This window comes from Lipophrys pholis (genome assembly GCF_963383615.2).
Source record: "Lipophrys pholis genome assembly, chromosome: 6".
Lineage (NCBI taxonomy): Eukaryota > Metazoa > Chordata > Actinopteri > Blenniiformes > Blenniidae > Lipophrys > Lipophrys pholis.
The window spans coordinates 21,053,435-21,195,204 of NC_137629.1; the positions used below are offsets into that span (position 1 = coordinate 21,053,435).

Here is a 141,770-nt window from a genome sequence, read left to right on the forward strand (position 1 = left end):
GATGTTGAACGAATAAAACAGCTGTGAGAAAGAATATATGCTTCATTTGGTTTCACCGTCATTTCTGCTTCTTCTCTTTTGGTTTTTAATGTATGTGGACTGATTTGCTTACTCATGGTTTTGTAATATTGAGAACTGTACACCTCGTGTGTGTGTGTGTGTGTGTGTGTGCGCGCGTCTGCACTTTTTAGCACATCTGGTGGGTTGAATCAGGTCGGAGCTATTTATAGACTGAGGCTTATTTCAGGCCTTACTGGGTGTTATTTAGCTTCCTAAACCTCCTCCTTTGTCCCAGCAGAGCTTTCTTGTCTAAAAAGGCAACATTTGTCCAAACTGAAAAAAAACGATATTGCAGAATTATTATAAATGACTGTTTTCTATAATTAGTAGATTTGTTCTCAACTAAGCTTGAATAAAAGTGTAAGATTCACCGCAGTCTTCTATAATTAGATGGAGCGATTCCCCCAAAATTCAGCTCATACTACATACTGTAAATCAAAATGAAAAGAGCATTTTCTTTTCTGTCTCTTTAGCATATCAGGTTGATTATATTACTCTACTACTTCTTAATCCAGCTGTAGTTTCCCAGCCTGCTCGCTGGGTTGAAGTGGCACAAATTTATTTAAAATTTTTTTCTTCGATTTTTTATTTTTTATTTTTTTTAGATAATATGTATTCTGAAAGGAAAAAGTGCGCATTAAACAACAGCGCCTCCTCCTGGTTAGCAGTGGTACAAACCTAATCTAGGACAAATTGCCTCCTCAGATTTACGTCTTCCATAAGTATCTCACCTCACCTCCAGAGGACAGACTGAGCTGCCATGTTGGAAACAATTGCTGAATGATGGCTTTCAAGACTGCATTCTTTCTTTTGAAGTCTTTTGTTTTCGTTTTAACAAGTCGTATTAATTTTACTCTACTTACAGGTTGATGTCTACCCCTGCCTGTACTGTGTAATAGTGTACTGTATTGTTTTAGGACAAAACAGGCCAACCAGAGGGCACAATCCAGTCAGTGGTATGAGTTTACAAAGTGTACACTTTACAGAGAAAACATTAACTGCTGTCTACACTTTGTTTACATGAGACTGGCAGACAAAATATAATACTGAGACCAAAACCCGGCCAGCCAATCGTTGCAAGAAGCTGCAGTGGAAACCAGCTGCTTTTTGCCAGTGAAGTTAAATCATTGTTTTTATACTGTTTCAAGGTTTATTTGGATCCCCACTACCGCGGCAATCCCGTGTTATTCTTTCTGCAGTCCAATAACTTCTTTCCTATACACACCTTTCTTGGACAGCATACATGGCGCCACACCAAGCATGAAATATTAAACTTGCATACATAATAACTGAGGACAAGCTCCTCAAGATTGTGTTTTTATATATAAATGACACAAGGATCTATGAAGATATACAAACACCATTTGTATGTCATAGTTCTTGCAATCTTTCATTTTCTTTCTTTCTTTCTTTCTGTACATTTATGAAAATGTGCTGAGTATGAAGCAACACGCCTTTGCCAAGATCAGAAATATGACAAATTTGTGACGTTAGGTTCTCTAAAAAGTGAATTGAGGACAAACTCAGGATTAATCACAGTAAAACAAAGGGGAACAGTTGGTGTTGTCTTTATTATAGGCCTTATTAAGCCATATACGTTTTCACTTATCTGGCCTTGTTAAAATCAAATGGCCCTTGTGCTAACATGAGTTCAACAATTGATTGTGATGTTCATAACTGGCAATGATTAATATACAATTATACCCTCTAAAAGACATTTAGTGATCATGTGTCACAGAAGGCGAAAGTTGCTTTTCAATAAAATAATGTTGCATATATGATCGTCGGAAAATGACTTGTTACTCGTTTTCCATTTGAGAGCATTAACAAGACAACAAGGGAATAATTAATTACATTTGATGGTCATCTTAACTTTGATTTTATAATATGTAAACGCCGATGTAATTTTTTTTCCAAGTGGAAGGAGAGAGCATGCCAATTCCCAGTTACCCGTGAACGCATCATTAGCAGCGGCACAATTAGCTGTTAGTTTAGCGAAAAACGATAAAATGTCCTCATTTAAGAAGTACGTCCCGCGGTTTGGCTCTGAGCCGGACTCCAGTCAGAGAACCGAGTCCCACCCGGACCACCGGACCGCAGGCTGGCCCGAGGCCCCCAGCCAGTCCCCCAGGGAGACCCGGGGGCGGCGGCGGACCCGGACTCGGTCCATCCTCAAAGTGAGACTGGCCAAGTTCACCGGGCGACCCGTCCTGGACCGAGACACCAGCGAGGACAAAACTCCCCGAGGAGCCACCCGGGATCCCCCAGCTGCTAAAACCATCCGGCCAGGGGAGCCAGGGGGAGAAACTCCAAGTAAAGACACTGTTAACTTTAGTTCACTGGTTAATTCACTAAATATGAGGTTCCCTTATGCTTATGCTAACACGTTAGCGAGCTGCTCGCATCAGCTCTGAAATTCTTAATTTCATTCATAATGAAATGAGAAATTGGTTAATCAGAAATGCTGGCGTTCTCAGGGTTACTGTAAATGTCAAAATATATCATTTTATTTGCTGTAAGATTGTCCATAACTTTATGCAGTAAGTCCCAGTCTTTTGCTACAGATACCACAGGAAACCCTCATATATCTAGTGGAGCCCATGCATTAATTGATCAAGACTAAATACAGATGATCCACACTATATTAAGGACTTGTTAATAAAGTTTTAACAAGTCTTTTTTCAGTTCTGTAGCTTCAATCAAAATCCATAACATTGTCCTGCTCATTACAAAGCTTATAACGTTGGATTAACCTTGGAACTGCTACTATATAGTAAATATCAAATGGAAAACCATAATTGTCTTGTGTTGTTGTTTCTATTTTCAGATCCCTACACCGAGTCTGCACCTGTTGATCAAAGTATTTTCTTTTTCTCTCAAGAATCTTCAGTCAAAGTAAAGAATGAGCGGGAAAGGGTAGGTGATATGGAATATGTACGGCATCTGTGTTGATCAAAAAATATTTACAAAAGTACAAAGCGAAAGCAAGATACACAATAAAAGTTTGCAGTTGAATATGATTTCACTTAAAATGTAAATTTTTTTTAAATGAAACAACGGAAAACATGAAAAAAAAGGTGACTTCATTCTTAACTATCAGTTAATCCCGTATATGAGTGTGCCTAATTTCAAAATCACTAGCGTCTTAAACATTCACTTTCACAAGAAGCCCTGTCGTGATCATTTGCCTCAACAATTAAAAGTTTCTCCACCGGCGAGGTGGGACCAGAAATACCGTCATTGTGCCGTTATTCTAGGTTCAGAGCCATCAGCTGTCCTCATCCAGCAGAACTCGGTGTAAAATGGTGGAAAGTTAAAGAGATGTCCTCTCACGGAACAAGCCCAGTTTGTCAGTACTTTCGTCTAGAAAATTAAAAACCAATGCGAGTTTATCCGCAAAACTTTCTTCACTTTTGGGGGGGTCCATTTACACGACATCGGCGTGCGAATCTACTGCATCTCTGAAGTTTTTATACCGGCACTCAAGGTGGAAAGATTATTTTACGGTCACGATTCCCCCCTGCAGAGGCTGCTGGAAGCAACGGAGTCCTGTTACTGCACAACAGATTCGTCATCAGTCCATATGAATGTCGGGTTATTTGCCAGACACCGACCAGATTTCAAGACAAGAGAAGGCTGATGTTTGTCACTCTCCTCGACCACCCAGAAGTTTTGGGAAAAGCAGAGGCTTTTTTATGCAGCTGCAGCAGAAGGAGATTTCTACACTCCGGATTTTATTTCATCAGTAAAATGATTTATTCTGGCTTCACTCTTTATCCTGTATTTCTGCATAATAACATGGTTTTTATAGCCATAAAAAAGTTATTGAGTGGTGGATTGAGTGAGACCCAGTACTAGTGAAGGCCCAGGTCTGAAGTGCACGGCCCACCACTGCAGTAATGAGACAATGAAATTCCACAAATACTCATAATTAACACTGGACCTGTACGTCCATGAAGTGAGATGACCACTCTCTTTTATTAAACCTTCATTTTCTCCCCTGGGAATGTGTGTCCTGTCCTCGTTAGACCAAGCTGGCGGTTCTCAGGACCATCTCCAGGATGCTGGAGGAGAATGAGCTGATCAGACAGAGACTGGATCTCCTCACCCAGGCCAACTGAGTGTGGATGAAAAGGGCCTGCGGCGATATCAGGCTGTGTACCTGTGCGGCTCATCTGCTGCTGTTTCTCCACATCTGTCTTTATTCACACGTTCAGTTCCTTCAGTGAGGCGTGTTCTGTTCAGGCCCCTTGTTGTAACTATGAAAAGCTTGGTGGTTCTTAGAGTTGTCTGCATAGAATTGTCGCCATTTTCTAGAGTGTTTGTTGGACTTTGTTACTTCATTTATTCAAACTGTTGCGCCAAAGTTTTTATTCCAATTTAGTTATATAATAATTACAATTTCACTGCATCTAGCTTGTGCCAAGGCTGCTTTGTTACTCTGAAGTTGATGGCTGAATGATGAATGGGTGGAAAGCGGGCAGATTAGACACACTATCTGAACGCAGGTCAGCACAGTGTCTCTCAGTGTATGTTTTCCTTTTAAAAAGCTTTTAAACTTGGAGCAGTGCACGTTTGCCATATGGACATACACATTCCTCCACCAGAGGTCGCCATTGCTTTTCCTGAGTCTCAGTTCAGTTGTTCAGCTTTTGCTCACACAGCAAAATGAGTATATATCCCAGTGTTAATCTATATATTCACACTTCTGTGCCCTGAGTGTTGTGCTTCCTTCCTGTTACTTTGGTATTCACTCCAAGCGTTAGCTCAGAATAGGACCAAGAGTTTTTCTTTAACATCAATTCAAGCGTTCATCAAATGTTTCAGCTGATGTGAGTCCCAAACACTTTCGTTACTGTACTAAGTTTAAAACAATAGTGAATCTGTTACTTAAGAGGAAATATCTCCTGGAAAATAACTGAATGTTCAACATAAAATACTATTTGTTAATAAATTAGTCGCCACAATAACAACTGTCATTGTTGTTAGGTGATAAGAAATGAGTATGAACAGTAACTTGAATTTATAGCTTTCGTTTTTAATGGGATTTATGTTCGCAAGTTAATCCGAGCATATGGCTGTCATTATTCTAACTGTAAAATTACTGTTGAACCAATGAGTCGGACAATTTGATGCAAATTGTTCATGCAGGTTTTGTTTTTTTTTTCCTCCCATGTTTTGAGTTCTGGGCCTCATTGCCTTTGTGTTGAGAACCTCCGAGGATTAGATATTTGTGTCTCGCACACAGCATGACTGCCTTATCGGAGTTCCCAGGAAAAGCTCACAGACGTATTTTACAAGTGATACAAAATATACCAAGGCGTGTTACAGCAATGCTTCAATAAACATTTCACCAACACATTTGTTTACCAGCTTTCCAATTTATTGTACATTTTTATGCCTTAAATGCATTTATTCTTTGTGTTTAATGCGTTTTACATCATGAAACATTAGTATTAAGCTGTTAGCATGTGTATGGAATAAAAAAGTCTAAGTCTACTTGTGCCAATTTTATGGTCTGGATTTGAAATGTCTGGTAAATAATCTACAGTGTTATGTTCATGGTTTTGCACTAAAGCTTAGTTTTCAGCTTTTGCTTATCACTATTATGAAAATAATAATTAAATGAAAATCAAATGGAAAAGCTCATGTGGCGTGAAGGTCAGCCCTCTGACTCCCGGGCTTTTCCTGCACACACTCGTTCAATCCCTCAACCTGGATTACAAGATGCATATAAACCTAAACTTTTTTTTTTTTTAAGCTTTCAGGCATTTTATCAGTCAGCTTGAATGTACTGTAAGAGTTCACAGCCGCTGCAAACAGAGCAGAGTGTTTGAAGTGAGTAAACAGGCCGTTTATTGAGGCTGCTAGTCCATAATTGAAGATGGACGACTGTTGGGGTGGCGATTACTAAGTTGGAAGAGGCGCGTCAGGCCATCGGCGCTGCGGCGTGCGAGGAGACTGGCAGACTCAGGCAGCTTCACCTCCAGTCCGTGTTGCCAAGCCTGTTGATCGGTGGTTTTGCTGGCTTGTTTGCTCGATCACACGCCCCCAGGACGGTGTCCTCTTAGGACAGGAAATAAGGCTGTCGGCAGAAACGGGAGACCTGTTGTTGTTGTTGCTGTTGTTGTTGATGATGAGGCCAATAAAGTACACTGAGCTGCAAAATACAACGCAGAGTGGTAAAGTGTGTCGAGTGACGTTTGGGTCTCAGTGTGAGTAAGGTCACCCGTTTCATATGCACGTCTATAAAAGGCACCGCCTCTTTTCGCAGCAAGCAGCCCGATAAGATCACGGCGGCTTCTGCTTTTGACGGCGGTGTGAAAATCGTACCACTGTACCACATCCTGACTGAAAGGGACTTCTTGTTGTAAACGTCTGTGTCTGCAAGTAGTTTCAGACCAAAAGAACTGATGGGATGACTGGAAATGCTGAACGTTATGTCTGTTGTGTGTCTTTTCGACTATGTTTATATTCGAGAGTATAAAAGGTCGACCGAAATGATTTTATTTTATTTGTTTCTGTTCTGGAAGTGCAAGTGAGAACATATTGGACATTTCTAATGGCGATAATCTCAAACAGAGACGTAAAATCACGCAAAGCCGTGCCCTTTCATTGGTCAAAGGTCGTTAACATTATTTTGAAAGGTCCTACACGTAAATGCATGATCCTCACTAAGTAAACGTTTGGACAGACACAATGCTGCAATTTACTGTGGACATACAGTTGACATTAACCTCAGCTTCAAGTGATGAGAGCAAAATTAGGATTATAAGTTTATGTGTAGTTTTCACACTTTATTAACCTTCACCTGTCTTCATCCTCAAACACTTAAGACAAATATACACTGGGGATTAAGTGGTGCCAGTAACTCTCTAAGAGCTTTTAATTATATTCACTGCAAGGCAGAGTTGATGGTGTTGAAATGTGCAAGAAACAAAACTCTTTCACAGAGTTTCATCAGCTGCCACTGAGTCAATAGGCGGCATCCATTTGCAAGTGCAAACTGCTGGCGCTAGACTAATGCTCCTGCTTTCGCTGTGCTGGCATCTGCTAAAGTAAGAAAAGGGAGGCTGAAGCTTTCCTCTCCCTCGCTCGATCCCAGCACACGCCTGTCTGTTGTTTGATGCTCCGGGTGAATATGTGTTTGGCAGGATGTTGTTCATGTAGCTTCATTTTAATGCACCACAGCCGTTTTGAGATGTTTTACATTGGGCTCAGAGAGAGAGAGAGAAAACGCGGGAGGACTTCAGAAAAAAAAAGAAAAGGGTTGGGAACCACTGGTTTATGTTATATAGCATTGAGCACAACCACACAGCAACAATACACAAGATTTACTTTTATTTTGAATCACAATATTTATGAAATAAACCATGGCCCATTTCCTGATCTAACACTGAATGGAACGTGTGTGATATCACATTGATTTATTTTTTATTACGACACTCTGAGGAGCTGATGGGGGTCAAGGGTCTTTGCTCAGGGACACAGCTGTGGGATTCAAACCTGCAAACTCCCGATCCCAAGTCCTGCTTCCGTAACTCCCATTTATCGTCCAAACATGATTTAAAATCTCATAAACTGAATGTGTTATGTTGTCTGTATTTATTATATTGTATCAAGCACAATAAGGAATAACAATAAAGCCTGAATTTAATTCATTTAAATATTACAAGTATTTCATACTACGACACAGCGTCCTTTTTATATTATCTCACTGTCTTGCACTATATTGACAAGATTGTTATAATATCTACCATGGATCTTGTATTTACACTTAGATTATGATCTTTATACACTGCTCCTTTGGGCGCTCAGCAAACATACAGTTTTGGGAGTCGTTGATGTCAGCTTTATAAAACACATGTAATCTGAAGGCATGCTGGCAAATGTGTCCCTCAACAAACTTCTATCTTTAGATTTTGGGTATGAAACTATGTTGGACTTCATTTTGTTTTCAGCTGTAATATATCCTCCCCTGCACTTACCAACATTCAACAACAGTTGTCCTCCAGTTGTTCATGATTGTGCCTCGCTCATGTTCAGGCTTTTATTCTGGCAGTCTCCAGGTGAGGTTTTGATTCAGGCTTGATTGGCCATTGTTGGTGACCCTGATTGGTGGCTGTTATGTGTGTTTAACCTTAAAGGAGATGCTGCTTTACCTACAAATACCACTCACTCAAGGTGTGCGCAAGTTTCACAACTTGGCAGTATGAAAAAAAAGGGTTACGATCATTTATAATATCATATAGTACAGAATGTACGGTCGCTGGTTGATGCTTATTTGACGATTGCTGAGAAAATGAATACATTTCTTGGGGGTCTCGTTTCAGTGTCATTTTCAGTGCATTCACCTTGTGTGTTACGTAAGGTCACGTCTGTGTCAGTGTGTCAGAATTCTACGTTTCTTTCCTTGTTTGATTCTTGCAGTTTGTATCCATACGCACGATGCTGACAGCAGAATGAATGCAGATGAAGCAAAGTGGAACATTTGCTTGGAGTGCTTTGAAGGATGTGTGTGTGTGCAACAAGAATAATGACAGCATGGCAAAAATGAATCAATGAGCTTTGGATTGCAAGGATATCGTCCAAGCAAAAAGCAACAACATTCTGGCTGCCAAAAGACGCAGGGAACGCTGGCAAAACAATATGTGACTTTGTTAACGTGAGACTGATAGGCGTCAGGCTGATTGTTGGCTATTTAGTCTCCATATTATTACTCGTCCTCGTAAGTGTTTCTATCATTATTGGTGCACTTACTAAAAAGGGACAGGACATTATCCAAATGAGCTCATTGGTAAGCAGGTGCTCTTTTATGCCGGAAAAGCTCCGATCCTGAACAGAACCTTCACTGGAGCAGCTCACATGTGCAGCACAAGTTACCATACCAATGTATGTTGATAAAATTAAAGTTGCCATAGTAGCAAGAAAGAGTCAACCATGAAGTTTTGTCTCGAAACCAACATCCTGCTTTGTAGTACAGGCCTCTGCAGTATGTTCTGACTCTGTACAGGAACCAGTTGAGCCTTGGCATGCTGTGTTCGCCGTGTTTTTATGTTGCCCTTCTACACCCGTCTCCGCTCACATTCTATCATGAGATTGCACAATCTGGCTCCACAATCTATGGCCTTTAATTACTTTAATTCTACCCTATTGTGTCTCTCCTGACCAACAGTTAGCCACTCTGCTGGATAATGCAGACGGTTCTGTGTTCGGCACACTCCCAATGACTCCACACAACACACAGCGGGAACTGAAAGGAAACGAGAATAAAGAATCACCATGCAAAATGATGAATCAACAAGCAGCCTTTTGAGGGTAATTTTGCCCATCAAATATATCACCATGCGCAAATTACCTTCTAACAGGTCAATCATGTCCTACCTGACGGATTGCACCTGTGACCTTGGTCGCTAAGACTCCCCACCTACCTGTATGAACTCCCAAGAGAACACCTGAGACAGGCCAGAGTCGCAGTTGAGATTTGGATTAGATAAGACAACACAAGATAATATAAGATAAAGATAGCTGAAGATAAGGAGGTGCGTGACGGCTTACTTCACATTCTTGGTTCGATTGTGGTTTTAGACCTTTCTGTGTGGAGTTTGCATGTTTCTCCCGTACATATGGAGGTTTTCTCCAGATACTCAGATTTCTTCAGAAAGTCCATAAACGTTTGACGTTAATGAAGACCACTTTCCCTAATTACAGAACACAATGGATTACGGACACCCAACAAGAGCTGCAGTTTTGGACATGCTCTGCTAAAGTTGTCTAGCACTCAGTTAACCATTCTAAATCTATAACCCTTTTTGTTGGTTTTTCAAGCTGAACTAAGAGCTTCAAACCACATTGATTAGCGTTAGTATTTGCATGCACACTCACTCCAGTGCGTACGTGCGTGCCATCAACTTGTAGGGCGGGGAATCCACATTGAGAAACTTGAGGCACCCTCACTGATTTACATGTGTTCATTACAGAAGAGCGAGCTCATGCTGTGTGGGCACTTTGCTTCGTATGGAGACTAATGATGCCAGGCCACTGGGATGTTGAGACCCTGATGCCGCTGTAATCCTGCTGATTACAGGGAGCAAGCATTCTCACTAAGGGCTGATTAGAGAGCTCTGGACGGCACACTCCAGTCACTTCACAGGTGGCCCGCGCGTGGACATCTGTCGACCAGAGAGATGAGGTAGATGTGGAGAGAAACAAGATCATAGAGGCATGCCACGCGATGAGCACATTAATGTTGTATCGCTTTCAGTGCATGTTCCTTCTTGGCTGAATAAGCAGTAAATGTCTCCCAGATTAATATTAAACACAGTGCTCGCCGTCGTTTCATGTCACATTTAGCATCCGTGCCTTTTCTGGCTTGTTTTTTAAGACGCCGCATTGCTTCAATCCTCGAGGTCAGAGGACATGTTTGAAAAGTAAGCATGACAGTCGTACCACTCATAATTTTTCCTAATACTCTTGAACCCTACAGCTACGAGCTTCAAACAGGCACGAGACACCTCCGTCTCCGCCGACAGAGCAGAGACTGGTACTAATCGCAGCGGGCGCCACACACCTCAGGAAGGTAGCAATTTTCCATCATTACTGTTAAATCCTGCTTAAAAGAACCGGATTCTGCAGACCTAATTACAAGGTGTTAATAATAACAATGTAATGACAGTCATTTAAAAGCCTGCCCAAAACCGTAATCCAGCGCCCAACTGGCTCTCACATTTAAGTGTGGATTTGCTGCACAGTGATGTCTCAGTTTTAAAAGCGCCGTGCTTCTTATTGACTGCCATTGTGATTACTGCCACAATTGGTGTTTCAGGCCCTGCGAGTTGAGGCTTGACTTTGGAGCTCTGTCAGCTTTTGTTAAGAAGACATACAGCTCTTAAGACAGATGCCACACTGATGCTTTTCATCCAGATGCTGCCGACGATCAGAGACACAGCCGGGCTAATTTAACAGCCTAAGAGCTGGATGGGACTGACACCAGCAGATGGGAGACTGATTTACACATGCTATAGTAATAGATTTTTGAAGCAGGTCGCCCTTGTCCCCAAATCCTTCTTGAAATGGGATATCAAGCAGGACTATGTACTGAGTCACTGTTGATATGAGCGGTCGCAACCTCTAGGCGTTCCACACAGAACCTCCATAGGAGGTTAAAAAAAACGACACACTCAAAGAATACAACATTTGGCCTGTAAAGGACATCGCTGCCATTCCTGTTCTTCCACCCAGCAGCTCTAAACATTACTCCTGTTGAATGATGATGATGCTTTGAATGTGCTCCATCATCACTGTTATCTGTTCACCTTCGTCACATTCAAAAGACCACAAATCTCTTCTTTATGAAGTCATGTCTTTTGCCTTGGGTTTTTTTTTGGTCTTTTTTGTGCCTGTGTAAAATACTTTCAAGCGTTTGTTTCTCAGTGTGTTCCGCAGGTTGTTAATGTCTTTTTCAGTGAGAACTAATTTTGTACAGTTTCAGTTCTGTGGGGTAAATTTGCAGTGATCATTTCACAGCAGGTACTTTAAGTTTGATCAAAAAGCACTGGGGTTCATGTATCTTATGGTGAACTGGCTGAATGGACCATACCATTATTGGCAGTATTAGTAGTTATTAAGTTAGTTTGATCAACCATTTTTAGACATCATTGATTGTTTTGATTTTCTGTTATTTCTGCACTCACGAAGTAAAATGTTTCACTTTTTTGGTTTTTCATTTAAAAAGTAAACATGCAATCCTTTGACATATGGCCTTTTCACATGCTATAATATTGATTTGATATACTTCTAATATAAAGTAAAAAGCATTAACATAAAATAGTTCAGCTTATTCATAGTAAAAAAAAAGAATCGAACATATATTTTTGAATAAAATGTTGACAAGAACCTTTAGATTAACTGAGAGAGAAAACACTGAATCAAAGAGGTCAGTGCTCTTCATTCGTTTTCATTCAAGTTTGTTTGGTTGGTTAATATTACCAGTTATACCTGCGGTGTGACAAACAATCAAAACAGCTTTATTACAGCTTTACACAGAGTTCAAGGTTGAAATTATCCTTGATGTTGTAATGGCTGTAATGTGTTTATGTTGTAACGTGATGACCGCGTTTAATTTACATTTAACCCACAACAAAGTGACTCAAAATAAATTAAGTGCAGTAATTAGGTGTACTTGGTCCCTGTTAAGTTTTATAAAAACCTCGTGAGCTTATTTAAAAAACAAACAAACAAAAACTATAATTGTTTTTTGCTGATTGTATCATGAAGCAGAGATAAAGTTGTATTCTAGGAGGTGTAGCAAAACGCCCCAAACACGGTCCAGTCACGAGCCGCCCGTCATGAATCAAGACACCTGATTGGCTGAAAAGTCTCCCACTTGAGCACAAACTTTATCACTCTCTCAAAGTAAGTCACTTCCACACGGGACGTGTGCGGATCTCCTGACTTAAAGTTATGTGTTGCATAGACTGGAAGTAGATTTATTTATTTTTTTTATTTTTTTTATTTTTTTAAAAAGAAGGGCAACATGTCCGCTCGCGAAGACTCGGAGGACGTTTCCTCAGGTGAAGATGCGCGCGCGGCGCGGCTGAAGAGGCGCGCGGCGCACGCGTCCTGTCTGCCCTTCAGCGTGGAGGCGCTGATGTCGCGCTCTGGGGAAGTTCGCACAGACTCACAGTCCCGACACTTTGTCTCTATTAAGTCAGAGGAGACAGAGGAAAGTCCGACTTGGATATCCAGAACGACGGAGATGTCCGCACCACCCCGTGAGTACAACGTCACGCTTAAATTATTGTGCTTATGAATATTGATTTGACCGAGCAGGTTTGAATTTATGAACAGACAGGCACATATTTATATTATCATCAGCGTTTAAATGGCCTACATTTTCTTATAAACTGCTTTATTTATTGAAAATGAGCAGCATTGTTTGTTTAGGCCTGCTTGACTTGAAATGCTTTAAACAACAGAATATTACACTTAAGTAAGGATCATGTCCCAAAATTAATGAAACTTTTAAAGCTCCAGATGTTTCCACACCTATCATTTGACATGTAGTTAAATGTAAACTACAGATAAAATGTAAAAAAAGCTGCAAACACATTTTGTGTACAAGATCCGATGCAGAGGATTTATTGTTTTTAACCCATTTATTCCATTCCTGTCAGGATTAGTGTATGCACCTCCCATATCTATAACTCTGGACTGCTGATAACTCCGAGACTATCTAGGAAAACTACAAACTACCAGATATCTGAGAAATTGAGGTTTATGCACATAAAATACTCATTACATTGGCACACAACACTGCAATCATAGAAAAGATTTACAAGCCTGTCTAATATATGTAACATCAGCTTCTCACTACTGTCAAAAATACAGTAAAAAATCATTAATATTTTTTGACAGTTCTGAAGCCATAAAGCAAATAAAAAACAGCCAATCTCGAAGTATAAGGTTTTAAACACGAACTGACGCTGCCCTTTAGGTGTGTTTCAGTTCTTGAAGTGTCAGATCTTCCTCAGTCATCGGTATATTCAAGAAATGAAATAGCATCAACGTATGTTTCTTCTGTGTAGTCATGTTTTCCTTGTGTCTTCCAGGGCAGCTCAGTCCGGCAGTCTGCTCCCTGAGGAAGCACAAGACCAATCGCAAGCCTCGCACGCCTTTCACCACCATGCAGCTCCTGGCCCTGGAGAGGAAGTTTCACCAGAAGCAGTACCTGTCCATCGCGGAGCGGGCCGAGTTCTCCTCCTCCCTGTCACTGTCCGAGACCCAGGTGAAGATCTGGTTCCAAAACCGACGAGCCAAAGCCAAGAGGCTCCAGGAGGCCGAGGTGGAAAAACTGAAAATGGCAGCCCGCGCGGGGCCCAAAGCTGTGTTCTACCCTGGCTTGTCATCCTTGGGACTTCCCCTCAACGTCAACCTGCAGGCTGGCTCAGCGTCCCTCTACGGACTGGGCTGCTCGTACAGCTGCACCCCCGTCCTTCCCGCCGCACATCTGGCCATGTACGCCTCACAGGTGGGCTGCAGACTGCTCCACCTCTCCTGAGAGGAAACAAGACATGTACAAAACACGTTTGAAAAGGAATGACACCAAGTGTATCATTATATCAAGCACCTTATGAAAGGCTTGTCTGCAGCAGACTACAATGGGACATGAAGCTTTTTGTTTTCACGTGACAAAAAGAGTTTATAAATGCCTTACTTTTTGAGAGCGATTGCTTGGGAGTACAAGGAAGCATGTTCCTTCCGATCTTTGCTCTATCAGGTTAATCATTCAAAGTGCCAGAAAACATATTTTAGCCATTTCGTTTGGCTTTTCGGCTTTTTTTCTTTCTCTCTCTTTTTTTTTTTAACAATTCACTTGCTATACGTAAATATGTGACGAATTTACACAATTACAAAATAAAACGTCAGAGATTTATTGCTCTCAGATATTAAGAGCCCTCACATATTTAATCTCATGATATATCTACACTGTTAAAGACTTATTATTCTATGTATGTAATAGTAAATCAAAATCTTTAGCTTCACCCCATGTTTTGCTGTTTTGGTTGAAGTGCTGGTGACATACAATAAAAAAAAAAAAAAAAAATCTTCACTTTTGCAGTTCTAGTAGTATATTCTATATTTAATTGATATTTCTGTGGAGGTTGATCACATAGTTCCTTAGCTGGCTCTGACGGGCCCATCTGGCCCATCGCCCCCACAGCTGTCTCCTCTTATGTATTATTCCACATCCAGCAACATGCTCGCTGCTCCTCGTTGCTACGACGTCATGCCTCAATCCAGCTCACCTTTTGAGCTCCACCAGTAATTGTGAAAACAACCTACCCCCTGTTTAGAGTTTTCAATTTTTACTCTGGTTTCCTCTCTCGGCCAAACGAAAAGTGCATTTAAGATTAATGAGGTGACTCTAAATCGGCATACTTTTACGTGTGTTTTGTATTAATCATGTATTTATCTCTCTTTGTTTGCCCGTGGTGGACAGACGTGTTCAGCTTCAGTCAGACGGCGTTGCTCCAGTGTCCTGCTACCCGTAGTTGGATGTGTATCATTATTTTTTTAGTCGCTGTTGATTTTAGTTGTTTCCACCTGATAATGTCCTCTGTTGAGAAAAAAACAAAACAATTGGATTTTAACCACTGCTCTCGGATAATTAAGTTCTGTCATAGATCAAACTGAACACGTTGACAGTTTCCTTCTTTTGCTCTCACTTCAGTTTGGATTCAGATTTTTTAATCTTGAATATATCCGAGGTCAGCGTAAAAAGAAAAAAAAAAAGGTTTTGTATAACCATCTGGGTTACCAGGAGTTAGATTTTGTGTTTCTTATATGGGAACGTTTGAAAGTAAAGACATTCATTTCTTTATATATGAACCGCAAAATATTAGTCACACCATGTACTTACTCTGCTTTAGAGATTTATCCGTCAGCCTCAAAGAGTGGTACAAACCTGTATGTCTCCACTATATATGCTTGAGTGGATGTACAACTGGGTGGCCCGAGTGAAGAGGTGTTGCAGTTTTTAATGAATATTTATTCTGGCAATTTTTCTTTAAGAATGTGAAATTACGTTTGGGAAATTGAGTGTTTTCTGCAAATAGCACGTCTCATTCCGTCTTAATTGTAAACATGTGTTTTCATGTTGCTTTTGGATATGGCTCAGTTTGATTTATTTGTTTGATACAAGCTTTATTTTGGAACTGTATACTTCAAATGAACCTAGTCTGTCTTTGTGAGGTTCACAACAGAGCATTACAGCAGGCCGTCCCTCTGCAGTCCCCGGTTTAATTGTGCTTGCCCAAGGAACTCTGACTCTGTGAAATTACATGTGCAGACTCAGCGATAACACAACAGTGCATTATATGTGTCCCCCCCCCCCCCACTACCCCTTCCTTCTGTGAACTTAAGGAAAGCTTGTTACCATTAGCACATATTTCACAGTCCATTTGCTCCCTTCCATTTTGAAATTTAACCCACCATTAAGCTAAGAGTATAAGGTCTTTAATGGTTTTGATTGGCCAATAACCACAGTTTCCAGTTTCAGATGCTTTCGTTGCAAAACCGAGCTTGAGGAAGCTTTCTGCAGCCCGGCTTACATGTGACAAAGAATGAGGAAGGCTATGTATAATGATGATAAAACTCTAATAATAAATATACATGCAAATTGTAAGGAATTACAGGCACTGAAAGATTCTTCTGAAAGGGAGAAATGTGTTTTGACAAGTTGGTTTTTTTGTAATAAAAATCAAGGTATTTGGAGTTTCTCACACTGAAATGTGAATGAGGGTTCAGTTCATGCGAGTCTAATCATATCCTCTGCCAAGGGGTCAAACAAGAGTCCAGAAGCTTATACAAGGTCACATTTTTCCAACTTACTTCTGTGTCTGGTCCAGAAATCATTGATGTTTCACTGTAATCATACAGGGGGAACATTTCACAACCAGCAATGTGCATGCGAGTATTTCAATCTCTCATACAGCACATGCTTTGTATCAAATTGTAATTCTTTGTGGGATTTCTGTGTTTTTCACATGATTCACCCATCTTTTAGTGCTTTATCATATTCAGGGTCGCGGGGCACTGGAGCTGATCACAGTGGATTATGGGTGGAGGCAGGGTGTATCTGGACCGGCCTCCAGTCTTTTACATGACAAACACAGTCTCATACACTCACATTCACTTCATTAACCTCAAGTAACATAACCTGGGCTTGAACTGGGCATGCCCTCTTTGAGGAAAGAGTGGTAATCGCTTCACCATTGTACGACATATACAATATCAATAAATGGCTTTTTCGAACAGCAGGAAGAAAATGGCATACTTGCTCACTCCTAGTTTAAAATACATGCTCTACCTTGTTTGTACATTGAGATGTCTTCTCAAAATTGAAAAGGAAAAAGATGTTTCTAGAAAAATGAATTACGCTAACCCTTAACTAAACCCTAGACAAACATGCCTTCGGCTTAAAAAAAACCCAAAACACTGGTATTTAAGTTTTTATATTCAGTGTCATGTTGTTGTGTGGAAGAACGGTGCTTAATATTATGGTTAGATGCTGTAGTGGTAAGCAGGAACATCAACACACTGGTTCATTTTCTGGCCTGGAGCCTTTCTTTGTGGAAACATGCATGTTTTTCCTGTGCACTTGTGAAGCTTTCTCTTACTCAGGCTTCCGCTACAACCAAGAGACATACCCATTTTGTTTAGATGGTGAGCATGTGTAAAAGTCTGGCTGTTAGCACTGTGATTGCCCATGCAGGGTGTGCCCTACCTTTCACTAAGATAAATGTACCAAAAGAGTGTATTTTCAGCTTCGCCCAACAAGAGTGCCTGCAGTTCTTTCAGAAACCCACTAGGTGTCGCAGCTTCCCATTCATTGCAGTGTCCTGAGCTCATCCTGCCAATACAATTCTAACTAGTCTCATAATAAAAGACATATTCATGACATTTGAAGGGCACTTTGGAGCTCTTTAGATAACAATATATCAGCTCAGATAGAGATTTACATGCATCCTCACTTGCATCATACAGGCTCTTGGATGATGTCTGTTTAATTCATCATGAGTAAGCTGTTGAATAAAAAATTTAACTCTGAAGCGTTGTTCTTCTGTGGCAGTGGTAAATGGCACGAGTTTGGGGGATTGGGGATTTCCACAGTTCTCTGTTGCAGTAAAAAAACAACTTTATTTCCCTTGTTGCACCTCACTACAAAACAGTGCTCCTGCCTCAGATCTGCTCAGATTGACAATGAGAATAATCAGATTGACAATAATTAGCTGTCCTGCCAGTTATTGTCATAGATAAACATATTCCCAGTAATAGGCAGTTGTGTAATTACTTCCATCAGATGTGCATATCATTAAACATGCACACGATTCACAAATTCATTTTTATCTATTAAAATCCATTTAAGGCCGAGCAAAACAGTTAGAGGCAGTGTTTCAGGGAAATTTCTTTAAATAAAACATAGCCGGTTTGGAGTCTCTCCCTGCCCCTGTCCCCTCCTGTCCCAGCCTGTTAGACAAAACTGAGATTCAGAGCAACATTTTCACATCCAACTGCACGCAGGAGCAAAGCCGAGCTACAGTATGCGCTTCATCGCACATCAGAAAAACACACTTTTGAGGATCTCCTCTCACGGGGGAGGCTGTAATGTGAGGGTGTATGGGGTTCATTTATTGCACTCACTTCACAGGTCAGTAGGGTGAAGCATTGTGTTGGAGGACGCTTATGCAGGGAAGATGCAACAAATAGGATGCAAGCTTATAATCAGAACCTCTGAGGCCCTATCAGCAAGCAGATCACATGATTCGGTGTGGAAAACCCACAGGGAAGCAGTCAAGATGGATTTTTTTTTTTTGCTGTCCTCCAAGTACTCAAAAAACACTGTTGCACAATTATTTCAGTTACTTTCAAAACAACTTACTAAACCCAGCAGCAAATTAAACAAAATCTATGTGACATTTACTATTATGATTAACTATTTAATGATCATTATGCATTTATGTATGTTGTGATCTTTCAGATTGATAAATGAAATACATGTAAAAATGTTTGAATGCTCTATTTCACCACAGCAAGCCTGAAATCTGGAAAAAAAAAAAAAAATAGAATTAAATGCTCAGCAGAATGAAGCTCGTACAAAATCTGTATTCAAGATGTGTCGCGGATCAGCATATCTCAATATACAAATGTCAGAAATAAGCAGCGAAACAGCAATCATTCAAATGATTTTCTACCACAAAACAAGCCAGCGTTCTATTCTGCATGTGCAGGATATCCTTATTTTTATGCATTTCAAGGAAAATGAACACTTTCAAGTTGAGGTCTGCTGTTGTCGTCATCGGAGTGACTCATAAGATCCCGATCCCTCTGCCTTTGTTCACCAGATCATACTGTTTTATCTGTATTCCACTGAAGCTTTCCTGACTTTTCCTCTCATCCTGAACGATGAAGTTGTTGTCACGCCCATGTGCATGTTTTTTTCTTACGTTACGGTGCCTCATGCCCATCATCCACTGACATTTGTGCTGTTTTCAGTGCTACAACAAGAAAGAGTGCAGCTTTCATCTTGCCTTCAAAGCCCAAAAGCAGGTGTGTTCCCCCAAACAACCCCAGTCTGCTCGGTCCTTCATCTTTCCTGTTAATGTTCGCTTTTTGCATCTGCGAATGTCTTTATTCCCTCGTTTTCGTTTTTCTCTTGGATTCCGATCATTCTTGATGCAGGAAGAGTAGAACCAGGCTAGAAGCATTCATATTAGATTAGGAAAGACAGTCAGCCTTTATTACCTTGGTGATAAGTCAATTTGAGAAATCATTATCATGGCATAGGTGCCGTGCAGGAGCTGTGGCTTGGATACAGTCACAGGGTGACGGATTCCTCTGCGAGGGAGCTTAACCTAGACTGAAAAACCAATGTTGAAACAACGCACACACACACACACATATGCGCGCACGCGCTCAGACAGAGCTGTCCTGAGAGTAATCCCACCTCTAGCAGTTTCTGTCTTTTGTTTAGTCCTTTTGAGCTGGTTTTCAAGAGACAGTTCCCTCAAGCAGGTCAGCTCAACAACATGACCTATTTATACATAAAGATACACCTAAAAGCTCTCTGGCTGTGAGGTTTACGGACAGAAATCTCCTCTTTGGTTATGTGACTGCTATTTTCTGTGGCGATTTTGGGGCACTGAAACCAGCCAATGGCAGAAAGCAACAGAGAACACGCACACTCCAGGATCTGCTTTTTTTTTCTTCTTCTGCTGCTGTGGGTTAAAACACATTTCTCTTACCTTCAGTGTTTTTTACGTCTCGTTCGGTGTCCCTCACGTTTTTAATCTATTTCCCGTTGTGTTCTTGTCTTTATTTTAACCCCCTACAAAGGAACAGGCTGCTGGTGTGCGCCCTGACGTGTGTGTCCTGTCCGACGGAGACGAACACGTGTTGTCCTAATATTGCTGATGACCTCCCAGACTAAAGATCAGGATGGTTGTTTTCAGGACGGTGTTGTGCATTTACAGTGCATCCTGTCTTTCTCTCAATTAATTCCACCTTAATCTCACGAGGACTCACACCTTTAAGATCTTTTCTATGTTTCCTGCGAAGGGACTCCTCCTGATAGGACACGCCAATGTCGAGTGAATTAGTGTCTCACGGTGACATCCATACATTGCCCTGTGGGGGGTTTCCACCCCTGTGTGGAAATCTTTTCAGAGCATCTGTAGCCTTCACTATTGTACGTGTCTCCTCACAGATCGGCGTATTCGCCCTGTCTCCTGAGATCCTATGAGTCATCAATCTCTCCCTTAACCTCTATTGTAGTAAAGACGACCGACTTGTTTGAAATCCTTCTGGGAACTTAATAACAGGCCAGCTGACAGTCATAAAGCCTTGTTCGCTCAGATATGAAGATAAATATCAACAAAGAGACTATATGTAATCAAGTTGATTCTTGTTGCTCGTGTTTATCAGTGGATTTTGATTTAGCATTGCTTAATCAGACATGTTTTACTTGTGCTTCTTATATTCTAATACTAAAAATTGTACTCTTACGGAGTTATTAGATGTAGATTCTCTTAAGCATGCAGAGGTATTGTCCTTGTTTGTATATGTTTTTGCATTACTGAATGATTCCCTGACATGCGAGCTGATTACAACCTAAATAGAGCACATAGAAAAGATGATCCCTTCATGACACACTTCATCCACAACAGTGCAATTCCTTAAATCACAGCTTTTCTTTTTTACAAATACACTCACGTCTACGTAAGCCATTAAGAGCGAGAACAGCGTGCGTGTTGTTGCTCTCCTGCCTGGGCGACATAAAATATGCTGCATGAGTGCATTTTAAGTGATGTCACCATTTTAAAGACCAGCGAAATGCTTTGTAATATGCATAAACACATGCGATAGAAAATGCATTCACATAGCGTCCAGATTTCAATGGTGAGGCATCGAGATATTAGACAACGTGACCCAAAAAGAACGGACGCGAATGTTTGTCCAGGTTTTAAAGGGTCTGTTGCTCTGTTTGACTGTATTTGGGTGTTGAGGAAATTCATCAGAGGGTCTTTGCCTTTGACCTGCATTAGAAATCCGCACATACAGACCTCACAATCCTGATACTGAAGTTGCTTAAAAAAAAAAAATTTATCAATAGTAAATGAAAGACACGCAGCAAAAATGAGATGAAGGAGAGGAAGTGGGCACATTTAACTTCAAGCCCATACACAGAGCATAGAAAACATCATTAATATTAACATGGTTTTATAACAAAGTGATAGAAAATAATACTGGAAAGAGATACTGCAGTTTTAACATGAAATGACACTGTGAAGGCCGTTTAAAAAACTCTTAAAAGGAATGAATTGAAAGATGTTAATGAAGAGATGTAATTACCTCAGATTGTCGGGCAAAACAAAATTAGGATTTATCTGTGATGTTAAGAGTTTACTTAAGGCTGGCAGATGTCTCCTTGAAAGAAGACCCCCCCAGTAAAGCAGAAATAAAGGACTATAAATAGTTTGTGCTTCTTGTCCTTCTTCCTCCTTATTAAACATGTACACATTCACCACATTTAACGCTGGTACATCCTGTCATGGTGGTCACTCTTACAAAGCGGGCATGGCGTCCTGTTGGGTTGCATATTGAATTATTGATGAGCAGTGGGGGGGTCCATGCTTTAAATCAGATCTCCGGTTGGGACAATTAAAAAAGATTAACAAAGGAAGTGTCCTTCTCTGCATTGTGTTTACATAAACCCTTTTAATCATGAGAAACAAGCGTGCTTCTCATATTCATTTATTTCTGGGTTGGCTGCATTGGACATTGCTCAACTGTGTTTTAGTTTGCCCGCCTGTTTACTGTTGGTAGTTGTCTCATAGTCTTTAGATCACAAGTGATGGGAAACACACTATCAACAAAAAAAGTACTAAGGCATTCTGTTGGACTTATAAACTTTAATTCAACATCCACATGAACTTTTAAGAGATAAAAGAAATCTTATTTCAAAAATAAATCTTATATTAGTCTGTCACGCACCACTGCACCGCACTGCAGTGCTTCTGTCTACAAGGTAAGGTAAACTTATAAATTGCTGTAGTGCATTGATTTGTATGAATTGGAGATGCGCTCTATGAAGTAGTGGTTTTTTAAGTTGCACAAGGTTTGGACAGATTTGAAACAAACAGACTACAAAACAATACACCCATGTCCTGTAATAATTCACTAAAATAATGACTCATATCCATCAATAACTTCAATGGCATCGATAGCAATTCGACAAAGGAGGATTGTTGCTCCTTTATAGGAGGTTCATGTGCTTATCTGCACTGATTTGCTTTTGACTTTAAAAATCTCCCAGCCACAATGGCGGGTGGTCTAAAATGTTAAATCTGATTTAGAGCCCTGTTAGCAGGACATGAGCAAAAGCAAAGAGTGACATATAATTCTAGGCCAACTTAATATTTTTTCTCATTATCAATCATAGAACCATGTATACAAATAAAGGGCAACATTTATTACATAATGCACCAAATTATTGTATAAGTGGAACACCCTGATTTTGTAATAACTGTTGCAAAATTCCGGGTTGTTTGAGATGGGGCAACGGAGTTTTCCTTCCAAAACCTTGTGCCAAAAGAAACATACAGATCACAAACATGACAGTAACTGTTCTCATCACAGCAGCGACACAGTAGTTGGTAGCTTGTAGCAAGTGTTGCTGGTATTACTTGTTGACATCTAGATGCCAAAAAAAGCCGTTTTTGATCATGTATTGTTGTATGCAGTCACTGACGAGCCGTTGATCAGATGCTGCTCACAGTGGACCTATCCTCTCGTAACCAGCTTCTGCTAAAACCAACCTGGAGTTATCGTGTACTCCGAATGACTAGAGAAACCTGGGTTTAGGAGTCCAAACATCTGCCCTGCTTTTGTATCCCCCAAACGACACAGTGAGACCACAGCAGCTGCTCATCTTTGACCTGTGTGTGGAGCAGCGAGCATTAGGGTTTTTTTTATTCTATTTGTTTTACTGAGGCAGTCTTATTGCTACACGGACAACAAGCCGTTTGTGTGATCTACATCCCCATTTGTTGTGACTTTAGTGCTGTAGTAAGTTATAAATAACAGGCCAATGTGTAATATGATGGTCTAACCTGTCAGGTGGTCTCTCTCTCTCTCTCTCTCTCTCTCTCTCTCTCTCTCTCTCTCTCTCTCTCTCTCTCTATATATATATATATATATATATATATATATCACCAACACTGTGAGAAAGAAGAAAAAAATGCCTGATTTCTCACATGACTGGAGGGAGATGCTCAATTAAGCAACGCTCAAACAGTTTTTTTGCTTTTGTGACTTTGACAAAAACCAGAGGTCTCAAATCCTCATCCCACAGTCTCCCAGCTGCGACTCTTTTTCTCTCTTATGTCTGTATGCCTGTGAGCACATTTGTGGTCCCATCTGAACTTTCCGGAGGGTGAAAGAGGCTCCCGCTGCGCTCCCGTTTGACAAGTGCCGACCTAAAATAGACCAAATTGTGTCTGTTCTCTTCCTCCCTCCTATGGAATTGTGAATAAATAAATAAGTGAAAACACATGGCAGCGTTACTATCTCACTGCAGTTATCAATATGAGTTGTTTCTATTATTGTAGGCTGTGTAAGTCTGTTCTTTTCCTCCCATTCATTGTAATTACTGGTGCACTGAAAGCCTCCTTGAATCAAATATCCATTCTGAGCTTGTGAAGCCTCTTGAAATACACCATCAATCTCCTGAAGTGGGTTTGGTATTTTATTCCCTCGTCCTTCTATTTAAAAAAAATGAAAATGCCAAATATGTTGACTGATGCATATTCATGCCAAATGAAAATGAACAAAATGTGTTTTGAAAATCCAATCAGATGGTAAAAGGAATAACTGTGAAATCAAATTAGAAATACTCCATCATGCATTAAATGGCAACACATTAAGTCCCAGTGTTCGAGTTATCATCATCATCATTTCTATTTAGATTTAAAATGTGACTGATGCTCAAGTTGTAGGTAAAAAAAAAGATGGTGAATGTTACCTCCTTTTTTTAAATCTTCTTTCTGTTGAGCTCAGGAGTAGCCAAGATAAAGACCCGTGGAGGTTGAAACCATCTAAACCAACTCAGTTCTGCTCAGTGTGAATATCTATCTCGTAGAAAATCAGTTATGTGGTTTTGATATGCTACTCTTCCCATCTTTCCACACAGCATCGATGGGCAAAGGAAAAGCCCAGGCAAAGCAAAACTCTCATTGAACCTTGACCTGCCCCGTGAAAAGTAATTATTTAATAATGGCCATTAATTGCCTTCATTGATAAATGAATGAAGGCAATTTTATTGAACGACAATGACTTGTATGTATCCTGAATGAATGAAGATGACCACTGTCCCATCCACTTTACCTTTGTCTCATAAACAAACTGAACAAAACACAAGATAGCAGACAACAGAAGATAGATGAATGGATTTCTGGCTGCAGGTATTACATTCTGAAGGGATTTATTTACTTACTACATCATTATCATCATAGCAAAAATGTTATGATGATAATAGATCAATCTTCCTTACAACACTATTGACAAGTTATTTGGTCTTCATTGCATGAAAAAGGCCAAAATTATTACATCATTGGTTGTTTCACCCCCTACATGCACGTGGCTTCAATGCCCAGGTTTTGTCCATCTTGTACTTTTCTTGCACGATGAAGATGACTGGAAACTTATCCATGTTTCACCCTGCAGAAACACAAACTCAGAATACTTAATGTAAATGAGTCCTATGAATTGGACTCATGGTCCGAATCGCCCAAAAGATTACAGAAGAACCCAAGAAAGAAAAGTCCCCTGTGTCATTCTACAATTAGAAGGAGATAGCGACTGCTTGAAAGCAGTTTTTCTTATCGTAGACCCCGCTCCCAGCTTGTTCTTGAACTCCTCAGCGGTCTTTCTTTCCATCCTGCTGGCCTTATCTTCCTCCTCTCCTTTTCTCTCTTCTCTCTCTCTCTCTCTTTCCATCTGGGATGTTTGTTCAGCTTGTCACTGTGCCATTGCTCGAGTGGGACGTCTGTTGCAGAGTGGTCCTCTGCACGGTCCTTTCGCTTGGTTAATCCCCTTTTCAGATGCACAGAGCAGAACCTAAAAAGAATAAGCCAGACATTTTTTTTTTCCCTATTCTTCCAGGAGTGCAGTTCTTGTGCTTGGAGCTTCTTTTTTTTTTTTTTTTCCCTTTTAACCTTTATGTTCTTACATAAATGCTAGACACAATCTAGTCATTGGTTTACCATTGTTTTTTATGTTCGCAGTTACGAGACAGAGCTTTACTTTTTAAACAAGCAAATAGCTTCAGAATGGTGTAACAGCAGGTGTAGACAGACGGCATGAAAATTATTCCATAAACTCCTCAATTAGCTTCCAAGCAACTAATTTTAAAACAATAACATTGGGCATGTTCAAGTTTACTTAAAGGTCAGTGATTAACATATTAAAATTCTGGACTTTGGGAATTAAACCAACAAGATTCCTGCCCTTTTTACTGGGATATTAAGTGGATAGTGTGTGTCAGCATGGAGGGGAAGTGGTCGACATGCTGAAAACACAGCAAGAATACCCCCAGTTTGAGTTGAGGTTTCTGTGCCAAGTTTGCATGTTCTCCTCGTCAAGATTACCTCAAGAATATAAGAAAAGTCCCAGATTATATTGATATGGTACTAACAGTTGTTTAAATTATTATTATTGTTACTCTTGTTTATTTCCTTTTTGTTCTTTGAAGATGTCAACTGTTGTATTTAGCACTCTGGACTTTCTGTGTGGACTTTGCAAGCTCCCCATGCACAAAGTGTTTTCTCTGGTACTCCAGTTTTCTCTAAAGCAGAAATACTTGTGTATTAAGTGAACTGAAGTCTCTAAATTTCGCATAACCATGTCTAAGGATGTAACAGCCGTTCTAATATCAGCCCGTGCGACTCTGACTTATATAGAAGCCGGTATCGAAGATGGATGAATGGAAGGTTGCTTTTTTAAACTGTTTTTGCATGTTTTCATAGACAACACAAGTGTATTCTTTAAAAAAAAGGATTTATTTTTTTTCATGTGCGACAACATGTAGGCATTAAATAACCAGATTTTGCTGTTCACAGCAACTGTGACAAAGCTTTTGGTTTGTTTGTGTTTGTGTTTCCTCGGATGCGTCGCTGACAGTCCCACAGAGGGCAGCCAGGGATGCACTCAGGAATAAGTACCTTGGCAGGACACCTGTTGTGGGGGAGTCTCAGCTCATTGTTTGAGGTCGGGTAACTCCCCCTTCTTCTTTTTAAAATGAAATGAACCCAGAATGTTCTTCACTTTTTTCCCCGTTGATGTTGATTCATCACTGCCAAAATGACTGTAACAAAACTATTGAGGACATTTTTAGCACATTGACCTTTTTCCCTCCTCTCATGTTTTTGCTCATTTAGGGTCACAAAGGGGCTAAAACACCAATCCCAGCAGCCAAAGGGTGATGACTATGTATATGCTGGATATGTCACCAGTCCATTGCTGAGAGTTACACACTCTCACACCTTTTGGAAAAGTCAGAATCATCACCCACAAATCCATTACATTACACATCTTTATGAGTTGAGGTTATCTGAAGCGCTGCTGCTGTTGGTGCTGAGGAGAAGCTAAGCTGCATATGCATTTCCAGTGGATGGAGAGTTGGAAAACACCCACAAGTGGAATGAGTCATCAGACACTGAATGCGCTTTACTGGAGAAGAACAATAGATTATTGTTGTTATTACATTTTCCATTGATTGATTTGGTTTATAGAAAACTCTTGTTCGTCAAATATAAAAATCTGTGTGGGATATGTTCATTAAAAAGAACCAAACAACAACAACTCCAAGTTCATTGATATTAATATTTTTAGTGAACTAAGAGCAGCGTTAAAAAAAAACTAAAAAAGTCTGACAAGGTAACCTGGCCCTGGAAGATTACAGTAACTTTATTCCAGGGAAAGAGGCCAGAATTCTTTGTGAAATTGCATGAATCACCACATCATGTGGGTGTCCCACTGAGACATGAAACTATGTGCAAGTGCAGAAGTACGTCACCACTATGGGAGACATCTCTCTAATGATGCGTAGTGTACTCCGGACAGCCTTTGGCAAAGGAGCACATGTCACATGCTTTCTGCGTCACTTAGATGCAATGATAGCAAACGACTAGGCAGCTTTTCAAAAAAAAAAAAAAAAAGGAGACGAACCGCAAGTACAAAACAGAATTATGAGGTCTACCAGTCTCACAAAACACTGTCACGGTCCCGCCGAGTATCCTCACACACTCGGGCTACCATTTTAAGACTATGTGGAAGACACAACTATCTCCCGTGCAGTTTTCCTGGGTAGCTGTCACTAATCTCACTGGTGCTCCGTCTCTGTCAGTTCTTGCAGCCTATGTTGTGCTCTTAAAGAGATAAGACACATCGCCCCCCCCCCCCCCCCCCCCCACATGCACACACACACACACACACACACACACACACACACACACACACACACACACACACACACACACACACAAGCTAGCTGATTAGCATTAGCATCATGACATATCACCCATGAGGCGCCCTACCAGCACCAACGCTCATTTTGGCATCATTATTAGCATGTTCTCCACTTAGAGCTGTCTCTGCCTGACAGGACCTCTCTCCAGCTAAGCTGCAGAGCAGAGCTGAGATGCAACCCCCCCCTCGCCCCCCACCCTCCCCACTTCCACCCTGTTGAGAACATTCTTCATTCGCCACCCTCATTTGCACACAGCGCTAGATTCATTGTATAATCTGACCAGTGTTCGGTGTCTTGCCTTATTAGTCATTTAACATGCATCAGTGATGTTTTCTGCTCTGTTTCACCAACAGTTTGTGACGGGCCAGAGTTGAAAGTGATGTGAACAATTAGGCAGCCAATACATCAAATCTGTCTTCGTCTCTCTGGTGGATTTGATCCAGGTCCAATTTGGCAAAAGTTCACCTCATCGCCATCTCTTACACCTTCTCAGTGAACGAAAACATAGTGTGAAAGTGATTACATAGCATCCTCTTTAGAACCAGACAGACAGGGTAACAAAATCAGAAATCAAAGAAAGATATAAGCTTACAGAATGTTATGAAGAGGTAGCAGAATGTGGTTGAGTTGTTTTAAGACAGCAGCAAAGCCTGCTGCTTCCAGGCGGAAGAAGTTCAGGCCAGGCTGGGGATGTCACCGGAACACTGGAGTCGATCCCATTTGTCTATTTGCACTAAAGGTAAACAGCGAATAGGTCACCAGTCCATCACAGAGCAAATGCAGACACACACACCCATGCTCACACCTCCAGATACTTTAAAATCCCCAATTAACCATGTCTTTGGACGGTGAGCGTGAAACTTGCATCACCTGGTGAAAATGCCCGGCATAATGCTCAAAGGAGTCTTCTAACGCTCTTGTTATTTTTCTCTGCGTCCATCAGAGAGCCTTTTCCTTTTCCCGTTGTCCCCTCGCCCCTTTCCCAGTGGTGGGGTCGAAGGCCTGTCCTCTCCACTGGAGCTGGTTGGAGTGATGAATGGCAACACTGCACTGCCAGCGGCCCGCAGCACAAACAGTAAACAGAGTGAGGGTTAGGGCGGAGGAGGAGGAGGAGAGAGGAGGGGGCGTGATAAGAAAGAAGAATGGAGACAAGGAGAAAAATGACAAAGAGGAATGAAGGGGCTGGTTGCAAAGGATGCACACGAAAGGTCAGAAGATCTGCAGGGTGATCTCTGGCTGAGGCTGGTGTGTCTATTTTTGAAAAAGCCTGTTGCTAAGATCTGATATGTGCTCACATGTGGTCTTTTTGTTTACTAACTGGTTTCCAAAGATAGCCTCAAAAGGGAGAACGTGTGCTGTCTGTATTCTGTGTTTCGCCGGTTTATGGTTTCCACCGTGGACATCAGTTTTATCAGCTCTGATCCTGACCCTGGACTCATTTTGTCTGGATTTGCCAACACGCTCGCTCTCAATTACACTTATCTCGGTGTCGCGTGAGGTATTAAAAATGCATTAGGCTCGAGTGCAATTATGATAGCTCTGCCAGTGGTGAATAATACATATTTAATGGTGAGTAATACAGATTAGTGCAAACTGTTTAATTGCGTTTTAATTCCCCAAGATCTCCTCTGAAGGAAGAGGGTGACAGTGAAATCATTATCTTCATTACAAATCCACCCTCACTCGGCCAGGTGTGCCTGCCGATAAGCAAACAGCATGGCTGGGACACCGGTCAAACTTCGGTGACGCTGTCTGGAGGGGAGATTGTTGAGGGATATTTGCGGATCACCCTGTGTCTTTGTTTTGTTTATAAGATGCCAGCACTTGATTCTTATATAAGACTCTGTCTGTCTCTCTTGGCCCTCTCTTTCTCTCTGCCTGTCTCAATAAATCATCTCCCCAGGGCCAGTCATTAGCATCATCTGAAGTTGCCACATCCAACATTCCTTTCCTGATATGCCACTCTGAGAAGACAGTATCGCTTTGGGAATCTTGCAAGCCCAACTTGAGGGGGGAGGGGAAAATACCCAACAACAACAACAACAACAACAAAGTAAATGAATGAGAGTGGTTGACATTGTGAGGACTCTAGTTTGAAGCAGGTGATAGTCGTGCTGCTCTTCAAACGCACACACACACACACACACGCGCGCGCACGCACACGCGCACACGCACACGCACACACACATATTCAGCCACACATGGACACACACATGGACACACACACTGTCTTGTCGCCACCCCAGCCATCACTCCGAATGATGTCAGTCAAATTAATTGCTGTTCTCATCCTGTGGCACGCTTGAGGAGGTTTTCATAAAGACAAGGACAGTCCGGTGCCCAGAGAAAGTGGACTTTAAAGGACAACTCTTTATGTGCGTGTCGGAGAGTAAAATAGAGAAAGCGGAGGAATTGATGGTGTTCATACATCGAATAGGCATAAACTTGAGTTGATTAAAAGTTCAGTCTTTTGAGACCGCGTAATGTGAGCTGTTTATGGCTTTCTCTTGGAATTTAAAATACTCATCTAACAAGACAAAGCAGCTATTTTACGTTTTAATCCATCACATGTAGATCGCTGTGCCCGTGGGAGACCAGGCACATCTACACACATAGTAATTCCTTTAATGAACCCACATTGAGTGCCAAAATCAACTTGGACTTTGATTTATCTTGGAAGATGCTGTAGGCTGTGGATGGTGGTGTTTAACTTGGTCTAACACTATAAAATCCATCACATGTCCTCGTCGCTGCACTGCTCTCCTTTCACACTCCAGTTGCCCCGATTTCCCTCTCGCTCCCCATGCCAGCGTCAGAATAGATGAGGGCCTCGTGAAAGGTGTGTCCTCAATATATTCAAATTTACTGAACCACGAAATACTAAAATTCATAATCACATTTTTCTCCTTGTTGCACCAACAGAATAAAACAGGGAGAAGCGGGCCACATGCTTAACTGTGAAGTATTTCTTCAAGATTAGGAGAGCGGAAAATTATGAATGAAAACAAAAAGCCAAAAAGAAGGGATGAATAAGTTCTAAAAAAAAAAAAATGTCCATGCTTTTCAGTTCTGCAGATTGGGCGTTTCACTTTCCTAAACGATGGCGATTCATCAGCAGACTGACACAAACACCAGTTACACTGCAGTGAAATCTTGGCCGTGAAGCACAGCTGGCCACATCAGGCTTCACCCTTTGGACTCTGGTGTGAAATTTTGGCTCCAGGAGGTTTGATGTGTGGAGGTCAAAGTGGCATAACCGGTCACACATACACACCACACAGAGGATTTCATGATGAACGTGGGCATGATTATTGATCAACTATGCAGTGAGATACCAACACAGAGCGGAAACCGTTATGTTGTCACACATTTCCGAATATAACATTTACTGAAGCGAGGGTTCCTTTACGTATGATTAATTGTATAAGATTCATTGGCATTTAGTCCATTACATTATTCTAAATGCTGCATCTCAGCTGCTGTGGAGGATCATGTGCAACTTGCGTTTGTGCTTTGCTCTCTCACCTGGAAACTCAAGAGACCTGATTTTGATTTTACGTAATTTTCTACTCTGTATGGAGTTTACATGTTTTCTTGTTTGTGACAGACTGGTGAAATTCAGACCGCCCTTGTCAGCTGCAGCTTCCATGATCCGAACATGAATAACGAGAAAATGGTGGTGGATTTTGATCCACACCCAATCTGGTGAAACTGACATCAAACTTTCATTTTATTTCATTGCACAGAGCTTCTGTCGTTCATGAAAACAGCTGTAGAGTGGCTGTCTCTCCCCGTTAGAGAGCTGCAGATCTATTTCCAGCCAGTATACGTAACATCATCTTACCTTTCAATGAATTGTCTGCACGCCAGTACGTTTTCTCACCTGTTTTGATGCTTCTTCTTCTTCTCATCTTCATTAACCTGTTTCTGTCGAGAACAGCAGTTCTGCATTGCGGTTTGAGATTATTCTCCTCTAGAGTTACTCGTAATATGGAACTGAAACTGACCAAAATAACGTCTGCAAAATAACATTCGACTTCCAGCAAACTGAAGTAAGTTAAAGACTCATGCTGAGTCAAATGAAAGTGTGTACATGCACACTACTCACACATCTCAATTTAGAGAGACAATTAAAAGAAAAGCTGATGTGACAATTGTACTCAAGCACAACTTTGAATTCTGAATGACATCCTCACTGGCCTGAGGCGTGTCAAACAGCTTCTTATGCGATCAAGGATCATTAGATAGTCAAACACATGTCATTTCCGTCTGTTCAATTCAGTCTCCGTTGTTGCATTTTTATTGATCATTTACCTGTTCATTCAATAGTGTTGTGTAATGTCATAAACTGTGAACGCAAAGGCCAAACTCATGAACGAACAAGACCCCAGACAAACTTTGAGCAATTTACTTTAAATCAATTCAGATGTAACAGAACGAGGTACAGTTCCATTTGAGCTCTGACCACAAGTCCAACAAATCCTCTATTTGCGGTATTTATCATTTTCAAGTAAGCTGAGTAATCAGCTGCTGTGTATGAAATATACAGAACACAAACAGTAACATCACACACTCAACCAAAACAATACTTTGATGGGACAGACGATGCATTTCTCGAGGTGTCTCGTGAGTAAATTTGGTTTCAAGTTGTTATGAGTTTACATTTGGATGACATATAGATTACAACTCTGCACCCGACTTAGCAACACACTTTAAGCTTTGTTCTTTTCCATGTGGGCACAGTGTTACTATTTCCATAACATCACAGATCACATTTTTCTAAAGCTCGCCTTCCCCCAAGTATTTTTATTAAACATGTATGCCCTGAATCAAATCTGGTTTCTCTCTTGCTGTGATATTAAGTCAGTGGTGAATGTATTTTGTCTGTACCCACTGCAGATTCTGCATGATTTGGTTTGACACTTAACCGCAGGAGTCCTTTCAGAGCCTGAAATTTTAATGGAATGAGTAACAGTATTTCTGTGTGCGGTCTCGTAATTTGTTGTAGTGTGCATGCTGGGTGCGACTGTTTGAAGGAGCATGTTTTGACACTGTTTTTGTGTCTGAGTGTGTTTGATTGTATTGAAGATAGCAGTGTGTGACGGCATTAGGGTGGGATTATCTATCCCTTGAGTATCCCACATCCCTGGCAGAACAACAGAGAGTCTTAATCTCAATCCAAATCCCCACGACTCTTAGGGGAGCTTTTCCCATTTAAATATAGTGAAGCTGACTGTGAACGTCCGCACAAAGGCAGGCATCCCACCAAATGCAAGCACAGGTACAGAGAGGGGTTCACTCCACCTCTTGACGATACAAAGCGTTACCACAGAGAGCAGCATCCTCATTCGAAGTCGGTGAAACCCGCTGCAACAGGAACTCTTTGACTCTTGGGATTAAGGGATGAGTCAGTGTTACGAGAGAATCGTGAGTCATTTCTTGTTTAGACTGGCCGTCTCTATGTTGTGGCCTCCTGGATGCAGTCTGTGGCAGCCCAGCAGAATGGAGAAGGCCTTGCGGAAATCGGCATTGAAGGCATAGATGATGGGGTTGAGGGAGGAATTAGCCCAGCCGAACCACACAAACACGTCAAATGTGGTGGGGCTGATGCAGGGGAACGCTTCTCCACCGCTTGACTGCTCGCAGAAGGGCACCATGCAGTTGAGGATGAAAAATGGGAGCCAACAGCACACAAACACCCCCATTATTACCGATAGCGTCTTCAGCACCTTTGTCTCGCGCTTGAAAGTCATTTTGAAGGAACTCTCAGACTCAGCGATGCTCGAGCCTCCACCCATGCTATCGTGTCTGTTTTTGGCACTTTCGGCCGCCCGCTCCAAGGCAGAAATCCTCCTGATTTGTCTGTGGGCGATGCGGTAAATTTGAGTGTAAGTCGCCACCATGATGGCCACAGGGATGTAAAAGCTTATGAGAGAGGTGGAAATGGCGTAGGTCCTATTCAGGCTGGAGTCACAGTTCTCTGGGCTGTGGTGAGATGTCACATTTGATCCCACAGAGGCAGAGGATCCAGTGAGAGGGGTGTAAGGTTTAGCTTGGGCCTTATGCCAGTTGAGCTGCACGGGGATGAAAGAAATAAGGACAGACAGCGTCCAGGCCACACTGATCATCACGTAAGCCACTCTGGGTGTCATTTTCCTCTCATAGCGAAATGGACTAGAGATGGCCCAGTAGCGGTCTAGGCTTATCACACAAAGGTTCAAAATGGATGCAGTGGAGCACATAATATCAAAAGCCACCCAGGTGTCACAGAAAGAGCCAAACGGCCAAAACCCCGCAATTTCTGTCACTGCCTTCCAGGGCATCACCAGTATGGCCACCAACAAGTCAGACACAGCCAACGAGATCACAAAAAAGTTTGTGACTTTAGAACGCAGGTGTCGAAACTTGGTGACAGCCGCACAAACTAGTGTGTTCCCCAGCAAGGTAGTGAGGATGAGCAAGGCGAGGAAGCAGCCGGTGAGGACGCGACTCGACGACGCATCATCCAGAAACCCGCTGTCGATGACCGTTGTGAAGTTCATGAGATCCATCCCTGGACATGCGTGTGTTGTGGAGCACGCATTTATGTCACGCAGAGGAGTGGTGTTACATTTTATCTGCCGGATTAGAAGAGAGGACGCTCCCGGTCTCTGCCCTTGTGAAAAATCTCCATTGTTGCATCGTCTGATAGATGAGGAAAGATGAGATCTTTGAGGGGAAGGCGGTGTGGGTCAGACATCTGCCCACAGGCTTTGTAAATTGAATTTGACATCATCTGAGCCGCTGAGATGAAGAGGTAGTGGTAACTTAATTCCTCAGTGTAATGGAGGATTCTCTTGTGGGTGCCCCAAACCACTGACATTACAGGAATCATCTGTCTGTTCACTGAGCCCGTCAGCAGCCCTGTGGATTCCACAGATGAATTAGTAAAACACAGGGCATAGTGTATTGCTTCATTCAGCTTCACAAACATGCAACATTGTTTCAAATAAATCGTTCCTGTAAATGTATTGTTTATGTAAAAACTAAAATAAATTAAGCCAATTAGATCTAATATGGTGAGTTCAAAATGATCAAAGACTCAAATTCAATGTGGAGATTGCAATCAATATGTGTGACTCTCGACCTGCACAGCTCTGATCAGGAGTGACATTTTGCACGCACGTACTCTGAAGTCAGTGTCCCTATTTGCACGTTTTCTCATCGGTTTCACTTCTTACCCACAGAGATGCGGCCATCTGGAGCTTCATCCAACGCTTAAAATCAGCCATCGCTTCCATGCGAACTTCACTGCGTAAAGTCTGTCCAAAAGGACATCCGGTCTGCAGTCCATCCAAAGAGCACAACACAAAAGACGGTCCTGCTATGTCCTTCGTGCACACCACAATGCTCTGAATGAATATTAAGTCTCCACAAGGTTCAGGTGACACTCCAGAGCCACCCGCACTCTCGCCGCTGCGTCCTCCTGCAGCCACAGCGCGCGTCTGCGGCCAAGACCCCCAAAGACCAGCAGCTCCACAGCGGCGCTGTGACGCTGTCCCATTCAAGAGAGAGGAACGGGGAATGAATGCTTGTGACTGTGAACCCTTTGGCGACCGAGCGCCTTACTGTACTGACTGAGCCAGGAGATTCACGCCTGCAGGAGCGCTCCTTTTACGCACGACAGTCCTTTGAGCGAAAGTCAAATACGGCATCTTGTTATCGGTTAAACTTCACTCCGCCTTAATTTAACTGGTTATTGATGTAGTTTTGATGAAATAAAGTTGCATGTTATAAAATCAAACACTGATGTGCAGTGGGCCGCTGAGGCCACCCAGTGGGAAAAGGGAATAACTGCATCTGTGTAGGAGGCGCTCACATGAATGGGACTGACACTTTAATTTGAAAGACAGGTTCGTGCACGAAAAAAAAAAGGGAGAAAAAAAAGAACCGAAACTTGTTTTTACTTACTCATGCCACCCGCGGCCATCACTATTATTATCTCCACTGAAAGACTGCTTTGACAAATCCGTGCAGTCAGACTTGGTCCCCCTCTTGTTGTTGTTTTCTCTGCCCAAGCTGGTATCTCTCATGCAGCCCTCATGCATCATGGGATGCAAGAACAATCGTGACATGCCAGCTGTCACCTCACAGCGATGTTAGTGTTTGTGACAGGGAGAAAAGAAACAGCTTCTACTATTTTTTTTCTCTCTTTCCCAAACAACTCATGTTTAAAAAATGGTTCGGCAGCCATAACATAAGATTATCATATTCTCTCACATTTATCACAATCAATCAATCAATCAATCAATCAATCAATCAATCAATCAATCAATCAATCAATCAATCAATCAATCAATCAATCAATCAATCAATCAATCAATCAATCAATCAATCAATCAATCAATCAATCAATCAATCAATCAATCAATCAATCAAGCAAGCAAGCAATCAATCAATCCTGTGATGAAAATCCATAAATTTAAAACTACACACTTGGCTGCTCCAATCAAAAAGCAGCATTTTCCATGAGTGCGCCCATCAACTCAGCTCTGCTGCTCATCCCACAAATGCATGTTTCTTACAAATCATCCTACATCGCTACCGCCTGGTCTAACCTGTAGCTGAAGGCCGCTGAAGTGAATCCCAGTTCACCACACACTGAGAGGCAAGCTGCACACTGGACAGGTTACCAGTCCAGAACAAGGCTCATACACACTCAGACGATCACACACATTCACATTCACAAGACACTGATTCATCTGATGTATGGAGAAACCCATAGAGAATGTATGCAACCACAGTGACAATGGCAATAGAGCATCCCCACATGGTTAAAATTGAACCAGGGACAGTGGCGATGAGACGAGAATAAAAACTGTTATATTACCCCAAACAAAAGACATACCAAGAAGAAAAAGACGAATCTCGAGCACTGATTGTGTTTCTTTAATCTTAATAAACAGGCTTGTTAGAACTGATATGTGTATTGAGTTTACAGAAAGGCTCCCAGGCCTGGAATTGAACCAGAGGTAGTCTTTGTGTGAGTGCTGACAAGCACATCATTGTTCGTTCAGAACAAAACGAGATTTAAGGTCCAGACACATTGTGAGCTCAATTTACCACCCGCTGCTTTCCTTACAATTTGCAGTGTTTATTTGTATTTCTTTGGCGCTTTAGTTACTCTCTGTTCATCACATTCCCTCAGTTTAAAATTGGCACCAAGTCCTACAAATGTGTGTCCTTTTCTCCCTGTCTCACAGTGATGCGTGTTGTAGCTGTCAATCCATATGTTCTTCACTCTTTAATCATTTCCTGTAGGCGACAATAAGCTCATCCCTTCGGTTACTAATGATTTTTCTATTTTTCTTTCTGTGACTCAGACTCAACTGTGAGTGCCGCCTCTCCGCCAGGACGTGAAAGAAACAACAAACCGCTCAGGGTTGTAAGAGTTGAAAGGTCAGATGATAGTCAGATGAGGCGAGAAGCACCATCGGCCGAAATTTCCACCTGCCTCCACTGCTGCTGCAGGTTCTGTGTCTTTCAAAGGGGCAGCTGCTGCTCTCCTGACTCATACGACTTTAATGTTGCATGCCACTCTTCCCTTTCGCACTGTTGTCAGGTTTTCTCACGAATGACAATTGTCGAAATCTTCGAATTGTACTTTCTGGCAACAAGTCATGTGCAATTTGTGCCTCAGACACCTGCGCTGTTCCTGAAAAGATGCGCGAGCAGATAAAGAAAACAAAATAAATCAGCAGTTTTCCTTTTCACTGTCTCTGATCAGAACTCCGGCGTGGCAGTTAAAATCTGCGGCAGATCTCCTGATTGTGCTCGGTCTGATGTGGTTTGACAGGTACCGAGATGCATGCAAAATGCACAAATGCAATGACTAAGACGGCTGCAGGCAGAGAAACAGGCTGTTTGAAGAACCACCAACCCCAGTTGGCTTGTGCATGTTTAGAATCCATGGAGGTCTATTTGTGTGCCTTGTGCACTGGAATGCAAACATGTCAACTGTCACTACTCGATTGCTAGTAGATAATGGTTAACAAAAAATAAAAATAGACACTGTAGTGCGTACGTGCATTTGTGTTTCTTCCTGTAGAGCCATTTGTGTTACACTTTGGTTCAGAAATCAGAACACCTTATTGTCATTGCCATAAAACAACGAAACTTTGTCGGTTGCAATCAGACGAACAAGATTCAGAGTCTCTTCCGGCGGTTGTTCTTCTAGAATTGGTGTTAATGAACAACACTGAACACAAAACGGTGCTCAGATCTCTGTACTGCTTCGGCACTATTGCGCTGTTAAATATGATTCATGGGTTTTTGGGAGTACAAAGTCAAAACCTTATGTTATTTAAAATTGGCATCAAGTCTTTGGCTAGTCAAGCTTTAACCTGCAACATTCCACATAATACAGGTGGCATGAGGTGTGACCACAGGCCAAAACAAGCCCAGCAGAGGCTCCAGTCCAGCCAAGTTATTATATTAAAAGAATGCAGAAAAAAATGCAGAAAAAAAAAAAAAAAAAAACTAAATAAATAGCAAAGAAGACCATATCTGCATTTTCTCAATTAATGTAACTACTATTCTTAAAATCTGCATCTTTCTGTCAATATTACACTTTGTTGGTCATACCTTCACATCTTCAAGCAACCTGGAGTTGCCAGTTAAATTCAAAAGCATATTTTTTGACTAAGAGGAAACTAGGGTGCACATAAAAGACCAAGGAAACCTGCATAGGGAGAACGTGGAAACTCCTCTGAGCCTTGACTTCAATTAGGGAGCTTGTCACAAACAGGCAAAACACTAAAACAATGGGAATGCGTTTGTGACAACATGCAGAGAAGTTTCATTTTTTCAAATAGGTTTTAGGTTGATTGACATATATATATATTTTTTTTAAATGCATTAAGTACGAAAGTTCTGAGAATATTCACATTCTTAGCGCAACTAGAACAAAAGTGAATATTTTTTAATTGTTTCTGTTGCACATTTTGGAGTCAACCTGTGGGCTGGATATTCACATAAATTCTTTCTTTTTTTAAAAGTCCCCCAAAGTAATCAGAGAAATCAAATAATGAAAGTCGTCAATTTATTTGAGGAGAGCAGCAAAGTACATACAAATCCTATATATTTTTTTCACATTGTGAATGTTATGTGTCATTCATTGGGACAAAAAAAAAAAGCCACCAATAATATGGACGTATACATTAACATGGTTTCAGTAAGAAAAATAAATAAAATACATAAATAGAAATAAATAATTCAAATAAATACATTCTGACCTGGGTCTGCACAAAAATGCATATTCATTCCATCTTTGGTAAAAAACTTTGCCTCGACATTACTGCTCATCAGTTCTTCAGTGAGGGCTGAAGAAGAAAGCAGACTGGCTTTCCTCTTCATCATCTGCTGTTTAGTTTCTGGAGGAATTTTCTGTACTGCAGAAACGCTGTTTTGTGGTCTTGGGGTTCCATCGTGCAGTTGGTGTCACTCTGGAAGAGAAACATTGAGTGTGTGAGAATGTGTGTGGCCGATCCAGCCGTCCTGGAGGAAGGAGGCCTCTCGTGCTGTTTGTCTGATACATTTGGCACAAGTTGATTCACGTCGACTCACCCCGGCGTGGTGTCCGAGAGCCTTCAGGTTCCCCCGGAGTTTTTTGACAGTGTTCTCCACGTCTTTGCACACAGTCACAGAGTCCAGCAGATGCCTCATCTCCACCCTGAACACACCAACGCAGGAGCGCTGCGGCGGATAAAAGACAGGATCCAGTCAGCTATTGTGTGAGGGTGAGTTACACACTTCATCATGAATTACTACAACTACTATTAAATCAATGGTTTCGCAGGTGATGGGAGGAGGAGGGTCCTTTAGACAGTATTTGAACCACAAAGGTGACATTCATAATGACAAATAAACATAATGCAAATACATAAAGTCTGCTTTTTCCCCCCATTAAATTCCAAGCCTTAATCCTAATGAATCTTTGTGATAAAAGCGCTCAAACAAATGAGGATGACATTTCTGTGCCCCTCACGATGATGAGAGATGCTCATCCTTTGCCAGGAATGTGAAAAGGTGTAATACTTACAGGATTCTTGTACATGTGCCTTCCTGGGGCGGTCACATTTTCAGGCTTAGAGGGAGAAAGAAAGAAAGAAAGAAATCGATATCAGTGACAATCTACAGGATAATCCTCAGTGTGGAACGGCGTTGACTTGTGTTTGAGAGAAGGTCCAAACACGTGGCTGCAAGTGTCTGCGCAGAGCAAAGTGCGATCATTCAAAGCCACCATACTCACAGACGTGAAGTGGACTTTGTTGACCTTGTAGAAGCGGATGAGCTCTCCCAGATTTTTGATCGTCTCACTGTTCAAGCTGGAGTCCAGGGTGGCACTGTGGCAGAGATGTAACAGGACAAGAGCAAACACGCACTTCTTCATCATTCCGCAGCGTCCTCTTTCTCTTTCTCAGCAGCTGCTTTTTGTTGTCTTAAGAGTGAGCTCTGATGCCATCAGTGTCTGCTCTGTCTTTTTATACTCTGAAGTTAGCCATGAAAAGGAAGTTGTGCGGTTACGTCATAGAAATGCAATTGTCACCTTTTTTTGGGCCATCGTGTAATGATAACATTACTTATTTGAACTTTGCATACGGGGGGGGGGCCTACAAATGCACCAAACGCCTCCTCCAAGTGTTTATCTTTGATTTCATCTCCAGTGCTGTAATGGAGGTGAATAATCTTGATTCACAGCATTCGGTGAAATGCATCGATGAGATGATAAGGCTGCATTTACACCTCACACCTTGAACGTCTGACACATAATGGCTACGTTTCTGGTGTCAGTCTAACAGTTCATTGTTTTAAAGTGTAAGCAAATAGAAGGGGGGGGGGGGTCCTCTGAATGTGTCTAATTGTGCTCAGTACCGTCACTCTCTGTTGCACGTGGTCCTGAAGTGATAGTTTCAGCGTGGAGGTTCTGTGAAACCTGTTATCTGCTTTTTTTTCTTCTTCGTTTTACATGATTTCTGCAAAGGTCGATTAGTTCAAATTCCTGTTGTCTGGTTTTTTGTTTGTTTTTTTTGTTTGTTTGTTTTTTTTTGCAAAGGAGAAATTGTGGTCAGGTTATTTCTCTGCTGACATCACCATAAGGAATAACACATTTGCTCTCATTGACCGCTGGATTCCACATTTCGTCACTCATTTTGCAATTATGTGAATCTAAATTGTGTAGCACATATTGTGTTAGCGCAGAAGCTCATTTATAAACTGAATGGACATAATGGCCCAAAAGCCCAAACATCTTCGAAGAATAGTTACACATCGTTCACAAGTGGAAGCTGATATGGTATGTTGTGAGTAAAGGGAAGTACTTTCTTGAAAAGTAACCCTCCTGCTTTATTAGTGTGTCACACAGGATATTTCTAATCTGAGCTATTTTCGGAAGAGTAAAGTTTTGGTGATGTCATAGTTTCTGTTTTAGTTTCCCGTGCACGTCATGCCAAGAATGGCCATGGTAATTTGCTATTCATTAACAGAAACTAAGATGGTTGTGCGCGAGGAGGAAACTCTAGGGGGAAGCTTTAGTTCATGCATAATGTGCATAAGGTGCATCATTTAAAAATAAGGTTTTTCCACTGAAGGCAATTCTCTCTAAAGTTGAAGGCTCAACGATTAGGTCCTCGGCCACCTTGAACCTGATGCCATCACTTGTTTCTTTAGTTATTCTCACGCCCACTCATAGTATAACTTTAAGTAAAAACATTTCTTTTCTTTTGGAATGTTTTGCATTTCCATTAGCTTGGATGCTTCTCCGTGTCGAGTTCACATGTTCTGCCAGGTGTGTGCACCTTTCCAGGCACTACTGAAGATATAAAAATCTACTGTCCAACAATATTAAAAATAACACGCTTGTCTGTCTTGTGCTTGCCCTGTAATGGACTGGGGCTCCGTCCGGGTGCATTTGTTTGCATTTTGTTTCTCCAGTGGTCAGCATATTACTAAGGTTAGATCTGACAGGCTTTTTAGAAGCATACGTTAAAAAAAAAAAAAATTTTAAATCACTGATGACTTTTGGAGGACACACACATAAACTCAGTGTATTGTAATACCATGTCAGCAAACACCGGATGGGTTTGGTCTCCCATTACATCACAGCGTGGTCAAAGTGGCTCAGTATTGAGGGAAACTCCCCAATATGTTAAATGCTGGTTGGCCACATTTAACCCGTGGGCGAACATTTATTCTAAAAATAGGGGCTGAAAATTGGCCAACTGAGCTCACTTGCTTGTTCAGTAAGTTGTGATGATGCAATATCCTGGAAAGACACACACACACACACACACACACACACACACACACACACACACACACACACACACACACACACACACACACACACACACACACACACACACACACACACACACACACACACACACACACACACACACACACTCACACATACATAGAGGTATTCGCAGACCTCCAGGAGCTTCAAGGATGCTCTTTAATTTTGTCATACGACAAAATGACAAATCCTTTCTGGATTATTGGTGGAGGTGGTCGTCTTCTAATCCCTATTCTGTGTGGATTGAACTCCCCACCTTGCTTTGTCCATACTGTTTGTTGGGTTTGTAGAATCTCAAGCAGAGATTAGAATCAAGTAAACTGTATATATATTCCCTGGTTTTTGACCAAGTCAGTCTGGTTTGATTGTTTTTCATACTGGAGTTCACATAATGGACCCCGGAAAGGGTCACCAGTCTATCACGGGCGAACACAGACTGTCACACACTCACGTTCACTCTTAGAGGCAATCCAGTAACGACATAAAGTGACCTGTTCACCAGAAAAAACATATTTTCGAACTGTGGGATTCACACATGCGCTTTGAGAGTATGGAAATGGAGAAAGGCTCCAAAGCCCAGAATCAAACTGGGGATATTCTCACTGTGAGGCTAAATCGCTAAAAAACGAGCCTCAAAATCAAAATCTCTTCATATGACAGTGGGTAAATACATCAGGTAAGTTTTCAAAAGAGTCTTTTTTTTTTCCTTCTGATGGTGAGTTCAGGAGCTCAGACGCACATCGCTGTGTGTTTCAGCTCCTTTTGACTGCGTTAGAAACGTAACTCCATTGAAATGCAAATGTTGCTGCTCTCGGCTCAGCTGTACTTTTCAGTTAGTACTATCACACTCGTATGTTGGCCTTCTTAAATGGTGAAAACTTGCCATGTCTCACAGAGTTCTATTATGTTTACAGGGTAACTGTGTGTGTAGTGTTATTAAAGTGTCTCTACAGTGTGACATTATTTCTGAAAATAGACTTTGGTACTTTCAGCTCAGTTACACTTTATTTGGAAAGAAAAAAAAAACCCAGGATTGGCACACCGGCTGCTTCTTGTTGTGCTTTTCCTCTCTTCCTAATTAACCCAGTGTGTTTGGTAGTTTCACAATCCATGATATCTACACGGCTCTGATGACACTGAAATGGTGTTTTGTTGCAATACAGGTAAGAACTAGGCTAAAGGACTAAATACAACTGCAACAGGAGCAATCAGAGACTTCTGACGTCCCACAAAGGTTGACCTGGACGAAGAAAGAAAAAAAAGTGTCCGGATCACCTCCATAGTGTCTATCTGCGGTGAACATTTCGACACAATCTGCGCAGTAGTTTTGACGTAATCTTGTTAACAGACAAACAAATATACACCTATGATTTTATTACGTCCTTGGAGGGACGGAATAACCTGTATTCCTTCCAGCTGATGCAAGCATGTGGTTGTCAGGTCTCTGTCTGCAGCTGCCCATGTTTGGTTATTTGGACAATTACCCCTACAATAAACAGTTTTTTCTTTTTCTGAAACTCTGTGAATCTGTGTTTGAGTCCATCCGTCAACACAATATTACTTTAAAGAACTAACAAATCATGAAATGAGTCAGGATGTGGAAAGACAGATTTAGTTTTGTGTTGAGTTTCACTCTATATCATCACAATTCTTTGTTTTTGACAAATATAGTCTGCATGAAACTAATATCAATGGTTGTATGTTCTGTGGCTGCGAGTGGGAGCGTCTCCATGATCCAGCACTTCTATGACTGTGCTATTTTTTTTTTTTTATTATTGTTAATAAGACATCTTTAAATGTTTTGAATTTCCAAACATTTCTTACAGTAAAGCCAAATATAAATGGCTATTTCAGGAGCTCCTGTTTTTATAGTTGCAAAAGATTGCAAAAACTGTGTGTTGGTGGATATTTCTTTAAAAAGGTTCATTTAATATGTCAACACAGCTTAGATCAGCTGACTTAAACAATTTATCGGCGATTACAATGTCGCTCAAAGCCCAGTACTAATATATAAATCCTCTGAAAACTTGGCCAAAGTTGAGAAAATACTTTCACGAAAATATTATTCTATTATGGCGAATTATTACTCACTTACTTACTCTGTTAAAGCAAGTTTGATCAAATAAATGAGTGCAGGAAGGTCTGCTTCATTAGATTCAACACTCATTTAATGACAAGTGCTTCAAACTAACAGGATGAGTTTCGTTTCACTCTCATTCAGTTTCTCTGTCCGGGCGACAGAATCAAAATCAAATCGACGTTTTTCTTAAAATACCCGCTTTTGTTGCTTTTTGTTGCTTATTAAAACACACACCCACACTCACCCACACACACTCACCCACACACACACAATCTCCCAAACGCATTTCTGTTAACTGTAATTTTTCTACAGATTATCTCATTTTGGCGAAGCTGTGACTCATATTGCGCTGCAGCGTGTGAACGCGTTGCCTCGCAGATGTCATCACGGAAGCCGGTGGCAGGCCTTTGTCTTCACACGATCAGTGGACGAGGAATCAAATGAGTGTGAAGGTGTTACTGTGAGGAAAAACTGCGGGGAACATCTGCTCTCTTCTTTTCAATGGAAGGGGAATTCTGTCTGCACAGAGGAAAACTGACATCAACGTTCAAGTTCCACAACCCGTGCGTGTGCTCTTTGGTTTAGGTTGGTTAGAGAACATCTTGACAGCTCTTCATTAGTGGTCGCGAGAAGAGGTTAGAATTACAGCTTTAAGGTTCAGGGTCCGCACGGTTCAGCTCGGTTAAGACTGCGGGTCAGCAGTTGCTGCTAGTCCAGCACATTTAATTCAAAGCTCAGAGGGATCGAAGGTCTCGGGCACCAAGGCTGTGGCAATCCCTCCAGCTTTCTCCATGCAGCACAGACTACCTTTAGTTAACTTGTGTGTTTCATTGCGTCTCATTCTGCACCGTTTCGTGATTTGTGCCTGGCACCACAAATTGCATGTCACTTCCTGTCTTTGTATTTTCGTATAATTTGTTTTTGAGTCTCTTTGGGCCTGATCCAACGCAAATTTTTTTTTAAAAAACTTTTTCAAAATATCTGTAGCCAATGAAACTTTTATTTTCAGGCGATGACGTGAAAGTGGAGCTGAGGAGTTCAGTTTAACATGACCACGATGGGCAGAAGAGAAATAAGAGCCTGTTAAATAATGACTTATTATGCACTTTGATTGCTGTATAGTGCCTAAACTCTAATCTTTAATGAAGACTATGCCATTTATTTTAAAATGTTTTCCATTTCTTTGCGTATTAAATGTCTAGTTTTTGTCTGTTCCTTCCATTTTATGTCATATATGCCTTGATATATTGAAATAATTGATGCCGAGCACATTAGAATGCTTCGTTTATGAAATGTGCATTACAGACAAAGTTGCACTTTCCTTCAACGTGACGCCGGGGTCATGCCCCCGAGGCTTGTTCGATTTGAACACGGTTTAATTTTTGGTTACTTACTCACCAGTAACATCCCCATCAAGAGCTATTCACGGGTCAAGAACTTGTCACCTGTGCGTGGTGGAGATCTGCAGGGGGAAATCTCCACCGTCTCGACATCATAACCTCCACACATCATAACCTCCACACACGCTGACTCATGGAAATAGAAATGTTCATCAACGTGTGTGTGTGTGTGTGCGCGCGCGGGGCACGTGCACGTGTGCGTGTTCGATGTCGTTCTAGAAAATGTAATGTGGGTGAACTTGAGAAATGCTGACGAGAAGCAGGAATAACGTTGGTCAGCTCATCAGAGATCGTGTGCCGATAAACTGTGAATCTTGCGTTTCCGCTGAGACGACAGTTCGCCCTGAACTTGCCACCTTCAGAGCTTCGCTTGTTGCTGTCAGTGTTGAGAATGTGAACATGTTGAGGATAAAGGCCCGTCCCTGCCGCCGGCTACAAAGTCCAAACTGGCCCAACGCGGGGGGCGAACGAATGGATCTGGGTGGACGAAACACAGAGACGGAAAAAGTTCTTTTCTCAAGACACTTTGGTCTAGAAAATAATGCGACGTCATCACAAAACGGTAGCCCCAGGAGGTTAAGATAAATGATATCCAGAGCTTCGTCACCTGCAGAGATAAAACTTGCTGGTTTTCAACATAGACAAGTGTCAGGTCTGATGTGTAAAAGAGGGAGAGCGAGGAAAGGTGTCCCGCACGGCTCAGTCCTTGGGCCTTTATTATTTTCACTATACATAAATATACCTCTCAGATGTATAGGAGCAGACCTTAATGCTTAAATGTATGCGGGATGACACAGTCTTTTTTTACTCATTTTACAAGCTTACCAATGCCTTAACAAAGGTTCAGCTCTGGCTCGAAGAAGTAAAACCGTTGAGTTCTCAATACAACAAAAACAATGTGCATGACATTCACCAACATACCAGAACAGCAGAACAACCTTTCAGTCTCTGTAGATGGAGAGGTATTTGAGCTGGTCTCTCAGTACCTTGGAGTCGTTCTGGACTCAAACCTTTTCTTCAAGAAACGTATAAAAATGGTTGTCAACACTATAAAATTCAGCTTCCAAAATTTTAAACAAATCAGGCGTTTTATCTCCACCGCTGCTGCTAAATCTTATCTTCATTGTATGACAATACTCTGACACAGAGTACTGTTTGACTGCTTGGTCATTTGCTGGCATCACTGCGCTAAAACCTGTGGAACAGCTGTAAAAAATATTTTTTTTGAAAAAAGCCATCAAAGTTTTCGCCCCCTCAAGAAGACCTACTCCTCTGCCCATTGTCCAGTTTTAGAGAAATATCATCTTTTGATGTCTCGTCTACAAATCCCTCCATGGAGACTTTTTTATTATCGGTTGGACTGGATTTACCAATACGGTTGATATTTAGAAGGAAATCAGAACAGAGTTAAAACAAGCTTAGAATTAGTTTCAAAGTGCAGAGCTTCAGTTGACTAAATGCAACATAAACCAAAAGCAAATATATACTGTGTATAGTGATGTTGATTTATTTCACCTTTGTTTTGAAGGTTAAGGTGCAAGAATGCTATTTCTGAACTATAAATAACGCAGGCCCCTGGAAAATAAGGTATATTAAAGTGTGTATCATTCATTTAAATTGAATTATTTTTGTAAAGAAATAAGAAATAGTGCTTTGTGCTGCATAGATCTCGGACCTCATTGTTCTGCACTCGTCATGAACAACATTGATTGCATTGAAGAATCACATAAATGTGCCTGAACAGGACTGTTAATCCTCTTTAGTCTCTCTGAGAATCATTCAGTCTCTCACTTCACAAATGAAGCGGTTTAGGAAAAAAAACAACTAAATCATTTCACCCTCAACAGGTTCCTTTGTTTGGCACCGAGGTCCACTGCAAATGCTTTTAGCCCTTTTCCTTCAACGCTTTCAGTGTGACGGTCAATCCTCCAGCATCACGGAGGAGAAACTCCTCCACCAGAGCGTCATCGTGTGGCGGAGGAGGAGGAGGAGGAGGAGGAGGAGGAGCAGCAGCGAGGACCGGCTCTGCCTCTTCTTCAGCATCCTCTGTTTTCTCATCTTCCTCAAAATCATCGGGATACTCCACCTGCTCTGAAATGTTGGCAGCGTCTGGAAATACTGCAACAGGAAACAAGCAACAACTTGATGAAACCAGAATCACATGTTGTCATCCCAAGAAAAGAACAGCAAACAAAGAACTGTTTTCCCTGCAACCCTAATCAATCGTTCATAAAGCTTCCAGCTCTTCAGAGTGATCACTGGTCTCACTATCTGCATTTCGACCTCTCCGTTACCTAAAGACTCAGCAGAGGTGCTCCTGGTTGATGACCCTGAGGGTTCACTGTGAGGAGACGACCTTCCATCGTCGTCAAAGTCCTCAGGGTAGTGCCAGTGGCTCAGTTCTTCAGTGTTTACAGCGGCCTCAGACTCGGTGCTGCTGGTTGGAGCCTCCAGCTGACAGTCAACATCTGGCACCAGGGTTTTATCGATGTCTGTGTTGTTTTCTTCTTTGTCAGAATCGGTCACAGGACTCGAATCGATTTCTTTCAGGATGCCCTGGAGATGGTCTTGTAGACAGGACGAGCTGAGTAAACAGGAGGCGCTTGGTCTCTTTTCTGGATGGAGGCTGAGCATCCTGTGGATCAGCGAGGACACGTCCGCTGAGTAAATGTCCGCCACAGGCTCGAACTCTCCTTTGGTGATCTTAAAGAACAAACTCAGAAGGTTTGAGGCTGCAAATGGAGGCCTGAGGCTGCAGACCTCATAGAGGAGACAGCCCAGGGCCCAGATGTCAGACTTACAGCTGTATGGGACATCCTGGCACAGCTCGGGACTGAGGTAACTGGGTGTCCCAACACATGTGGACGCCATATCAGCAGTGTTAGTCATTACTTTGGAGATGCCAAAGTCCCCTAGCTTCACCACGCCTTGCTTTGTCAGCAGAACATTTGAGGTTTTAATGTCTCTGTGGAGTATTTTAGCTCTGTGGATATAATCCACGGCCACGGTGACCTGCACGAACCACCTCGTCACAGTGTCCTCGGCGAAAAACTGCCTTGGTTTCCTCTCTTTGACTTTGTCATCCAGTGTCCCTCCGTCACAGTAGTCCATCACTATGTACACGAATCCCTCGTTGACGAAGGCGTCGCTGCATTTGACAACGTGCGGGTGCTGTAGCCTGCGGATGATCTCTGCCTCCTGGAGGATCGTCCCGTGCGTCCTTCTGACCGACCCCGCGTTTTCCACTTTGATCTTCTTCACTGCGCACAGGAGTTTCCGCTTCGTGTGTCTCATCAGGAACACTTCCGCGGCTCCTCCGCGGCCCAAACACAAAACCCGCTCGTACTTCTCCATTTCTGGTCTGCAGCCGGGCTGCAAACCACAATACTGAGTTGAGGAGAAGCCCCCCCCCCCCCCCCTGCTCAGCCAGACCAATGTCGGCACACTGCGTTCACTCCGGTTGCCATGGTTACTCCTGACGCACTGAAACTGAATACTGTTGCGCCGGCAGTGCGCATACAGGGATCAGGACACTCAGGAATGCGCAGGAGTGTTTTTATTCAAATCACACATGCATACGCCGCTGAGAGGGGTGCGATCAGCCGCAACCTCACCTCGGCTCAGTGTGTCACATAGAATGCACATAGTCGTTTATACACAAGACAACAAGAATTCACAACCGATCACTGGACAAAAACGAGACAAAAACAGAACAGCTCAGACATGGAACTATAACAGGGAGACCGTTACACTTGTTCATCAATGATGTAATTATAAATTATTTTAAAAGAAGCCAAATTAACAAGAAAAAAACCCAATACTTTAATCTAACAATTTGAAGTGTCAAGTCATCTGCTGTCCAATGTCCCTGTCCACCAGAATAATTAAATCATATTATGCTTCCATGTGCAGTGAAGTTTTAGTTTTATTTTCCTGTAAGATAAAACCAGTGAACTAAACCTAAATTATAGTCTGGTGAAAAAGGTTAACAAGGTTGTTATAGGTCGAGGAGGAGGTAACGTATTACAAATAGGCTATCCGTTCATCCATCCATCCATAGTAAAGCATCCTACCATTTGGAGGCACTCGCATTTTTATTAGAATTTGTTCAAAGTATCCTGCATAATTATTTGTACTTGTGCACTGGGGTACAATTTAAAGTCCCCTCAACTTCACCGTCAATGAGTCACAGCTCGCTGGTTTATAAGAGATTTTGCGAGTTTATTTGATTACGGTTTTCAACAACGACCTTTAATTGTATTTGACAATATTTCAAACATTGTAAATTCGCTGTTCACTTTCACTCTATGCACTTGTGGGTCTCTTTTCAGTGTTGGACTGAGTTGTGGCTGTGAAACACTTCTCGTGCCGCTAAGTGGCGCTATGGGCGTTCAGTGGCTGCAGTGCAACCATAATGACCGTAGAAGAACCCCCGCCTGTCTGCGCATGCTCAACAAAACATAGCATTAGCACATGCTAGCAGTTATTCCTCTGTCAGTGTTGATTATTTGTCTTTAATTCGGTTAAAATGCCACCAAAGGGAAAAGGTGGCAAGGGCGGTAAAGGTTAGTGATGCACAACATTAACTTTTGTTCTGCGTTATGTCGTATTTGTCTAAAATCTGTTGTAATTTGGACATAAGTGCACTGCACACTTCCTTGTAATGATACTTGAGTTCTATGTTATGATACGTTTTACAGCAGAGTCGTTCAATTTTTTCTCATTAAATGTTTGACTTAATGTTGAATCCTATTTAGCAGGAGCCGCCTCGGGAGGCGCAGAGGCTGACAAGAAAGAAAAAGGCCCAAAGGGAGGCACCTCAGTAAAGGTAACGTGGATACTCTGATCACAGCTGCAGGGAAATCCAGGATGGCACAATGCAGGAAATGTTACAAAACTCAGCTGTTGGAATTTTCTGATCCCCCCTCCCTCCCCCGTGATAATGAGCTGGGAGTTAATGGATGAATAGAGCCAGTCATGAAGAGAAACACTTCAAATAACTTGTAAATCATTGTGTGCAACATGTCGTCACATAGTCTTTTCACACAATTCTGGGGGGGGGGGGGAGGAAACGTAAAGACATTAAGAAAGATGGCTAAATATTTCAAGTTGTTTGTTTTAGGTAAAACACTTTATTCGGTGCACGAATCGTCGTGCTGAGACCCAGAAATGAGGAAGCCAGTCATGATGCGTCTGTGAGATGTACAATAGTGATCACGTCTGTCATTGTGTACTTTTCAAACGGTGATTCAGTGTCCGGTGTCTTTCCCCAGGTACGACACGTCCTCTGTGAAAAACACGGCAAGTGTATGGAAGCGATGGAGAAACTTAAAGCTGGAGTTCGTTTCAGTGAAGTCGCTTCGCAGTACAGTGAAGACAAAGCCAGACAAGGAGTACGTAATGCACCGATGATGTGTATTCTTTTGATGATTACTGTTTTTGTAGCACAGAGAAGGTTATTACAAGAGATCTGAACTCCCCCAAAAGGCTTTTCAAAACCATTGATGCAGAATTATCTTTAATAAGCCCTGTTTGCCGCAGAACTCACACAAGATGATTATTGTGCGGTATAAGATAAACTTCTAAATGAATCCGATATCGATGAATATTACTTTTTTTATTGCCATGTCACTCAACAAAGCTATTTTATGTTGTTTACTCATCAAGCTAACCCAGTAAAACACCCAGTCTGCAGGGTAAATCTGAGTTGTTACGTTTATTAACGTGCAGACAAGATTCGACATCACATCTCGGCCTGGGACCTACATATTCCCCCGAACTGAAACTGTAACAGTAAAGGTTTTTTTTCCTCACAAGATCACTTTGTATGTCGCCTCTGTTTGTCGGCTTTTTGTTGCTCTGTGACCATATGTTGCGTTTCTCTCAGGGTGATCTGGGGTGGATGACACGAGGATCGATGGTTGGACCTTTCCAGGAAGCAGCGTTTGCCCTGCCTATTAGCTCCATGGATAAACCTGTGTACACAGACCCGCCTGTCAAGACAAAATTTGGTTACCACATCATTATGGTAGAAGGCAAAAAATAACTGTGCATTCAAACAAAGATTCAAACATCGCTTCCACTTGTGATTTCCTGATTTTGTAAAATGTTTACAAATAAGTAAAGAAAATGGCGCAGCTGTGGGATATTGTACACTACCATACTAACAAATCAGTTACAGTGAATGTGTTTTGAATATTATCCTTTGCATCCATTGACTTCTCACTATTAGTTTGATAATGTGGTGGCAGTCATTACACAAAATGGCCAAATAAATGAATTTTCATTCATGAAATACAGACTATGGTGTGGATTCTTGTGCCTGTTTGACAGAGTAAATGTTTAAAGTGTAAATGTTGATTTCCACGTCTTTTATTTGTCTCTTGCACTTGTGATAGATTGAGGTCTAAAAATCAGCCGTATAAAAAAATCATGTTGGCTTCCCGGCTGCTGTTCCTGAAGCTCTCTGATGATCAGGATCAATCCAGCCATTTTTATGACAATGTACAACCCTACTTGCAACACTGACTTGTGCATTTGAAGGACACTCAGTTGCTACTAAGACATTTTGAATTTGCCAGGAAAGTATCCTCACCACATTTCACCACCAGCAGTACACCTTTGCTAGAGATCCAGTACAACAGGCATCATTTTGGCAACTCCACATAAGTGTTTTTTGAACATGACGATGACTTCGCTGAGAACAAAAGTCATTCATAGTCACAAGATGTCTGTCCAATATAGTGTAAAGCACCCGTGGGATAACTGGAAATGAGTACCCTGACAGCCACTCTCCAAACAGAAAGGCTCACGGATTCCTAGAGTGAGAACTAGTACACCACAGGGCAGCTTCCTACTAGCCAAGTAAAGTTAATTTAGTGGCCCATTGATTCTCTATATATAGTACATGGATCACTGGTAGTTGCATGGTGGGGCAGCGGTTATTGCTGTCATCTCACGGTGAGAAGGTCAGGGTTCAAGTACACAGGCTGAAGTGGTTTTGAGTGCGGAGTTTGCATGTTCTTCCCGTGTGTGCCTGCGTTTCCTCCGTGCACTCCGGTTTCTTCCCGCAGTCCAAAAACATGCATGTGAGGTTTGTGTCGGTTGTGTTTTTCTGTTAATTACATTTTTCTATGCTTATACCGGTCACGGCTTAGCCCTGTATATGATAATATATAATATTGCTAATTTGCGTTTACTCTGTTGTATTGATATTTAAAATTTCATGTGAGTTGTTCTGTTTAATTTTCTGTGTGGAGCTATGCTCCAAGAATTTACCTTTAGGATTAATAAAGATATTCTATACTATTCTATTCTATTCTATTCTATTAATTGTAGCTATGAAACACTGTAAATTCAAACTAAATATACAGTTCTTGTTGTGTTATTATTTGTTGTAAAGTGGCATAAAGTATATTTTGTTCAGTAGTGGCGCAGTGCCCTCCCGGCCGCCAGGGGGCAGCACCCCGCACAGAACGCCTCCGCGGCTGCAGCTTCAGGAAAAGACGGTTGACGTCGTTACGCCTTGCTGGATGATTGGCGAGGTAAGATGGCGGCGCCAGAGGAGCCAGAATTATCCCAGGCGCAGACCGAAAAACTCCTCCAATTCCAGGTAGACAGTCCACATTTCACACCTAACACGGTGCCGTTCAAACACTCACGCATCTCCACGTCCCCATCGGCGGCGAGTCGCTGTGTTCGGGCGGAGTGGGGCGTGTTTGGGGGCTTTTTGCTCAGTCCCCCAACATCACCGTCAACTTGAGCCACAGCTACCGTTAGCGGCTAGCTCCGCGAGCTAATCTAGCGAACAAGTCGGTCCACTTCCACAGAGACACGGGGAGACTTAAAACAGCTTATCGATTATCATACGGTTCTCACATTCGTGGATACGGCCGGGCTCAGTTAACGGGCTCCACCGGGGCCGCGTATTTAACGTGTTATGTGACTCATCGTTAACTTGGCTAGCGTAAGGTTTCCACTGACGCTCCCTGCTCAGCTCCGAGTTAACGATAGCAGCCGAGGTAGTCAGGGAAGTTTACCAGCCTGGAGACTGTTACAGCCTCGTCAAACGAGCGAGGCCACTGTTGGTGTTCATCCGAGCGTTATTAAAAGTGCTCCGCCTTGAATGAGTATATTGTGGTTTTCTTTGAATCGCTTCTGTGAAGGTTTATTACCGCCCCCGCTGGGCCAGACCAGTTGTTTCTTCTATGTATTTACATTATTTTAGGCCGCGTCCAACCGGATCGTTGTTCATTCATCTCATTCCCACTGTAATTCCTCTGGTGCTACCCGGAAAAAAAATAAATAAATAAAAATCCCACCGAAAACGACCTCTTCCGCGTCCCTGATTTACTGGAGGTCTTCAGCCTGACTGTGTTTCTCGTGTTTACAGGACCTAACCGGTTTGGAGTCAATGGACCAATGTCGCCGAACATTAGAGCAACATAACTGGAACATTGAGGTAAATCTGCTTCACAGGATTTGTCAGGACTGTTTTCAGTAAACGGTGCAAGCATGGATAAAGAGCTGCAATCACCAGTTACTGGTATGACCAGATATGATCTGATTTCTGTTTCGTAATCACACTAATTCATATCAGCTGCCTTTGTGCAAAATACCATCTTTTAGTCATGGGTGTTTATAAAGCCCTTTTCTGACCGCCTGAATATCAAACAACTGATCCACAAATTACAAAACTACAGCCATGTTTTGGTTATCCTTTTTATGCCCGAGAAGATCGCGAACACGGTGTGACCATGCTTTAAAATGTGTACGTGTGTTTCAGGCTGCAGTACAAGACAGACTCAATGAACAGGAAGGAGTGCCCAGTGTGTTTAACCCTCCACCATCCAGACCACTTCAAGTCAATACAGCAGACCATAGAGTATATAGTTACATCGTGTCAAGGCCACAGCCCAGGGTATGTCTTGCAGGAGTTTGTGTCGATCCCTTGATAACGCACATTCCTCTCTTGCGTTCCCATGCCTCTATGTTGTGATTCCTATTGTTTATGGAAGAAATACTCGCAAAATATTTACAGCATTTAAAAAAAACACTACATCCTCTCTATCTGCGATGTGGTTTGTAACAGATTGATATTTCTTTCTAGGGATTACTAGGATGGAGTTACTACTTGATAATGCTACCGTTCAGATTTACATATTACACACTCCTGGACATATTCAGGTAGCTATGGTACACCGATTGAAGCCTTTTATTGCTGCTAAAGCAAAGTAATGGATCACCCTCATGCCTCTGTTTCTGGTTATTTTCAAGGTTTGCCCTGCGGTTCATCAGGCCGGATCCTCGTGGTCGTGTGACAGACCCTGTCGGTGATGTTGTGTCTTTCATTCATAATTTTGAGGAGAAGTACGGTCGGTCACACCCCGTATTCTACCAGGGAACATACAGCCAGGTGAGTCTTCAGAGGATTAGAAACGGAGGCAGACGCTGCTCTCTGCACCCGCGTTCATACGTTTGACAAAGTGTCATCTTTCCCCTTGTTTGCTGTGATATATTCAGGCACTCAATGATGCCAAGCGGGAGCTTCGCTTCCTATTAGTGTACCTTCACGGGGATGATCATCAAGACACCGACGAGTTTTGCCGGTAAATACCGCTGAAGTGCTGTTTCAGTTCCGTATGACTCCTTATACATTGAAAAGACATTTGTAATTGTAGTGATCTGTCATTTCTTTCAGCTCCACGTTATGTACGGAAGAGGTCATCACCTTCCTCAACACGCGGATGCTCTTCTGGGCGTGTTCAACCAGCAAGCCTGAGGGCTACAGAGGTACACCAGTTCACTGTTTAGTGACCCAGCACTAAATCACTTCATGTAAAGGCTCAATGAGGTTTGGCAGCGTTGCATGACTCTTCCATGTTTTGGTGTGTTTCAGTGTCCCAGGCGTTGCGAGAGAACACCTACCCATTCCTGGCCATGATTATGCTAAAGGACCGTAAAATGACAGTGGTGGGCCGCCTCGAGGGACTCATCCAGCCAGAGGACCTCATCAATCAGCTCACCTTCATCATGGATGCCAACCAAACATATCTGATGTCGGAGCGCCTTGAGCGGTACAGAAACTCTATTACTACACTGATTGATGGAAGAATTATAGCTGAAAGAGATTTCGGATTGCTTCTATTACTTTGCTTTAATATACTTGTATTTAATGAACCATGGCAGCTTCATCCTGAGCTGGAGGTGAAGGAGAATCTCCTTCCTGATTGTGAACTGATGTGCTCGATGACCTCAGCTTTATAGTTTCTTTATAGTTTTTTTTTCCTCGTGTTTACACTTGAGTGTATCAACACGCTCATATTCTGCTAAAAGAGTGAGCACAGTGGTCTTTTTGAAGTAAAGCTGGCAGACCTTTTGGAGTGTTTATCGTTTGTCTCTGAGAGCGTACCAGTCAGATGTGTCGTCACGACTGGACACTCCACTGAGGATGTCCGCTGACACAGACGCTCAATCAATCCATGATCAACGTCCCGTTTGCATTGTTGGCGTGCAGTAGAATACACATGTTTGTGTTTCAGTGAGGAGAGGAACCAGACCCAAGTGCTGAGGCAGCAGCAGGACGAGGCCTACCTCGCCTCCCTCCGAGCCGACCAGGAGAAGGAGCGGAAAAAGAGGGAGGAGCAGGAGCAGCGGAGGCAAGAGGAGGAGAAGGTCCGAGAGAGCGCCCTCGCCGAGGAGCGGCGACGACAAGTGAGTCCACGACAACACCGTAGCCTTTTTGTAAAGGGAGCAGTCGTCACCTCACATAAGAGAGTCTGCTTGTTTTGATCCATTGTGTCACTTTGTGTCCTCAAGACCCTCGAGGAGGAGAAGGAGCGGAAGTCGGAGTGTCTTCCCCCGGAGCCGCCAGCAGATGATCCAGAAAGTGTTAAAATAGTGTTCAAGCTGCCCAACGACACGCGGGTCGAGAGACGATTCCTGTTCAGTCAGTCTCTGACGGTAAGTTCTGCTGTTCACAACCTCCGATTGAGCCACACATAGTTTAGACATTTGTGTTTAATTGTTTTCATCCAGCAATGATTATTGGCTATAAATATAAAAAGTCATCTGGTTTGACTTATTTCCACGTCCTTCTGTTAAAACTGGTTAATTGAATTCAGACTATTTACAACATTTGATATTTCTCATTTGACTGATTTGCCCTCTGCTTCCTTTCACAGGTAATATACGACTTCCTTTTCTCCTTGAAAGAAACTCCAGAGAAGTTTCAGATAGTTACAAACTTCCCTCGCCGAGTCTTGCCCTGCCTTCCGACCGAAGAGCAGCCCAACCCCCCCTCACTGAAAGAGACAGGACTCAGCCGCTCCGAGGTCCTTTTTGTACAGGATCTTACGGACGATTAATGGATGACATACCTCTCCTACGTGGAAACACATTTTCCTCTGGCGGCCACCTTCTCGCCCCTTCCTTACTTTTTTTGTTTCATATTCTTATTTTGTTAAATGGCTGTTATGCATAAGGGATCATTGAGATAAAATCCTAACCCAGAAAGATGAAACCACCCTGCATCCAATCCTTGTTTGGTTGTGTTTACAGGGTTCCCAATAGCCTGGAAAGTCTTGAAATTTATCAAATAAATGTTTCTTGAAGTCTTTCCTCGAACTCATCTTCACATCTTCTGTGGACAAGGTCTGTTTTTAATCATCTGTACTTGGTACCAGTTTAATTCTTGTCCTTTCTCACCAATCACTGTCGCAGCAACAAATGATTCATCCACTAAATATACTGAGCAGCTTTCTGCAGAACCAGAACCACATCCCTGACGTAACTCCTGAAATGGGTTTCGGTTTCATGAACACCGAAGACACCAAATGGAAACTAGTGCATTTTATGAACTTGTCAAAACCTTTGCTATTTTATTTTTATTTTATTTTTTTAATTTTAGTTTCATTCTGTCAGACTTGTATCTTTTTGTCCTGATTCAACACGCCGTCTTTCTCGAGCGCTTCCTCCGCCGTGGACCAGCCACAGCAGAATCCACCTGACACCAGTTTGGTGCTGCGGCGGTTGGAGAGCACAACTCCAAGGAGTGGGCTGCTGACTTAGGACATTAAGGAGATATGGGAACCCTGTTTTAAATGAGCCATGATGTGTACATAAGTTAAATATTTAAAATCAAAACAAACAAAAAAAAAAACCCCCAAATTGACAATATTTTGTTTGTTTCATCTGTGTCATGAAATGACCAAATGCAGGTTGGTTACTATGTAAAGCAGACTGCCTCAAAGCTAAAGGTTAAAAAAAAAAAAAAAGAAGAAAAAAAAATCTATATTAAAACAAAATATTTAACAAGACACCACAGCTTTTACATGTGGTGTTATCTAGTATAGTAAAGAGTCTGCCCATAGTGTGCCTGTGGTTACTCATAGATGCCTGTTCTGCCTGTAACATCCAAATGGGCTCATGTAAAGATGTAATTTTCCAACTATAAATTAAAAACCTTTTAAAAACGTGGGTTCATTGAGAACATACCAAGTGTGTGGCAATGTGCTTTTTCTGGGGTGTCTGCACAAGGGTGTGTGCTATGAGAAGCCACGCTTGTTTGGGTTGTCGATCACTATTATCTGTGTGCGTTTGCCCCGTGACGTGGCCGCGTATAGTGATGTGTGATGAGCTGCAGCCGTCTTGTCACCGATAAGGCTGGTGTGGAAGACGAGTGAGTTTGGTGAGTGAAAGAATGAAGTCATTCACGTCGATGGGAGATTAGTTCCAAGGGCCGCATACTGCTCAAATTTCCTCTCGAGTGGGCTGGACCAGTTAAATATCGCCATAGTCACCTGCAACTTTGTCTTTGTGGTGGTGCAGAGTATGTTGTCACAAAAAAGAATTGGTATGGAAAATGACTACAATAAAACACAGTGAAATGCCAAAAAACTAAACTTATCCATACTTTAATACACTCACTTGCTATAAGCGTGGTTTTGAGGCAAGTTTCCAATCTTTCACTTAACACGCCATGAACTAAAGCGCTGCATTTAAACACTTCTCAGGCAGTCAGATGAGACGAGTGTGATATTGGTATACATCATACATTTATTAGTGAACAACCCTCTCAAATCAGCCACAACAATTGAAAAAGAAATATGATTGCACTACTTGGTAAAGCATAACTAGCAACTTTCATTTAAAAAAAGTACAAATCTTAAAAATTTCAAACAGTATACAGATGTATATATAATACACTAACTAGTTATGTTAAATGCTACAAACAATATGATTCCAATGGAATGAAAAATTATAACATTAAAAAGAACCATTTCCTATATATAATATATATTAGTTGTTTTCTCCCCCCACCCGGCCCTCCCCCAATACAAACATGGAAAAAATGAGGTAACTGTAAATGTGCAAGTACCAAAGCAAAATATCTGCCTAACACAGAACACATGCCCCTGGCTCTGTTGGTGGGTGGGTAGTCTGGTGTTCAGGCAAGGACCCCTAGAGGCCAAGGAGAGTAAGAACAGTAAACCACTATCCCACCACAGCAAAGAAAAAAAACAAAAACAAATCATTGGTAAACAATAAATGGCATCTACGGAGCAATCAATCACAAATCCTAAATAAATTTTAGCTGCTTATTGGAACACTTTCTTTTTTTTGTTGCACCACACAAGCTGTGAGATTATTCAATAACTCTTAACAGAAAGACTACAAGACTCTATTCTCAGTTGTCATTAAAAGTTACCTCATTACCTAGGCCTTAATGGGAGGTTCTCTTTTATTTCATAGGGTAGCTGGATATTGTCAATTAAATATTTACTCCAACAGAATAGTGCTAACATTAACATGAATTAAGGTATCTATATGTGAACAATACATTTTAAGATATTGATACACTGAGAGCAAGAGCCTGATAGGCAGATACAGTACTACACTGAAATAAGTATGACAACACTTTCTTTAATTCTTTTTTTTCTTTTCTTTTTTTTTTTTAAATTCCCTTAAACTATATTGATCTTCACTGACATTGTTCAGGGGTATCGGTATAACATGCTTGAAGAATACATGGGATCCATGACAAACTATTGCATTCACGCAAGTGAGTTTTCATACCTAAAAGCAGAACATCTAGCACCTTTTCACTATGGCTTTTGATAAACTACAGTAGTTTCAGAGCATGTCATTTTTCAGTCGTTAGGGCAATAACAGTAACACAATGTATGTAAGAATTTCTGGATTCAAGACCAGTGTGTGTGTTGTTTTTTTTTTCTTTACTTTTTTTTTTCTTTTCTCTATAAAATGAAGTTAGCGCAATAAAATCTTGTAGTCATTCAGTTCTATTACAAATGTGTGCAGTACAATGCATGGCAGTTATCAGCTGAGCGTTAAGATCCAAACCCCCAGAACCCAAAGCCAACTAGAGCTAAAAATCAGTTGGGATCTGGTCGACAAGCATGCATATTGTGCACCGTTAAATAGGTCCCCGTCAGATTTTTGAGATATCCTCCACTTAACACACTTGTTTTGTTGTTATTTTTGTTTATTTTTTTCTCTTAAAGTCATGCAAAACACCTCTGAAGTAGATTTGGGAGTGAATTAGGTAGGATACTGTGCGTCTGGCACGTTTAGAAAGAAGGGATCACAACCGCTATGTCTGAACATGTGGTCTGGATACAAGAACAAAAGTCAAACAGGTTTGTAGAATACACTTGTAATGAGTTGCAGTGTACATTGCCTCTTTTCAGTGAATAATAACATATTAACTGATCTTTTTTTTTTCTTTTCCTTGCATGCCTGTCTTTAAATGATGTAATATCTACTATTTCAGACAAAACATATTATAATTGATTACATTAAATTATTTATGGTCTAAGGAAAACGACCAAACTAAATTCAGATATACCCTTTTACATGGCATCCTTCCATTCAAAATGGACTGTTATCCTTTATTTTCATATACTGAGAGGCCCTGAGTGATTTTTTTTTTTTTTTTTTTTTTAAACTTACAATATATGCCAGCGAATAGATATGTACACATAGGTTAATTCTCAAAGCTGTGGGTTTAACTCATTAAATGGCTTCTTTTTTTCTCTTGAAGGTGGCACACGTCAAAGACTCACATTCACTTAAGAATCTAAAGAAAAAGGCAAGATCTCCTCACGTATAAAAGCGAAGATTACAACTGCCTGTTAGTGCTTACTGGGGCAGTTAAGAGTTAATCTAAAGCCAAAGAAATAAAAACAAACATCTCTTTTACCCCCCACCCAAAATATATCCTGGTTTTTTTTGTTTTGTTGTTTTTTTGTGTGTGAGTGTGTGTGTGTGTTTACACAAGCAGGGTAACTAGAAGTCTGACAGTGTTTCTACTCTACCGAACACTCCAGCTCTGTCATGTAAAGCCTGTTCTTGACACCGTGGAGAAACAGACAGCTGGCGTGACGTGGAGTGTCACCAGTGACTTCTACGAGTGTTTTCAACATTCTTCTGTCTTCAAACATTTATCTAAAAGCATTCACACTGAAGCTATACATACAGATTCTCTTTTACAACACCATTACCATGGCCTAAGACAATGACCTGACCGAGTAACCAGATTATAACACATACCGTACGCAAACATTGTTAGTGCTCCAACCGTTTCCTTCAATGTGTTTCCTCTAGAAGATAAAACCAATAAATAAACCTTAGAAAAAGAAAGGAAAAAAGAAAGCAAAACAACGGCATACTTTTAAAACAGGTGGAAATGACAAAGTATTTTTAGGATTAGTAATAGGTTTGTGCTTGTCAAGGTCATTAAAAAGGCAGATCTGAAATCTTCAACAGTAGGCTATATCTGTATATTGGATTTGGCTCATAAACAAAGAAATAAAAAGCCCAGTCTTCCTAAAAGAGGAAGAAAAATGTTCATTTCAAACTCACCACTCACTGCACATATTGCTTTCTGCACAGGCCTCCAAAGCTCTATGGCATCAGCATAGCCTTCGGATGAGGACCCCCCCATACTCAAAACACAGTCAGGGTGGAACCACATGCTTAGCCTCCCCTCGTGGCGCTCTCTGAATAAGCAAGCAGTTCTTTTAGTATGCTTCTTTTTTTTTTTCTTTTAAATTTGATCATTTTGGTGGCAATGCTTGATTTAAATATTGCTAGTCTGAATCAAGAGTTCATGCAAATCCTAGCATGCTGCCCTGTATCCAGTGGTTACACAATGCATTGGCTCTGTGAACAGGACAAACATACACACAATATGCACACGCACACACTTGCCGGAGGAACAATGCTGACGTGGAGGGTGGATGTAGCACTTGTGCAGTTATGCCAGATGACCTCAAAAAAAGACGCAGTCCATTAATCCATGACTGCTTTTTGTACAGATCTGTGTTGCGGGGTCGATTATCCGGGGCGGGCGCCTCACAGTTGGGTGTCCCACCGTTTGCAGTCCATAGCCTCAGGCTTTAACAGAATCTGCGTTTCACCACAGCAAGTCACACTTTCACAATAGCATTGGCAAAGTCTAAAACAAGGGGTAAAAGTGTTAAAAATGAAAGATACCTTATTGCAGAACATACATTATTAACAAGTCACTTTGCCCAACACCTACACAAACATGCATCTATGATGGTTAGGTGTCGCCTCCAAGCACAGATACCCATGTCGAAGTACTCCTATTATTTTTCTGCTAATTGCACAAGGTGTCCAGCCTATCATCCTCCAGGCTCCCGACCCATCTCTTCCTATGCAGGACTCCCACATTTCATGAACACCGCAACCAAATCCACTAGATCAAGAAGAAAAAAAATTAAAAAATGAAACCCTGTAAACAAAAGCAGCAAATAATGCATTGTAGGGAGAAAATCTTTGGAATCTGCAACGAGGGGGCAGAGAAAGAACTGGCTGGCGATCCCAGAACTCTGGCTATAGGCTGCAGTAGGCAGTGGGTTTCATGAGACTCGGACAATGAAGCACAGCAGAGGTACAACAGGCTCCAGAGACAATCCTGGATTGCTTATTATTCAAAGGAGGGGCGGGAGTAGTGGGTTCGTAAGCTATATTTACTGGAGGACACAGGTTAGGTGGCAGGGGTCCCCAGCTTTGGGACAAGACTCTGGTTGTGTGCAGCGTTGCAGTTCAGCACTCAGAGACAGTTCTCACTCCACCTCCCGGTGGACGTCCGAGGCGTCGGCTCGGCAGATGGGACAAGTGCGATTGGTCTGAAAAGTCACGCGAGAAGAAAAAACAACAACACTTAGGATAAAAGCAGGAAACACGAAAACAAAAGTTAAACAAGAGTCTGATTGCAGTCTCCACTCACCTTCAACCATTTATCCACACACTTTGCGTGGAATTCGTGGTTACAAGGTAATACCCGAAGTAGCTGCCTACACTCAAAGTCACTAAAGCACACAACACACCTGAGGAGAGAAGAACAAATGACAAGGATGTTTATAAACTGCACCGTCATGTGATTTATACAGATTAGTAAAGAAAAGAATCCTATGACCTTGCATAAGCACACTAAAACAGAGTATCTATATACTCTGTTATTTTTTTAGAAATACATTTGCACAAAGTGCCAAGAAGTGTGCTTCTTAAATGTCCTCATGGGTTTAATGACATTATATTTGGTCCAATGGAGCAATTAAAAACGATTTTCTGTACAGAAACATGCGAGGACCGTATGCGAGCACTGTGTGAAAGGTGAAAAGCAGGCTTACAGCGTTTGTTCAGATAGATGATTCTCTGAGTTGAATCTGTAGGATGGAAGTTGCTCTATATCTGCTTTTGTGAGTCCGCGTGGTTTCGCTTCACCCAACCTTTCTGCCAGATTCAGTAATGCCTGTAGAGAGACAGAGACGTGGAAATGTTCATGTCTGGGCAGCAGATTTACTAAACTGTCAAACTCAAGCTGTGCTTCTTTAAAAAGAAAGAAAAAAAGAAACAGCACCAAGACTTTGGAAACTGTTCATTATGTATGTGGCCAAATGTACTAACTTCATAGTTCTCCATCTCCACATCATCAACATCCAGGTCTAGACTGATGGCTGGACCCACTGCCGTAGGAGGCACAGGAAGCATTGACCTGAGCAGAAGACGAGAGAGAGAGAGAGAGAGAGAGAGAGAGAGAGAGAGAGAGAGAGAGAGGGAAAGAGAGACATCGATCTGATGAGCAAACATCTCCTCCATCGCAGAAACTTTACTGTGCAACATGAGACACATGCTAACAAACACCAGCGCTTCATTTTTGGGAAATAAAGATGACTTGAACTGGGCTGGATGGTTCTGGCACTACAACGCTCACATAGAAAATCATTTATATAGTGATATGTCATGCATGGGGTACTTATAAATGCAGGTACTCACAGGAAGTAAGGGAGGAAGCCTGGGTAATAAGATGGAGGGGGAGGAGGAGGGGGGAGAGGCTGCTGCAACCGATATCTCTGTCCACTCACTCGCCGGGGCAGCATGTGGGGATATGGCTGCAAAGAAAGAAAAACCAGGGAAAACTTGGGTCATTCAAGTGATCGAGCCTTTCCAACTCTTTTATTTTACAATGAAATCAGGCTAAAAAATACGAATGCTCCTTCCAAAGGGCCACAGTTAGAGGTTATATAATGAGTACGTTTTGAATGAATGAATAATACTGTTAAACATTCTAAGGTTATAACATTTTTGATTGGTAAATTTTCTGCTGGAAACTAGCCAATACTCCACTCATGCAGTACCGGAGATACAGTAATCACCAGTTTCCAACTTTCCGTGTCAATGGTGTTAACTTCAGAGACACATTATGCCAGGAATATTCCTTTTTATCTGCTTAACAGAAGCAGAAAACTGAAATGGTCCCATTAAAGACTTACTCACGCTATAATTGTGTGTGCCTGCGTATAAAATAGCCAAGGTGCAAATATCACTATCCCAGGACCCTGTTTATTTTTAATCTTTATATTTTTCTTCTGCGTAATTACTCCCATGCTGTTGGGAGCACGTATGCAAGAGGCACATCAAAATGGGTGGAAAATTCCGGAAAAGTGTGCTGTGACTTTTGTCAATGATTCAGCAAAACCTTTCTAACAACAATCGCAAAAGAACCTGTGAAAAGTTTCCTACTCAATGTGGACAGGATTTTAATGAAAAACACACACAATAAGTCGTCCTTTTTTAACACCACGATGCTTTGCCATACCTTCACTTCCAGACTTACTTTAACTTAAGACATTTCTGCATCTGCCCACATTTGAAACAGCTTTTTCCTCTTTTTTGAGAATTTCAAACTGTGAGCATTTAAGTTCTCTAGCATTTTTGGAGTTTAAAATGGGTGTGTACTGCATGAGCTGGCGTGGAGAGGGGATTAACTAGAGTGGGAGAGAGTGTCGGCTATTTGAACTTGCTTCGTAGTGGCAGTATTCGGGGGATACTAGTCGGTCATTAGGCACACGAAATTTCATCGGAAAAACATTGTGCAATGTTGCAACTAAAATAATTAATCGTATAGATGCTTGAGCTGGAAGTCTTGATACAATGAACATTTTAGTTGAATTGTACTCAACATCACTGTCTGGTGTTTGAAGCCGGTAGTGCTAGTAAAAGGTCTGAGTGCACCGACACGGTCCTCAGGAAATAAGCGATGTAAAAGAGAGAGGCTCTCTTACCACTCCAAAGGGAAGCTCCTGATGCAGAGGCTCTTGAGGAAGATATTGTAGGGGCAGAGAAGGAGGCAGCGCTGGTGGGTGATGAGAGGGAGGGTAGGAGAAGGTACCTAATGGGTGCTGGTCCCCTCTTAGGTCAACTTCATTCTCTACCCTCTGTAGAGGCTGACAGGACAGAGAGGCAGGTATTGGTCAGACCGAGTATGCAGTGTACAAACTGGTCAAATAGTTACCACATACATATATATATCCAGTGTTTACATCTTAAAATATGCTCTGGCAGTGAACTACTCACCATGCGTGGGTGCTGAGGCTGTAAAGGGACAAACTGGCTCAAAGGAGTAAGGTGCGGCGGCTGGTGGGGGGGCACGGATGGGGTCGGGTGCAATACAAAATGTTCACTGGAGATCAGGGGTGGAAAGGTTTGATAAGACACCGGTATATGCTGCATGGTACATGCCTGTATGAGCTGCGGAGAGAAAACAACAACAGAAAAGAAAACAGACAGTTTAAGCTCAAGTGGAATTTAAAACAACCCAATGAAGAAAGTCAGCATCTGAACCATAAGGTACAATAAGGCAGAGACAATGAAAGCATGTTTTAAGCATGTAGTGAACAAAAGCAATGCCTTGAATAGCTCCACACCACAGACAATACAGGCACAACACCAGTTTGATTCGTCATAAAGGCCCATTTATGCGCAAAGCTCAACTTAACAGAGCCTTTCAACGATCTCTGGATCTCTTCAAGGAAAAATTGCCTGAATCTGCACACACATACAAGCATATTTACACCATTATTTCTCCCGGGCATCTTGTTAGGTTTTAAAGGTTCACGTGTTGAGCATAAATAGGCCTTTACAGCAAAACCAACTATTATTTAAAAATGAGCATTTCCTCAGCAAAAGAACAAACAAAAAAAAGACAGTGTTAGCTGTATTGTCTAAGTGTGTGTAATTACTGAGCTAAGATAAAGATTAAGTTACAAATCCAAGTAGCTTGGCTGTTAGAAATGAACAGTGACAAATTGCATGGCTGGTATGGTGTGCTACATGGATGCCACTGACATTTGGGCTCTTCCTTTTCAAACTCACAGGAGGAGGAAGGCAGCAGAGCAGAGAGAGCTGTCCGCTGAACATTACCGAGCATGCTGGGAGCTGCTGAGTGTTGCACCCTGGAAGGGGCTGCCCGGTGTGGATGGGAAATCCATGGGTCGTCACCGTCGTAACAGTATATGATATTGGAACTGATCCCTGGTGCATCTTTGAGGAAAAGACATGGGAGAAGGGGAGATAGGGTGATTCCACAGTATTCATAGTTAGGACACACTTCTACACAAGACCCTGCACTGCTTTACATTTAGTCATGCGTCATCAATCACATTAACCCTTCAACCGTAAGGTGTTCTCCTACCTGTTCATGTAGATCCACCATGATGGGGCTCTGCTGGGGCAGATGTGCAGCAGGGTGAAGCATGCGTGGTGGTGTGCTGGTGTGGCTGTACTGTCTGGACTCATCTAAAGGAACCTGTTGGTGATGTTGGGAGAAAAGCAGATGATGGAAGTTCTCATCCTGGACCGGGGAAGTGTGGAACACAGGTCTGTCTCGTTGCCCCCACTGCCGCCTCACCGGTGGGCTGTAAAACAATCACCACAGGCTGAAGCGCGACTCAGAATGAACAGACTGGAACTGGCTTTCATACTAAGACCTTAATTGCACCCCAAATCCATCACGCTGTATTAACAAATTACAAATGATAAATAAATGTTAAGAAATTTGACATCACTGTACATATGACTCACCCTAAAAGTTACACAGTAGAACTCAAAACCTATTGAAAGGACAGGGCACACACTTTACCTTCTCCTGAGATGCACTGGGGCGTTGCAGGGCTCTCCAAGGAAGCTCCTCGGGTTTAAGGGGGCTGTTGGTGGCAGCCTATTTACTGCTATTTCCCATGGTCGCATTGGTGACGTCGTGCAGACGAGTCAGGCCCCGGTAAATGAAACCGTACAGTGGAGGCACTTGTATATGGCCTCTGATTGTCTTTACCCTGCAGATAAAACACAAATTACCATATTATCAATCCATTTTATGACAAAAACATAAAGTGAAATGATGCAGATAATAACTAGAAACATTCCATCAATTTGAATGCCATGAACTTTATCAGAGTTGATGTCTGGATGAAATCTAATACACCACCCACTGATTAGATTGTAAAAAGAGAATGTATTACAAATTTAGAAAATCATTTCGCAACAACTTCATTTATTTAAATTATGGAGCTTTACAATTAACCGTGCTAGAAATTATTTAGAATTGAGGATTGATAAATGACACAAAACAAGTGAATGGCTAAAACTTTTTTGTTGTACACATGTGCTCCTAAACCTGTTTTGTTTGTTTCACTGATCTCAGTAGTTTGTTTTCATGAAAAAAAGCCTTGATTATGGTTTATGGTGACGAGTAACAATTTGCCAGTAAAAAACAGTTTGCACATATAATTTCAAAACAATAACAATGTTTTTTCTTAATGGTGACTCACATTCCATAATAAAAGCATATAAACCTTAGTTTATATAGAAAGCAGTTGTTATAGGCGACATTTAGAGTTTAACCACAGTAGTAACACAGTATTATAAGACCCTGTGGCAGGGTAATTAAAACGCTATACATCGGAGGACGTGATAAATAGGGGTCGCTGTAGCCTGGCCGAACAAAAACATGGAAAGCCATGTGCTCCAAAGACAAAGCAACAACAAAAGACGTGGTAGGAGAGCGGAACCTCTCACTGCCGTAAACTCTCCGAGGCTACAGTTTTTAAACACACCACCCCACACGAGTGGCCAGCAAAACACTGCAACAATTCTTCCACGATATGAGGAAACGGTGAGCTCGAGGCAGCCTCCTTTAAAACCCGATGTCCCCTGCTGAAGGAGAGCAGCTAACTTTAGCCAGGCTAGGCTAACGCTTTGTCCGGCGGGGAGCTGCTGCTGCTGCTCGCCAGCGTGCGGCTACACGGTAAAGAAAGACGCAGTTAACGCGGCACACGGAGCGAGAAACAGTGTTAGTATGGTCGGGTTTAGCGAGGAGTCGGGCTGCAACAAAACCCGCGTCTTACTTTCTTAGCTAGTTTGCTTCCTCGATGAGAAAGGGGAGTGTGTGTGGAGGGAGGTGGCAGGTGTTTCAGCCTCCCGAAATGTCGCTTCCCATCAAGTTCCCCGTGCACGTAACCGACTCGAACCGTCCGCCAGCGTCCGACACGAGGCGCTCTTCACGGGTAACCCTCCGCACTGCAGCCTCTCCACAGTTTTGGACAACGTCCCCTCCCGATGGACTTGGCGGTAGCTGTTTGCTAACGTTAGCCAGCTAACACACGTTCTCAGCCGCAGCATAGGGTGCCCGGTGGTCCGCCATAAACCCGTCAGAAACCGTCACCTCGGGTACCGGCAGCGGGTAACGGAGCTACGGATCCGGTTCAAGGCGCGCTGAGAGGCGACGTTTAGCTCCGGAGCGACAGAAAACAGTCCTTGGCGCGTGTGTGTTCCTTGAAATGCATTGTTATGACGAAGGCACGCCCCCTCGCGCCGAACAGCCAATCAGCGCGCAGCAAATACAGACACTAGACGTCCAGACTTCCCTGGCTACCATGTATCAAAACAAGTAACTGTACCAACACAAAATGTATCAAAACAAGCAACTGTACCTACACAAAATGTATCAAAACAAGCAACTGTACCTACACAAAATGTATCAAAACAAACAACTCTGGCTCTAATGTAGTTATAAGTGAAGTCTATTTATCAAAACAAGCAGCTCTGGCAACAATGTATCGAAACAAGCAGTTCCTGTTATTACATGGAGCTTATAAACAAGTCCGCCCCCACCACCACCACCACCACATGGGCCTTGCAAAGCAGAAAAGTACATCTCCACCGTGGCATCAACTCGTGATTGATATTTAAGTGAATACTCCACTGAGTTGACATTCATCGATCAGTATCCATTATTAGGATAACAAGAGAATTAATCTTTCATAAGAGGCCAACATCACTTCATGCACACTGAACCATTCTGCTGTTTAATCTCTTTAACATCCTCTGGAAGTAAAAAGTGGTGGGAAACGGTTCCCTTAAACAGGAACACAAACTCTTGAAAGAAGACATGGACCCACTAAACTAAACACTAAACTTGTCAAGCCAGACACAGACCCAAATGTGACCCAAACTCTTCAAGCGAGGCCTGAAAACTTAACATATGACTCAGACTTTTTAAACCAAACCTGGACTCTTTAAAACATACGCAGTCATTGTAAAAATAAAGAAAGAAAGAAATCAATAAATAAACACAACACGTAGACCCAAGATTTGGGTTTATTAATCAAGACATTGACATTTAAAGTAGACATTTCACAGTTTAAACTACACCTGGATTAAAAAAAAAAATGAGTCTCAGGATCTTTCTAAAGTGCAACACTTTAAATTACACTTTTTTTTTTTTTAACCTTACCAGGAACCTGTTTTATATTGTCTCGTCTTGCATTACTTCTGATATGTGGGTTCTTACCCCAATTTCTGCTTGCTGTTCCAAGAACGGGCCACAGACACATAGATGGAAGCTACCTTTTCATGCAACCTTTTCATAACGTCTCAGTAATAATCCAGTAAGAGTATGCTGTATAAAAGTATACATGCTAGTACTGTTTTGGATATGTTTGTTGATTGGGTTTATAAAATTGCTTTAGCTTATAACATGTATGGAAAATAACTACATTTCCTCAAGACTCAGTGATCACCCATCTCCAGCATCACATAAAAAGCACATTTCCCAGCGTGTGTAGAGATTTGCACCAAGCGTGCACACTATAATTTGAAAAGAATAACTTACAAAAGTGATGCGAACTTCTCGCACCAACTCCCTGAGGTCGGAAAGCCATTTGTTGCAAATAGTCTGTTTTGATTCTCATTGGAGGCCACTGTGTCCTACTGTAGACTCTGGTTATATAATATTGCATGATCAAACCAGGAGCACTGCTATCCGCTCTTATGCCACATTTGTATTTCCTGCTTTAGTCTTGCACGCCGTTGAACGCAACCAGAAAACAAATACTATGTGACAGTGCACTCGCAGATGATCAAGCTTTGTTTTGTGTCAAAAAGCGTGTCCATCGGGCCCAGCGTATCCAGGAAGCGTTAATAAATAATTCCGTGTGTTTTGGAAGCTTCGCTGCAAGTATCCGTGCAGAGCAGATCTCTTTGCATGCGTCCCCATGCGTGCAGCGGCTGAACAGCTGACTAAGGAGAGGATCAGCTGTTTGCAAACATACGCTAAATGTAAACATTACAACGTCGCACTCGGTGGCAGCGAAACAAGGAGGGGCTGGAGGTTGAGCAGGATGACAGCCACAACAAGCCGTCTGAGCAGCTCTGATTAAAACGCACCGCACGTCCTCAACAATTCACCCCGGACAGAGCAACGGCGAGAGGAGGAGAGTAGTTACCTGATTGTTAACGTGCAACCATCTGATCGCTGATATTTCCCTCGTAATGTTCACATCTCGTCAGGCTAAGTGCGGCATCCTACGGTCAGCTGTTCCCGTGTGGAACGTTCCGTGGATTTCACCACTGCTGCAAAAAAAAAAAGGTGCTAAACATTCGAGTCTCACATTGTCAGCGCATCCGGTTCGAATGTTGTGCCGGTGTATGGCTTCGTAACACCCGAGATTAATACAGTTCACGTCGCCTTTTCGGTTTTGGTCGTGGCGATCGAGCCCCGGAGTTGTTTTGACTGTCTGCAGCTCCCTGTTACACCCCCATTTCTGCAGGCAGAGAGCGCACGGCGAGCGGCCATCTTTACCGTAATGGACAGACCAAAGCGTGTCTGTCTGCCTCCAAAATTCAAGGTCCGCTTATACCAGGGTTCTGCAACTTTTATGACCAGAAATGCCGTTTTCACGATTTTCTACTAAAAAACAGTAATTTGGAGGCGCAAAACATGGTGATTATCAGAAAAAACATTTAATAAAATGCTGTAAATACAAAAAATAAGGTTTCATTAATGAAGTGTCACAGGTACAATTCAGATACGTTTTATTACATTTTTTAGCTGTCATGGCTTCTTTTTTTTTATATATATATATTTTTTTCCAAGGCTGTTCCCGATTTAGCTATTTTATACATCTTGGCTGTTTTAAACTCTTTAGCTATTTAGCTGTTTATAGCCACATTATGTTTCCCAGAGGTTACATAAGTTTTAGCTGTACTATTAGCAAATTTTCTCTTTTCTGCCTTATTGTCTTTTTCTTTTTCTTTGAGTTCTTGTCTTTCTTTTAAAAAAAATCTTTTTTCATCTTTTTCCATTTTGTCTTCTTTTCCCCTGTTCTTTCTTTCCCTCTGATTTTTTCCTTTTTTTCTATTTTCCTCTAAACTTGACTGACTTAACCATATTTTGCCTGAGATTAGACGATTTTTAAAAAAAAATCAGTGTGCAAATAAAATAAAAATGAAAATAAAAGTTTATTTACAATACCTTTTTTTGAAAGCTCCAGGGAGCCAGTACACAGGAGCTGCCTGTACTGTTGCTGAAATTCTTTTTTTATGTTGAATATACTTTGATTATAGCAAATTTACACCAACTGCAGTGGTTTACAAAATTAGCAGCCCCTGGGGGGCGCCAGAAAGCTTCATGGGGCCCCGTGACAAAACCTATGATACTCACCCTAACAGTGGAAAGAGGAAGTAACAAAGATGCCCGACCCAAAATGTCATAAAAAGTGCAAGAGACCAGCTTTTACAATGTTGTTTTGCTATTCACTGAACTCAATAACTGAAGAAAAGCTTGGAGAACATATCAGTTTAATTAAATTACTCCACATTATCATGTTGCTCAGCCTATGAAAAGCTGTTTTTGAGGTTTTAAAATAATAAACTATAAAGAAATAATAGAATTTTGACCATTTGGTAATTATTATTTAGCTAAAAGTATCTGAGAAAAAGATTGAAAACTCCAAAAATAAAAAATAAATCCACAGGACATCATTGGCAGTGTCATCACTGTTCCAGTTGTGTTGTATTTCAACACAATTTTCCATCGTTCACACATGGGTGTAAATCACCACGTTATCTGTGTTTCGTGTGTGTAAATGACTGATTGACCTTGATTCATTCCATCATTCAACAATACATATTTTGCAATTGACGTTTGCGTTTACTGGAATTGCTTGGCAACATTTTTATTATCCTTCCACCCTTTCCAAATGCAAACTGCTGGTTCAGGAGGGCAGCGTTGTGTTCAGTAATATGAGTCATAAACCAAAGTCTGATAGGATAACAGCATAGGAGCAAACTTCCTTCGCATCAATACCTGTGATATTATGATTTTATGTTCATCTGGCACTGAGAAATTCCCTGTTTTCATTTCCTGTATGTGTTCAGTTGGTTCAGAAAAAAAAAAAATGAAGCTAATGTGAGATTGTGAAGATGACAAGCGTGTATATTATCAGGATGAAACAGGCGTTGATGCCACCATGGTGGCATTCAATTCCATTATTGGCATTGACATCTTGGATGTAAATTCAGTTACAAATAATTACTTTGCCTTATAACATCAAAATAACCCCAAGATTTTTGTTTGCGTACCTTGTCATATTTTGTAATTGTCAAAGCACACATTGCGTGGCCAACAGTTGCGCAATCCTGTGAATGATGTTTGAAAGTTAGATGTTGAACACATTCTCTGTTCCTCTAAGTCCACAAGTTTTAAACTCTGTTTTTTTTTTCCTTTTTTATTTGAACCAGAAAATAACAAAACTAAGCAAATATGAACATAATATGAGCTAATATTAGGCATGGGAATTATTCCTTTTTCTTTTTTATTTCCCACCTTTGTCTTTTGAATGTGGTACAAAAATGGATATTCTTGAGTATTTTGGTATTTCTTCAACCTCTAACCCAGCTGGTTTGTAATAGAACACAAAACAATATTATACAACTTATTGCCCCACGTAGGGAAATTGTTTTTGGATAGATCTAAGTGACAAAATAATCTAAAATGTTGTAAAACTTTGTAAAATAGCTCATCGACAGCTCCTTAAGAAGTAAAGAAGAAAGCAAAACTCATACATGCAAGTGTGTAAAAATATGTATTTATTTATTTATTTATTTTCCATTGAATATTTGTGTGTTCAGAATGGATCACCTATCAAATACAAAACTTATATATATGTCAATTATGTACATTTGAGAGTATTCAGATGTCTTTACAGGTTTAACCCCAATTTAGATATTCTCTTAACAAATATTTTCAATCTCATTAAGGAGGCGCGCCGCTGTGCTCGACTTTGTTTAGAAACTAATTTCTGATTATGAATAAAGCTGGTTTGTACAAGAGAGCACAATCTTTTGTGTGAAGCCTTCCAATTGGGGCAGCGGGCCACAAGACAAAGGGGAGGTTGATGAGGGTCCTCATTAGGGAACGGATCGGGGATTCGTGAACAAGAGATCAGACTGGTGATTGGTTCGGATGAAACACGCTTGAGAAAGACCCCATGTCACGTTAGGCTTTGTCGCCATGACAACACAATCACCCACTGTGGCAAAAAGGACAGTTCAGATGTTTCTATGGCTTGGCGATGGACTCTGGTATGGTGGCATGATGCTGTGTGTTCATGGTGGCCGGGCCGACCGGTCAATGATGGGAATTGTTTGCTTGATGGACGTTGTTTCTCATTACCACATCAATGTGTTTGTGGGAGGAAAATATTGTTCTTCTTGACTTTCTGAAATCTTTGGTCACCCAAAAAAAATAAAAGAAAAAGAAAGAAAGAAAGAAAGCTGGGGAGGGGTTTGTTTGTTTTATAGAAGGCTGGTCAGTCCTTGTTTGTTAATCATTTAAGTTTATAGCAGCGGGGCGATAATCATAGGAGAAGCAGGAGGCAAAGGTCTCAGGAGGGAGAAGTGCTTTGTGAATGTCGTCTGGTAAGTCTTAACTCTCCTCTTTCTTCTTTTTAAAGCTAATATACCTTTTTAAATGTATCAGAGTTACGGGTTCAGAGATGATATGTAACCTGGTAGTACTATCATGAAGAAGACAACTGCAGTTCTTAGGAGCAAAACATATCAAATGTAAAACCTGTTGTTATTTAAAAGATTTGAATCACTAACATGATTTTATTCAAGTTGTACAACTGTAAAACATCATTATGACCAATCTTGAGGAATCTTGAAGATGAACTACTTTTACCAAAATTAATATTCAGTAAAGACATGAAATTATGAATGATATAGTTTCCCTTTTTTTTTTTTTTACGTTTTTAAGTCAAGTTAGAAATAGGTAGAAAGAGAAGGAAGACATTCAAGCAAACAAGTTCAGAAGGTTAGAGTAGCTATAATAATTCATCTAAGAGTCACACTTTTACAGTACTTGGTGTGTTTAAAATTTCATGAATACATTTTTCTTTTATATAGACTCTTGAGATCAGGGTGTAGAAAGAGGTTCATGTATTTCTGAATAATTGTCAATCAAATACAAAAATCTGCTTCCAATTTCAATCTAATGTGTTACTTACCCCGGAAAAAATGACGCAAACCTGATATAACCGGTAGGCCGCAAGAGTTATTAGTCTTAGAAAGAGGAAGTCACACAGAGCTGCTCCACTTTCCCGTAAATGAAAATGTCCTAACGCTCCCAACATCTGCCAGGCTGATAATGATCATGTTGTGGCTAAAAAGGCAAACCAATGTAAAATTTCAACTTAAATATCAGTACAAGGGCTGGTTCTGTTTCTGCTATGATTCTAATCATCTCTACACGTCAGACATGTCATCGATGTTCAGTAAATTTGACTTAGACAAACAAAACATACTTTAGACCTAATAAACTTGGTGCCATTTCCTATGCAGACATGGACAGAATCTCAACAAGTGTGCTACTTTTGTGCCTCATCACCTTAACTCATGGTGCGTATTTAGTTTATATTACAGTACTTCATTTTGCTGTGGGTATTCATCACCACTGAACATTCAGACATTGGTTTTTTTTCACAGCAAACACAGCCCCTGAGTTTTCTACAACTGTGTATAGAGTGTGTGAAGACATACCAATTGGTAAGTATGAGTCTTTTTTTCTTTCACGTCTGGGATTTTGTAATAGTACACATTCTGCCCATACGCTGACATGTTTCATTATATTTTCGTGTGTATATAGGCCGACCAGCATTTACTATACAGGCCACTGATCCTGACGGTGATGCACTGACCTTTAGAATTAGTGGCCCCAATGAGCAACTCTTTGTAGTAGATGTCAACACTGGGGTTGTGTCTGTAAAGCGCCCACTGGATCGAGAGGTAAAGTGTGTGAAAAATAGTGAGCCATCAACTGTGACACATTTAATTATAAATAACCAAGCAGGTGTTTTATCACTTTGTCTTTTCCAGTCTGGTGATGTACTGGAATTAGATGTTGTTGTCTCTGATGGTTTTAATGAGGTAAGTGGTATCAAAGTAAGCTTTGTTACTCTATTTCATATCAGTTTATTCTTTTTATTCATAGAATGCATTATGTCTTTCAGAGATCAACGCAGTTGATCATAATTTTAAATGACCACAATGACAACCGGCCTATATTTTTGGAGCCATCATATGACCGACGGGTTGCAGAGGTAAGTTAAATATGGATACATAAGTAGACTATTATTAGAATATATCAACTTTGTTCTGATCGATCTTGTTTTAGTCCACTGTTTATACTGTAAGGATCTGTGTTAATCCTTTCGAGTGCACTGGATGACGTATTGTAATGACAAGATTATAATTGTTCAACAATTCACAATACACATTTAAAAAGAAATTATAGGTTAATATAAAATCTATGAACAAAGTGATATGATATTGATCCAATATGGATGATAAAGGTTAAAACTGATCATATCATACAATTTCTGAGCTTAAAAATGCTTCTAACTAGAAAAAATATCCTTTACACAATTGTCCTACAATTGTATATGTTATAATTATAATGTGTACGGAAAAAGTAAACCAGTAGGACTTATTAGACACTCTTTATGCCCGTTATGCCTGCACTGGCTTGGATTCTGTGGCTCTATAACATTGTTAGATTAGAAAGGAAATATGTAAGTTATTGAATATGGTGACTCGCATGATGAACTGGGTTAACATGCACTTCAAGTGGCTGTTTTAGAAAAGTCTTATTGATGCTTGAAAAATACTATTGGTAAATGTCTTTTTTTTGTTTTCCTTTTCCTTTATAATTTTTTTGAAATCAGAATATTCCTGTAGATAGCTTACTGTTTAAGGTGTCTGCCACCGATGACGATACTGGAAATGCTGGTGTTGTTCATTACAGCATTGATGAAGTAAGTTTTCTTTGGCCAATCCCATAACATTGTATTTTGATGTTCCATAAAAGGCAAAGTATCGTTTACTGTTTTCTAGGTGAGTCCAATTGAGGGATTCGATCTTTTCAATATCGTATCAACAAGTGGTGAAGTCAGACTGAAAGCGCCTCTTAATTACACATCTCTGAGCACTTTCTATCGGCTGAAAATCAATGCTACTGTAAGTATATGACTCAAATAGTGTTTTCTTCCATAATATTTCTTACCCATCAAACAAAGTACTGCTGCTTTTCAAATGCTGTCGTTTTTTCCACTTTATGATATAAAATCTGATCCATTTCAATTGTAAAACTGATATTTCCTCTGATTACAAATACAATGTCAGGTTTAAAAGGAGTGTCACATCTCGTTCTGTTCTTTTATTTTGGCAAGTTACATTCCATTACTTTACTGTGCAAGTACAAACCTAGTCTTTCTGTGTCTCATACCAGGATGGTGGAGGCAGTTGTTACTTTCCTGAGGAAAAAATATTCTACTCAACCTTGGTGTTTTCCTTTATCACCGTGGAGGACGTCCCAGACCTCGACCCAACATTTGTCGGCCTTCCATACACAGCTAGAGTCTTGGAGAATTCAGCCCAGGTGTGTGTTGATGGACTTGTGTGCTACATACTGTATATATATATATATATATATATATATATATATATATATATAATAAAAATAGATTATTATTTTTTTAATGCCCAATAGTTATCCAAACCTTTTATTCTTTTACCAGAACACGTTTGTATTCAGAGTGACTGCCTTGGACCAGGACACAGGAATCAATGATCGTATGCTCTACAGTGTTGAACGTGAGTTGCAAGGACTTAAAGTTATAAAGGTTTTTCATTTCTGTGAAAAAAATTACTCAAAAATAGTTTTCCTTTGTTGACAGATTCCACTGCAGACGGCCTGTTTGCAATTTCGGAAAGTGATGGTGCAATTTCAGTACAGACAGTATTTGACAGAGAAGTCGTTGGTGATGTCGTAACACTGACAGTCAAGGTACCATTCATTCATTCATTCATTCATTCATTCATTCATTCATTCATTCATTCATTCATTCATTCATTCATTCATTCATTCATTCATTCATCTGTCTTTCTTGTCATTAAGTCTTACGTCCAGTGTATCTGAAGCAGGAATCAAGCAGACACACCGAGAACAAAGGCAAACAGCTTCATGTAACCTTGATTCCCTGTGCCTACAACTCCCTGTAGAACCATAACAATAAAATATTTATATGTTTAAAATGATCAACCTGGGCATAATGACAGAACTAATATCTAGAATATATAATTTACCAATGTTTTTACATTTCCTGTGATTAACTATGCAAAAACAAGCACACATTGTTTACTTGTGGTTCACTGACACTGTTTTTAAGATGAATGTGAGGCTGTTTGCAAAATCCTCTTTCTCCTGTTTAATTCAAAATATGTTCACAGTACCTGTTATTCTTCCGAACTTTTGTTGCCTGAAGTTCTTGTTGGAGATGTGCTGCTAAGATTAAATTTCAAATGACTACTTTTCATAAAAGTAAAATGCTTCACTCGTTTGAATATGTTGCATATGACTTGTTTGCAGAGCTTTTCTCAAATCTGAACAAATCTGAGACATTTTCACTTTCTACTTTATTCTGCAGGCTACTGAATCAAAACTAAACATCCATGGGATCCATGCCAGCATCACAACTAGTGTAACAATAAACATAGTCGACGTGAATGATGAAACGCCAAAGTTTTATAAGTGTGGAGGTGAGCGCTGTGTGGAGGCAACTGAATTCACAGGAGAGGTGCTTGAACACCGGTTGGGGACTGTTTCCATCAACATGACAGTCAAGGATCTGGATAAGGTGGGTGAAATGGGACAAATATCATTGAATTTCATTGTGTTGCATGTGCAATGAGTGACAAGCTCTGAGTAGCATTAGCAATCAAGTGTAATTCTTTTTTTTTGGGTGGGGTGGGGTGTTATAGACAGCCTACACTGAACTCATTCTGGAGGGAGAACACAAGGCCTTGTTCTCTGTGGAACCACAACTGAGCCAGTTGTCAGAGAATGACGTTCAGCTCATCATCAGGGACTCCAAAAACTTGGATTATGAAAAACTACAAGAAATAGTTTTGAAGGTACATAAATTGAAACAAACTTTGATAACAAATCTATGATAACAGATACATAATTTTTCTTTTTCTCATTTATATGACTCTAGAGCTCTTTACCTGTATCATGTGTTCTATGTTTGTGTGTCATCCTGCAGGTGATTGCTATAGATAAAGAAAATACCACCTTCAAATCTACTGCTACAGTGACTATAAGCATACTGGATGACAATGACAATATTCCAGAATTTCAAAACGAAACATATAAGTACAATGTGGCTGAGCACTCTGAAGCTGGTACAGAAGTGGCCATTCTTACTGTAAGCCATCAATGATCTGGATCCTTAATCAAACAGTGGAATTTATCAAAGTCTTTAAAGGCAGTCAAAAAGTGCATATTTTTCTTTTTCTCTACAGGCAACTGACCCTGACACAATGGATAAAGGGAAGATCATCTACAGACTGCTTCCAAGCAGCATGTATGTGCAACCAAATTGCAGCAATCTTGCACATCGTATAGAGCCACTGCCGTCTTCTTGTTCTCATTGGGCAAAAACACTGCTGAACAGTCTCTACTTCTGTTTCAGACTCACGATTTTTGATGTCGAGCCGAGTACGGGCACAATCTATGTGAAAAGTAAGACCCTTTTGGATCGGGAGACCAAATCTGTGCACTCGATGACTCTCCAGGCTGTAGACACAGCCGGACAGATCGGCAGCACGGTTCTGGAGATCACTCTGACTGATATCAATGACCAGTCTCCAGTCATAAACAGAGACTCTTACCTGGAGTTTGTGAAAGAGGGGGAACAACTTTATGTTAAGATAGAGGTAAGAATTTTTATCTGCAAGTTTTGTTGTGAATTTTCACAAGTTTTCTGCTCTGACTCACTTGGTACTGAACGGGCAAACCTTTTCAATTCGACAAAAAAAAGGGAATTTCAAGCAGAACCAGCTCTGACAGCTGAAATGAAAAGACCAGAGAATACAAAAAAAGAGTAACTAGAGGATACAGCCCAGACAGAAACACTCACAGGCAATGATGACTGAAGCATAGAGAACAAAGAGAGGAAAAGTCTTCGTCTCCCAGAAGTCTAAACCTGTAGAAGCCTACCTATGAAAATGGTCCAGGGCGATTCGAATCATCTGTAACTATAGGCTTTATTGATGGGAAGGGCATGACTTTAAAGTCTGTCTTGCATTTTACCCAAAGCTAAAAAAAAAAAAGAAAATGGGAGAATACTTCAGCACATTTGTTGCAGCACTAAATGTTATGATGTGTCTTCTTCGGACAGGCAACGGATTCAGATGAGCCTAACACAGAGAACAGCCGAATAGTGTATGCCATTGTACCAAGCAAATACAGTGATAAATTTGCCATCGACGCCAGCACTGGAGAGTTAACAAACAGTGGTGCACTCGACCGTGAAGCCCTGGATCCAGCGCTAAATGGGAGGATTGAGCTCAATGTGACAGCGACAGACAATGGTGTACCCAAACGATCCGACTCTGTCATAGTTACCGTCAACGTGGAGGTAGGTCTCACACCATCTCTGTGCCATGTAGCAACTCACACATGAAAAAAATGATGACATTGTTTCTTGCGGTGTACCACAGGATGTCAATGACAACGCGCCAACATTCATACCCCTTTCTTACAATTTCTCTGTTAAAGAAGGAGAGAAAGGCAAGTACTTCACCTGTTAAAGCTTTTAGATGCTGTTACATAAAGTATAGCAGAAATATAATTTGCTGTTTTCATTAATTCAGGAGCATCTGTGGGTGATGTATTCGCTCTGGATTTGGACCAAACCACAAACTTCAACCGTGTGTCATTTCGCATCATTGGTGGAGGCTTTGCAAACTTCATCATTCGAACCTCTGCACTGAATGGAGGCTACAATGGACACGTCATGGTAGATCCCGACGTTGAGCTGGACTATGAGAGCGCACAGAAACGATTCACACTGCGGATTGAGGCGGCAGATTTGGAGCAGAAGAAAACAGAAGCAATAGTAGAGGTGGATGTGGTGGATGTGAACGATGAGAGGCCTGAGTTTCAGCCATCACCGGCCTTATTAGTGAAGGAGAACACCACCATTACCATAGCTGTTGGTGAATTCACAGCACACGACAAAGATGGGAACCACTCGCTGGTCTTTGAGATGGAATCGCTCAAATGCAGATGCAACAACTCCATGACAACCTGCAACTGGTTTACCCTCGATCCAACAGGGGAGATCAGAGTCCATCCAGAGCAGACGATTGATTATGAAGAGTGTGATCAGGCGGTGATGACTGCTCAGGTGGTGGATATGTACACAGAGAAGGGAGAGAACAACAGTGTCACACCAGGTCAGTACACAGAAAAGCACAGAGAACATTGAGTTAAAGTGTGAAGAAAAGAAGAAAAAGAAACATACAAATATTTACCTCAACCACAAGTTTGTTCACTGTGTCTGTCTTTTAATCATTTTACAGGGGAAATAGTCATCAACATCGAAGATATCAATGACAATGCTCCAGGATTCCTTTACTCAGATTCTTTATTTGGTGAGTCTACATACTCATTAGATCATGTTTTCAGTCTGACCCTGGTAATCTATGGATTCGTGAACACAAGTTTATTACTTCGATTTTCCCACACTTTTAATTTAGAGAAGCATCTGGGAAATAACTCCAGAGTAAACTGTTATTAAATGTCGCTTTATGTTTCCAGTGAGAAGAATTACATGTGACTGAAATACCACTACTTTTCACAACAACACATAGTTACCAATTACTATTATAAAACTAATAAAACTAAAGTTTTCAAAAAGTGACAGATACAGTATACATATCTGGGTCTAATGCCAAGCTTCTATCTTTGCACTGTAGTTGTGGTGTCAGAAACTGCCAGTCAAGGGACGTCAGTCGCAAAAGTCACCGTGAGTATGAGTGAGAAACAAATGTTGAGTGTTTCAGCTCATCACTGCGATCTGTGATGTTTAGATCGTCTATCTTTCAGGCAGTGGATCTTGACTCAGGAGTTAACAGCCAGATTGAGTTCAAAGTGACCGCCGTTCAACTTCAAGACCTAAATGATAAGGTGACAAACATGAGGTTGCTGTTTGAGGCCATAACCACGCAGCAACGAGACACTTATGTCGGGATTATTCAGTGAGTGCTTTTTGTTAGTTTCATCTGGTTTTATCTAAGCATATTCTAAGACCTTTGTTTGAAGTGAAGTGGGGGATTACACACAGGCACTAGCTTGTCATCCTAATCTATAATCTTTTCAATTTGGCACAGGACTACTGAAGGGCTTGATATGTCGCTGCAAGGGAAGTATTTGGTAAATGTAACGGCAACTGATACCGGAGGCCTCTTCTCCACCAGCACACAGGAAGTGAGTGTCTAAAATCTCTGCTTTTGTATTGATGATCAACTGAATCCGTTTGTGTCAGAAATAGATTAACACAGCTGCAGCCCTTGTTTAAGCTTGTCTTGTTTTGATATTACAGATTTTCATGGTTGATGGCTCCTACAAGGTTGAACTTGAATTTTCACTTTCTCAATCGGATGTTGAACAAAACCTGGATGAGATTCGAAGGTGCTTTTCTCCTTGCTGCTGTTTTAGCTTGTTAATTGAGGATTGAAAGATTCCAGTTGTCTGTTTCCTGAGTAAATAGCTAAAACAATACATGCTATAATTTTTCCAGGACTCTCATGGATGCCACCAAGGCTGCTGTTCAAATTGTTGCACAGAGGTCCAGCACTGATGAGGCAACCAGGTAAGTATCTTTTCACACCACATACTCAATGTAATTCATCCTATAGCTAAAGACACATGACTTAGTCTGTGAATACATACTGAAACCCCAAGCAGGGATCTGGAGAGAGTCACTGTGGCAGATAAGATTTCGGATTGCTCTTTTAAAATACATTTTAAGCTGCTTATCATAGCTTTTCTATGAAGTACATTCATTGTAGACATTTTCAAGAAGTACTCTTACATCTTTAAACCAAAAATTGATTTGCTACATCTAGGTTTCTATGTAATCGTTGTACTTGTTTGGCCTGATTGAGATCAAATAGGACTCTATCGTGGCCCCCTGCTATTTATTTCTGTTCAAGGACTAATTTGCTCACTAGATGGCGCCAGTGCTCATGTAAAACACAATTAAGTTGTTGAAGATAAACTATGTGATCCTCAGCGTTTGAGCACAAATGCAGCAGCATAAGACGAACTTGATTTTGGAATGAAAACACCTGTAATTGTTGATTCAGGTGGATTATCGTTGGGTGCGAGCGTGTACGTTTTCTGTTCTTCTCTCAGGGCTTCAGTGTCCACATTCATTGAGGCTTATTTTGTATTCTTCAACGGGACGGCCCTCACCTCTGATGAAGTGACAGTGATGCTCTCCAGTCCTGAGTATTATCCTCACCTGGTACAGCTCGGCCTCAAATACATTGTGAGTAGGAGTGATTTCAGTTTTGTTTTGTGAACGTGTGAGTGAAAGTTTAATTTATTTTATTTCTAGTCATAGGTAAACTAATCAAATCAGAGTCTTGTCACTACACCACTATGTGACTCACTGTTCAGAGAAAAAAAAAAAGGCAGAAATCAACAAATGAATTGTATTTAAATGTTGACACTTTTAGTACCTGCTGTCATCTATGTAATGCTGAGGGTGCAATTCTTACTCCTGCTTCAGGGACAGTCTCCCGGGGAGGAACCTGAGGTGAACCCTGTGCAGTACATCCTGCTGGGGATGGTTGGGGGCCTCGTCATTGTTCTGGTTGTCCTCACCACGTCATTGCTGTGCACTCGCAGGACGTAAGAACAAACGTCCCTTTTATAAGGCCACAGGACCTATTTTCGTCATAGTAGCTTTGTTCAGATTATGTCGAAAATGTGCTACATTTACGTACTAAGCACCTCATTCTGCATTACAGTTTCAAGAGGAAGCTGAAGGCTGCTAATGCCATGAAGTCTGCTTCCATGATGATTTCTGACAACCAGAAAGGTGGTGCTGTGGTACCTGGGACCAACAAGTACACCCAGGAGGGGTAAGAAGGCAGCACTCACTACAAAGCTGATTAATGGAAGGCCACATCTTAAAATCATACCTCACAACAATGTTTGTGAATCATTTATCTATTACAGCGCTAACCCGGTTCTCAACCTCAACATCGAATCTTCCATCGCCCTCGACTTGGATGACGCGAGTTTAGACGTGGATAAAGTCAGGTAAAAGAAAGCACTTTGGGATGTGATTGGCAATTTTCAATGTCCATTCAGACACTCCGCTGAATAGTGTGGCTGACAGTACACAGCTCATGTGTGACAACATAATAAACTGGGGGGGTCATTGTGCTCACATCATGCTGTGCCAGACAATTGGCTTACATTTACTTGAAACCATCATTTATTTCTGAAACAGATATATTTGATCTCATTTTCTTTTCCTTTCTTCATCCAAGCCTGAACTCCCTGGACTATAACAATGACATGACCTTTCCCGAAAAGGGCACAAAAGTCAACATGGTAAGAAAACTTTTTGAAAACTCTCTTCACTTGTACTTATGAGGATTCAAATAAAGTCATTTTGAAACTTGCTTCCATTTCTTCCATCAGCTGATGATCGAAGAAGCAGAAGACGACGATCATAGTAGCCCCCCAGAGTACGTCGAACCGCTAGGAGAAGCGCTGGCACGTCGGGGCCAGAGGAAAACCTCTGACAGATCTCTCAAGGGTGTCACCAACCCGGCCTTTAACACTACAGACCTGTGATGTAAATGGTGATGAGAGATTAACATGCCAAATCAAACCTATTAACACTGTTGGATACAAAATAATCCCCTCATTATGTAGTCTTTTGTGATGACCAATAGTCCTGATCATAGAGAACACTCGATTCACATTTCTGGAAGCGGTGAATTACCTCATCAAAACATTTATTTCAAGAAAGAAAAAAGAGAACAACAGAGAAAAAAACCAAATATTGGAGGTGGTACTCCATGAATAAAGTATACTGATATTACACATTTTTTTTGTCAAACAGTCAAAAGGAATGTTGAATGGATATCTAAAAAATCTGTTTAAAAAAATTTGTTTTCATCCAGTCCTTTCTCTTTTAGCTGTTCGCCCTCCGAGCAAAGGCTCATACCAAGCTCACAGTTATGTGAATAAAAGCACAACTCTCATTAAAACTCTTAGCAACAATTTATTTTTGCAAAATGTCAAACAGTCTTGTGTATAGATGTCATAATCCACAGTGTAAAATGGAAAAGTAGCTGAAGCACAAACAATTGTTTGTGGTACAGGAATCCCTTTAATTTTTAATATTGTATTGAGCAACACTTTAAAAACTGTTTTGTTCCCAATGAAATCAATTGTATTAAAAGTTACATAAACAGATATTGATTGATTCTTTGCTGCAGTGAATGGAAATGTAAAAAAGAAAAAGAGGAATAGATGAGAATAATGCTTAATGTCAAGTGTGATAATGAATTCCTTATTTATGACTGCGTGCATGCCAAATTTGTGTGCCGGTTTCATTTGTCAATGTTGACTGGAATAAACCATCATGCAGAGGGACTTTGAATCTTTGTAAAAGCAGGAGATCTGTTCACTGACAACAACATGAATGTATCACAAGTGCAATCTGTGAATAAATTCAATTTCTTTCTAATGCTAACTTCATCTCATGTTATCGTCTCATATGTGGAAGTCAATGCATGAACACTAACATCACTGGCAATTTAATAACATCGGAATGGAAACATGTCTGATAAAATTTCCATCACATTATTTACAATTGTGCCAAATATCAATGCATAAAAATACAATAAGTAATAATGGCTAAAAATACCCTGATATCAGGAGTCGATTCTTTTTCTGAAAAGATGATTGTGCAGTACATTTGTTTTACTCTTCACAATACAAACAAGTCAAAACACTTTGCTGAATCTAAAAGCAGAATACAAGACATAAAAGCCTGCATCGATGGCTGGGACTCCTCTCAAAACCTGATCAAAGCAACATTTAGATCATTTCCAATGTTTGTACGTTCTACTCACTGAGGCAAAAATCACCACTACATAGTATCAACAGGCCACACAGGGTCGTAGATTAACAATCTCAACTATCATCTGTCTGCTGCAGAGCTCATCAGCAACCTGGAGAGAGAAAACTGGTTGCCATGGCTTCATATTGTCTGAGGTGTACAAAAAAAGCAAAGGGAAAAAAAAAAGAAGAAAAAGAACATCAATCGCAAAATGACTCAGTGGTCGACTGTGAATGGTCGGCGTGAAAAACCTTCAATAAGAATGATCACATTCATCAATCACTCTCATTTTTCTAACAGGGAGTCGATTAGTACGCTAGAGGGACGTCACAGCAAGTCAGAGAAACAGATAAAGTTAGGAGCAAAAAAAAACAAACACAGCAAATCTAATAAGAATTATATGGCTGTTTTTTTCAGTGAGTTAATACTTGAAGTATTAAATGCTTTTGTGCTTGCTTGTCTTGTGTGAGGAGGAGCTTCATTCCTCACACTGTCGAGACAATGTCATGCTTCAAGGAACGAGTGAGCGTTATCACATCCGTTGAGCATGCCGGGTGATAACCCAGCACAGATTTCATTCACTTCCTTCCAGGCAGCTCGTCTGGTTACTCAGTGGTATGAGCTCTGGAGCAACAGTTTGGCTGCTGCATGTTCTCCATCAGCTGGCGGAAGGGGTTTCTTCTGCGCCGGGCCACCTTCCCTTCCTTCTCTCCCCTCTTCCCCGCCCTGCCCTTACCTGAGCCGGACCCCCTCTGGATTGGCTCAGCAGTGAGGGGTGTGGCAGAGGGGTTCAGTGGAGGAGGGGGTGGCAGTGTGGCCTGCATCTTTTGCTTCTTCACCTGCTTCTCGAGGTGCTTCTGGATGGCCGAGCCCAGCACGGCTACCTCCACCACAGCCCCGTACACCTCCCACGTCATCCCTTTGTCATCCCAGCTCACCTCCTGCACTGGCTCTTCGCACTTCTCCTCGTCATTCTCCTCGCAGCTTGTTGCCTTGTTTTCTGCCTCCTGCTCAGCTGCCTCCACCTTTTTCTCATCAGTTATCTTCTGCTTTTCTTCAACGACTTCATCTTTCTTCTCATCGTCCTGCTCCTCTGCATCCTCTTCTTCCTCCACTATTTTCTCCTCTATGCTTTTCTCTTTCCTGACTTCAGGAAAAGTCATGGTGGTGGGAGTTCTCGGGGTCATGGGTGCTGTTGCAACAGAACGAAACTCCACTTGCTGACCCAGCTGCATCTCAGCATCTTTCGTCTCTGTACCCACCGATGTGCATTTTCCAAGAGAGCTGGGGAAGCGAAAGGCCTGGTCTCCTTCAGGGGGGGTCATTGGGCTGGTAGCTGCAGACTGACACTGCACCACCTCCAGACTCACCTGTGTGCGGATGTTGTGACAGCCGAAGGGCGCTGGTGATTCAGGAACGAGGGGTTTTGTTGCAGAGACATTGCTCAAATCTTCACATTTGTTTTCTTTCATCTCTGAATTGTCAACTTCCTTGTATGCTTTTGACTGTTGATCTGCAGGATCAGAGGAATCATCAGTTTTAGTGTGCTGATTGCTTGTGGTTGAGATGTCTTCTACGCCATCATTTGTTTCTGTGGAGATTGTTTCCTTTCCATCCTGCTTCTTTACATTGCTGCTGTTTTCTCCTTCTTCTTCATTTTCATCTATTTTTGCCATGTCTGGTTCAGTGAAGTACATAACTGATTCTTCATTATCCTCCTCGTCCTCCTCATTGTTGATATAGTGTGTGACTAAGATGGTTATGTCTTGATCCAAACTTCCCATCCGTGGCTGCTTACACAGCTGATTACTATCCCCCACAGTTCCCTGTGAATCTATTAATCCAGAAGCTGTACTGTTGGTTGTGGTGTCTGGAGATACATTTGAGTTGCAGACTTCACTAAGATCCTTTGATGTGCAAAATTTCAAAGCTCCAGTTATTTCTGACTTATCTTCTTCTGGACTTTTTGACGTGGCAAAGCTCTCTTGTTGGACACTGTCCTGCGTCTCCTCACTTTTTCTAGCTTTCTCGTCCTTGGGTGCTGTCTCTCTCGCAATAAGCTCGGGGAAAGCTGTGGTCGCTGAAGTCTTCGGGGTCATGGGGATGGGAGACGTGGCAACAGAGCAGAACTCCACTTTCTGGCCCATCTGCAGCTCGGCATCCTTAGTGACAGCATCTACAGTGCCAAATTTCCCAAAGGAACTTGGGAAGAAGAAGGAATGTCCCCCCTCCGGAGGAGTCATGGGGCTGGTGGCCACAGAGCAGCACTGGACCACCTCCAGGCTCACTTGTGTGCGCATGTGTTGCTGCCCAAAGGGAGCAGGCGAGCGTGGGTCGGAAGGGTCCTGAGTGGACGGCACAGGCACCAAGATATTATCAAGCTCAGCATTATTTTCTCTGGTGTAACTTGTGTTTTCATCCTTCTTGTGGTCAGCACCTTCACCTCCATCACTCGAAAATTCAATCGCAACTGTTGCATCATTATGCGAAGCTGTTATTGTTTCATCACCTTCATCAGTCAGAATGCAGTCTTTCTCTTGTTTATTGTCTGATTGGTCGGCGTTTCCACTGCCCCCTCCTGAGAGCACTTGATCTTTGGATGTTGGGTTTTTGTCTCTCACCTCGGCGGCGCTGGCATTCATATGTACTTCTGGCAGAAATTCCCCTCCAGTTGTTGTTTCAGGACCTGTGTGTAGTTGATGTCCTTCAGGTGCATTGCTGATGTCTGAAACTCCTGTGGACACTCCGTCATCTGTCTTCTCACAAGGCTGGTGGTCCTCTCTGAGACCTCTCGTCTCATCCTTTAGACTTCCCATTCTGTCTCTCATTAAAGTGCAAAGAAATACCTGCAGGGCATAACACAGCAAAGACACGTTGTTTGTGCAATTTGTAATCAGAATCAAGCCAGACCAGGAGTGGATAACAAAACCACATTTTGTTGTTGTGATAAAAATACTCCGTCATGCAAAATCAATGCCAAGTTACACTCACATGTAACCAAGTTACATCACTGCTACTACTTGATGAAAATGGTTTGCGTGTCATATTTTAGTGTCTGGATACTGTAACCTGACATAAGTACTTTAACTGAGCACTGAATCACATTTATTAAGAATGACAGTTCAAGTAGACTTTGTATAAACACATTTTTACAGATCCTGTGTCAAATCCTTCTGCTCTAAAAATACACCAGCCTCACATATGCTTGCTTTCTCGTTTTGCCCCGTTTTACATAACACTTAGGAGCACGTCTCTGTTTCCAGGGCAGTCGTCACATTTTAACCTTACACACAAATATGATAACTGTAAAACAAAAAAGAAAGAAGGAAAGAAAGAAAGAGAGAAAATAAAAGAAAATATCACAAGCCAGTGACATACCTCAGCAGTCCAAGTCAAAGTGAAGCTTCCCCAGAACTCTCCCTCAGATTTGGGTCAAACATCACAAATCTCACCGATGATCAAAAGCAACATCTTCCCGAACATCTCTCCTCTTGATTTATAGTGATAGCAGAGGCTACAGGTTTGCCTCTAGAAGAATCTATCTTAGGCAGTCCTCGCTCTTTAGGCTGTGGCTGTGGCAGTGTCTATTGAAAAGCCTCACATTTCCAGTTTCCCTGGAAACCACGGTCGGGTTCTGGCAGTGAGTGGTAATGTAACGACAAAATTTCTGTTCTCCTCTCTAATCATCAGCAAATCATGGCAATTAGCAGCAGGTTCTCATAGCTGCACAAATGGATGCTGTGTGAACTAAAATACATAAGTGAGCTGGCTTTGTTGGGGAATAAATGATTAAAGTGGTCTCCACAAGTGATAAGTGTGAGGGTGGCAGGAGGGAGGGCGAACTATGCAGAAAGGGATTTCTCAAATTGATAAATGATCAATGATTTGTAGCAAGAAAGTGATATGTGGATCAGTGAAGCCCATATTTGCATGACCATTGTCAACATCTCAAAAACCCCCTAAGGCAAATTTTATTCCCTGCTATTGTCAATACAGGATAGAACATCACATTCATCACTATGCAGGCTGATGGAAACTTCATCCTTATAGATTTACAGCCTTATAAAACCATTGTCTTATGTACATTTGTTGTTGCACAGTTGCTTTCTGTTTTCATTATTAAACAGTAAAAACCTCTACAGTTGTTGGCCCGTTGGAGGAGAGTCAGGGGGGAACTATTCCCCTCCTGTGTCTACCATTATCAGAGCCGGTGATTAAGAATAATACAAATGATTGTGAAAACAAAAGAACTACACCCACATTTCCCTTTTGTAAAACAGATAAATATGTGCAGATCATTAGAGACCCCCCCCCCCCCCCCCCCCTTCAAAATAAAGTAAAGCCAACTCAGTGCTTTTGGAGGAAATCTGAGAAATATTTGTAACAGTGAGTGCTCTGCTGAAATTGTACATGAAAGGCAACAGAGGGTTTCAGCTGAAGGAGCCTGGAGGAAGCAGAGCTGTGCCTCCCACACAAACAAACACTTGTAAAACACCAAGTCTTTCATGGCCCGTTCCTCCCTCCACCCGCTTTGCTCTGCGACACACATTTCTCCAGAGCCTCTGTAATGCCCCTTGCCTCGAGTAATTGTGTGGGACCGAGCATGTTTAAATTTCTTTGTTTTCTGAATATCTTCCACTGTAGCTATGAGATGTGGCTCTCACCAGAACACAGTGTTCTGGCAGAAGTATTCTCACCATTAACTCGAAGGCCTCCGCCAATCGCAGGCCGCTGCAGACTTCTGTTGCCCAGCAACAACGTAGTGTGTGATGGAGGGAGGCGAGTGTGTGCGCGCACCACCGAGGACCAAGGTAGACGGCTCTTATCACACTCCCATCAGGAGCCATCGGCCTGCCAAAGGCCATCTTCTCAGCAATGTGTTGGTAATAACCACCATGGTGATTCATTGATGAGTGCTCTCCACAGTAGAAAAACAGGATGCATCACACACAGTGTTTCCAGTGCTACAGACAGTGTTGTCTCTGCTGCGTGTGGCAAGATATCACATTTTATGAACCTGACAAAGTTGGTATCTGTTTATTTCCCAAATAATCACATGTTAAAAATCTACAATAAGGCTGGAAAAACAAATGGAAAATTGGAAAGAAAAAAAAAGGACAATTTATAAAGAAGGAATGTTAGCTCAATAGAGATATATACAATATATTTACTATATGTTTTTTTGATTTCCTGATGCAAACTAATTTCTATTTAAACATTATTTCTCGCCCTTAAACCTATGGGTGATCAGGCGAGTTGGCTCATCTAAAGTCATTCATTCTTTGCAGATTATTTGCTCTCCATTTTCTGTCCAAACTCCTTGATGGCGTCCGAAGCTTTGTCCGCAGCTTTTCCTATGGCTGACTGTGTCTGCCTGCTGGCCTCTTGAGCAGCTTCAAGTCAGAAATCAAGCAGATGACAAACAAAATTTGGGAAGTTAAACAATTTGAAACTTTTAGGGAAAATAAAAAATGATATAAAGTTGTTTCAGTCAGGGTAAAATTATGTGCAGAACACACAAGCTGTAGGCGAATATTGAGTTTCTTCAACAAAGAACAAAAAAGGCAGTCACTGTATTGAAACTTCTGATTGTGCCATATGTACAGTTCAGCAATACATGACAGAGAACGATCAACCAATTATTCCAAAATCTAGGAGTATTATTATTATTATTATTATTTTCTTTTTTTTACATATTTCAATGTAAAAAAAAATCATCCAAATTTCAATTTTAAAATCTTAATTTTAATTGCAAATTGAAATTTTTCTTAAGAAGTAAGATACTGACAGCTGACACTTTTGTTTGCTTCACATAACACTGCAGGATAACATGATGATGCTTCAAACACCAAAGCGACTGTGCACTTTACCTATGTTGGCTGTTTCTTTGGAGGAGTCTGCCACCTGCTGCACAGCTCCTTGAGCTGCCTGCACTGGAAACACAGTACAGGGTCTCACAAAACATTTTTTGCATTTAATGTTGTTTTCACATAAAAAAAAAAATGCTTTTAATTCCATTTTAGGGAAAAAGTATTATATATTTTGCAAATCAAGTGTTAATAGTGTCAATCCCTTCCAAAAAGAGATCACCAGATCATTGACTGGCACTTTATAATCTCAACTCCTTGTCCCGTACCTGCACTGTCTGTCACTCCCTTTGCAGCTGAGTGGCTCGAACCCTTCAGGCTCTCAAAGGACTTCTTGAACGAGGCCATGGCTCCTGTGTCTGTCCCCTCAGCGTCCACACATTCGTCTGACCCGAGAGCAGCCGGCGCGGCTGTTTAATACCCGCTGTCAGAGCCCGACATCACCGAGCCTGCACTTTCCAGGCGGATTAACTTGAACAAAACCTGCCCAAAGGAACTGATCAGACTGGCATCCCAAGTATGGCAGCATCCTGCCAAGGTCCAGGGCCCGCTCAGCACATTTTACTCATCCGATAATCAAACCGCCCAGACAATAGTGAGCAAAAACGATAAGCACAATGAATTTGAGATTTTTGTTTAAATCAGCATGCCAAAACAGATAAAATTACAAAAATATCAGTGCATAACAATGAGTTTGAACATTATCGAGCAACAATAACAAATGGTTTATTTTTTGTAGTTTTTATTTACAGAGGATTTGTATGTCTGGCTTAACACATAAACCTGTATACTGACAAGTCCTGCAATTTAAAGCACATATTGATATGACAACCATTATGATTCCAAGACATAATATATTGACTTTAAAATCTTCAGTACACACAAACACACGCACACACAAACATGTATACACTGTCTGTTTCTAACAGATAGTTCACTGGAATGATTTCACAAGCAACTATAAAGATACAATGTAAAAAACTCTTACTTCAAAAACGTTCAAAATAACTTCCCAAAGAAATGAAAAAAAAAGAAAAAGAAAAACAAAGTAAAAACCCACAAACAGGCATTGCTGACACTTAGGAGGATATTATTGTAATCATATCTGCTTGCAACCTGTCATATTTATTTTTTCCACCCCCAATGCCTCATTGGAAGATGATAAACATCTATTGCACATTTCTAAATACACATACACACTAGTACAAAGTCACAAGCCCCGGCTCTGGTCTCATTTCGTTGGGAGGGAGTCAAGGAAATGAGACTGGGAGGGCAAATCCTACATCTCAATAAATACCTACACCCAACACATTACATTAATAACATGACATTTACAATATATAATAATAAAACATTTGTCTTGAAGGAAGAACATTTTTCAGTGGGAATGCTTGTCTAGTTTGTGGTTTTTTTGCAACGGGGATATAATTGTAATCGTTTCAGCATTTGTCCTTTTTGTTATTAGAAATATTATTGTGCTGCTGGTTGGATGGTGGTTCATACTGATGCTTTTATGCTTCTGGCTCGTAGTCCTGGCTCTCCTGGGAAAAGAAAAACAGGCTTTAAGAGACGAGCAGGGTCAATTTTGCAGCACAGGGTTAAAACCAACAGTATGGCTTTAATTAAATCTTAAATTCGGCTTTAATCCGTTTAAGAATACATGACATGGAGCTTAGGCGGCCCTTGATGTACAGGAGGTAATGATGTCACTCCATCTGAGCGCCTGTGCTGGCTGTTCGGTCCCTCCAGCCAACAGAGGGCAGCACGAGCCTGTGAGAGCTTCAAGGACGAGTCGTGAGCACACTCACTATTCTTGTAACCCTGCACACGCCTCCACTGCACACATGGTCATGAAAAAAACAACACGGCCTCCGATAGTCTGAAGCCATCTAATGTATTCAACACCACAGAGTGTGACCGTGGAGCAAATGGATTTTTCTCTCCAGTTCCTCCCAGAGAAAGCTCGCTTCTCTCTGCAGCACACAGACTCCATATTTACAGCAATGCAGGGAGACCCTGATATTACCCACAATGCTCGGAGGCACAGGACGTCATCACCACACCCATTCACACTGAGCTCTCACATCGCTGGTGTAGCAAAGGATGGGGGAGGGGAAAGAGATGTGGAGGAGTGGGAAAAAGAGATGGAGGAGGATGACACAGGCTACTGATGCTGGCAAATTCACTTTTAATCTGGAGCTCAAGGAATATCTCAGTTCTATTTCTCCATCTGGTTAATTAAATTATCTAGATATGGAAATGCTTGCAAGGACCAAAAAGAAGATTCAGGCTAATGCATTGAATTAGTCAGACATTAAAACTGAATCTGTCAAAATCGCAAGTGTCATCTTATTCAAGCTGATTCTTAACATTATACAGGTTTTGACTACAAACCAGAGTTGTTCTAACTTCAAATCATCATCTATACTGACAAAACGGTCCTGTCAACATACTATATATATTGTGAGATTTCATATGCCATAACAGACATTTAAAATCCACTTTTAAAGCCAACAATTCAGCACAGATTCTTTTTTTCACCTGACTGTCAAATTCCAAAAATAGCCCTCCATGCACACACACACACCAGCACACACTCAGCACTCGGTGTAGGTAGGTGGTGCTATATTCACAGTGCACTGCATGTCTGGTGGCAATTGGCAGGTTGAGTGCTCTGTTTCAATTCCCACAGAGAACACAACTCACCTCAGCTTTTGCTGTTGTGTGGGTCAGAAGAGGTGGGGAAGTGTGGAGTGCCATTCAAATGCAATACGGCTAAAATGTGCAGTCATGCCATGCTCGTGAATACTGATGAGCTTCCATCTATTGTAAGTGAATGGGCTCATCGCTGTGAAGTTTTCTTTTTTTTTTTTACGGGTTCTTACATAACACGCTAAAAGCCCTTTACAACAAACTCATAGTGCAGACCAGAGTCGAGTTAAAACACTATGAGTTGTGACATTTTTACACTGAGCGCAGACATGCATGCACTGCGTGACGTGCTGTCTGATTACCTGCTGGGACTCATCATATGTCTCCCCTTCTGGCTCAAGCATCGCCTCTCCCTGGCCCTCCATGGCCTCCTGCCCATACTCCTCAGGCTGCAGGGAGAGTGAGAGGAAGAGAGAGTGAGGAAGAAGGTAAGATTCACAGAAATAGAAACAAATGTACATACGTGCAGCTGAAGTTATGCTTGAGCTTTTGAAATGACATTCCCTCGTGTTTTTTTTACGGCGTAATGCAGGAGTTTTCTCATACATTAGTCATATAAAGCCAAATTAATTTCAATCGGTAATTATAAAAACTAATTTGTTAGATGGGGGGGGGGGGGGGGGGGGATTGGGGGATCTTAGGTGGTCAAGGGATGCCTTTATAGAACATAAGCCATTGAATGTGTTAAAGAAATGGACTGACATGATTAAGAAATGTGCTTTAGTATAAAACCAAATATGCACCAGTTAGCAACAGTTAGGTACAGATGGTGGAAAAGGGTGATGATTGAAATTAAAGCAACTAGCAAGCGAAGACTTTTTACTGCATATGGATCTTAACAGCTGTTAACGGCAGTAATATCTCATAATGTAAAAAAAAACCAAGGTAAATGCTGATATTCAACCAAAAAAAGTACTACCTAAAAAAAGCGTATGTGCAAGAAGAAAAATGCTTTAATTGTGCATTGTTTAATAAACCAAGAGTTTAAGCAACATTCCATGCATGCATCATCCTGTTTGTGGTCTTTAACATATGATTTCACCTTCTCCAGGATTACAGCAGATTATGACATCATCTGTGAACAAACACAACACACCTGTCTTTAAAGACAGAATCACACATGTCACTCTCGGGCCTTAAAGGTAAAACTAGTTGCGGGAGAGATTGCAACCCACAGTCGTCCACAGTCTGACTTGTACTATTAAGGAGCAAATCCAGGACAATATCCAACTTTATTCTCTAAAAACATTATTCTCCCCAGCTGTTCTTCATGCTGAGTGTCAAATGCTGGCAGGCTAATACTCAAACCACAACATGTTGAACAACAACATATGAGCATTGGTATCATGACATGAACATCTGTTGAGAATGCAGCTGTGCAAACAAAGCCGTGCACGGCTGCTGGTGTGGCTGTACAGTCAGTATTGTTCAAAAGGTGCAATATATAGTAGATATCTCATTAATCAGGCCCTGAACAATGTGACTCAAATGTAAGGTGAAAAGGAACCGGGGCGAGACAAGTCTAAAGTCAATAGCAGAAAAGGTCCTAAAAGTCAATAGGAGAAAGAAAAAAAAATAAATAAATAAATAAATAAATAAATAAATAAAGTCAATAGCAGACTCATCTGTCAGCAGTTCCCTCACCTACCCAGCATGTGGAACTGAGCCCAAAGCACACTGGCTCGCTCTCCCTTAATGAAAAACTGCTTTCACATTCTAAAAGGAATCAATATCTTCCTCAAACAGCTGTGATCACTGAGGCGTGCAGCAAACATCACTTAAACAGGAATAAATATTACATTTACTGGGAAGTATTTTAAGCTGAGGATTGATACAAATGCGATGGCCCAGTGAGTATTTCTAGTAGTGCAATGGTTTTTCTTTTTTTTTTGTGTGTGATTTACTTCAAATAAACGACAATGTGTTTGTAGTGATGGTGGTTGCATAGTGCAACATTGATCACATAGTTGATCTTTTTTTTATACAATTCTTAAGAGGGCAACAGAACAATACGACTCAAAGGGATTAACTTCATCCCACAAGCATCACTCACTCCACCAGCTCTTTGTTAGCTCCGCCCATCAATGGCTTCTATGGACCAAAAGAAACCCCACACAATAACCAGACATCACGTTGTCACTGAGGCATCGCAGAAAATCTAATAAGATGATGTCTTAACACTGTAAAACAACAGTTCAATTTCTCCTTCTTTGCCATACCTGCCACTTAAGAGCCCTGAAAACAAAGCCAGTGGGTCACCACACATTTATTTTTAAACTCAGCTCTAATCAAGTCAATTAGGTCAGAGAAGAACAGACCGTAATCCAGTGTGCTGTATCAAGCTAGTGTTATTGCTGTAAGCCCAGCAACGCGATTAGCATGGCTTTAGGAGCTGCACAATGCGAGACACGGCTAATCAGATCACCGGCTGAGAAAAAAAAAGTGACCGTGAAGAAGAGTGTTTATGTTATTGTAGTAAAGGGGAGCGATTAAGTTGTATGCCAGACTGGCCGCGGCTTCAGATTCGGTCACGCACAAAAGAAACCACAGTTCAGACACGAGTCAGTAGCACAAGTCAAAACCATATTCATTTGTATATTTATAGTATTCCTATTTGTAAGTTGTCTGCTTTGAGGACTAAATTGATATAATTTTGAGAATTTTCAGGTTACTTATACTTTAAAGCTGTGGTTCCCAAAATGGGGCGCAGAACCTCCCAAAGGAAGGAACCAGCGACCACAAGGGGGAGGCGAGGCTTTGCCTGCTCCAAAAATTTAGATGAGCGCATGTCAAAGAAAACCGGAATAAGACACTGAGAATGTGACCATTGCTTTTGGAATGGTCGTGCTTTTGTGGCTCCAGCCGTCCACTTCCCTGAGACAGATAATCAATACTGAGAATAGATTGATGATGGATGTTTTTCTATGTTTGCAGGAGTGGGCGTGTCCAGTGTTTTGCTGCATTGCAAAGTTTTTGGCAAGTCAGATTCTGCAGATGGGGTTCGCACCCTTTCTTGGAGACAATCCGGCTCCAATTGAAATATTTTGGGGGAACCACTGCTGTAGAATATCTGCACGCTTGAGTCAGACTGGATGTACAGCTCAGTAAAGTGGAACTGGCATGGAAATGTAGCTGTGCACATTTGATAACAGTGTCAACAGTTTAACAGTGTGTTGTCAGGGTGTTGAGATGAGAAGTTTTATCACTCAGATAGCGCCTTGGAGAAGCCTATTAGAGCAGGCTGTCAGATTTATGAGATTAGCAAATCAGCGGAGAGGGTCCAGCTCTGAGGGATGAAGGCTTAGGACGGGATGAGAACCTCACTGTTCCCCTGACAGTCTGACAGAGATAGACAAAATGTCAACACGCTGACGGTGCAGGACCGGGTCATGAAAGCGAGAGAGCACACAGGAAGTCAAAAATGCTTAATGCCTCTAGTTACATGTAAAAATCTGAAAGGAAAAGTGGGAGGAATTTAGTTTTTTTTATACTATGAGCCAAAAGGCAACTGAATAGTAAATCAGTTAGGTCAGTGTGCAGTCAGGCTGGGTTCATGTCTCTTTTCCTTCCAGAACAAGAGTAATATAACACTTAAAAGTATCTATTTAATGTTTATATAACAATTCTTTTTAATATTTTCTTTTAAAAACCCTGTATATCAGCCTTTTTGTGCAAATTTCCAACATACTTCCTACCTGCAGACCGAACAAAGATTATTCAGCTTTTTTTCCTCTATGAAAGTATCATCCTGTTTCCTCCGCTGAGAGGAATCCAATCTCATACAGTAAATATGCGTGTGCAGACAGCAGACGAGTAAAATAGATGGCAAGCCTCTGAGAGTAGTAACTCCGATTTGGAGTGACATTCAGATTCATCAGATTTACCCCCGCTGAGTAAGTCTGGCTCTGCGACAGCGATGATCCTGCCCAGGCTGTAATGAACACAAATCAGAGCGTGTTGCCAAGTGTAAGCGAGCCTTGGACTTGGAATGGGAACGTCTTTTTGATTTCCCACATGTCCTCAGGCACGTGAGCAAACTCATTTAGTCCCAGTCAGGATGAAAAGGAGAAATAAAAGTACAGGTGCAGTTAAAAAACAATAATTTTAAATTAAAAGCTTTTGCCAGTTACTTCCAAACTCACAGCAAATGAACTAAAATGTTTCAAGCCGCCTTTCCTAAATATTGAGCTCTGATATTTATCGCCTCTGGTTAAAAAGATAATGTCATATTTTGGGATGTTATGTTTCTGATTTTCATGACTTCAAACTACGAAATTATGAAAATAATTGTCAAAAATGTAAAACACAAATCCAATTAGTTGTAATAAAATGATTCGAAGCTCTCCCACTTAAATTAATAAAAAAAAAGTATTTTGAAATGCGGTGTACAAAGTGCATTATAAATACTTCTATAGATGGATGATAGTTTTCAGGGTCACTTTATGCTTATTTTATTGTTTTTGAGAGGAAAGGCGAGTCTTTTACCACATGAAGTTAAATCTGCCTCAATCTTTTGTAGATTTAAAAAAAATTTTTACTCTAAGGACCTGATTTACTAAGATCCTGCATAAAGCATGTGATCGGTCATGCAAATAGATTGTGATTTCAGTTTTTGTGCATTTGGCGAGTGATTTGCTCAGAATAACACCACGAACGACAAATGTCATGGGTAACTAGTTGAGAAAATGCCTCTCGTCAGATTAGCAGCATCCCTGCTAAAGCCGGAGCATGTTTACGCCTTGTTTTTAAATGTGGGAAAACCAGACACAATCATCAACAATGCAAACATCTTTATCTACAGTAAATCACATTACATGTTGCACATTAATCTAACGGCATAAACTCCCCCCTTGTAGTTTGCACAATATATGATAAAATGTATTATACATCCGAATACTCCATTTTCAAATGCTTTAAATCAACAGTTTATTTTATAGGTTATAGGTTTATAGGTTATGGATTTTATATCCCCTCTGCATGCTCCATCAGTAGATCAAGTTCCACATGTACTCTATGTGTGCAAAATATAATTGTTGAGCCTGCTTTATACCTGCAACCTTTAAGAAGACCCTCCCCTCAACTATCTGTATAGAAATTCTGCTGATTTTCTCATATTTACCAACTCCCTGCAATATGGGAGCAGTCCAAGCCTGCTTTGACATCTCAACATTTAATTGGGTCAGGCTGGTATATTTTCTCATTTGCAGCTTCTGAGTTCGCCTTTTTTTTTTAACTGTCTTGTGCTAAATTGTAATAATATACATACGAAGGACCTCTTCAGCTCGAAGTCAGTAACCTTTTCCTACATCCTGTCACGTAAGAAGAGGCCATGGCCTGGTACACTACCACTGCTTTCTGCTCTGCCAAATCGTTTCCTCTGAGAGAGCTGAAAATAGTCTAATTATAAATCTTCAAATGCACAGGTCATTCTTTGACATAGTTACACATCTCTGTTTATGTACTTGAAGAAAAAAAGAATCTGATAGGATATTGTAAAATATGAAGCTATATACTCCGTACCCATGCTGAGTTGAGCTCTAAGATCGGGACTATTAGAAAGACAAACCTAAAGATATGAAGGCCTGACGTTAGACAATTAATAATTTCTAAATCTTTATACGGTTCCAATGTAATTGAAGACTTGTCATACACTATATATCTTGTAGAAAGCTTTCCATTGGTGAATCCGAGTTTTCCTGCACAACATATTTGCAGTAACCAAGCCCCTTTGAAAATGATTTCTCAGTTTTTGCCCAGCTGACTTGTTTGAGTTTGTGTGTGTGTGTGTGTGTGTCTACATGTCTTCACACTGGAGTCTTGTTCTGTCTTCTATCAAGAATGCGCTGAAGACCAGGTTGTGTTGTGTTACTCTGATGGTGACTGTGATGATGCCCAGTACATACGTTCATGTCGGATGGGAACTCGTCCTTCTTCACCAGGCCGGTGGCAGCGACGATGTTCCCCATGGCGCCAGTGGTCTTCTCAGCCACTGCAGACACACAGACACACAGACACGCACACACACACACACACACACACACACACACACACACACACACACACACACACACACACACACACACACACACACACACACACACACACACACACACACACACACACACACACACACACACACACACACATTATCTCAACGGAAGCTCCAGACAGATTAAAAGCATGCTTGTGCTCGTCGTCTACTTCCCAACAGATTAATGTACTTAAAGGCCACTTACACATGACCCACACGTTTCCCTATTGCCATAATGAATTTGCCATTTTGTGGTGAGCGGTAATGTCTCGTCTCAATAATGTAACAGAGCTTCTTACAGGAAAAGATACTGATGTCAAGATCTGCACGGAGAAAATCTCACCTGTGCCGACGCTGTCTTTGGCCTTGGAACCTGAATTTGTGGGAGAAAAGGAAATAAGTCAGCAAAGAAGGATGAACAATTAAAAACAAAAATGTTCCTCTTGGTGTGTGAGAGTGAGTGTATATATGTGGACTGTGGACACCTCCCTGAAATATTGACTGAGTCTCTAACACCATCCATTTTCAAGAAAATCTTTAACAGGAGTCTGACTGAGTCTCTAATTCCTTAAAGAGCAAGACTGCTGAGCCTCTCCTGTATTGTACTAATTAAAACAACCATCCTCCTGTTCAGAACTACTCACACGATAAACTGATACAAATGACAATAATAATATTTCTAACTGCTTTAACTGTTTTGGGATACTCCAGAACAATCCTGGCCACAATGCTGGAGATTTCTCTGTGTTATCATATCAAGCTACAATTACCCCTCATGGCTGATTTAAACCAGGAACCTGGACATTGTTCACCTCTGACCTGTGGCAGATCTCCTTCATGTACAGAACTCTCCATCAAGTTCATTGGACGATCTACTTTGTGAATGCTGGTTGTGACCGTCCTCTCCGGTGTGTAGTGACAATAGGACTTACTAGTCCCTGAGAGTCTTTAAATGAGGAGACAAAAAAGCTGCAACCTCTTTTTTGGCAAAAAACGAGCCTCAGAGCAAAACATCAGTATGAGAGATGTATCCATTTCATCTATGGCTTCAAAGAAATGCGATAACCTAATCTGAAAATTAGGTGTGTTGAAATCTCAATAGCAGATTAGAAATGTTAGATTTATCAGCATTTTATGTAAAATGTTCTGTCATCTAAGTACTTGTTAGAAATGATTGTTGTAGTCATATCATTGAAACATAATTAAGCGCACACATTCTTAATCTAATTCTGTGCTACTGCTGTGTACCGAATGGTAATGCTGTGAATGTGAGGTTAAATTGAACTGAAGAAATAAAATGCCATAAATTAAGACTGATACGTTGTGGAGGCAAGTGCTGCGTTTATAGCAACGGCGTATAAATACAATGTGGAGTAAACAGGAGCTCAGTGAATCAGCCTTTTCATCGAGGCATTAAAAGTCATCACTTGCGGCGTAGTTTTCTCATTTCTGCCTCTCCTTGCCGTTGACTGCTCAGCCCAGCAGGGCGGGTGGTCTGCAGCAGCTGTCAAAAGGTGGGCCACAGACCTATCAGATTGTTCTTACCCCTCCTCCAAGAGACGCCTTCGAGCATATCATACGCGGTTTTCTAGGGCAACACCGCCCTCAACAAGCAAATTATTTTTTACCTTCCTGCTGTCGCGCCGGCATGATGAAAATGAATGTGCACATGTTGCGACGGCAGTCTGACAGGCCGGGCAGAATACAAGGAGCGACTGAGACACTGCACGAAACATGTCTGGTAATGAGACCTCATGGAAACACTGACAAGTTCTGCTGGAGGACCCAGTGTCCTGCACATCTGAACACGCTGCTGCATGATCAGCGACACGAGCTGGAGACAGTAGAACCACGAGAGGTGCTGGTGCTCTGACCACAACTGTGCAAGTGACTACATCAGATTCCTGACAGGCATGTCCTGGATCCCACAATCGCACTGACACTGTGACCAAATTTCGAACAAATACGAACCACCACATTTGTCTACGCAGGTATGAAGTGGCTAAAAGTGTGATATCCTGACATATCCAGTGCTGAAACAAGAATTTTATTAATAAGTGAGCCGATAAAGAGATTTTTGAGAAAGATAATTGACTAATACTGAGTAATAATTCAAGAAGAAATGGTAAATGAATTTCTATCTGCTCCACCGCAAGGACTTCCTACTCTTTCATTATATAACTGTACACAGTTAATCTTTGTGTTTTTGAATGCTGGTTAAATGAAACAAGCCCACTGAAGATGTCATTGTGGTGTCTTTGGACGCTCGCCTCAGTTTCCCTCATTTTATAGGTGCATAAACTTTTCTTTCATCAATAACAAAAGTGTTTGCGAGTTGCAGGCTGAGAAATATTAAAGCCAAAGAGGTACAACTCAAATGAATTCTTCTATAATAAGAACAATATAATTTTGTCCAAAACTGGTGGAAAATATAATTTATTTAAATATTATTAATTATTTATTTCTGAGTTATGATTATACACTATTAATTTATAATGCTTGATTATTGCCAAGCTACACAGATATATCAATTATGCATGACATTGGCCTAGGCCTCACACGTGAAGTTGAAGAGCAACTAAAAAGGAATTTGACAGATCTGGAAGTTACACACGTTGTTTTCACAGTTCCTGCTCTACTTGCTGCCAGCTGCTCGACAACACGTCTCCACATGTCCATTCAGCTCCATGTTACCTATGTTTTATGACTGAAATAATACGAAGCAAGTGAAATAGGATGATTTCAGATACATATCGAGTCACTGCAGGTCGGCCAACACCGAACCGAGGAGGACAAAATGCTGAGGCTTTTAGTCTGTTTGTCTCCAGGGGGTGACCGAGGGCTGACACTGTTTCACAATCTGCTGCTGTCCAATACACGGACATGTGGCAGGAGCTGCTCCTACCGTCCTGCTGCCCCACCCCCACCCCTTGTTCCCATCTCCTGCCGGTGGCCCAGTCAAGTCTGCTGCTGAGAGGCCACAAGGACAGTGCCCTGCTCAAGCCAGTGCCTCTCGACTGCAGCTCCTATACCTCACCGTGTAATCAACCATGCTACACCGATTTTCAGATGATGGGTAAAGTCTTTATATACTGCATCAGACGGGGTTAATAAAATAAAGACATTGATTACCTGACAGTCTGGCTGCAATGTATTCGAAGAGACAACACACAATATTGCCTTTCATCTATGATACGTTTGTGAGAAAGACTACAACATTGCGCGAAGTCTCACGTATGAAAAAAAGCATCCTAATAGTTTTTAATTCTGGATTCTTCTTTATTTACGAAAGGCATACTGCAAAACCTCTTGTCCTAGTTTGATGGTTTTAATTTACCATATCTGGTAAGTCTTTACATACAGTCTGAGACTGCTGCAACTGTTCTACAAATCTGGATTTGTTTTAAGTACATGGCAATAGTGATCCAGAGGTTGGGACAAGAAGCTTCTAAATGAAAGTTCACTGGTTAAAATCCCACTGTAATGGGTGACCACTGTCCATGAGAAAGCCCCGAATATGTATTTATTACACTTACAACAAATTTAGTTAAAAAAAAAAAGTGTCTTAATGAAATGGTTAATAGGTTTATCATGCAATTATCTTTTGTCATGTTTTTGTTTCAAAAATGTGAAAGAAAAAAGCATCCCCCTGCCCAGCAGATTGTTCCTGCTACTGTACCCTGCCTGAAGTTCCAGGGCGGGGACGGGCCTGCCTCACACAATGAAGGCCTGCGGTATGATTCAAACATGTGTTTCAGGACATAAGCTGCCAACAGCTGAATCATAAACTACGCTCCCTGCTCATCTGCTGCTGCTCCTGCTAGTAACAGGAACATTGCCAGTCACAAGGGACCTGAGGAAGAAATCACATGCAAATGGGGCAGAGAGATTTGTGATCACCTTACCTACAAACATGACTCCTTCCTTGGTCTTTTCTGCTGCCACTGCAACTCCTTCCTTGGTCTTCTCTGCGGCCACCGCCATCCCTTCTTTTGCTTTAGACAAACCCTTCATAAACACATCCATCTTGGCCGATCTACTGTGGAGAGATGGAGCACACACAGTGCTGTCAGTGACCATCACTGCTGACACATGTGGCTTATGCACGATTCCATCTAATAACTCAGATTGGAATCATTTCATTTTTATAAAAAATCGATTCTTATACACTTTTATGGACACCAGGGCCATAAATCAGGGGAAACTAAGGAAGCACCGCCTCCTGTGGTAGATCGTGACAGCTGTGGTCCAGCCATCAGGCTGTAGTAAAAAACCCTCAGCTCACTCATGCGTTCAGCCCTCCTTTTCACGTCCTCGTCAGTGCATGAAATATTCAAAGAACCCCCCCCCCCCCCTAAAAAAAAAAAAGGAGATTTCAATGAAATGGTTAATTGTGGGAGCACTCATCAATTATTGCTTGTCTGTAATGCTACTCTCGGTGGCAGCGGGATGACATGACTGCGCCAGGGCCTATTTAAAGGGACTGGCCAGCACATCATACGGGAAGGTGGCATCTATTTCAACAGCTACGTTACGTCGCTGGGGGAAGGGAGGCACGATGTACAAGCGTGATCTCTGCACGAAGCACGGTGTGCACGTCGAATTATACGTTTGATCGTACGAAAAGAAAGAAAAGAAAACGAAAACGGGTAAAGAGAGAGACAAAGCTACAGAGTTGCAACACGAAGGTTTTTAAAAAAAGATTTTCCGGCACTACACACTAACCATCATGGATGCTGCAGGTCAAGTCTGCAACGTCCACAATGTGCACCAATTGCATGATGTCGACCGTTTCCCACATTTACACCCGCCTTAAACAAGACTATGTGTTACCTGATACACACACATTACACATAAGGTCCAATGAAGTCAACCGAGAGTGTGAGTATTATAAAGACGCCGTTGTGAATATTGCTTGCAGGCTCTTAGTTATCGTAATAAAAGGCGACGCTTGTATGCACGCTGCTCTGTCTAATGGTGGTGACCTCTATGTGCTGAATAAAACGACAACAGTGATGGAGTGCAAGAAGGAAAAGCGCCCTTACCTATTTACAAATAGCCTTCGATTGGTCCCCTTATGATTCGGTCGCACTCAAGTCAAACTATCGTCTGAATGGGAGATTTCTTCAAATGATCACTAGGTGGGCCTTCCTCGGGATGATCTCCACCAACAGGGACGGCCGCCTTCACAGTGCGGCTGAGAACTATCACGCCCCCCCCCCCCCCCCCCCCTCCACCCGCTCCTCCTCTCCGCCTCCTCCTCTTCCTCCTCCCCTCTCTCCACCATCACTGGCTCCTTCAGCTATTGATCAGCTTAAATGTCAAACATCATCAAAAAGGAAATTTGGTTAATAGAGCCCGTATGTCTTCTCTATCCCTGTTCTAGTAATACTCATGATTGAAACTATAACACCAATAGATGTAATGTATGTCTATACGAACTATTAAAACTATAGGAATTCAACTGTGATGTCACCTGTTGAAACACTCTTCCACTCTCCTGTCTGGGTTTTTATTATTATGGTTAGTTTAGATTAATTATAATTTATTCATTGTGTTTTTATCTAGTTTGTTACAACTTTGATTTTAAATATCTCACATAGACCACTACTTCAATAATATTAGGATTATGTTTCATTGTCTTCCTTTGGGTGTAGGCCATTATAAAACCCACCGTATAGCCCTTTTAATATGTAAATGATACATTAATGTGCGGATTGAGTAAACATGAGTGTGACATGAGGATAATACTATTCTATGTAATAGACAGGGGTGGAATGTATTACTGTAAAAGCTGCATGAGCTGTGACACTATGTTAGTTTATGAGACATTAATGTATAAATACTAACTTAAGTAATTATTTCTCAATTAAAAAACAAAAGCCTGTTACAATGACGTGCATTTTCCAACTCAAATGATTTTGTGAAACCATGCTATTTTTTTTAAAATTTCGGAGTGGACGGTCTCAAACCGCAGGAGGCGCCTGAGCCAATCAGAGCAGAGGATGACGTCAGATGGAATCACGATTTCCCTCGAGTAGAATTTCTTACGTTCCATCAGCTCGTGACGACCATCGACGAGCCTTACACTTAAATTATTTACGCTGAAACTACAAGCTGAACTTAATATGTCACCGCTTGGTATCACTGGATCCCCCAACTTTGACTTTTAGAGACACACAGCGTCGAAGAATAAGCTTCAAACACCGCCCCCTGGCCTTCCCCCTCCTCTTTGCCCCCCCCCCCCCCCCCCTCTCTGACGTGTATACGTGACGCAATCCTTGCTGAAGGGGGAACGTGATTGCGATATCCTCCTTCTCCCTCCAACTCCCCCCTCTGAGGTCTGAGGAAATCCCATACAGCTTTATCTATTTCATTTCTCCTGTCCTGCTTCTCTCAGACTTGGTGAGCTCCACGTGTACATGGCCGTGGTTTCATCCATACAAGAGGCCTTGTGGGATTTGTAGGCTTGCTCTATTTTATTTTCTCTGGTTAATCTGGTTTATGGGTTCCGGCAGAATATGTCTTCCTCTAATAAATGCTGGACAGGCGCTGTCCATGGTGCTGAATGATGTATCTGTCCATGGTGCTGATATGTCAATCCTAAGCAGGCCTGCAGCAATACTATGCGACAAAAGAGAGGCTACGTTGCATTTGAAAAAGTCGTGCAACACAATGATAAAACATTTATTGATAATGTAGTTGTATTCTGGCATTTGGTTCGAAACTATAGGTCCAGTGGATACATTTTCATATTCCTTTCCTAACTGCACTGCTTGTACTTCTGAGCTGTGCCTGCCCTCTGGTGGTCTTTCGTTGTTGTACCATCCTTTTTGTTCCTTTACTGAAGACACATTATTATTATTATTATTATTATTTTTAATAATAATAATAATAATAATAATAATAATAATAATAATAATAATAATAATAATACATTGAGGAGGCTGTAGCGTTCTGTAATTGGAAGATTGATCTTTGTCAATGATCTGCAGCTTTGTAGGTTTTTCTATTTTTTATCATCACTATCAATGATGAGCCATTGAAAAGGTGTTTCTTGTGTTTGGAAAATGGAAAATAATTATTTCTTTAGGCAAATAAAATAATAAGAAGAGTATATTTTCTTAGTCCTCTGTCTGAGGGCTTGTTTGTCATTGTTGACTGTTCACATTTAAATAAATAGTTCAATCATATCACAGACTCAGACTGGCAGGTGGATGATTCTGTCATGGCTGTGGAACCTCAGGTAAATTTTTCAACCACTCACAGACGATCAAGGATCATATGAGTTTGATAGTTTGACCTACCCCAGGTGGAGGAGGTCCAGTATCTCTGAGGTTGTGCTGGGAGGACTGATAGTGACCCAAACACAGATTAAACGGCTGGCCTCAGCATTGCAGTCACTCTACCAGAATGTTGTCGGGAACAGTAAATTGAGCCACAGAGTTTTCTGGATGCATCATATTAAAAGTCAAGCAGGGATGTCCTGCTGGAGAGGTTTGCCCAGGACCTGCTAGAGAGATTATAACTCCTGGTTGGTCGGGGAGCGGTTTATGATCTTCCCAGCAGAGCTGGAGGAAGTTGAGAGCGGACAAGGATGTCTGACCTGGTCTGTTCTTGATGCTGCCACTATGACTCCGCATGAAACGAGATGAATGAATAGATTTTACACTATATAAGCCTGAGCTAAAGTCTTCTTGAGTTTAGTTTTTTTTACCAGCTGTAAGAAATACTGAGTAAACTGTGTTCGTTTAACCAGGGAATCATGTCATTTTTGCATATACTACTGAGACACTGCAGTCACATCTGTTGCAGTCAGTCTGACTTCGGGCATCAAAGTCACAGGACACCAAAGAGCCTCTCTCACAGCAGGCTGCAGGACTGGAGACTCATCTTTGAGAAAAAGTACATCTTGCATGTAGAAACTCGGTTGCCTTTAATAAAATCCCTTAAGAACTTGAGAAACATAGTAACACAGTTGCTAAAATGCAAAGGCGGAGAACATTTTAAGTCACTTCTCCTGTATCACAAATACTACTTCTAACAATTTCTTGCCAGTACTTAGGCTTCAAAAACAGACTTCCAACATCTCTGATTCTTTTCTTTCTGACCCATTATTGGTTTAACGTGTTCAATTCACTCAGTAGCTTCAAATAACAACTGTTATGTCACTCTGACTTTTCAGATTTGGCTTCCAGTAATTCTATAATTTCTTCAGAAGAGTTTCATAGTTAACTTTACATGTCACATTCAAAGCATTATCGGTGCAACTTATGCGGGGAAGTTAACAGTTACATGTAGACCTGTATTGCTGTAAAATGTAACATCTGCAGCAGGAGTGGAAATTATACTTCAGTATCGGATGAATGGGTAACAATAAACAGAAAAGAATCTCAGGAACACACGTGAAGGAGAGCGCCAAAACATGTGGCCAGAGTGTTGTGTTGCTGTGTTTAGTATAAAATAACTGTTATTGCCACAACATCTCAAGTGCAGAAAGGAATTATATATTCATTTTATTTCTTTGTTGACAGTGAGGTACTGCAGGGTACACCCTAGGCAGACCACAGTGTATCACATGACCCACACAGGGAGACAGGCAATCAATCAGACACACTCTGGGACATGAAATTTAGGTTCCCAATAAGCCATAAATGCATCTTTTAGGACTGTGGGAATCTTTGTATGTGCTGGGTGAACGTGCAAACCCCACACAGAAAGACCAAACCATAAAATCATTCAGTTTGATTAAGGCAATGATGTACAAAATTATAAATAGAACACACAAGTTACAAGTTTTTATTCTATTTGTTTAAGAGTTATAGAAGCCTGTTAGTTGTGTTAGCACAAGTAACTTGTTAACCGTGTACAACCTAAAGGTGTAGCTAACAGGAGCAATGATGTCAGCCTGGAGGTCAAACCTCTCCAGAAGTCAACCAAATAATAGTACCCGGTGTGAGATAAAGCATGTGTGAATGAGCAGATAAAATGTAGTTAATTTCAGTGCATTCTCTTTACATATAAGAGTTGGCAGCTCTACAAATTTTAGATTATTGAAATACATGTATTTGATATGTTTCTTCAACGACCCTTAGGAAAAATTATAGTAAAGTTACTTGCCCCAATTATTTAAGCTGGATATAATACTATATATTTTTTTAATTCAAATTGCTACAGTAGTGTTACTGTGAAACTAGCAGCTGAAGTTACATTAATTAGGGAAAATTCTATATCATATAAATATAAGTGTTGCTGAAAAGAAACTGCTGATATTTTTTTTTATTGCTAATGTACAACAACATGTGATGTGGCTACAGAATAATTTAGCTAAAAACCGACTTCTTAAATCAGTTCAGTACCAACGAGGAACTTTAAATAGATGTTTGCTTTAATAATAACAGAGGTACTCTTACTGATGTTAAAGCTAACAGGATAGAGATAGACAGAAGGTCTACAACTAATTTTCCAAACAATGAAAGTGACATGTAACGAGCCCACTGAGATTTCAGTTATTGTAATACTAAGTAACTCTAAGTAAAGTTACTAATTCGCTATTGCTAAAACTAGTGCCGTTACAGTACTTTTTCTTTCTAAAGCATTAAAATTAGCACACTTGAGGTGATTTTTTTTTCAGTATTTGTTGTCTGTGTGTGATCCTTCTATACCTCTGAACCCCCTGAGCAGTATGTCACTAATTGACTGTTGCCTCACAGCCAGTGTCGATTATTAGTTTCATCTGAGAGAAACATTCTGTCTGAGATTTCTTCCTGGTAAAAAAAATAAAAATAAAAGCCTTCTCCCTCCACTTCAATCCATTTGGGAATGGTCAAAATGTTCTTCTGTCTTGTTTTTGGTCTTGATCTTTTACAATGTTAGAGACCTGGGTATGGGGATATTGTCAACTGGAAGTCTATAAATAAACTGACTTGAAAAGACACACAAGCGACCACTCACTTCAGCTAGAGGTGATTCATGACACAATATCCACAAGGCCAGAGGTTCAACAAATTTTCAACAAAATAAGCATTACATTACAAGTTAATATAATTGGGTTCAAGTTATTCAGTGAAAGTCACATCCAGACACAATAACACTTCTGAATAGATTTAATTGGCCTTCACAAGACAGTAAACAGCTTCGTATTATTTTCAGATGATCTCTATACACTGAATAATCAAGCTGTTATATGTGTAGGATTTATGGATGTAGAGCTAATCATCATGACGATGATTAGCTGAAATATGTCTGGGAAAAGGCACATTAACAACAAATAATGCAACTTGAATTCAGAAAAAGTAGATGCATGAGTTATAGTTTGCATGTATATATTGCCTCAGGTCTTAAAACATTAACATCAGTTATTTAAGTGACCGTAACAGAGGATTATGTGTACTAATTAGTTCTCAGTCGATTCAGAAATCAACACAACTTCACAACAAGAACCTAAAGTAAAAATAAATCCCTCTTAGAGCCAAGTTTTTAATCAAAATGAGGATCAGAAAACTTCATAGAAATTTGTAATCAAGCCAAATTAGGCAGACAAGAATGACATTTGCTTTTGAGACCCTTGCCCCTCTAGGCATTTGTCTGGGTTGACCGGTTGGTAATCCAGCCTCTCCGACTTATCCCTGCAAACAAATCACAGCTGGATTTGGCCCTGATTGGCTCCCCTCGGTGAAAAAGTTTTGAAAGCTCTTCCAGTTAACAGCACTTTAATGAGCAGCACTGCGTAAAGCCTTCTCTCAGTGGGGTTACCTTTTTTTTTTTTTTTTGAATTAGACAGGCTTGCTGTTTGTAGCTAATAAGGGTCCAGTGTTTAGCCTCTGAGGAATCGGTTTTCCAATCCATTTAACAAATACCTATTTACTACACTACATTAAATTGCACAACACTCTAAAGAAAACAACTCTTGTCCACAGATGCAGGTTATTTGAATTCCGAGTCATGGAAATTGAATGATATCTACTCCTTAACCTCTAAATGTTGCAGAAGACATGCTCACTGATGCATGGCAGAACGTTGTGTTTGCACAAGTATGTGCTCAATGGTTCATGTCAATAAGTAGCAGGGCATACCTGAGGTAGACTTTGCAGGCTTTAAAGAGCCAGCAGGACAAAAATAAACGTGATTCACTGTGTGTTATGTTCTGGGAAATAAATAGTGAAATAAAATGTTCTCTGTGTGCACTTCCAAAATTGCCAGGGCGGCGAGATTTCTTGGCCTCGGCCAGCAGAGGTCCTTACAGACCCCAGTGAACCCGCCTTTATCTATCATGGCTTCTTTATGGCTCCGGCGAGTGTATGATGCTTTTCCTTTTACAGATCCATTGAGTGGAGTCAGTCAGTCACAGCAAGTGTGATATAATTTTAATCAATCTCAGTTATAAAATCTTGGCATAGGCCGGGACCACCATACAGCACAGAATTTACAGCAGTTTAGATTGCAAGTCATTTCCTCATGGCATGTGCATATAGACTGCATCTGCCTTCTGGAGGTGAGTTAAAATAAAACTGTGCCCCCGAGACTCTTCAGATCTGAGATTGACTCTTTCTTCCCAGCAGGAAGGAATGGTTGGAGACATTTACTGCTGAAGAGTTAGAAAAAAAGAAAGAGGACCAAGTAGTTTGTGGCTTGTCTTTTAGAAATACAAAAATAACCTAAAAAGAAAAAAAAAAAGAAGATCTTTTCAGGAATCAAGAGGTGCCAGTGGGGAGGCATTGGAATACCTCTAGGTGGCAGCAGAGACTGCTCGTCTTCGTCTTCGTCTTCGTCAGCGGTGCGATTGTTATTCAGAGCACTAACCAGGGAACATATCAACTCAGGACATACACGAATCGATTCAGGTTAATGTACATCCACGGCGGCACAGAGTGAAATATTTACTTGTAAATGACACTCCTGCGAGCTGGAGTGTGCTGCTGTGGTTGCATGTGTCAGGATGCCTTCGTCGTCACCTTCAACAGCTTCTGTGTGTCTCTGTGTAAGTTCTGCCTCAACATCCAAAATGGCTCAAGAACAACTCCTGATTTGAAAGTGAAAGGCAGAGGAAGAACTTCTTTAGCTTGGAGTAGCTTGTTTTGATCACACTTTATTTCAAGATTTGTACTCGACTTGGTTTAGTTTATTTCACATGTCTGTGTTTGGCATTGGGACCGTGGCTTCTCCAAATCTCTGAAGAAGATGCTGAAGCTTTTGATAATGTGTGTTAATTTATGTAACATTTGTTGTTAATATATTTGTTTTAGTGATCCTCCAGCCACTGTGTACATTACACACACTGTCTATAGTCTGCTGATTGAACTATCCGTTGGGTATAATAGCGGATGTACTCAAATTAAAGGCATTATGCAAATTGTACATACAAAGTGCTCAAAGCTATTCTCCATCTTCTTTATGTATGCAGGTTTAATTCAATGAATCTGCGTGAGAGCACTTTCGCCAATGATTGAGCTCTGTATACAGCACCTGAATGTACGCCAAGCTATACAGATTAACAATGTGACATACTGGAAGCAATATTACATTATACTATGTCATAGCAATTTGTTAAACTGTCCCATGGCTGACCACACGGACAGAGGGAAGACTCCTGTGTGCCTTGTGTGTACGTCTCTGCAAATCTGCTCCTTATACAGGAAAAGGTTGACCACATTCTTTCTATTTGTCAGTTTTTGGCAGTTATATAAACCCATCGCAGCTGGCCGGTTGCCTGCACAATTGCCTGCTATTAATTTTGATGCATAATTGCATTACATAATGTGCTATGCTGCCTTTTAGAAGAGTCAGACAGCTGTGGCTATTGACTGTCTCTACTGCACACAGAGTCAAGCTCTCTCTGCTAGGACCCTGCCAGACAACAGCCTAATCATAAATGGGAGCTGTCACAGGTCATTGTCAGTTTCAAGCCATATCAATGGGGCTCTTGTAATAGCTATAGCACTTCAATATATTTTGTCAATGAATTGTAAGATTTTTAAGTCCAGGGAGATTTGATTCATTTATAGTCTCTTATCAGACCACCGCTAATTTGAACACAGCAGTCGTACAATGTCATCAGTGACAGACAGAAGAATCAATCTCTGTTAGAGAGAGAGAGAGAGAGAGAGCGAGAGAGAGAGAGAGAGAGAGAGAGAGAGAGAGAGAGAGAGAGAGAGAGAGAGAGAGAGAGAGAGAGAGAGTTGGACATTTGCTGCATCTGACTCAGCCGACTGGCTGCCCAGCAGATGGTAGTGCAGCTTCGTGGAGGAGCTTCCCTCAGAACAGGATGAAAATGGTGCAGGAGACGAGCTGTCTGAGAATGAACACTGCAGACTCTGAGGTACGGACCTTAATGGGATAATAGGGTAATATCTTACCTACACCATCATCATACAAGGCAGCACATCTTTAAAAAAGTGACAGAATCACGAATGACAGCAGTATATCTTTCAACATTGCCCATATGGTGTACCCAGGAGGACGATTAAAAGTGGAGCACGTTGCTCGTCGGGCTGCATGAATGTATGCGCGTATTGCTGCAGTTTTGAATCCAGTCACTTACGTGAATTAATGCAGGATTGAGTGCAATCACAATATTCAAACTGCAGCTTAAAGACTGGATACAGCAGGAGTAGAAAGCAAACAAGGACCAGAGCAAATATCAAATGTGCTCAGATGGGATAAGTCAAAAGTGTCTACAAGGGCTTCATTTGCATCACAAAGAGCATTTTTTACAAGAGCTTTTGTATCCTCCACCGTTGCTTTGTTGTGTTCAGTGCTGGCATGTGATGTTATGGGTATTGTGAATTCAAGTATAAAGCAAGGCTGAAGCACCTTGCTATTTCTGATTTGGCCTTTTCAAATTTTCCACGCACAAAGTGCACGCTGCAGCAAGATCAAACTGGCTGATTTGTCTGAGATTCCAATTGCCTCTGTGCAGTAAACACAACATCAAGCATTGTTTCTGCTCTGTACTCGTTGCCATTTGGGAAATATCAGACAGACGCAGATGGAGGCACTCTTTCAAAAGTGCTTCAAGACAGCATGGCAGAGTAAGTTTGTCACATTGTGGCCAAAAAAAACAACAGCAAAAAAAACACCACACCAAACAGACACTAAAGACATAGGAACATGTGGTCATATATAACAATGCAGCATCTGTGTTTCCTCATAATGGGAACTGGAGTGCAATTTGGCTTGGTGAATTATAGGTGTTTTGGCCCAAATTTGTGAAGAAAAACATTGCTTTCAGAGGTGAAATGTACCTCGCATTGTACCTCTTGACAAGAATATATCCATACTGAAACATCAGCCTAAAGTTCTGAGGCAGAGCTGTATCCTTTGAAGTCATGCAAAGCGGCTCTCATCAGATGAGAGTTCTGCAGACTGAGACATCCAGCATATAAAAAATGCTGTGATTGGAAACCTGGTAAGCTAATGAGTTTGCACTTCTATCTTCTCAATTTGTACAGGCTTTTGTGCCAAGGCCTTTGAGGCTTTTCTGTGCCAAGTCTTGTAATAGTGTTCTCATTGTTCGCCTGAGAATCTGACACTTTTTCATGAAACTTCGGGGGAATCCATCTTAAAACTTTTTTTTTTTTTTTTTTTTTTTTTTTTTTTTTCACATGGGAAATACAAGGAGGCCGGGAAAATTTGCTCTGAATTATGGATATTGCTGCACTGAAATTAAGATGACAAAGAAATGTCGGGGAAAAAAAAGAATCCTGTCTTAAAAGGTTTTAAACGGTGGTTATTTCACAACTGCATTTGAGCTGCAATGCAGCGTAACAAGTCATAAGTAGCTCTTGTTAAAGACTTACGAAACCATCTTGCTCATTCATCCTTCATTCACTTGTGTCAGACTAAACTCCTGCAATAATATTGGCAATAACCGTCTGTAAGTTGTACTTATCAGGCTCCTGAAATAATGTGCGTATCAATTTGTTGCTGCGCATGTGAAATAGTTTCAAGCAGACTGTGTCGTAGGCGTCTCCCTTTCTCGCAATGTCTTCTGCTCTTTTTTTTTTTTTTGTTCATCTGCATCTCAGCAAACCACATAACTATCTGACAAATGAGCTACAAATGAGAGTAGGGTTGTACACTTGGGAGTTGTTCAAATTATCAGGAGTGCAGTGACCACGGTGCTTATCTGAGCTTAAGATGCAGGCTGTTGAGATTTGCTGGGAGCAAAACTAGAGGCTGTTGAGTCTTTAGGCATGTCCAATCCTATCCATTCAACCATTAACGCCTGAGAGTAGACCAGAGGAAACATTACAGCGCTCAGATCAACTCTCTGAGTTGATAGACCAGGGTCTCTTTTCTTTCACTAACTTCCTGCTTTCTTTACCCAGCTTTGGGGGAAGAAAATAAAATAAATAAATTCAATTATTCTCACACAGACTGCACAGAACTCTCTTTATGTCCCCCTCCTCTCCCTCACTATTTAAATCCACTGCATCCTTACCAGTATAGTTTATTAATACAATGTTTTTAATTATATTTTTTGCAGTTGTAATCAAGAGTTGTCTGGAGAGTTTGAGTTAAACGTACAGCTCTGATCTAGCTCTACTTGTTCTACACACTCCTGCATATTTGGCTGATTATTTACTCTCTTATTCATTCTATAGGGCAATTAACTGAACAATACTTTAAAAAGCTATTTAATGAGATTCTAACGGGGGGAATTAAAACAGATACCTCATATGTACAATTAGGAATTGCTCTGTACAGTTCAGTAATACAGTACGCACTAATTTAGACACAGACGTAGGCACGCAAGCACACACAGTAATTCTATGAGGCTCAAGGTTGTTGCGCTTATTGAATATATCAACTTAACCACTGATGTCATTGATCAAAAAGCCCATTCCAGTTCTATTATTGTGTTAGAGGGTAAAACAATTGCCAAATGACTTTGTAAGGTGCACTCACTTGGTAAACAGATCTGAGATCCATTAAAGCCTTGGAGATTATCAAGCCTCAGTCCAACAATTTGCGGAGATTGCTCTAAACACCTTGTTGGTGACCTTCCTCGTCCGGTTGAAAGTCAATGGGAAATGTGGCAAGGAGCCCGCCAGCGCCATGAGCAGGGCCCTGCACTTTAATTACGCTGCATCTCGGCGCTTGGCTATTTCCTTGCCCACTTGCCTCCTTCATGTAACGGTGTGTCCTTATCAATACCTCAGACCCACTTCGACAGTCCAGATGTGCCCTGGGCTTAATAGCCCCCACGACACTGCTGGCCACACTTAATCACAACATCTTTACTCCATGATAGATATAACATAGCTTGAACTCATCAATATTAATGCCGGGGTTCTTCTCCATGCTGCGCTCTGTGGTTTACTGTAGCTGCCTCTAACTGACCTCTGAGTGAGGAACGTGGATGTTTTCCATGTGCTTAATCATAATGCACAGAGTCTGCTATACTGATAGGTTAATGTACCCGGGAGGATCAATGCAGTCTCGGGGACGTCTAGTACAACAGACATTTAAAGGTTCAGGAAAGGCTTTAACAATGAGTGCAGTCTTTCCATGTTAGGATGTTGATTCAGCTTAATTAAATGGAGCTGTGTAAGGTCTACTGGCTGGTGTGATGAGCTGCTGTGGATAATTGGAGAAAGCAACTGTACCAAAGAATGTTGATTTACCCAAGTGCTCATTAAGAGCACATAAACAACATTTCCAACATTGTTTTGAAAACATATTCCTAAAGATCAGCATCAGTTCAATATTTTCCCCCAAAATAGGCATGATAATGAGTATTTGCACCTAAAACTGAAATCAAAGTTGTCTTCTTGTGACTGTCTCCGCGATTATATTGTGTGTAGCGATCGTCAGGATATTTGAAGATCTCTGAGGCTGGTCCCTGAATAACACTGACTGGCAAGGGATCAACAGTGAAAGCATTTTTGTACCGTAATCTCCATAAAACTTTATGCAAATCTACTTGGAAAAGAGGGATGGGCTTTTTTTTCTTTTCTTGCCTCACACAGAAAACTCAACAATAATTGAAAAACAAGTCAGAAACTATTTTTATCCCTATGTGCGAAGATAATGTTTTCAATCCGCTATTTGAAGGGAGGGTAAAAGGAGTGCAAACATGAAAAAAGGGCTTTCTTAAGGGCTTCCTTTATTTTGCAAAATAACACCTGGGTTATTGTAACTTTGTCCTCTGAAGAGGGAAAAAAGCCTCCACACGGAAACAGAGAAAAACATTTGCTCCCAATGAATAAATAATGAAAGGAAACGAGGTGCTCACATTAATTTGCAAAGCATAAAATGCAGAAAATTTTTCAAGCCAAGGTTTTTTGGGGGGGATCATTTACCTCACGGCGGGGTGCTACAATATGCAGCCAAATATAGCAGCACTTTGGTGGGGAAACTTTAGAAATGCAGTGTACTTGACAGCAAATGAAATGGAAAGCATTCTACAACCTTTTTATTTTTTTTAAGGAGCTCTGGCTGATTCCAAATGTAAACCAGGAGAAATGGCTGAGTGCATTTCAGAGAAGGGTAAAAGTTCATACACTTAGCAGGAGTACAGTTTCTTCTGATACATCTGTGGAGAAACTGTATTTTTGTTCCCGCGTGAAGCAAAGCTGCACGTGTGTATATGACGACTTGGTTGAAATCCACTGCTGGTGAAGGCAGTACAAATTCATTTTACAGAAGATCGCCGAGAATCTGTGAACCAATTGTCTTCTTTTAAATCACAGTATCTGCTGAGCCAGAGCAGAGCTTTGTAGTCCAGAAGCTGGAGAGCTGCTGTCTTTCCTTGATGAATACCTGAAAGAAAACACAGTCGTCTGCCAGTGACTGGTCAGTGCAACATGGGCATTCATCTTGAGCGGACAAGCCCCATTGTAAATCTGACTATAAAGATGGTGAATTATATCCCTCGCTAAACAGCTCTGCAGAATAATAATTAATGTGCAGCCCTGGGCCTGTGTCTTAGCGGGGGGGGGGGCTTACCTTTAGCAACAGCAAAGAAACGTCCCCGGCAGACCTCCGTTTACCTCCGCTTTGCCAGTTTCTCACCCTGAACGAGTAGCATTGTGACTGCTCTTCAGTACTCGCCTTGCACCATCTGATGCAGGAATCATGCGCGTGTAGGTAAACACCTCAACATTTCCAGTCCTGGCACGGATATGAGCGAGCAAGACAAATAATAAGAGCAATGATCTGTCCCACGTGGAAATTTATTTGTGACTATGAAGTATTACATCACTTAACGGTAAGACTGAGGAATGAAAAAAGAATTAAAAAAGAGAGAGAGAGAAAAAAAAACTTAATTAGCGCCTCCAGAGAGCAGAAACAGATCCAAGATTCCAAGGGTAACACTCAGCCAAAATCTCAGCCAATATATTATCTCTCACATTAGCTGGTACTCTGCTGTAGGAGAGCACTCTTTTCCATTTAGAGATATACAATATGGCAGGAGCTGATGAATAAATATGAGTCCTGGTCGTATATTCTGCATGCTTAAATAACCAAGCTTTTATTGAACTATACTCATACTCCACTTTTACTCCTATCAGGTTTGTGTCACACCACCATTAGGTGTGTATGGCTCGAGTTTATACCAAAAACTGTGAGCCTGCGTATCAGTAAAGGAAAGAAATACTGTATGGCAAAACGACGGACTCACTGTACGTGTGCGAAACTTGCAAAATACAGTCGAGCCCTACAACCCTCGGTCATATTTGGCTTGTGTTTGCCCGTCATGAGTCATCACCAGAAATCCTTCTGCATTTCAGTGTCATTCGCTGTGTGCAAACACATGAATCCAACAGATGGCAACATTGTTCCTTCCCCACCAGAACAGGTTACTTGGTGATCTGCCAGTGAGGTAGGGGTGCATCGACAAACCCTCAAAAATAAAAACAGCCATCAAATACGAGTGTGGGCGATGACGATGTGACTAATTGTTGCCATGGTGATGTGGTCTTTGAGATAACGTCTAACGGTAAGGGAGAAAAAAAAAAAAAAAGAGGAGCGAGCTGTATAGACAGCGGAGAGGCAAATGAAAAAGGAAAGGGGAGGAGTGGAGGAGATTAAGAGGGTGAAAGAAAAGCAGTGCTAATGTTACGTCTGGGAAAAGAGAAAGGAGAGGCGTGACCCCATAATGTAAGGTCAATTCAATGTCCCCCAGTCAGTTTGCAGATGTAAATACCTTTCGATTCATTTATTTAAGAACTGGCCTCCATCCTCTGAGACTATCAATTCTCATTCTACAATTACTATTGTTCACAATGGATTTTAACTGAACCTGGGTCACGATCACCAAGGTTACAGCTTGTAATTTTTGTCCGCGAGTTTCTGTGAGCTTGAGAGCTCTTTGTAAGCTGGAGGTACCACAAATTTCTCCGGTAAAAGAGCCAAACACTTCTTTTATCAGAGTTTAATTGTGTTTGCAGAGTGCTTGTAAGAGTGGCAAAATGTTGGCCCATCCACAATGACTACAATCCTGGATCAAAAGTCTTGTCGAACTCGCCTTCAGAAAGTAAAAAATTACATACTTCTGTATTTTTGTCAGAGAAAAAAATTGTTTTCTACGTGCCAATAGGTGCAGTCTGGAGGACACTCATCCCTTCAATCATCTCCAGGAGCCTTTCATCAGACTTTGTCTATGAGTGAGGTACCATGATGGCACTGTGAAGTGTGTTGTTTGCTCAAGCAGCGTTACCCCACGGCGAGTGCCGAGTCAGTGTCTGCTGTGTTTATATTGTGCCAAGAAGAGACGCCTGGCCACGGACTGTTGCATCAGCCCTTCCTTTTGTTTAACAGGACAATGAACAGTGGATGCTAGTAAACACAAGGCAGAGAGAGAGTGAGGAGGGGGAGAAATGGAGAGCATGAGAAGAAAGAAAGCCTCTTCATTTCAACAGAATAACATCATCTTGTGTCTTTGTTAAAGAAATCAGACTAATCCAGTTTTCCCTGTGGTCAAGGTCAGCTCTTTAATAAGGCAGATATAAATCATCACTGGGCGTGATAACTGAGAGCCTGCAGTAATGTTGTGTTATGTATTATCACATGGGAGCTGCCAGTGGTGTGGCAAACTATGCTGAGCTGTGGCTCGTCACAGAGCTGTGTGTCATATGACAACCTGCAACCTGGCAATAGTTTCCACTGGGGCTGAGCGATAAGAGGGGCTCTGCAGATAAGATGTCTCTTATTCTGGATGTGCCAGGAGCCCCGGCTATTTACAAGGGAGGAGCTGATCACTTTTAAAAGCAGTGTTAGAGACTGCCAGGGCTCTGTTTCACAGCACAAGCTGGGTTTGTTTTTCACAGCAAGAAGTAGCTTTTTTGTCATTCTCCTCATGTCACTCACCAGAAATGTCATACATGGCAGGAATTTGGAGTTGGCAGTACTGGTGTCTTTTTTAGTAATGACTTGTGAATAGCAGCCACCACTGTACGTGACTAATCGTTACTCACGCCTCTGACTGCAGTGTGCCTGATAACGACGCAGAAATGTGGATTTGTCTTCACTCCCACACAGGCTGTTGCTTAATGACAGTGAAGTGACGAGTCCTGACGATTCTGACATGATACATGTCGTCTTTCGCCGAGCAAAATTCGTCAGTAACACTCGTCCCAGTCCCACTTGTCACGGTGCTCCTGCGACTCATCGCTGTGCCTGTCAATTTGATGTTGCAACAAAAAAAGACGACCTCATTCCCTGCTCCCCTAATTTCTCGGAGCTGTATTTCCTCAATTCAGTATTTCCCCCGTTCAGTCATAAAAACACCCTGGTTTTTCTTTGTACTTTATAAAAAAAAGTGTTTTAATCCAGTCTCAACCAATCTGCTGGTGAGAATGCTCTTTTTGGTCAATGCGTCTTCTCTTCCGCTGATTTATTTCCTTCACATGGGGATCAAATCTATCTCCCTCTCACGGTAATTAAAGCTACTTCACCCGCACACCAAACAAAACACACAGAACAAATGCTTCCTAAAATCCAAGTCAAGCAGAGCTGCCAAAACATCAAGAGTGAACGTCACAAGATTAACTCTAAAAACACAGGCTGCACCTAATTTATCTCACACTCAAGATGATGTCTGACTTCTTAATGAATTTCACCCGAAAAGAGTGAGTTGTTCACGTCTGTTGGGATACTTTATCAGAGCCGGGCTCGAAGGAAGATTTCACTTTGAAAGTGTCAGGTGAAACCTTATGAATAAACCGTCAAGCCTCCTTCATCTACTTTATTCACAAATTGTAATACGCCCCTGTTTGTGTCCATATGTTTACAGAACAGCCTGTTTCTACCTCTCCGCAGACGTGTGTGCAAGTATTGCAGCATGTTGTTAACTGCAGGCCTGTTTCAGAACATGTGGCGTCACGCAGTTCCTCTGTGTGCATGCAAATTTGATGTGTTCTGTTTTGTGTGAACTTTAAACAGGCAATTGTGAGGAATTCAACATAATAGCAATCAGGCTAAGGCTTCATTAAAATGTAAATTTTACCCAGGCCACTTGTGAGTGTTTACAGTGGTTCCAAAATAATCGTGCAAGGGCCCTTATGAGGATGTATCGTGCGATCTTATCTGCGCGTCTTATCAGAAACCTCCCTCTTGCTCTGTGCGAGCAGAACGGGAGCGCCCTGTCTGATTTGGGGGGGGGGACAGAACACAGAACACTTCGAACTGGTTCCTGGCCGGCTTTCAGACCGTCTCGCTTTTACTGTTTGTTTGCTTTTCAAGAGGAACACAAAGCTAATTAGACAGCTGGTGTTGAGCCAATTTGTGTCCCTCAGTCTGTTGTTTACCCACTTTTTGCATAATGCAGACGTGATTGTAGACATTGTGTGATGCAGATCCATGGTCACAAGTGGCCATTTGGCTTATTTTCCTTAGTGTAGCCTGAGTGGATGGAAGCAGGGCTTTCTTCTGAGTTCAGGGAGGCACATGCATGTCATTTGTCTGTCTTTGTGGCCCCAAGCACTCACACACTTGCAATTAGAAGCCATAGACAATTACCCACCATCGGAAGAGATTACACTGTCATCGAGATCAAGTAGCCACAGGAAGCTTGTTGACTGCGCAGCAGTTGCATATGGCCCCACTTCGCATTATCCAATTTTTCTGCACTTAGATTTTTGGAACCGGGGTTCAGGGCTTTCCAGAGAAGAGCCTTTTTAGTTTTTACAAAAAGAAACAGCTTAATAATCCAAATGTTCTTTGACAATGAAACATTTTGTAGGAGTCTAAACTCTCCCCTCGTTTGTGTCTGAAATTGGCCTTTGTTGGTCTGCAGGAGCGGCAGACAGAAATTGTAATACAAGGACAGAGGAATTTTTTAAACATCTACCAGCATTTCTCTGCAAATTACATTTTAGTTTAGATCCTCCAAAACAGACATTTATGATATAATGTGAGCCAGTAAAAGAAATCATATTCGACAAATCTGAATTACTTTTAGATGAGTAAATATGCTAAATATTATGGTTAAACACCATGTTTCAAGTAAAGAAAAAGTTCAATGAGGAAAAAAGGGGATTGCATCAGAAGCTATTATACATAAACTGACCAGCTATTAGTAATATCAAAATTTCACAGTTCACAATGTGGAATTAGTGTTTTGGTTGATATGGTTATGTTTATAATTTTTGAGGTTATGCAATAAATTCTTTGACCTCAGATGCTTTAAAGTTTAAATTGTTGCGTCCAGTGAGCCCGCTGGACTTCATGGCGGGTGTGGGTGAGAGGAGGATGGCAGGGGAGCTGTCATCCATCTCGGACAACACCGCCCATCCCTTGCATGAAACTGTGTGGGCTGTAAGCAGCCCCTTCTGCAATAAAACACCGCACAAGAAGGAGCACCTCTGTCCTGTCAGCAGATAGACTTTATGAGAAAAGCTTATGGTGCCACTCTTGTTGATTTTATCACTGTGATCCACACCGCAGCTACCTGGTGACTGTCATGCTTTTTTCTATTATTCTCCATCATTTCGTAGTTTCACCAGTGCAGTAACAGTCTTTACTTTTTTTTTTTTTTTTTAGGCAGTACTTTATTGGACTCCATCCACACAACCTGATCGACTGAAGGTTTGCACAAATAAAAAATGTGACATTGCATGCAGACAAATAGAAGCTGACGTCTAACAGATGCAAACAGTGCATTTAGTGCATTTGCCTTCATTAGTATGTTATATTGGGTGTGTCTCCCAGATTTTGCAAAACACCAGGAGTAGTATGCTAAATTAATAATTTACAATGTGATATACCATACGTATGAAAACGCTTGTGTTGTTTATGATTCCATATGTTTTTGCAACCATGGCTTGGCCTTTGGCAGAGATGCTGCTGTTTCTGTCACATTTCATCAGCCGGCTCCTCACGACTGTGGTTTGCAGACTTTGCTATAAGATATTTTCTGTTTTGTACCTTAAACTTAACAAAATGTTTTTTTTATTTTGTTTTAGGGATCAGCGCTTTATCCAATCACTCCATGGTGAACACAAGTAATCAAACACAGACGTGATCAAGTTTCCAGAGGAATGTTCGCATGTGAACATGCCCAATACACACAAAACCCTCATTTGAATACTCTTGAGTGAACATGATATCATCCATGGTGGCATTTTTAGTAGATCATTTATTTGTGTGGGTCTGCAATTTGGCAGGCTTTATGCCGGATTGTATTGAAAATTCAGATCTCTTTATTTATAAAACATGCAATCCCTTTCAAATGTTTTGTGTACTGTAGGATAATATGTCTTAACAAAATGTGACCTGATAAGAGGCAGTTTATTTCATGTGAAACACACAAACAATTATACATCCCATGACCACTGGCGTAATACATTCACAGCTCTGCTAGAAAGATGAAATGAACCCTGGATTTGAGAACTGCTTGAAACCTTCAATAACCTGGAGGAGCTCTTTCAGTAGCTGCTGATCAGACCTGCACATTGTTCAGGAGGAATTTTGGAGCATAATTTCACATAGAATTGCTTCAGCTGTCTGAGGTCATTGCACAGCATCTCTATTGAATTGAAGACTGACATTTTATTTTGAAAATGTATTTGTGAAGCCACTCTGTTGTACATTTAATTCAATGTTTAGGGTCTTTATCTTGCAGGATCAATCAGCTTATTTTAAACTGACAGCCACCCCACCATAACCCTGTAGGATAATAAAGATCTTTTTTTTTTTTTTTTTTTTTTTTTACAAGCAAGCAGTTACTCTGTGTTGTTCTTTCATGGACACCGTTTCTGCTCAGTAGCTGGTGAATACCTAAAGGGTAGATAACTTTGCAATCAAAAATCAACAATTCTTTATCAAAGGCTTTAGGAATGTGCAGGGACAGGAGGTTCTGGATCCCCTCAGTCGTTTGATAAGGAACTCCCCGCGAAACTGTTATTTTAGACATTATTTTAAGAAGCTTTCTCTGTTGTATCACTTCTTTGGTTTTGCAATTTTTTCTGAATCACTTCAACTGCTCTTGTTTTTCTCACCACTTCCATATTGTGACATATAATGTCCAATTTTGTGTTTCTCTTTGTTTCAATGCCACAATATCACATTTCCTTTAGTGCGTGTGGAGGCTCCATGCGTCATTCAATCAGTCCTTGATAAACTGAGTAAATAACACAATTTCCAGCAGATTGTCTTTGTGTGAACAGCTCTTACTGCATGTCAGACATAATTTGAAAACACCTTCTCACTCATGGTATATTATGCTAGTATTCAATTTATCATCACACAGGATCTTAATAAATCAGGTGCTCTGTGGCAGCTTTTAGTGAGTGTGGCTATTCTATGGACTCTTTCTTTTAACGAACCGACAAGTTCTTTTGTGTGGCGTTTAATTCAACAAGCCCCGTCTCACTTCCCCAGACACTGGGCTCATGGTCTCCGGCATCGCTTCCTGTTTTCTCACTCTCCTGCACCTCATTACTAATTAGTCACTCAGGTCACTTATACACTCGGTAACTTTTTGTTTGCCAGATTGCATTTGTTGGAATTCATTCCAGTATTTGGATTCCTGTGTATGACGCAAAAAATATTGTTTTATTTATTTATTTATTTATTTTTATCTTAGACTGTCTGATCTCTGTGTGGGAGTGTCCGACGTAGGTTGTATTGTCACACTTTGCTTCATTTCAGACTTCCTTTCATTAACACTGTGTATTAATTCTTGTTCTTCTATAAGATGCATATGGATATCTGACATCTTCCCACCTATAGCCTCTTCTTATTTACTATTATGTACTATGGGAAGCATTTTGACCTGGAAATAACACTATGGCTATTAAGTCTTCTATATGTTTTTTAATGAATATGATGCTTAATGATGAGTCCTGTCGTGGCTACCACTCTAGTCACAACAGAGCTGTTCTGTGTAGCGTTTGCGTGTTATTCCTATAAATGTGTGGGCTGTGTCCGGGTTGCCAATTTTCACCCACAGCCTGAAAAATCCACAATCATTTGAGGCAAATTGGTGAGTTTCAATTGCCCGTGGATGTGACTGTGAGTGTGTATGACTGTCCCGTCTGTTTGCCGTGTGATGGACTGGTGACCTGTCCAGGATGTACTTTATGTTATCTCAGCTCGGCCCCAGCTCTCCTCGACCCTGAATTAGATAAAGTGGTATAAAAGATAGATGGATGGTTGCCTAATATAATATTGTTCGGAGAAATACACGACAAGAGGAAATGATAAACAATGTCCAATGCTCCAAGTTACAAAAATATCACCCCCCAAAAAACATAATTTGATTTTATCCTTAAGAGGAAAAAAAGCAAAATATAAAATATTGCAACGGAAAGTTGGCTTCATAACTTTCTTTGTCATTCATCCATTGACTATGATCTCGGTCATTTTCTTACCTTTACAGTGAGTCACACAGACTCTCGGAGCAAAAAATACAGTCACTTTGATTTCCCTTGGGCCTTTGTGCTTTAAATTGCAACGTTTCTATTGCAGGTAAGAGCTTATCACGGAAGAACACAGTTTGTTGTAGCTTATGACAAAGGAGTCATGAGGGACAGTCGTGATCATATCACATCATTTAAATTGCCTGCAATATATAATGATATCTCATTGCAATGGGGTCAAACACCACATTTCTGCTTTATCCACTTCCTCAGTGAGACACTGGAGTGTGTTCGATTAGAGGAGGACACCACTCGGGAGTGATTAAAGTTTGATGAAGCTTACATCTGCTCACATATGAAACTAGTGCTCTGGGGTTGCTGTGCTGGTTTCTCGGCCCAAGTGGCACAACAAGTATTTTTAGTTGTGTGAAAACTTAAACATATAGTACATAATTTCAACAAAATGTTGCAGATGTAAATTATTTCATAGTATTTTTCACCGCAAAGTACATATGAAATGAATGCCTCTGAGATATTCACTAGCAGATCATGACCTCCGGAGGAAAAGAGGCAGAGAGATTTGAAATAAGTATATGAATGTTAATCAGAGACTTTCTAACAGTCTTTAATTATGGCTTATTTTAGCTGAATATTTCTGCATGATACTCCAAAGGTGAGAGGTGTAAATGAGTAAGTCATTACAGGATACAACAAATGTAATGACATCATGAAAACAGCCTGCCAATGTATGCCAATTTGTGCTTATCTTTATTCCTTAATGTATCATACCATCACAAAACACAAGCTTGAATGTTTGGAAGAGATCATAGTTTGGGTTAAAAGATGAAATTATAATTTAAGTCTAAAAATAATACCTGTGATTTATTGGAGCACCCCTGGCCTCTCATCTCTCTTCCCTCTCCATCACTTCCTTTTCTGTTCCTGTCAAGTTTACAACAGCCACAAGAAGGAGTGAACATGGGTTATATCACACCGTGGACTTACAGACAGAGTACTTACAAACCTATATTTTCACAGGAGGGTAGTGGAGGATTTAGTTTCACTTCTACACATGACTCTGGTTTGATACAGCTTAAACAACCAATTAGTGTTTTCTGTATAGTTTCCAATATGATCATTTCATATCGCTAAGTATGCATTGTCTATTCACAGTGGTCAGAGTAAGTTTTTGACAGCTTTGATAATTGCTTTTTTGTGTGCTATTTAATTGATTTGTCTAAGTCTCACGTGTTTAAGCGATAAGTGAAGAGGCACAAAAATGTAAAATGACAAGAATGAATTACCGACACTGTTGCATGAATTTTGCACAAACGCCAAGAAAAGGTCACAATAAGTCTGGAATTTGCTTGCAAGATGCATCATAGCTTAGGATGTACACAACGTTGCCAGATAGAATTTTATGTTTTACAAAACACATTAAGAATTCTTGACCATATAAATCCGTTACCTCCTTCCTGTTCAGCAATCATCAGAGATCAAGAAAGTGTCATGGTTTGTGCTTAGTTTCTTGTGTTATGTTGAGATTCTGACTCTTAATTTTGTTTCACGTTCCTCGGCTTCCCCTCTTTGTGTCTGATTGCTGCTCCCTGCCCTGATGTCTTTCACCTGTGCCTGAGTGTGTGATTGTCTTCACCTGGTGGCTTTGGTGTATATTGGGTGTTTCATGAGTGACTCTTGTTTGCCGTGTGGTGGTTGTATTCTTGTGATTTCTGTTTTCCATGCGCTCGAGGCTTTTCTCTGTGTTTTAGATTTTTGGAGTCTTTGGGTTTTTGTCCCGACAAGCATGGCTTTGTTGAATACTTGCTTCACCTCCCCGTTCCTCGGCGCTTCTGAAAACAGCAAGCTCCAGTGACTTAAACAATGGTGTCTGGCCTAATAACTCCTTCCCCAATTGGTGACCCCTGACACTCATAAAATAATTGTATACACTGCTGGACGAGAACCCCATTTGTATGAAAACTAGACTGAAGTAATGAAAGTTTATTACTTCAACTTTCTAATTTTAGAAGGGTTAAAGACAATTTTGACGCATCCCTAAAGATTGTGAAACTATTTAGCATGAAGAATTTGTTCAAGATTGAAGTGACACATGTGTGAGGCTCTATGATATTGAAGGATGATATGAAGTATTTTGAAAACTCAAATTAAGATTTGTTATCCTTAGCTTGGTGGGATAAGAGCTTTGTTTGGTAAATTGATATTATCTGGATTTCACATTTCCATGTATTAGTACAATGGCTTGGTAGTCTTTCTGATTCAGAGGTAAACTTGGTGAAACAGACCCACTGTGTGTCAATAAAGCATCAGAACAAAACGGGGTTAACTTTATAAACCACCATTGAGTAAGATTGATAGCTGTTGTATCAACTCAAATGTCAGCTTTGACCCAGTGATTTCAGTCTGTGGTGGCGTGCACAGTTTGGCCACATCAGTTTGACCACCTCCTTTAAAATGCAAATTCTTAAATATAGAATTTGGCTCAGAAGCATAATCACTGCCAGACGGCTTGCTGCTGCTGGTTCAACATCTTCAAAATTGTGACAGCCAAACTAAATATGCACGCAGAGATTTCCCCTGTGAGAAGCTCAGTTGTGCGAAGGCACATCAAGAAGATCCTTTTTCTTTAAGGCTTTAGTGCTGCAGCCCTTGAGAAGTTTTTGAAGGCAGCAACACTTGGTGTGTGTAAAGTTTTCTTTCTGTGATATCGAACTCTTTATTTGCCATGAATGCGACGGCCATTGTAGTTTTCATATTCACCTCAGTATCAAGGATACATTTGATGGAACTGAGATTAATGTAGCTCAGTTGTGCCGCTGCATACTCGCAAACCCATTATTCAATATGCTGCCTGGCTGCACATAGCGTGAGAACATATCCAATGTACACAGGATGATACTAGAGGTGGTCTGCTGTCCTGCTGGGCCAAGTGAACTGAGTATGTTCCTTTGTTAGCTTGTCTTTGCTGCCACATTGTAAATACGAATGCAAATTATTCTCACATTATAGCACTGGACACACCTTACTTTTACATCATACTTGAAATAATTTGATCTTTTTCAGCATCATCAACAGTTTATGTGTGAGCCGCAAACTGTTGAAAGTGGCAAAAAGAAACAGAACTAAATAATTAAATATTGAATATCTGCAACCCTTGACCAAAGAATGCTTGGATAAAAGTTGGCATATTGAGCCGAGGAAAAGCTTCAGATCAGGGAGTAATTGGTTTCTTTGGGACATGTGGCAGGATGTCAACTGAAAGGTTAGAAGAGGCCATCAGACATACAGCTCCCCAGACCCCGACTCCAATGACAACTATTAAGAACCTCTCATCATCTCCAATTCACATCATGTTGATCATTTTGTCAATATCTCTGCAGGTAGCGCGGAGGTAATCTATGGCTATGGATAAGCTTTCCATTTGCAAACCTTTCCTACAGTAACTTTAGAGTCCGTTTGCTTTCAGCTTTGAAATGAGAAATAATTGCATGGAGCCTAGCGGAGATCAAAAGGAAGCACAATAACAGTTCGGCGTAGATGGAGTCAAAGGCCAGTCGAAATAAGAAAAAAGCAATAACGCAAAAAATCATAAAGGATGTGCACTCTAAAAGTGATGCTTCGCGGTCTTGTTTTCCTTTGCTTGCGGTATGTGTGTGTATGCAACTTTTGGGGTGCTTTTTTTTCCTTTCATGCGTCCCGTCGTCGGACTCAATAGGGTGAAAGCTGTGTTTGCACGGTGAGCTCTCTGTTTAAATGCAACTCTTTATTTCCTTTGTCAGGAGGAAGTTAGATCGCGACCCTGCGCTTCTGTCAGTCATCTCTTCAGCCCGGAGGGAAACAGTCTGTCTTCATCATGCAGGACGGCTCTCCAATGCTGTTCCTTTGTTTCAAGCTCTATTCATAGATCATGAATAGAGAGGCGTCTCTCACTTTTCTCTTCCCCTCTTTAATCCTATTTTTGTCCGTGCGTTGCTTGATTAAGTTGTCATATGCGCTGTGTCTTTGCAGCCTATTCATCCTTGCAGTGTTATAATTATCAGGATGGATGCATCTCACACACACACGCATACACATACAAACCACCCAGCGGGGAGGCTACAGGTGTGGGTGCTCATATCTCTTATCATCAACAAACAAAATCAATCACTCGTCATGTTCCTGCTAAGTGTGTTGTTATCAGCCTGGAGTAAACTCGACATTGTGAGATGAGGAAGCACGCTAAGAATGCCTTTATCTGTTTGCACGCATGTTCACATGTTCCTCTGTGTGTGTGTGTGTGTGTGTGTGTGTGTGTGTGTGTGTGTGTGTGTGTGTGTGTGTGTGTGGGTGGGTGGGTGGGTGGGTGGGTGGGTGGGTGGGTGGGGGTGTGTGTGTGTGTGTGTGTGTGTGTGTGTGTGTGTGTGTGTGTGTGTGTGTGTGTGTGTGTGTGTGTGTGTGTGTGTGTGTGTGTGTGCGTGTCTTCCTGGTTGCACTATATGCCTGCGTGAGCCATGTACAGTAACTGCGCCCAGAGTACTTCGCTGGAGGAGCTGTCTGCTGTTTGAATAAGGGCAGTCAGTCACCGGCACTAAAGAGAACATTCATCAAGCACTTTCACAGCTTACACCTGTTTCTGCTGGCTAAGGCAGACAAGCTGGGACGGCCGCCGTGCCACATCATTCTCCGCACTCTCTCAAGTGTTCCTGTGGGGGCAACACACACACACACACACACACACAAACAGTATTATGCTTGATGTTTCTCACATTAGCTCCCCGCGATGACTGTGGCCATATATAGGTAAATAAACTAATCGCGCAAACTGGGACACTGTCGTTATTAACACCCTTAAATTGCAATTTCACCCACACCTGCATACATCAAACTGCATTACTGTGTCTTCATTTCATTATGGTTGACTTATACTGTGGGATTGGTTTGACCTGATGCACTGCCAGCAGTTTCTCACGGTTGTTGCCAGAAACAGCAGGTATGGACGCCTCCTGGTCAGTCCGGTAAGAAATGTAGGACCACAGCCATGCTTAATTTTCTCATAATATGACAGCTGTGTTGTAATCGTGATAAAGAGCCACGAGGACCTGGTAGCCTCACCTCAGCGCTCACAGCATTGCTTCCTTTCAGTGCTCTGCTGCATCACACATAATTGCCTAACTCCTTTCTGACATGGCCACTCAGTGGAATTGGGCCTTTCTAGCTTCACATGTCACGTTCCTTTATTTTTTTTCTTCTGTGGAGTTGTGTGTGTGTGTGTGTGTGTGTGTGTGTGTGTGTGGCAATTTGGTGCTGTATATTTCCTTACGTGCACAGGATATGGACATTATTAGTGTGATCCATCAGAGGATATGCGTCACTACTTCATATTTTCTCCCCACCTGCCAAAGGTTCTGATATTACACTCTTATCTTTTCTTTGCCCCTGTTGTCTGCCATAGTGCGGGTGAAAAGGAAAGAAGAAAAAAAAAAAAAAACCCTCTCCAATCCCCTTGCATGCAGTACACATTCACGGCTTTATCGATTTCCTTTAAAATTGTATTTGCAGAAAACAGGAAGAATGTGGACTTTAATATTTCCTACTCTCTGCAACACCTGGTCTGGGTTGCTAGGTAACACATTGCATGGCAGTGTTTGATGTGTGTGTGTGTGTGTGTGTGTGTGTGTGTGTGTGTGTGTGTGTGTGTGTGTGTGTGTGTGTGTGTGTGTGTGTGTGTGTGTGTGTGTGTGTGTGTGTGTGCTCTCTTTGCAAATGGCTTTGATCCTCAGCACACTGACAGACTCTCCACTGAGTTACCTTCCCCTGGTAGTTTTGGCACCTCATCACACCCCGGACACTAAAATGTATCTGAAAGCTCCCAGGTGAAATGGAATACCTACCTTGTTAGGCAAAGCAGAGAAGGGACGCTATCCAGAAAAGTTTAAGCTTTTAACCGTTTTCATTAGGGAAGCTACAGGACAAGGCAGACCTTGCCTCTAAGTTAACAATTTTAAAAATGTGGGATGATGTGACCCACCCTTTACTGAGCTTGAAACACATTAACCCTCCATTTAACATCAACCATCAAACCTCTCCAAATGTGTTTCTTTTTTTCACACCAGTATTTTTACTCTGAAGCGGTTCATGATATGCAAAGAAAATCAAATAAAAAGAGCCTTGCATCTAAATATCAGTCAGTACAGTGGCCCCCAGGATGCACTATGACCATCCAATCATATACAAGATTCACTATTGTATCATATATCTACAACATGGACTTCTCTGTACCTGAACAACTCCGAGAACTGAAAGTTGGAAGTTACAGTGTCTTGGGAGGGAAAGGGAGCCAGAAGAAATCATTGGACATTTATGGTTTCGCACTAAAGTTTATTTAATTTCAAATTTGTCTCCAATACATTTACAATAGATTATGTCAAAAATGTGTGATTTAAAAAGAAAAATTATTTTATCATATAGTTTTATCATAATTCCTCCCTGAAAATAGGAATAAAAATCAAGGCAGGAAAAGACCAACAGATCTTTCATGCTACTGCACCCCCTCTGAAGCTTTGTGATGCCCCCCAGCTGAAGCCCACTCCACTGTTTGAAGCTGTGTGGCACAGGGACAGAAAGACCACATCAAGTTCACATAGTGCGATTCTCTCAAAACTGGAGTCGTGTGACATCCTCTGGAATAAATGATACTTCTCTGAATCTACAACAGCCCAAACATCTATTTTAACTTCCTGTTATGGGTTCAAAGTGAGTTTTAGAGTAGATTGTGGAATTTCCTGATCACTTGGAAGGCACGTTACCGCACATTTCGGAAAAGTTGACTTTTGACCCTTATAAGCCTGTGTGTTGTCGTAGTTCATACGGGACGCTGAGCTATTGACATCAGGGTGCTCTCGGCTTTTTAACAACCGGCCTGCAGAGATCAAGCTGCTGAATCAGCGACTGCTTTAAAGTTGCTTATTAAAATGCACTCCAGACTTGGAGGCATGCAGGTGATAGCCAATGATTATTAATTATTTCTGTGTTGTTTTTGTTTTGCTTTGTGTTTTATATGGTTTATGTTATGCTACTTGGTGTTGGCTGCTTTTTATATTACATGTGCTGCAAAATAATGTACTACGCAGTCAGGTTCATTGAGAATTCCTGTGCGAAATATCTATAACTGATATTTACTACAGCCACATCAAATAATACTGAGGTTCAGCATAATAATGAGATCTCTGAGATGTTCCAAGTCATCCCCCCATAGCACCGTTCCACTTAATTCCAGAAACACTCCCTGCACAGTGTTTAACTTCTACACCCCGAACAGTGGAGTAATGAATTGTCATTCAAGTCACAACACACAAATTAAGAAGAGAAATCAGGCAAATTTATTTTTCAAATGAACACACACACACACACACACACACACACACACACACACACACACACACACACACACACACACACACACACACACACACACACACACACACACACACACACACACACACACACACACACACACACACACACACACACACACACACACACACACACACACGCAAGCATCTGTTTCGAGGCTGATGGTGAAATTAAAGTGGAAACAATTACGAAGTTAATGAAATCTTTTAAATGCATGACTTACAAAAAGTTACATTTTCAGTCGGGGCATACAAATAAGCATTTGAGGAAGCTACCAGAGTCTTATTGCAGTGACAATCCAATAGATAATGAGTACTGAAGATTGAAATACATGTTAAATTTAGTGTAAAATAATGTGTTCACTGTCCGCCAAAGCGAGAAAAGTTACATGGTGGTGAGTGCATAAATTACAACAGATATGTCTTCAATCAGACAAATCTGGTGCATTGATTGATTTAGTTTATTTAGTAAAATAATGCACAATGTGTAGAAATGTAGCATACATTAATTTATGTGGACAACACAATAGATGCATATTGGTTAAACTCAGGATGGATATTAACTGCAAGGCGATAAAATGACTTGGACCCCCAGCAGCCTGGGTGCATCGGGGTTGGACCCTGTATCTAAAATTAATTTCAATGCAATCAAAGTGCGGCCGGTGGCTATATAGCAGTTATTTTCACACAGTTGACGCACAACATCTGCATTTTTCATTTTTCTTCAAATGCATATTAAGTGTCATTGACATCACACAGTAGCTGCCTGGAGGGGGTAGGTACCGTTCATCTGCCCCACCCCGAGGCCAGCCTTGACCTGTTCCACGTTTACAAGCCAAACAGCAGCGTTGTTATATGCAGGGTTGTGCAACATATTTTTTATTTTTTTTTTATCAGGCCGAAGGAAGACACGGAGCGAATCAGAGGGGGAAATGGGATGTGCTGGGGCTGGCCCTGCTCACAAGTGCATTTCAGGTTGTGTGAGGTTATTACAGGTTTGATTATTGAGTTCCACAGGGCAATTGGCTCAAATGAGGGCTGACAGCTTCGGAGGGCAGCAAACAGCTGGAGAGCTCATCTCTGCCAGCAGCCATATTAAGACCATTTCTCTCCCAGGTGCATTGGTTGCTATGATCTGTGATTAAGGCATAACTAATGAAGCGCTGATGAAAGTAATCAGGTGCCACTGCATCTGCAGATGCGTTCAAGATGCAGAAACTGTATCTTTAGGGCCGAAGAGGAAAATAAAAGCAAAGAAAAAAGTGCTGGAAACTCTGAATTTAAGGACAGATACTACTATCCTACTACTATGGGTACATTACAATCAAGTACAGGGATTGTTGTGAAAAATAAATACTTAAGTAGTCTTTTAAAAAAAATAAAAATTCTGAATTACATGTCAGAGTATTTCTTTTCAACAGTAGCAGGCATTCAGTTCACATTATCTGTATAAAATAGCTACATTCAAAGCAGACCAACGTTCATGTGTATTAAAACTGCGCTCCAGCAATTCATTTTCTGTCTGGCTATAAAGGAAGGAGTTTCTATAAAAAATAATACATTTATTGTCCACCAAATGCAGATGAGAGGGTTTTAATATGAGATTCAAATTGCATACTGAGACCTACAATTCTTCAAGCTAACAAAGTAGATTGCAAATTGTACATATGAGTATATATAAACCTACGTACATGAAAACCTATTTATAAAAGTACAACAGCGCTTAAAGGTCCTAAAAATAGTAATGCCCGTATTTGTAATTCAATACTCCCTCTAAACCCGAAGCACATTCAAAATGAAATTGAGTCTTTTTGTACGCTGTACGCACCATGTCTTTATTACCATCTGGATTACAACTAAATGTGTATTTGAATAATCTTGTGTTATTTTTCAAAAGTAGGCACTAACCTCTTAAGAATGTAAACATTCATTTTGAATTCAGTTTTTCTCAATAAAAGTCTTGCGTCTAGTGTGCGGAAGCATTTAAAGTCGCTTGATGAAAGTGTGAGAGTTGGCAGCACTGCGTTATTCCATAGAAGTCATGTGTCAGAGGCATTTGAATAAGTGCCAATAAAAATCATTACAGAATCGCACAAGTGTCACTTCATTTATTGTATCCACCAGTTTATATCAGTAGCATAGCAACTAGTGGAGCAGATGGCAGCCAGGAAAGAGAAATTAAACCGCCCGACTGTTATGTAGTCTGCTCTATCGTGCTCCCCCCTATATGAAATTATCTTTAATAGTTAACTATAACTCAAAGGTAACCCGTAACTACAGCACTTTAATGAAATGGTGCTTTGACTCCCTTTTAGGAAGCGGAGTAGAATTTGGCTGAAATCCAGACGCATACATTTTTCAGTGATGCACTTAGCGAGAAAAGATGTCGATGCCTGTCGGAAGTGAATTGTCATAATCTCTCCTTAGTGCAATGTGCGAGAACAACTGCTCACCGTGGCAAAATAAAATTTATCCCGTGCAATACACAACATGGGTTTTTGGGGACCCCAGAGAATCTTTGAAATTCCATTTCATGATTGTCATCTCGTCCCTCTTTTCGCTTTTCAGTGCAGTGCGGGGAGAGAAAGGAGTGCTGCACGGCTGATAAACTATTCACCAGGTTCAAAAGATTGCTGCGATTTCACCTGTTACTTCCAGTTTGACTTTGATGTAACTGAATCTGCAGACATCCCGCCGTTTGGTACGTGGGGGAGCTCACGGCACACACTGATATTAACAGTAGGTTTCATTCATCATTTAATTCTTGGGAGATGTCTCATCAGCCTGTCACCTGTTGTGCTGGCGGTAAACAAGAATGAATGATGAATTACAGAATTCAATTAGGTGACAGCAGCTGTCACAGACGATAGTTAAGCTATTTGCAGTACTAATCTTGTGAAATACTGCAGAGAGTCAAACTCCAAGTCCTCCTTGTGGTCTCGCCTCTTGTTGACAAACGCTACATCATTGTCGAGGACAGGAAGCCGAATTGCATCTCAAGGCTGTTTCCATGTAATATTCATTGTCATCTGAGAACACAGCGGCCTCAAGTTTTAGATCAAAAGCATTTCTATTCAGCAACAAGGGAAAGCACTTGACTGTGGAGGAGGAATTCACAAAACGCCCTGCTCCGTCTTTGATATTTCAGTCTTCTATCGGGCCTTCGCCAGTGAAGGAACGCAGTCCATGTACTGCCATGCACATAACAAAGAGCTGCATCTTCTGGGAGTTAAAGCGTTGATTTTCATAAAGTTGTCTGATCAGGCAATCAGGCTTGGTGTTACTTAATGCAGGACTGTTTTGTTTCATGTTCTACACAGAGTGGAATGTACATCATGTGTACATGAAATGGAGGCATTCATTCATTCATTATTTTTTTTTATTCTACCTTGATCTCTTTTTTTCACACATTCTTACTTTCAACCTTCTTAATGCTGTCATCCATTCAAATACAAGGCTGCGTCTCAAAGTGCAGTGAAACAAATGTTATAAACGTGATCTGAGACAAGTAAACATTGTTTAAAAACAGAAGTAAACTAATCCTGCGTACACAGAGAACGAAACCCTGTGGCACAAATATGTCACATCACTGAAAGGCAAAAATTGGAGCAGAAAAGTAACATGGAGATTTATGGTGATGAATCATTGTTTTTGTTTTTTATTTCTGGGATTTTCTTTTATTTTTTCAGTCTTTTCGTTTTATATCATCACAGTATGAGATGCTAGAATTCTGTGCACAATGCCAGCCACCCATTCATTGTGAGCTGTCACTGTTGTTACCAGTCCTCCGAGTCCTCTTCACTGACATTTTCAAGAGAATCTCAACTCTTTTGCCTCTGGGTAGGAGAAGATATATCTAAATTTAGCCTATATGTGAAATTCATGCAAACTTGGGGTTTGAATCACTCTTTTCTTTTTACACTTTGAGACTAATCAAAATTTCGAGTATATATGTGAATCCGGTATCCCACAACAATTGGACAGTCCTGCCTTTTTATCTGCACACAATCACATAGTTCCGCCGCATTAATTTCTCCCTTTGTGCTAACTCTTGATCAAACATTGGATGTAAAGTCCCTCGCTTCTGCGTAAAATACCATAGCAGGAACTCACAATATAGACTCGGCAGTCTAATTTTGGACTGATCACATTTATCTCTGACCAGCAAGATTTGCCCTCTATATCTAATTCTTCATCCCACATATGCGCACATGCTCCAGTGATATATTGAATTCCAACCAGTTCATTAAATAACCATTCATAATTTCCTGTGCGTGTGCAGATAGCCCGCCTTTTACATATTTAGTTGATTCTGGCGCTGCACACCACAGAAATCAATCTGCAGGGAGATCCAACGTGTGGTAGCCAATGAGTGAACCACCACATGCACACAACTTTTATTACATTTCTCTGACAAGTGATCAGGAACTGATCTGATTAACACTCAGTGGACGTCTCCTCATACTCAAAACGGCATCAGAAACTGCTCGTGCCAAAAGATGAATTGCTTCTTAAGAGTTATTGTGCAAAGAGACACCAGCTCAAAGCTCAGCTGGATAATCAAAAGTCTCAATAATCCGAGGAATCAATGCAGAGATCCTTCACTTTGGACAGTGGACCAATTTTTCATAAACACAAACATATTTTGCATTCGTTTACTGAATCATTCCACCTAATTTATTCATCATGCATGCATGCAATAATGATGCAAATGCTGGAGGTTTTTTTTCCTTGAAGAAGAGGTCAGAGAATGCTTGAGGAAAAAAAATCACCCATAGTGTTTCAGATAGCATTTCCCAAGAGCAAGCAGCCTGACATCGCAGCAAATGATCTGACAGCATCTTCACAAACCCGTGTTTAAGCTCAGGATACACACCACATGTCTCTAAGATGAAGGAAAGAAGCTAGAAACCCCCCCCCCCCCCCCCCCCCCCCCCTTTTAATCTTTTGTGCATACCGTGATTTGCATTTCAAAAGAAATATTTATTTTGAGATCCTACAATAAACAGATTCTGCAGCAGGAAACCTGAGTGTTTAGCCTCAATAAACAGCAGCACAGAAAGCACATATCATAAATTAACACATTAGTCAGAGCTTTTCAGTGATGCAGAATTACATGAGTAATTCAACAATGGCTGTACTGGGATGTACAACAAAACAGAATATTACATGTAGAGGAATATAATTAACTGATGATTAAAGAAAGAAAGAAGGATTGTTGTTATTTAGTCCCACAGTTAATGTTAAGCTGATGAGCATAGTGAGGTCTGAGAAGTCTGGTGATACTTTAAAGTGTTAAAATGATAGGACGCTTGGTCCGTGAGTGAAACACATCATTTATACCAGCCGAAGTACAGCACATCCCTGAAAAACGCAACTTATAATCCTTGAAACCTGACAAGTGCATTGCAACACTAAATCAATGGTGGAAAATGCAGGGAGCTATTTCACGGTTTTATTTATCTTAAAAGGCTACTGTTTTGCAATGCATTCATCTTTTCACATTATCCCTTTATTCCCAAAATACTTCTCTTTGTAATTACATTCATTGGAGTTATTTACATTGTAATTGTGTTAGAAATGTAGCTGGCTCAGGGGAAAGCACAAGGTGCAAGTTAAATCTTCTGGAACTTTTTTGCCTGCCTTGTTTTTGGCAGCGAGGACACATCCTTAGGACATGCCTGGGATTCCTGTGTCTTCACGATGCATAATTATTTCATGCCCCATGCTAACTCCCAGAATTGTACTCCTTGGGAATGGGTAGAAGGCCAACTGGTGTTGCAATCTCTTTTTTTCCTCTGAAAGTGGGGTTATTCAGATAAGTGTTGGTGGTTTCATCCAGTAAAGTACAGACTGTGGAAAGGATATAAAGTAATACCCTGAAAAACCCTGACAGCCCAGCTTAAACTGATTAAATGAAGGGAATGGGGACCCTGTTGTCATTCATATGCTGGTATCTAATAATTTCCATGAACTGAAACAGTCATCATCAATGGCATCTCTCAATGATCGTCATTTGAATAATTCTAAGATGCAGTTTTTCCTCCTGTGAGAGCAAATGCGAGTGTTGCCAGGCAATCAGCCCTCCCAGCATCGAGGACTGTGGTAATAGTATGCATGATCCAAAGGGACAAAGACTGTTTCGACAGTGCTCGCCCTGAGCTGGATTTTAAAACCAAGCAAACAGCTGATTGCACGAGTCGAGAGCCAGGATATCTGTCTTATGTGTAATGTATGCGCAAGGGAGTCGGTCTCCTCTGCTCTTCAAAAACACAAAAGAGAAAAGGACATCCACATCAAAAGCAACAGCTTTTTAAGACATGCTAAGAGCTTTATGAGTGCAAACACATTCAGGTTATACTATTTGAGGGACTGGCTGGTAGGAGCAGGCAGTACATCAAAATCAAACATTATCCTGGCAAAGCAGAGAGACAAGAGAGGAGTCGTTTCAAAATACCACAAGACGACCTGAGGAGGCCAGTCGTTCATCGGGGCACATATAATGTGCGTCTACCAATAAGGGCACATCCCAAGAGAGTGTTACAATACTGAACTGGTGTCACCAGTGGGCCTCTATCACACGGGGTGTGCCCCCGGCTCCAATCGCTCAACAATACCAATGAAGTAAACACAGTTAGCGGCAAAATAAATGTCACAACGGATAGCCAAAGTCTAGTAAACTGTTATTTTAGATAAATTAATTCCAAATAATGAGCCGCAAACTGTGAGCATGTATGTGGGAAAACTCATAATCTTGTTATGAGGAATATATTAGGCACTGGCTGTCAGGCGTAACCTTACAATGAAATTAGAAAACACAAATAAGCTCAATATTATACGAATATTGAATTACTGCTGAGAAAGATTTTCACCCCGTTTTGTTATCAATAATTATGCTGTTTTGTAAATCTGTGATTATATTAGAAGTTTGAATTCAAGAATTTCAATTAAATGACCTAAAAAGATATTAAAATTGAGAGGTCATTTTCATTATAAATCCATAAGCCTGTGCTACTCGTTCTGTTAACCTTGTTATTATTGTAACTATGTACTCAATTACAAATAGTAGTTACTTTACCTGCCACTAAAACTACATAATAAACAATAAAATACATGTGTAATCATCTCTCTTTTTTAAATAATCAATGTAGGTAGTAAAAAGGTTGTTTTATGTGTAATGGATTGTTTTTGTGAGACCAGCATTCCATATGTGCTTTGAATTTACTTCTGTCATTCTTGTGAGTATGATATTCCCCAGTGTGATATGAGCGGGAATCTCTCACTTCAATGCTAATATGTGAGAAAAAAAAATCCCAGTTCTGCAGCACACATGGGGTTGAAAACACAGCTCCAACCTATGAAGACCTGAGGTAATGTTTGAGTGTATCCCTCAGAAAATACCACAATGTTTGTGTGTGTCTTCGACCAAGTCGTGAATCACAATGGATCTCTTTGTCGCAGGTTTAAGGAAAAAAAAAAAATGATGGCATCAAACAAAACGTGCCCTGGCCTCATCCAGCTGAAGACGAGTGTGCTGATGCCAAACTGTGAGAAGTGCCGCAGGAGTGTGGCGGGTATTCTCAAGCTGTGATGTACTGTCAGTGTCCTGTTTTGCTTCGTCTAAGTGTGAAACCTATGTTATTGTGACAACAATAAACACATCGTTCGTTTTGCACAAGACTGGTTATTTGTTTAGGTTCAGGCATCAATTACAGGGTTGTATTAAAAAAAAAGAGGATGTTCCAATGAATAAGAAACATCCATTTTCACGTCACGTTACTCTTTGATACTGTATGCAAGCGGCAATATTGAACTTTTTCCCCGTGTGGTATTTGAACGATGGTCGACCCGATGGAAAGTGTCTGATCCGTTCAACCACCTCCTATACAGACCTTGTCACTCTTCATATCCCTGCTGGTTTTGCACCTTCAAAAACGCAACAGAAACATGACAGTGACACACGCTTCTCTAATGAGCCGCCATGTGTGACGCAATACCCGGCTGAATGTCGACAGGCTCTCAGGTACTGTACGATCTGACAGGCCTGACGAATGACTACATATTTATAATGCCTTAATATACTAAACAATGAACCTTGATTCTATCGCAGTAACTCTGAGAGAGAGCAGCTCCAGCTTATCAATAATAACTGACACTTTTTGGCAGAGTTCAACAATAAATGGAGGTACAACAGGGGGAAGCAGGCACAAGGCTCTGGATGGGGCAGCAGGCCAAGCTGCCTTGAGGGAGTCACACTTCTATGGGACAATGAGAAGAATGGAGGCGGAGTTGGATGTGTTTTTGAGCAAGGTATAG

General features: G+C 41.2%; 11 protein-coding genes across 16 annotated transcripts; 4 read left to right on the forward strand and 7 right to left on the reverse strand.

Annotated features, from left to right (window-relative positions):
* The first annotated feature begins 12,481 nt into the window (after positions 1 to 12,481).
* Positions 12,482 to 14,924, forward strand: LOC308110800 (homeobox protein MSX-2-like). The gene is made up of 2 exons (XM_080465382.1): positions 12,482 to 12,833; positions 13,671 to 14,924. The coding sequence occupies exons 1-2, from the start codon at positions 12,596 to 12,598 to the stop codon at positions 14,117 to 14,119; spliced, it is 687 nt and encodes a 228-aa protein (XP_080321508.1). The 5' UTR covers positions 12,482 to 12,595; the 3' UTR covers positions 14,120 to 14,924.
* A 17,114-nt stretch (positions 14,925 to 32,038) lies between these two features.
* drd1a (dopamine receptor D1a) lies at positions 32,039 to 35,305 on the reverse strand. Its single transcript, XM_080465383.1, has 2 exons — positions 34,867 to 35,305; positions 32,039 to 34,549 (listed from the first exon to the last, which is right to left on the reverse strand). Exon 2 carries the CDS (start codon positions 34,195 to 34,197, stop codon positions 33,079 to 33,081), a length of 1,119 nt encoding a protein of 372 aa, XP_080321509.1. The 5' UTR covers positions 34,198 to 34,549; positions 34,867 to 35,305; the 3' UTR covers positions 32,039 to 33,078.
* Positions 35,306 to 38,713: 3,408 nt separating this feature from the next.
* LOC308111367 (uncharacterized protein) lies at positions 38,714 to 40,140 on the reverse strand. The gene is made up of 4 exons (XM_080466232.1): positions 39,936 to 40,140; positions 39,726 to 39,770; positions 39,251 to 39,379; positions 38,714 to 39,129 (listed from the first exon to the last, which is right to left on the reverse strand). Exons 1-4 carry the CDS (start codon positions 40,077 to 40,079, stop codon positions 39,040 to 39,042), a joined length of 408 nt encoding a protein of 135 aa, XP_080322358.1. The 5' UTR covers positions 40,080 to 40,140; the 3' UTR covers positions 38,714 to 39,039.
* Positions 40,141 to 46,124: 5,984 nt separating this feature from the next.
* nek12 (NIMA-related kinase 12) lies at positions 46,125 to 48,872 on the reverse strand. The gene is made up of 2 exons (XM_080465997.1): positions 47,756 to 48,872; positions 46,125 to 47,579 (listed from the first exon to the last, which is right to left on the reverse strand). Exons 1-2 carry the CDS (start codon positions 48,813 to 48,815, stop codon positions 47,347 to 47,349), a joined length of 1,293 nt encoding a protein of 430 aa, XP_080322123.1. The 5' UTR covers positions 48,816 to 48,872; the 3' UTR covers positions 46,125 to 47,346.
* Positions 48,873 to 49,899: 1,027 nt separating this feature from the next.
* Positions 49,900 to 51,526, forward strand: pin4 (protein (peptidylprolyl cis/trans isomerase) NIMA-interacting, 4 (parvulin)). 2 transcript variants are annotated; one of them, XM_080466345.1, is made up of 4 exons: positions 49,900 to 50,026; positions 50,219 to 50,289; positions 50,735 to 50,854; positions 51,349 to 51,526. In XM_080466345.1, the coding sequence occupies exons 1-4, from the start codon at positions 49,990 to 49,992 to the stop codon at positions 51,505 to 51,507; spliced, it is 387 nt and encodes a 128-aa protein (XP_080322471.1). In that variant the 5' UTR covers positions 49,900 to 49,989; the 3' UTR covers positions 51,508 to 51,526. The 2 variants fall into 2 exon arrangements, with proteins under 2 accessions (XP_080322471.1, XP_080322472.1); XM_080466346.1 differs by having other exon boundaries at positions 50,222 to 50,289.
* Positions 51,527 to 52,987: 1,461 nt separating this feature from the next.
* On the forward strand, positions 52,988 to 57,954 carry faf2 (Fas associated factor family member 2). The gene is made up of 11 exons (XM_080465699.1): positions 52,988 to 53,073; positions 53,854 to 53,922; positions 54,247 to 54,381; positions 54,571 to 54,647; positions 54,738 to 54,876; positions 54,984 to 55,069; positions 55,162 to 55,253; positions 55,360 to 55,537; positions 56,003 to 56,174; positions 56,280 to 56,423; positions 56,645 to 57,954. The coding sequence occupies exons 1-11, from the start codon at positions 53,011 to 53,013 to the stop codon at positions 56,825 to 56,827; spliced, it is 1,338 nt and encodes a 445-aa protein (XP_080321825.1). The 5' UTR covers positions 52,988 to 53,010; the 3' UTR covers positions 56,828 to 57,954.
* Positions 57,955 to 60,344: 2,390 nt separating this feature from the next.
* Positions 60,345 to 70,932, reverse strand: rnf44 (ring finger protein 44). 4 transcript variants are annotated; one of them, XM_080465976.1, is made up of 11 exons: positions 70,574 to 70,932; positions 66,931 to 67,123; positions 66,484 to 66,706; positions 66,213 to 66,332; positions 65,367 to 65,540; positions 65,075 to 65,236; positions 63,786 to 63,901; positions 63,417 to 63,504; positions 63,140 to 63,261; positions 62,737 to 62,836; positions 60,345 to 62,635 (listed from the first exon to the last, which is right to left on the reverse strand). In XM_080465976.1, the coding sequence occupies exons 2-11, from the start codon at positions 67,035 to 67,037 to the stop codon at positions 62,573 to 62,575; spliced, it is 1,275 nt and encodes a 424-aa protein (XP_080322102.1). In that variant the 5' UTR covers positions 67,038 to 67,123; positions 70,574 to 70,932; the 3' UTR covers positions 60,345 to 62,572. The 4 variants fall into 4 exon arrangements, with proteins under 4 accessions (XP_080322102.1, XP_080322100.1, XP_080322103.1 ...); XM_080465974.1 differs by having other exon boundaries at positions 66,165 to 66,332; positions 70,574 to 70,899; XM_080465977.1 differs by lacking the exon at positions 70,574 to 70,932 and adding an exon at positions 68,195 to 68,662.
* Positions 70,933 to 73,989: 3,057 nt separating this feature from the next.
* On the forward strand, positions 73,990 to 85,262 carry cdhr2 (cadherin related family member 2). The gene is made up of 31 exons (XM_080464909.1): positions 73,990 to 74,048; positions 74,973 to 75,029; positions 75,117 to 75,176; positions 75,277 to 75,416; positions 75,507 to 75,557; positions 75,641 to 75,730; positions 76,355 to 76,444; positions 76,524 to 76,646; positions 76,918 to 77,067; positions 77,207 to 77,282; positions 77,366 to 77,475; positions 78,116 to 78,325; positions 78,450 to 78,602; positions 78,734 to 78,895; positions 78,993 to 79,054; positions 79,163 to 79,406; positions 79,871 to 80,110; positions 80,193 to 80,262; positions 80,346 to 80,930; positions 81,057 to 81,128; positions 81,453 to 81,502; positions 81,583 to 81,734; positions 81,867 to 81,963; positions 82,079 to 82,167; positions 82,277 to 82,348; positions 82,894 to 83,029; positions 83,273 to 83,394; positions 83,514 to 83,627; positions 83,725 to 83,808; positions 84,042 to 84,105; positions 84,196 to 85,262. Exons 1-31 carry the CDS (start codon positions 74,039 to 74,041, stop codon positions 84,349 to 84,351), a joined length of 3,891 nt encoding a protein of 1,296 aa, XP_080321035.1. The 5' UTR covers positions 73,990 to 74,038; the 3' UTR covers positions 84,352 to 85,262.
* Positions 85,263 to 86,232: 970 nt separating this feature from the next.
* On the reverse strand, positions 86,233 to 88,443 carry gprin1 (G protein regulated inducer of neurite outgrowth 1; the record flags this gene model as incomplete). The annotated part of the gene is made up of 1 exon (XM_080466174.1): positions 86,233 to 88,443. The coding sequence occupies one exon, from the start codon at positions 88,441 to 88,443 to the stop codon at positions 86,233 to 86,235; it is 2,211 nt and encodes a 736-aa protein (XP_080322300.1).
* A 273-nt stretch (positions 88,444 to 88,716) lies between these two features.
* adirf (adipogenesis regulatory factor) lies at positions 88,717 to 91,876 on the reverse strand. The gene is made up of 3 exons (XM_080464933.1): positions 91,764 to 91,876; positions 91,498 to 91,560; positions 88,717 to 91,020 (listed from the first exon to the last, which is right to left on the reverse strand). The coding sequence occupies exons 1-3, from the start codon at positions 91,840 to 91,842 to the stop codon at positions 90,917 to 90,919; spliced, it is 246 nt and encodes an 81-aa protein (XP_080321059.1). The 5' UTR covers positions 91,843 to 91,876; the 3' UTR covers positions 88,717 to 90,916.
* Positions 91,642 to 106,488, reverse strand: sncb (synuclein, beta). 2 transcript variants are annotated; one of them, XM_080464927.1, is made up of 6 exons: positions 105,283 to 106,488; positions 104,143 to 104,276; positions 100,581 to 100,610; positions 100,110 to 100,195; positions 94,509 to 94,595; positions 91,642 to 93,035 (listed from the first exon to the last, which is right to left on the reverse strand). In XM_080464927.1, the coding sequence occupies exons 2-6, from the start codon at positions 104,261 to 104,263 to the stop codon at positions 93,006 to 93,008; spliced, it is 354 nt and encodes a 117-aa protein (XP_080321053.1). In that variant the 5' UTR covers positions 104,264 to 104,276; positions 105,283 to 106,488; the 3' UTR covers positions 91,642 to 93,005. The 2 variants fall into 2 exon arrangements, with proteins under 2 accessions (XP_080321053.1, XP_080321052.1); XM_080464926.1 differs by having other exon boundaries at positions 92,120 to 92,889; positions 94,486 to 94,595; positions 105,283 to 105,430.
* Positions 106,489 to 141,770: the final 35,282 nt, after the last annotated feature.

What these genes read in the sequence shown, in the direction of transcription:
- drd1a (XM_080465383.1), bottom strand. Translation starts at nt 34,197, where the DNA reads ATGGATCTCATGAACTTCACAACGGTCATCGACAGCGGGTTTCTGGAT.
- pin4 (XM_080466345.1), top strand. Translation starts at nt 49,990, where the DNA reads ATGCCACCAAAGGGAAAAGGTGGCAAGGGCGGTAAAG. An exon ending in AGGTGGCAAGGGCGGTAAAG is followed by an intron (nt 50,027 to 50,218) that starts GTTAGTGATGCA and finishes AATCCTATTTAG; the next exon opens with CAGGAGCCGCCTCGGGAGGC. An exon ending in AAGACAAAGCCAGACAAGGA is followed by an intron (nt 50,855 to 51,348) that starts GTACGTAATGCA and finishes CGTTTCTCTCAG; the next exon opens with GGTGATCTGGGGTGGATGAC.
- nek12 (XM_080465997.1), bottom strand. Translation starts at nt 48,815, where the DNA reads ATGGAGAAGTACGAGCGGGTTTTGTGTTTGGGCCGCGGAGGAGCCGCG. An exon ending in CACCTCTGCTGAGTCTTTAG is followed by an intron (nt 47,580 to 47,755) that starts GTAACGGAGAGG and finishes TTCCTGTTGCAG; the next exon opens with TATTTCCAGACGCTGCCAAC.
- sncb (XM_080464926.1), bottom strand. Translation starts at nt 104,263, where the DNA reads ATGGATGTGTTTATGAAGGGTTTGTCTAAAGCAAAAGAAGGGATGGCG. An exon ending in CAAAGACAGCGTCGGCACAG is followed by an intron (nt 100,196 to 100,580) that starts GTGAGATTTTCT and finishes GTGTGTCTGCAG; the next exon opens with TGGCTGAGAAGACCACTGGC. An exon ending in AGTTCCCATCCGACATGAAC is followed by an intron (nt 94,596 to 100,109) that starts GTATGTACTGGG and finishes CTCTCCCTGCAG; the next exon opens with CCTGAGGAGTATGGGCAGGA.
- LOC308111367 (XM_080466232.1), bottom strand. Translation starts at nt 40,079, where the DNA reads ATGATGAAGAAGTGCGTGTTTGCTCTTGTCCTGTTACATCTCTGCCAC. An exon ending in ACAAAGTCCACTTCACGTCT is followed by an intron (nt 39,771 to 39,935) that starts GTGAGTATGGTG and finishes TCTCCCTCTAAG; the next exon opens with CCTGAAAATGTGACCGCCCC. An exon ending in GGCACATGTACAAGAATCCT is followed by an intron (nt 39,380 to 39,725) that starts GTAAGTATTACA and finishes TATCCGCCGCAG; the next exon opens with CGCTCCTGCGTTGGTGTGTT.
- rnf44 (XM_080465974.1), bottom strand. Translation starts at nt 67,037, where the DNA reads ATGCGACCATGGGAAATAGCAGTAAATAGGCTGCCACCAACAGCCCCC. An exon ending in CCAGTGCATCTCAGGAGAAG is followed by an intron (nt 66,707 to 66,930) that starts GTAAAGTGTGTG and finishes ATTGTTTTACAG; the next exon opens with CCCACCGGTGAGGCGGCAGT. An exon ending in AGCCTCAGCACCCACGCATG is followed by an intron (nt 65,237 to 65,366) that starts GTGAGTAGTTCA and finishes CTGTCCTGTCAG; the next exon opens with CCTCTACAGAGGGTAGAGAA.
- LOC308110800 (XM_080465382.1), top strand. Translation starts at nt 12,596, where the DNA reads ATGTCCGCTCGCGAAGACTCGGAGGACGTTTCCTCAGGTGAAGATGCG. An exon ending in GGAGATGTCCGCACCACCCC is followed by an intron (nt 12,834 to 13,670) that starts GTGAGTACAACG and finishes TGTGTCTTCCAG; the next exon opens with GGCAGCTCAGTCCGGCAGTC.
- cdhr2 (XM_080464909.1), top strand. An exon ending in GTGTGAAGACATACCAATTG is followed by an intron (nt 75,177 to 75,276) that starts GTAAGTATGAGT and finishes GTGTGTATATAG; the next exon opens with GCCGACCAGCATTTACTATA. An exon ending in AGCTCGGCCTCAAATACATT is followed by an intron (nt 83,030 to 83,272) that starts GTGAGTAGGAGT and finishes CTCCTGCTTCAG; the next exon opens with GGACAGTCTCCCGGGGAGGA.
- adirf (XM_080464933.1), bottom strand. Translation starts at nt 91,842, where the DNA reads ATGGCCTCGTTCAAGAAGTCCTTTGAGAGCCTGAAGGGTTCGAGCCAC. An exon ending in GGGAGTGACAGACAGTGCAG is followed by an intron (nt 91,561 to 91,763) that starts GTACGGGACAAG and finishes CTGTGTTTCCAG; the next exon opens with TGCAGGCAGCTCAAGGAGCT. An exon ending in CAAAGAAACAGCCAACATAG is followed by an intron (nt 91,021 to 91,497) that starts GTAAAGTGCACA and finishes TCTGACTTGAAG; the next exon opens with CTGCTCAAGAGGCCAGCAGG.
- faf2 (XM_080465699.1), top strand. Translation starts at nt 53,011, where the DNA reads ATGGCGGCGCCAGAGGAGCCAGAATTATCCCAGGCGCAGACCGAAAAA. An exon ending in ACACTCCTGGACATATTCAG is followed by an intron (nt 54,648 to 54,737) that starts GTAGCTATGGTA and finishes GTTATTTTCAAG; the next exon opens with GTTTGCCCTGCGGTTCATCA. An exon ending in CAAGCCTGAGGGCTACAGAG is followed by an intron (nt 55,254 to 55,359) that starts GTACACCAGTTC and finishes GGTGTGTTTCAG; the next exon opens with TGTCCCAGGCGTTGCGAGAG.